The sequence below is a fragment of the Coregonus clupeaformis genome, chromosome 30, assembly GCF_020615455.1.
Source record: "Coregonus clupeaformis isolate EN_2021a chromosome 30, ASM2061545v1, whole genome shotgun sequence".
Classification (NCBI taxonomy): Eukaryota; Metazoa; Chordata; class Actinopteri; order Salmoniformes; family Salmonidae; genus Coregonus; species Coregonus clupeaformis.
In genome coordinates, this window is record NC_059221.1 from 34,262,939 (window position 1) to 34,407,117 (window position 144,179).

At 45.3% G+C, this 144,179-nt stretch overlaps 1 protein-coding gene across 1 annotated transcript; it reads right to left on the minus strand.

Moving 5' to 3' along the window:
* Positions 1–3,775: 3,775 nt before the first annotated feature.
* LOC121545363 (prickle-like protein 2) lies at positions 3,776–87,938 on the minus strand. Its single transcript, XM_041855815.2, has 9 exons — positions 87,470–87,938; positions 20,244–20,427; positions 9,400–9,513; positions 9,148–9,285; positions 8,494–8,697; positions 7,842–8,028; positions 5,873–6,027; positions 4,995–5,781; positions 3,776–4,869 (listed from the first exon to the last, which is right to left on the minus strand). The coding sequence occupies exons 2-9, from the start codon at positions 20,373–20,375 to the stop codon at positions 3,836–3,838; spliced, it is 2,751 nt and encodes a 916-aa protein (XP_041711749.2). The 5' UTR covers positions 20,376–20,427; positions 87,470–87,938; the 3' UTR covers positions 3,776–3,835.
* Between the last annotated feature and the right edge of the window lie 56,241 nt (positions 87,939–144,179).

A 144,179-nucleotide genomic window follows, 5' to 3' on the forward strand; every position in this document is an offset into this window, starting at 1 on the left:
ATTGTCATGCTGAAAGACCCAGCCACGTTTCATCTTCAATGCCCTTGCTGATGGAAGGAGGTTTCCACTCAAAATCTCAGGATACTTGGCCCCATTCATTCTTTACTTTAAACGGATCAGTCGTCCTGGTCCCTTTGCAGAAAAACAGCCCCAAAGCATGATGTTTCCACCCCCATGCTTCACAGTAGGTATGGTGTTCTTTGGATGCAACTCAGCATTCTTTGTCCTCCAAACACGACGAGTTGAGTTTTTACCAAAAAGTTCTATTTTGGTTTCATCTGACCATATGACATTCTCCCAATCCTCTTCTGGATCATCCAAATGCACTCTAGCAAACTTCAGACGGGCCTGGACATGTACTGGCTTAAGCAGGGGGACACGTCTTGCACTGCAGGATTTGAGTCCCTGGCGGCATAGTGTGTTACTGATGGTAGGCTTTGTTACTTTGGTCCCAGCTTTTGTTCACCGTTCTTGTGATCATTTTGACCCCATGGGGTGAGATCTTGCGTGGAGCCCCAGATCGAGGGAGATTATCAGTGGTCTTGTATGTCTTCCATTTCCTAATAATTGCTCCCACAGTTGATTTCTTCAAACCAAGCTGCTTACCTATTGCAGATTCAGTCTTCCCAGCCTGGTGCAGGTCTACAATGTTGTTTCTGGTGTCCTTTGACAGCTCTTTGGTCTTGGCCATAGTGGAGTTTGGAGTGTGACTGTTTGAGGTTGTGGACAGGTGTCTTTTATACTGATAACAAGTTCAAACAGGTGCCATTAATACAGGTAACGAGTGGAGGACAGAGGAGCCTCTTAAAGAAGAAGTTACAGGTCTGTGAGAGCCAGAAATCTTGCTTGTTTGTAGGTGACCAAATACTTATTTTCCACCATAATTTGCAAATATATTCATTAAAAATCCTACAATGTGATTTTCTGGATTTTTTTTTCTCAATTTGTCTGTCATAGTTGACGTGTACCTATGATGAAAATTACAGGCCTCTCTCATCTTTTAAAGTGGGAGAACTTGCACAATTGGTGGCTGACTAAATACTTTTTCCCCCACTGTATATATATATATGAGTGGTATGAGTCCATGGTTCCAAATATCAGGGAAGCAGCAACTCTCCAAAACCAGGTTGAATAGTTTTCCCCACTGTATGTGGTAGTATACAATCTGTGAATGTGTTGTAAACTGCCTTAATTTTGCTGGACCCCAGGAAGAGTAGCTGCTGCCTTGGCAGCAGCCAATGGGGATCCATAATAAATACAAATACAAATACTTATGTAAATGAGATGTTTCTGTGTTTAATTTTCAATACATTTCAATAAACATGTTTTCACTTGGGTGGCCAAATAAAATCACACGTGGGCCAAATTAAGCCAGCGGGCCACCAGTTTGGGAACCCTGATGTAGATGGATGTATGATCACTAAGCAGCCAGCCAGTTAGTCAGTCAAATACTATTTTATACTTGTCGATAACATGCGTCCTTTGTCCTGATCTAGCCCACATTCTGATTGTGCCCACATTTTCAGAAATATGTCAATGCATGGTATTAAAATGTGTCTCAAATCGGTCCACTGTGTCCGCATTGTGACCAGATTTCCTGGTCCCTCCCTGTATGGATATTATTTGACAGCTGTTCTTTCAAAATCATATTTTTTTAAAGACACATATTAATGCTATAAGTCAATGGTGCCACCTGTCAATGATTTTAAATTGCGGGATAATAAGGATCAGAATGCAGCTTTTAATCGTCTACACCTGTCTGAAAATGTGGCCACAATCAGAATGTGGACAAGATCAGGACAAAGGATGCAAGTTAGAACCAGGTATAAAATGGGCTTATTAGCAACAGACTGGTAATGAACAGATGGAGTTTCCACACCAGAGGTTGGAGTGACGTCAGGAGGGACAGGGACTGTCAATCAACCAAACCAACATGGGATTCCATAATATACGTAATAATATATGCCATTTAGCAGACGCTTTTATCCAAAGCGACCTAGTCATGCATGCACCATGTGCCATGCTCTACCAACTGAGCTACAGAGGACCACAGCTAGAACCAACCACATAAATCTGGAGCAAGCAGCTTTATTAAAATGTATTAGCAATTATAATGGCCTATTAAACAAGGCTATTATTATAGTGTTATCAAAAGAAGACGTGACATTTTCACTGTTAATTAAAATCCACTTTAATTCCAATATGACACAACATCAACAAATAAACATGCAAGCCTTTTCTATCTCTACATCATGTTATACAAATAATGATTCTGTAGTTACAAAATATATATAAATATGTAGGGCCATTATGTACAGAACATTTACATTACTACATCCATAACTTAAATAACATTTATTTTACTGTTATATACATTTAACAGATATTATTATTGTTATTATTATTATTAAATGTATTATTATGAATCTAGTAGTGGTATTATAACGTTGAAAAACAAAGCATGTTGCAGGAGAAAACGGGACCATATGGGACAGTACTGTGCCTGAATGGCCAAGGAGTAGAGGCTAGAGCTGTCCTTGGTAAGCATGGACGGTGGGCAGTAGGCTATGTAAAGCACACAGCACAGGGTTAGGTTCAACAGGCTATTTATACAGGGTGATAACACGGTCGGCTAGCCAACGATACTGTACATTCAGCAGCTCTTGGTTTCTCTGTACGGAATCTAGCACACATTTTCCACAATCATGCAGCCAGCTGGCTGGTTTTGGAGGGCTGTGGTGTGTGCCAGGCAGTTTTTGGTTCTCCTTAGTAAGTGATGGACTGATTATAAGTCATTGGTGGATCACTGGTATGAGAGGTCCACTCAGGTGGTTTTCCAAGGTCCAGTAGGTACATATAATATGTGAGCACTTCGGCCCGTAGAGCTCTTGTAGTTGTGTACCATTACTTCTTTGAAACTGAGTCATTTGGGAGCATTCCTTAAACTTTACAGACATGGTGAATTTATCCCCCGTCTGTTTCAAGACGGAAAACAATGCTAAATAGTTGCTAAATTCCAGCATGAATTGCAACTATTTGCTGTATTATTTTATGCCTTGTTGACATACTGAACATTATGCATGCATGAATCCAATTTCTATATATGTTTTAACTGGTTTGAAAAAACAGCTAGTAAATTTACTACGGCAGTACATTTTATGAATAAGTCCAGTATTTCTGTGATGTATCTGTAGATGTATCTCTCTCACACACGCACGCACACGCACACACACACACACACACACACGCACACACACACACACACACACACACACACACACACACACACACACACACACACACACACACACACACACACACACACACACACACACACACACACACACACACACACACACACACACACACACACACACACACACACACACACACACACACACACACACACACACACACACACACACACACTGTTTATAACCTTTCTTGTTGTATATAATAAACAGTTAACAATACAAATGTGATGCTCATGCCAATTGTTAGTGACCTGACTCCATGTCAGTCATTGTAAACATTGCAGTTGTGTAAGAAGCCAGTCCTTTGCAGGCTTCCTGTTCTGATTAGATCATACTGTGTAGGTGTACACAAACAACAACCCCCCCCCCACACACACACACACACACAGAGCCAGTTGTGTAACTCACACACATCAAATATATATATATATATATATATATATATATATATATATATATGCCTATCTCTCTCTCTCTCTCTCTCTCTGATACATACACTCTTTCACATACTCTCTCTCCCCCTATCTCTCTCACTTCATTTTTCTCTGTCTCCCTCCCACTCCCTTTCTCCCTTCCTCTCTCTATGAGATGATGCAGTTCTTGCTCTTCCTCCTCTGGCGCATGTGTAGCTGTCCATGCAGTTGCCCGTGGTTTCCTCCATGTAGGGGTCCATGTAGGGGTCCATGTAGGGGTCCATGTAGGGGTCCATGGTGGCCCCCCATCCCTCCCACCCCTGTAGGGCTGTATCTGTGGCGCAGCTCCTCATTGTTGAGGTAGCGTAGCTGGACAGGTCTGGGGATGGGCTCACCCAGGAAGTACCCCTCATCTTCCTCAGACTCAGAGGATGAGGAGCAGCTGGAGAACCAGGGGTCTGCCCCCTCCCCGTACCCCTCACCACCCCAGTATGGCCCCCCCAGGCCCAGCGGCTGCATCCTCCCGCCTCCCGCTGCATTGTGCAGGGTGAGGTCTGAGGTGGTGCGGGGGCAGGGTCTATAAGGCTGCTGTCTGTACCCGCCCATGCCCCCCACCCCAAACAGGTCCCGGGTGGTGCGGCCAGCGGGGAAACGGTCGTAGTCCTCCTGAACGCGACGGTGCGGTGGTTCCATCATGTGATTTGCCCGGTCGGCCGCCAGGTGGAGGGCGTTGTCAGAGCGTGAGCGTCGAGAGCGCCGGTGGTGGCGACCGCTGCTGCGGTGGTTGCCATTTCCATCATTACCGTTGCCGCGGTGTTTGCGTCGCCGTGGTTGCGTTGGTGGTTGTTGTTGACGTATGAGCTCTGGCTCATTGGGCCGCCGACGAGGTGTCCTTTCACTCATGGGAGGCATGCGGAGGTTGCCACTACTCCCCATCAGGCCCACATGACCTTTACCTTCAAAGGCCAAGGGCTGGGGGGCATCCCAGTACCCCAGGGGGTACCCCACCTGCACGGGTGCATTCAGGTTCCTGTATGGCCGAGAGGAGGTCAGGGACTCAGAGCTGTGGAACTGGACAGGGGAACCCAGTGTCCCCATGTTGCTCTTCTCAGACACATTCATCCCAGAGTCCTTACTAAGGTCTGGCATGGAGAACCTGGACAGGTGCTCCTGACGCTTACTGACTCCGTCCAGAGAGTTACCTGGGAAAGATACATAGACAGGTTATTTATGCTCCCAATCAGGTAATAAATGATCATTACCCATATTATCATATTACAACATATCTACTGTCTATCTTCTAAACTCAGGTGACAGGGTACAGTACCTGTAGCGTTGGACAGGGCCAGAGACTCCATGGATCCTCGGGGGGTTTGTTCCAGAGGGGTGAGGGGCTCTGTGAAGCTAATGCCATTGCTCATGGCGTTCCTGGTTAGGGGGGGCCTGCTGTCCCTCTGGAAGCCATGCATGCTGATGCTCCTTTTGTCTGAGAAGCCCTGGCCTTGGCTGGACACCTCGTTAAAGCTCATCTGGGTCTTTAGCTTGGGTGGCCGGAACTCGTCCTGGCTGTGGTGGATCCAGTTGTCCTGGAAGGATTGGCCCCTCAATGCCGCCATGGGCGTCCGCTTGGTGTTGCCCTGCTCTTTAACCCAGGACTCCGGCCTCTTCCCTGGGTTGCCAGAGCTCTGGGTTGGAGGGTGGGGTTTGGGGCTGGGGCTGTAGCCCTGCCTGGGGTTACACGGGCCCAGGAGCAGGGGCATGGGGGTTGGAGAGGGGTCCCGCGGGGAGCCCTCATAGGCTGCCTCATATGCTGGGGGGTAAGTTTCGTCCCGGCTCATCCACACCTGGTTGAGACTAGGGGTGCGGCTGGGGGTGCGACTGGGGGTTCGGCTGGATGTTCGACTGGGTGTCTGGCTGGAGCCAAGGCTCAGACGGTCCATATGGATAGACAGGGGGTCCACCTCGACAGACAGACGGTCAGGCATGGGCGCTGGCTGGCGACGCTCCTGCTCGGCATTTCGGTGATCCTGTTTTATGATCTTGGTGCTGTGGCGGGACTCACGGGAGCGGGCACTCTGGAAGGCCGAGTCCGAGGAGTCGGATTCATCTGGGTCCTGATTGATGGAATTGATTACATAATTTAAATACATAGAAAACACACATACAAGTGTCACCAGAACAGTCAGTTAAATGCTGATTGTTCACCTGTCCGGCGCTGCAGGAGCGTGAGCAGTAGATCTGTCCCTGTTTGGGCAGAAAGGGGCGCCCCAGGAGGGAGCGTTTACAGCGGGCACAGCAGAAACACTCCTCTGTGGCATGCCAATGCTGCCCGTCATACGTCATTTGGCCCTGGTCAATGCCTGGGGAGAGGATTAGATCCTGGCATTAGAATTAGAAATAATACTTACTACTAATAAGGTGTCAGTGTCGGGATATCACAAACTGAGTCTTAATGATCACAGACAATTGGAGGCTTGAACTTTGGACGAAAGAATACTGGCATATGGTATATCAGTAGCATTACCGTCAGTCTAACTGACTGGCTGAAACCCATTATCTACAGTGAGAGACTGTAACATTCCTCAGTAATGAGCTGAGCCAAGCACACAGTCTCTGAAGAGCCTGCTCAGAGTCCCAGCTAATCTGTAAAACATGAGCCTACAAAATATTTTAATGATATTTACTGGAAGAAGAAATTAAATATAGCACAAACACTGTGTTTTATTTCCCAGAAGGTTGATATTGTGATTTTACCCAAAACTGCGATTATGCTGTCTGTATAATAACTCAATAAATAACTCACTAAAAATACATTTATTGGAGGCCCTCCTCCTAAACAAAGGGAACTAATCATCTTTCACAGGCTCCATCTGGACACAACATGGCGTCCTCTGGGTCTGAATGGTTCACAGTTTCCCTCTGTCTAACTGAATCCTGGGCAGCAGATAATAACCACCTTCATTTCCCTAGCCAGCCATGTCTTAGCACAGCTGTGTGCTGCACAGTGGTCGTAGTTTTCTGTTCTGTTCTGCTATCGACTGACAACTGCTTTACAAATGACTTTTACAGTAATTTGGTATGTAATGTATTTTTTTCCGGTTATATGCTTTAGTCATGAATAATTGAAGCTATTGATTTCTATCTCAGATTTTATGACTGTTCGCACTTAACGACCACAGGTTTTTTGAATGGCTCCATTAGGTTATCGTCACTGGTAAAACATGTTAATGAAATCAGTTGAAACATGGAGAGATGGAGGTAGAGACACAGAGAGAGACAAAGGGAGACTGATGGTATGTGGGAACAACACAGTCATAGAGACTAGAAAACAGGGGGCAAGATACATGTAAAAGGAGAGACTAAGCGCGTTTCCATCCATCCTTTTTATGCAAGTAAAGTCATGCAGTTTATCAGGCTACAGATGAAATAAGTTATGATGAACTTCACAGAGTGTTGAAAGTGCACAGTGATCTTGATGCTCCTTTCAATAAATATCAAGGGTCTTATTCTGGTGACATGATGATTGATGCTTGACTGCTATTTGACAAATATTCTCCATAATAAAACTATTGGTAGAGTTGAAAATGTGATGGATACATATTGAACTTTAGATTTTTATTCGGTACATAAAAACGTAAGTGAAAAAGTGCATTTTGTGTGCACTATGTCATCACGCACTGTTTTCTATTCACAAGTCTGTTGGGTGGAAACACCACTGGTGGGAAAATGCGCTTATTTTCTATATGCGGATTTTAAAATATTCACATTAAAATCTGTCACCAATTGGATGGAAACCTAGCTACAGAGAGTGAGAAAGGGAGAAAAATAGGTCAAGGGAATAAGAAATGGTAAAAAGGAAACCAGGGATGGATATAAAGTCAACAAGAGAGACTTAGAGAGATGGAGGAAGAGAGTAGCAGTTACATAGAGGTAAAGATAGATGAGCAGGCGAGTTTTGAAGAACATAGCATCGTTACATGATTTTTTTATTAAACATACAATCTGATAATTACAAAGGAGAGTAGTAAATAAACTGATTGAAGTGACATCAATAAGGGATCATAGCTTTCACCTGGAGTCACCTGGGCAGTCTATGTCATGGAATGAGTTCCTAATGTTTTGTACACTCAGTGTATGTATACATCATGTTCAGGAAACATCTAGAACCATTTACCTATGTGTTCACCGCAGGCGTCGCAGTACTCTGCGTAGAGGGACTCAAAGCAGTTGCAGCAGTGTGGACGTCCATCCTTCATAATGTAGCGCTGGCCGCCCAGCGGAGCCTCACACTCATAGCAGCAGAAGTGCTTCATGTGCCAATGCCTGCCCTCCGCCTCCGTGCACTCATCAGCAAAGATAATCTAAAGCAGAGAACGAGAAAGAGAGAGAGAGAGAGAGAGAGAGAGAGATAGAGAGAGAGAGAGAGTGAGAGAGAGAGAGTGAGAGAGACAGACCATATATCACAATCATCAGCAAAGAGAATCTAAAGCAAATAGAGAGAGACCAAAATCATCAGCAAAGATAATTAAAGATAATATGCAGGAGAGACAGAGAACAGACTGTCAAACCATAGACCACTAGAGAGGGTGAGAGATACACACCAAGCAGAGACAGATTCTTACCAAGTGAAGATCACACACATGTTAGAATTAGCAGAAATATGACTTAGTCAAACCCAGCAAGACTTCCTCAGAGCTGGATAACTGAGATGTGGAAGGTGAGACTCCTCAACACTCCATACCCCCTAAACCCCATCTCACCCTGAGCTCTAGCTAACCCAGCCGACCACCCCACCACCCCATTCCTCTAAGCCCAGGCGGGCTTACTTCATCGCAGGCACAGCAGCGGGGTTTGAGCCTCTCGGCATGGTGCCGGCCGCAGTAGATCTTCCCTTCTTGGTGGAAGTAGATGAGGTCCACCAGGAGCTCCTCGCACATGCAGCACACGAAGCAGTGAGGGTGCCACACCAGGCCGTGGCCTGCCCGCGATGCAAACACCACAATGTCTCGTCCATTTATCTGGCCCCCACACTGAGAGAGAGAGAGAGAGAGAGAGAGAGAGAGAGAGAGAGAGAGAGAGAGAGAGAGGGAAGGGAGGCAGGGAAGAGAGGAAGAGGGGGCAAGATATAAATAGATAGAAAGAGTTAGAAAGTAAGAGTCAGAGAAAATACATGTACAGAGGGGGAAGGAAGAAGGAGGGGGAGAGAAAAGGAGGGGGAGAGAGAAGGAGGGGGAGAGAGAGGGAGGGGGAGAGAGAGACGGAGGGGGAGAGAGAAGCCAGTTTCGATATGAATAATCCAATGTTTCTAAATGTGAAGAACAGATCTGGGTAGCAAGCTGACTTTATTTTCAAATATAAATTAGATTTGCTGTAGCATGGATTTTATCCCATTTGCACCATCCCCTAGTGGTGCCCTCTATGTATCTGCTCTTTGTGCTGTAGGATTTCTGTGATGTTTGTTTTGTGTCAGCAGTGAGTACCTGTTCGCAGATGGCTCCACTGATGGACAGCGGGAAGGGGCGGACGTTGCCTCTTCCCAGGTTGTCCCTCTTTCTCTGGTTGCTGAAGAGCTTGAGCTCCCTCTTCTCCTCGTCGTCCAGCGTGTTGCAGTATCGGACCTGACGACCAAACCAACACACAATTTTTTCACCCATATCAAAAATATCAGACATCGCTGCGTGAATGTGTCATAGGTCACTAGACACAGAGTATCAGGTAAACTAGTGTGTCACCTCGTTGTCGTGTGGGGGCAGCTGGTGAATCAGCTGTTTGATGCGATGCTTTTCTCCTGGGCTGTTCACATACGGCACCCTGTCCTCAGGTAGAGAACCATAGTACTGATGCACCTGACAGGGACATAAACCACAACACTCTGGCTTTAGTCTCACAATACGCTAAGGGTCTAAGTTCAGCATAGTTGTCACGGATTCTGCCGAGACTGCCCTTCCTTCTGGCTCGAGCAGGCTTCGGCGTTCGTCGTCACCAGAGTACTAGCTGCTGCCGCTCTATGTTTTATGTTTCTATGTTCATCTAATTGTTGTCTGTTGTTGCACACCTGTTCCCTATTATGTTATTTGGTCTTCCCTATTTAACCTGTTCACGTCCACTGTGTGGTGTGCGTGTTTGTTGCTTGTACGAGTGTCATTTGTGAGCGGGTTTGCTCCTCCCTTGTGTGGAGGTTTTGTTTGTATTTTCTTTACTATTCAGTAAAGTGGATCTTCATTTTCATTCTGTGTCCTGCGCTTGACTCTGGCCTACCGCATTCCACAGACATTCATGACAATAGTGAATGATAGCATCTTCTACAGCCTTGGTACATGTTTGTTTTTGCACTCAACGATTGTTGATTTTTTGTAATGACTGGATTGATAGATTGGCTTGTCTGATCCTTCCTGGAGTAGGCCATGTGCCTAGCCATCATTATAAACTTTACTATCTCTGTAAATTGAATGGTAAAATGTCTGTCAATTAAAAACAAACGTTAAAGAGCCCTCCCAGATTAACCTGAAAGTAGCAGTTTCTAAATAATTCATAATGGGCTTCATATTCTGCTGTGTTGGTTATTGTCCTCAACCAGCCTTGGGAACAACATCTTGAACTAGGAACAGCGCTTGTGGCTCTGCAGCAGATGCAGCCTTGGAGAGCAATGGTCTCTTTCATTGCCAACAGTGTTTTGTAGAGTCCCAACTGTAGGCCCTTATTCTGCTTAGCTTTATTAGTCCATACAGGATGGAAATGTGTCCTCTGCTTTTTATCCAACACATAAGTTCCTTGCTCAAGGGAACGTCAGCAGTAGGTGTCACCTGTGACATCGATGCCAGCAACCCTCCAGTTGCTAGCTTACTCCCACCAGATTTTTGCCCTTGTCAGCAGTGGGATTTGAACCGCCAACCTTCCAGTTGCTGGCCCGCTTCTCTACCCTCAAGGCTACCGCAGCCCCCATAGTGATGGGAAAATAGAAAAGTATCTATGATTTCTGAATGCCTGTAGGCTACAATCAAAATAATTACAGGCATTCAGTAAAACTTGCTGAGCTGAAGTCACTTCAGATAATTATTCTCCAAGAACACAACGATTTTATGGTACAATTAAAGTTTTGTCACACCTCAATGATTTGCAACATAATCCTTGACACATACAGAGCAGATTTAAAGTAAAATCATTGTGTGGCTCACACCTAACATTGCACAAAATAAATGAGGGCCTTCCAATCCTCTAGAAAACAGCCATCTAGTCAACAGCAGGCGCTAAACTTAGTTATAGGTCACAATCATCCAGCAGGCTGGATTGCCTTCATCTCCCGTTGGTTCAGAGAAAGGCCACAGCCTCCCTCAGCATCCTGTCAAGATGGCTGACTGGAGAAAATAACTATCATCAGCCCTGCCTGTCATCTATTAACAGAGCTCCTGGAGGGAGGGTGGGAGGGAAGGAAGCATGGAAGGAAGGAAGGAAGGGTGGGTGGGAGGGAGGGGAAGGGAAGGAAGGCTGGAAGGATGGGAGAGAGGGAGGGAGCGAGGGAGCGAGGGAGGGAGGGGTGGTAGGAGGAAGGGAGCGTGGCAGCATCGCATCACAGGTCCCACTGTGCAGCACTTTACCATGGAGACAAGCAGGAATTATTACTTCAGCCTGATCGACCTGAGAACAAACAAAAGGCTAACTTCTCCCTCCTCTGGACAGCTCCCGTCAACGGAAAGTACTAATCATTTTTATGTCTGTGCTGTTTTCTCTCCGTGGTGGAAGTTTATGTTTCGGTTTGTTCCAATTTGGGGGGTAAGGTGTGACAAACCTGATAGAATAAAAACATAACAATCCAACAAACAACATTAAATTCTATAATTTATAATACACAACTTCATTACACCACTGAAACCAAAAGAGGCGCCATCATTTCATTACTTTCATAATTTTATGTCGTTCAGACGATATATTTCACAGATTATCCTTCAGGTCATCTTCATGGTTTGGTCATGGTTAAGCCACGGTTGTCATTACGTTGGGCTCTGACGTCTCTGCTCACATGGTGTCGTCTCAACAGTGACAGTTGAGTAATTTCTTCACATTTGCTGAAATGTTTGACAGCTAATTTGCTATGCTTGGTAGGTTCTCTCTCTCTCTCTCTCTCTCTCTCTCTCTCTCTCTCTCAACCAACTTTCTGTGGCTTGTTTTAGAAATAGTGATATTTGGGAGATGATTTCCTTTTCAAATAACTGAAAGTGAGTGGTTGTAATCTGAATAAAGGGAAGAAGGCCATTCTTGAACTTTGGGTGAGACAATTCTACTAATTTGCTAGAGAACCAGTTCGGATTTAAGTATAACTTTTGTATGACTGAAGCTTTTAGTGATAGGTCTAATGCTTTAATACTTAATCATTTTTGTCCGCCGAATTCATTCATTATATAAATAGGCCCGTTTAATTTTGTCTGGCTTGCCGTTCCAAATAAAATGGAATATTTTTTCTCATATAATTTAAAAAACTGTTCGCTAGGCGTAGGCAAGACCATAAGCAAATAACTGGGATAATACTAAAGAGTTAATCAGGGTGATTTTTCCACAAATTGACAGGTATTTACCTTTCCATTTTAGCAAGATCTAATCTATGTTTGCTAACTTTCTATAAAAATTGATTGAAGTGAGATCATTTATTTCCTTTGGGGTATGTATTCCGAGTATATCCACATCACCATCAGACCATTTTATTGGTAAACTACATGGTAATGTAAATTTTTTATTTTTTAGTGATCCATTACGTAATATAGTACATTTGTCATAATTTGCTTGTAATCCAGAGAGGTTAGAAAATGTATCTAGATCCTCTATGAGGCTGTGGAGGGATTCAAGTTGTGGATTTAAAAGAAAACATGAATCTTCAGCGTACAATGACACCTTTGTTTTTAAGCCCTGGATTTCTAATCCCCTGATATTATTGTTGGATCTGATTTTAATAGCTAACATCTCGATGGCCACAATAAATAGATATGCCGATAGTGGACAACCTTGTTTCACTCCTCTTGATAGTTTAAAACTTTCTGAGAAATAGCCATAATTTACTATTTTACACCTAGGGATACTATACATGATTTTGACCCATTTTATAAGAGATTCTCCAAAATTGAAATGCTCCAGGCATTTATATATAAACCCCAGCCGTACTTTATCAAATGCCTTTTCGAAGTCTGCTATGAATAGCAGGCCTGGTTTCCCAGATTTTCCATAGTGTTCTATTGTTTCCAATACTTGCCTTATATTATCTCCAATGTATCTTCCATGTAAAAAACCTGTCTGATTAGAATGAACAATATCCGACAATACCTTTTTAACTCTATGCGCTATACATTTTGCTAGAATTTTTGCATCACAACACTGAAGTGTAAGGGGCCTCCAATTTTTTTAATGGACTGGATCTTTATATTTTCCACTTGTATCCTGTTTCAGTAATAATGAGATCAGACCTTCTTCTTGAGTGTCAGATAATCTACCATTTACATAGGAGTGGTTAAAACATGCTAATAACGGTCCTCCGAGTATATCAAAATAGGTTTGGTATACCTCGACTGGTATGCCATCCAACCCTGGAGTTTTCCCGGACTTAAAGTCTTTAATTGCATCCAGAAGTTCCTCCTCTGTAATTTCACCTTTACATGAGTCTTTCTGTATGGCTGTTAATTTTACATTATCAATAGAAAAACAATGCCTACAATTAGCTTCAGTTAGAGGAGATGGAGGCGACTGAAACGAAAACATATGCTTAAAATACTTTGCTTCCTCCTTCAAAATATAATTTGGTGAATCAAGGATGACTCCGTCATTTGTAACCAGTTTCAGTAAATTATTTTTGGTAGCATTTCTATGTTGAATATTTAAAAAGAATTTGGTGCATTTTCCCCCATATTCCATCCAGTTTGCTTAATTTTTTATAATATATTACACTTGATCTTTCTTGAATAAGTTTCTCCATTTCTTTTAGTTTTTCCTCTAATTTATTCTGAGCCTCTATGTTACAGTTTTTATTGCCATCTATCTGTTCTGTTAGAATTTCTATTTTCTTTGTTAGTATAAACTCTTTTGACCTAAATGGCTTATTCTTTTCGAGATGAGAATCAAATTGCATGGCCTCTAAAAGCACATTTAAAGGTGTCCCATACAATAAGGGGATTTGCTGTACCTATGTTATGTCGGAAAAAGTCAGTTATAAATTCCTTTGTCCTAGTTAAAAATAAATTATCATCCAATAGGCTTTGATTAAATTTCCAATATCCTCGCCCACGTGGAAATTCAGTAAGAGTAATGTATATGCCAATTATATCATGGTCCGACCGCATTCTGTCCCCTATCAACACTTTTTAAACTTTTGGTGCCAACGAGAATGAGATAAGAAAGAAGTCAAGACGACTAGGTTGATTGAGTCTCCACCATGTATTTCTCACTAGATCAGGATATTTAAGCCTCCATATATCTACTAGTTCTAATGTATCCATGACATTCACGATTTCCTTAAGAGCATATGGGTGATTGTTTGTGGTGTTATTTCCTTTACGGTCCATTGAGTTATTTAAAACACTATTATAATCCCCCACCATAATAATATTGTCTTGAATTGCTTGCAGGGTTGATAATTTATTATATATATTGTCAAAGAAGTGTGGATCATCATTATTTGGTCCGTAAAGGTTAATGAGCCATATCTGTTTATGGTCCAATAACATATTAAAAATAATTCATCTACCTTGCGTATATTTTGACAATTTGCACATTCGGATCAAAATTACTATTAATTAATATCATCACCCCTTTTGAATTTCTTTGCCCATGGGAGAAGTATATTTCGACCCCCCCCCATTCCTTTTTCCATGCAACTTCATCTAGAATTGTTGAATGAGTTTCCTGTAAACAATAGATATTATATTCCTTCTCTTTGAGCCATGTAAATATTGTTCTTCTTTTGTTATTATCAGCTAAGCCATTACAATTATAACTGGCTATACTTATTTCACCATACACCATAATGAGATACAAGTTTCAAGTCTATTTATCATTATATATGTTTGTAAATTTACCAATAAAAAATACCGTAATGATTGAGTGTCCATATAGCTGTACCGTGATATTTGCATTGCTACTAAGTAACCCTTCAATTGTTCTCCAATAATTCCCCCGCTAAAGCCCCTCCCCATCCCAAGTTGAGCCGTTATCCCAGTGATCGGTATCCCACCCACGTCCCTCCGGATCCCTAGGGCCCCGAGAGGCCAGGACCCATCCATCGAAAACAGCACACAGTGCCACCCACAAAACAGAAGCAGATTAACCGCCAAAAGCATTTCCAATGCTGTCACCTCTCTCTATATATAATTATTTAAAAATATATATCTATTCAAATATCTTGCATATCTTATTTTCCATCATTATCAATAAATATGCGTAATAATGTCGACAGTTCATGCGTAGGATTTCAACATATAACCCGCATTGCCATTGTATTACATTTAATTTATTGACAAGTAATTATTATCCTAGGAAACAATTACCGCGGTCCATCCCATACTCCCCCCAACATCCCCACCCCCCCACAACAGATGCGGGACAAACACACACGCACATACTCACATACTCCAACACACTCAACCCCCCTCCTCCACAATCAACCATAAAATCAGATGCTCAACGGTTGTTACATCCCAGAGCCCAACTCAAGAAAGGACCTGATTTACGAGTGCACATACAGTTACAGCTGATTGAGAAAGCATGCAAGATTGAGCAGATATTTACAACAATGTGAGATTTGATTAATCTATTTAATCTATGTCAAGTCCTAGGTGATGGAGATCAGATCCACCCTCTTCACCTGAGACACAAACACTCTGGTCCCCCGTTGTAACCATTTTTCCCAAGCATCTCTGTGCAGTCAGACCTTTGATTATTTTGTGCCACCTGGGCCACAATGATAAACCCCCTCTCTGATTGTCCGAGTGTGACCCCCTCCCCATGGGTTATTGCAGCCAGTGTTGCCAGCACTGCCATTACCTGGGTGGGGGTACCCCACCGGAATCCCCACCGGCTAGGTACAAGGTCGTCAAGGTTCTCATTAGCAGCTTTGAGAATGTCCTTGTATATAATGCCCTCCCATCAGGGGGCTCTGGCTTTGTAGGACCAACCCTGCCAGGCAGGCTCAGAATTTTGAGGGGGCGGTGCTGCTCAAGTATGTCTCTGACCGCATTTATTTCTCTGTTTAGGCTGCATACTCACAGCAGGTCCATAAAACAGCTGGGAACTTCTCTTTGGTGTATGGGTCGCTCAGGTTAGTGTCCAGGTTATAGGGTTGGGGATCTTTCCATCATGATAGGACAAAAATTTTTTTGATTAGATGTATACTATATTTAAAAATGTATATCCCTCATCTACACAAAATTGAAAGCTCTCTCTCACTACCCCTGCTCATAGACACCCATCGGCTCTGGGATATGCAACCATTTCCCCTCTCACTCACTTAACGCCGCACCTTTCCAAACACAAAAATGCACACCACTTGGTTGACTGCGGAGGAAATGGGCAGAGCGCGCAAATTCACCCGCATCCCACACCTGCCGCAAGGGGGAAAGGACGCCAGGGAGAACACAGGACCAACCACAACAACCGTCCACCAAAACAACAATTGCCTGCCAAAAAAGCAATGTTCTAATTAGTTTTATTTGAAGATGTATTATTCTGCTTGTTATCTTTTCTTGTTATATCGTTTTATCCTTTTTTTAAATACTATATTAATGCACTGTTCGTTTTAGTGGTAGCCACTGTTTTTTTTTTCAAAGTTTAGTTTCCTGGGGTTTTGAACGGTGTGTTGTGAGCGATGGCTTCGCAGCCTAGCGCGGAGGAGACGCTGTCGTTACGGCATGGATTCAGGTGTGTTCCCGAGAATGGAATTAAGGTGGAGGAGGTTCTGCTCACGGTCGGCGGACAGGTAGGAGCTGAATTTATACATTCTGCTTCCAGAATGAACAAAACTGTGGTTGTGTTCATGAAAAGAGCAAATTTGGTGGGTAGGCTCATTTCTAGTGGAATATTTGTAAGGGGTGTGTTGGTGCCAATTTCTCCTCTTTCTACCCCTTCGACAAGGGTGGTAGTTGCCTATTTGCCTCCGTTTATTACGGATTTTCACATCAGGAAGGAGTTGAGTCATTAAGTTCGCTAGCGGTTTTCGCGTACTGTCGGCAGGTTTTCAGGCAGATGCCTTCAAGCATGTTGTTTCGTTCCCGGAGGCAAGTGTTCATGTTTCTGAATAACAATGAGCAACAGTTAAATGTGCATTTTAAAGTGAGGCATGGGGAGGGGCTCTACGCAGGTTTTGCCTGCATGGTGCTTTGAGTGTGGGGATTTGGGGCATAAGAGCTTTGCATGCCCACATAAAGGCTGTAGACAAGGTGAGAGTACAAGCACCAGTGGGGGAAATCGAGGTCAACGTGCAGGGGGCCATGAGATGCAGGCAGCAGAGGCTGGGCCTAGTCATACGACAGATGGTAGTGTAGCTAAGGCTGGGCCTAGTCATGCTACAGATGGTGGGGTGGATGAGGCTGGGTCTAGTCATGCTATAGATGGTGGTGTAGATGAGGCTGGGTCTAGTCATGTTATGGATGGTGGTGTAGATGAGGATGGGTCTAGTCATGTCATGGATGGTGGTGTAGATGAGGCTGGGTCTAGTCATGTCATGGATGATGGTGTAGATGAGGCTGGGCTTAGTCAGGTTATGCTAGTGGATGAGGAGAGTATAGTGGGGAAGGGTAAGCGACTGGGGGGGTGGAGGAGGGTGTCAAGCGGAAGAGGAAAAAGGGGGAGAAGAAAGGAGGTGGGAGGGCAGAGGCTGGTGTGGTGAAAGGCACCAAGGAACCTTTGCCTGGTGCTGGGGGGGGGGGGGGGGTGAGGCCCCGACTAGAGAGCTGTTGGGCGCTACCATTCTCCCGGTGGGTTTTTTGGATACTCACATAACCATGGCTCGGCTGTCTATTTCACCAGGGCAGGCATCCTATTGGAAGTTTAATGTAAAGCTCTTACAAGATGCCACTTTTTGCTCAGGTTTCCAGACTTTTTGGGAAAGGTGGGGGCAGCAAAGAGAGGAGTATGAGTCTCTGAGTCAATGGTGGGATGTGGGAAAAGTCCAAATTCGGTTTTTCTGTCAACAGTATACAGCTCTCTCATCCTCAGAGGCTAGGAGAGTATTGGGAGAACTCGAGCGTAGTATTAGTGAGATGGAGGTAGAGCTGGTGGGGCAAGGCAATGTAGGCCTCCAGGCTAATTTAGCTGAACTACGTAGGGACCTGGGCAGTTTTTTCCAGATTAAAGCAAAGGGAGCATTTGTAAGAGCTAGGTTCTCCATGCTCAAGGAGATGGATGCTCCCAGCTCCTGCTTCTTTGGTATGGAAAGACAGAGCGGTGAAGCCAAGGGTATGCATTGTCTACAGCTTTCGGATGGGCGGGTGACCTCTGTGGTGGGGGAGATGCGGGAGCGTACTGTGGAGTTTTATACTGAGTTGTATAGGGCAGAACTGTGTGATCCTATGTGTGCTCAGGTTTTGTTTGCAGAACTCCCTAAGCTCTCTCTGGCACAGAGGGATGAAAAGGACATTCCCCTGTTGTCCCATGAACTGGCAGAGGCCGTAACCCAGATGTCCCTGGGGAATAATTGGACTGGACTTCTTTTGCGTGTTGCATGAGTGCGTCAGGGTAGAACAGTTGCCGATGACCTGCCGTCGGGCGGCTCTGACTCTCCTGCCCAAAAAAGGGGACTTGTGTGAACTTAAGAACTGGAGGCCTGTGGCATTGCTCTGTGCGGACTACAAAATATTTGCCAAGGTCCTCGCTAACAGACTGAAGTCCCATCTGGACTCTATAGTACACAAGGACTAGACATATTACGTACCAGGACGCTCAATCACGGACAACTTGTTCTTAATCAGCAACATGTTGGACTTGTTGAGAAGTTCTTATGTGAACTTTGGACTGGTCTCTTTAGATCAAGAGAAGGCTTTTTGATAGAGTGGAACATGAGTATATGTTTAATGTGATGTCTGTGTTTGGGTTTGGGGAAAGGTTTTTGGCCTATGTGAAGATGTTGTATGCTGGGGCATCATGTATGGTCAAGGTGGGAGGGGGGCTCAGTAGGCAAGTCTGGGTGAGGCGGGGCATTAGACAAGGATGCCCTCTATCAGGGCAGTTATATACACTAGCCATTGAGCCTTTTTTGGGCCTGCTACGCAGGAGACTGCAGGGAGTGTGCTGGACAGGCTTCTGTGATGGTCAGGGATGGTCAGAATATGCAGGCACTAGAGACTAGTCTGAAGGTGTACGAGGGAGCTTCGTCAGCTAAGGTAAACTGGGGCAAGAGCAAAGCTCTGTTATGTAGGGCATGGGGGGATAGGGCCCCTCCTCTGCTTCCAGGGGGTTTGCAGTGGGGTTGTGAAGGGCTTAACATTTTGGGGGTGTACCTGGGCTCAGAGAGGTGGGTCAGGAAGAACTGTGAGGGGCTGTCACAGGCAGTTGTGTCAAGACTGGCCAGGTGGCTCGCAGACCTGCAACGCAAGCTGGTGGATTTTTTCTGGTCGGGCCATCAATGGCAGTGTCCGTAAATGAAGGAGGACAGGGCCTGGTGGATCTGGAGAGCAGGGTGGCTACATTCTGACTGGAGGGGCTGGAGGGGCTGAGTACAGCAGGTCTCTCTGATTTTTACTTTGCGGTGCTGAGGGCCTAGCAGCTACTAAGGCCCACACGAGAAGGGGGTGTGGAGCCTGGGCTGTGGGTGTGGGAGGAGCCTATCCTTTTGAGATCGGTTCAGTCTGCCACCCTGAAGAAGCGACTGATGGCAGCGGGATTACTAAGGCTGGGTGACCTGCGACTGCTGGGAGAGGAGGGGTGGAAAACCCCAGAATACAACCTCTATATTAGGTAAGGAACATTAGGAGCCTAACAGGAGTGAAGGCACATCAGTGGCAGGGAGTATGTGGGGCGGAGAGTATTGTGGGTTTTAGATGGAGGGTGCTCTACAAACTCCCAGTCCCAAAGAGGTCAGGGGACCTCCAGTGGAGGGTTCTACATGGAGCCCTGGCCACTAACAGCTGGTTGGCACAGGTTGAACCAGGAGTCGGACAGGGGTGTCCTTTCTGTGTCATGAGTGAAACTGTGTTTCATGTGTTTTCTGTGAGCGCCAGGTTAATGCCTTTAACGCCTCTCTCTCTCTCTCTCTCTCTCTCTCTCTCTCTCTCTCTCTCTCTCTCTCTCTCTCTCTCTCTCTCTCTCTCTCTCTCTCTCTCTCTCTCTCTCTCTCTCTCTCTCTCTCTCTCTCTCTCTCTCTCTCTCTCTCTCTCTCTCTCTCTCTCTCTCTCTCTCTCTCTCTCTCTCTCTCTCTCTCTCTCTCTCTCTCTAAATCTCTCTCTCTCTCTCTCTCATAGAGGGAATTGTAAAGCAATGAACCATAAGTTCTGCTGCTTGTTTATCAATGAATCCACACCGGAGTAACAGAGAGGGCAGAGTTGTGCCGTAGGGGGGAGTCAGTAGGGTAAGAGAAGGGGAAACGAGGGGTAGAAAGTGGGTGGTGTACCTGCTCAGGGCTGAGTCCAGGGGGCGCCCAGGCGTATTCCTCCAGCGCGCAGCCTGAGTCGTCGTCAGAGGTAGAGTTTCCCTGGAAGTCATACATCAACTTAGTGACACTCTTCTCCATCTCCAGAGACATGGCCCTCACCACATGCTCCTCACTGGGACACTTAGAGTGGACACAGGTCTTACTTTAGCCGAGTAGAGAGAGATGGAGAAAGGGGGAGAGAAAGAGAGAGCGCGAGGGAGGGAGGGAGGGAGATATACAGAGGGGAGAGAGAGAGAGAAAGATAGAGAAAGTAATTAGTATTCTAGACTACAGGCTGCGGGTTCAGATTTCCCAGTGCCATACATCAGGGCTATGGCAGATATATGAAAGCATTTTCAGCTATTTGTTATAACCAATTATGCATAAATATTGTACAGAGACACACATACAAACACACACACTGGCTCAGACTTTAATAAAACTTTCAAATGCACAATATTTTATAGTTTTCAAAACTAATATACAGTCCAAACACAGAAATCTAACACAACAAACCTAAGTTACGTGACCATTTATCAGATATGGCTGAGCTCCTAAGACAGTGTTGATCATACTTGTGTCACGAGTTACAAAGCCAGAACCCAGAAGCAGACCAGGACAAGGTAAGTTGAAACGAAGGTGAGTGTTTATTTACAAATTCAAGAGTGATGCTGAATAATCCAGGGAACAGAGCGGGCGGCGTTGATTAGTTGTTGGGGGTGCAGTGGTTGATCCAATCATGGCTCGGCAGCCGCCGACCACCAGGCAGAGGTTGGATGAAGGTCCCGGACGAGTGATGTTCATGGCTAACGATCCGGCAGGGAATGGATGTTAGGCCAGAGCCTAAGAAGGGTGATGATCAGGACCAGGTGTGCAGATTGCTGATGGGATGCAGGTGCGGAAATCAAGAGAGCTCCCCGGAGCGTTCCAGAACCCTCGGGAAACTGGAGATCACGAGCAGAAAAACTAGTCCACAGATAGGACCCGACTCAGACTGCCGGGATCGTTACAGTACCCCCCTCCGACGAACGCCACCGGGCGGACTCCCGGAGCGCCAGGATGGAGGCGGTAGAAGTCACGGATGAGGTCAGCATCTAGGATCTGTCGCCGCGGAATCCAACTCCTCTCTTCAGGACCATACCCCTCCCAGTCCACGAGATACTGGAAACCCCGGCCCCGCCGTCTGGAATCCATGATGCGTCGCACCGTGTAGGCAGGACCACCTCCGATCATCCGAGGAGGAGGAGGAGGAGGCGGAGGAGGCAACAGAGGACTGAGGAAAACAGGCTTGAGGCAGGAGACATGAAAGGTGGGATGGACTCTGAGCGTCCTCGGGAGTTTGAGTCGAACTGCCACCGGATTGATCACCTTCTCCACCACAAACGGACCAATGAACTTCGGTAACAACTTCCTAGACTCAGTCCGTAAAGGAAGATCCCGTGTGGCCAACCAGACCCTATCTCCGATGGTATAGGTGGGAGCGGGGATCCGGCGACGATTCGCCTGGAGCTGATACCGGTCCGAAACTCTAAGGAGTGCCTTTCTGGCCCGATGCCAGGTCCGGTGGCAACGACGAATATGGGCCTGAACAGAAGGCACTGAGAGCTCCCTCTCCTGAGAAGGGAACAAGGGAGGTTGGTAGCCATACAGGCACTGGAAGGGAGACATCCCAGTGGCAGATGTAGGGAGAGTATTGTGGGCATACTCAACCCAAGGCAACTGAGAGACCCAGGAGGTAGGGTTGGAAGAGGCCAGGCAGCGTAGCGTGGATTCCATCTTCTGGTTGGCTCTCTCCGCCTGACCATTAGATTGGGGGTGAAAACCAGATGTGAGACTGACTGTAGCTCCAATGGCCAAACAGAAGGACTTCCAGACAGCAAGAGGTAAACTGAGGGCCACGGTCGGAAACGATATCACTGGGCAAACCGTGGACCCTGAAAACCTCCCTAACCAGGATCTCGGACGTCTCCGAGGCAGAGGGAAGCTTGGCAATTGGCACAAAGTGGGCGAACTTGCTGAATCTGTCCACGATAGTCAGAACGACCGTGTTCCCCTCAGAAGCGGGCAACCCAGTGACAAAGTCCAGGGCCAGATGCGACCATGGTCGCCGGGGAATAGGAAGGGGGTGAAGTAGTCCAGAGCTGGGCCGATTGGTACTCTTATTCTGCGCACACACTGGACAGGCAGCAACATAACCCCGAGTATCCTCGGCCATGGCAGGCCACCAAAAACGTCTGCGAAGAAACGCCATCGTCCGAGCCACGCCAGGGTGACAAGCCATCTTGCTGGCGTGGGACCATTTGAGGACCGCAGGACGAACCGACTCAGGCACAAACAACCGACCGGGTGGACCGTTACCGGGACCGGGCTGCGTCCGAAGGGCCGCCATCACCTCCTCCTCAATCTTCCACCTAACAGCTCCCACGACGCAGTTCCGGGGGAGAATAGTCTCGGTCTTGGACCCACTCTCCTCCGTCTTGGAGAACATCCGAGACAAGGCGTCCGCCTTGCCGTTCTTAGATCCAGGTCGGAACGTCAGGGAAAAATTGAATCGTCCGAAAAACAACGACCACCTGGCCTGACGGGAGTTGAGACGTCTAGCCGATTGCACGTAAGCAAGATTCTTGTGGTCAGTCCAGACAATAAACGGCTGCTCCGCCCCCTCCAACCAGTGGCGCCACTCCTCCAAGGCAAGTTTCACCGCGAGAAGCTCCCGGTTACCCACATCGTAATTCCTCTCCGCAGGCGAAAGGCGACGAGAGTAGTAGGCGCAGGGATGGAGTTTACTGTCCGTGGAGCATCGCTGCGACAGGATGGCGCCAACTCCCACATCAGACGCGTCCACTTCAACGACGAACTGACGGGCCGTGTCCGGTTGAGAGAGAATCGGTGCGTTGGTGAATCGCCTCTTCAAATCCAGAAACGCTCGATCCGCCTCCGGATTCCACTTGAAGCTCCTGATACTGGAAGTCAAGGCCGTTAATGGAGCGGCCACACGGCTGTAATCCCGGATGAATCTGCGGTAGAAATTCGCAAACCCCAAAAATCTCTGGAGCTGCAATCTCGTACCGGGCTGGGCCCATTCCAGAACCGCTCTAACCTTCTCCTGGTCCATCCTAATCTCTCCCCTGGAGATGATGTACCCGAGAAAGGATGTCGTGTGGGCGTGAAACTCGCACTTCTCGGCCTTCACGAACAGGCGATTCTCCAACAATCGCTGCAGAACCTGCCGGACATGCTGGACGTGGTCGGAAGGTTCCTTCGAGAAGATCAGAATGTCATCCAGGTAAACAAACACAAAGAGACCGATCATATCTCTCAGGACGTCGTTCACCATACTCTGGAATACCGCTGGAGCATTGGTCAGTCCAAACGGCATCACCTGATACTCGAGTGACCCATCGGTGTATTGAACCCCGTCAACCACTCGTCTCCCTCTCTGATCCGGACCATGTGATACGCATTGCGTAGGTCTAGCTTGGTGAACACCGTAGCACCCTGTAAGGAGTCGAAGGCAGAACTCATCAAGGGCAGGGGATACTTGTTCTTGACCGTGATGTCATTCAACCCCCGATAATCAATACACGGTCGAAGAGAGCCATCCTTCTTACCCACAAAGAAGAATCCTGCCCCCAGGGGTGATGACGAGGGACGAACGAGACCAGCAGCTAGGGACTCCTTGATGTAGGTCTCCAAAGCCTCACGTTCAGGGCGGGAGATACTGTATAACCTTCCCTTGGGGTAGACAGCTCCAGGGAACAGGTTGATGGCACAATCATATGGTCGGTGGGGAGGGAGTGACAGAGCCTTCTGCTTACTGAACACTTCCCCCAAATCGTGATATGTCTCGGGAACCAGGGACAAATCTGGGGGTTTAGCCTCAATCACCTGACTGGGAACCGAATGGGGACAGGCAGTCTTGAGACAGTTAGCATGACAATCAAGGCTCCAACTCGTTACCTTGCCCGTCACCCAATCGAACGTGGGATTGTGTTCCTTCAGCCAGGGGTATCCAAGGACCAGAGGAACATGGGAAGACGGCAGAATGAAGAATGAAATCATCTCCGAATGATTCCCCGACAACAGCATCTTAACCGGTTCAGTCCTCATCGTGATACGTGCCAGACTACTGCCGTTCAGAGTGGTCGCTTCAATGGCTTCCGGCAATTGCTCCTTGGAAAGCCCCAGCTGTTCCACCAACTCGGCATCAAGAAAGCTTCCATCGGCACCTGAATCGATAAAAGCGTTAATCGCTAAGCTCTGATTCCTGTTCACAAGGGTAGCCGGGAAACGGGGTCTGACAGAGGTACTGAGAGGTTGAAACTGGCTCGCTAAAAGTCCTCCCAACTTTAGCGAGCCGGGCAGTTTGACGACCGCCGGGAACAAGTGGAGATGTAATGTCCCGAGCTACCACAGTAGAGGCAGCAGTTGGTCTTACGTCTATGTTGACGCTCCTCCTTGGTTAACCCGTGCCGCCCCACTTGCATGGGTTCAGAATCGGGAGAGAGGACCTCTCCACTAATCCTTTGTGGTGGAGAATGATCGACGTGTTCTGGTCCACCACCCGACCCGACTGGGAACTGGGAAGCTGATCGATTGGACGGACCCCATTGCTTCTCCCTCCTTCGCTCTCGGACTCGATTATCCACCCGAATAGACAAGGCTACCAAGCTGTCCAGGTCACTAGGCTCCGGATAGGAGATCAACTCATCCTTGAGCTGCTCCGACAGACCCTGGTAAAAGGCCGCTTGCAGAGACTCCTCATTCCACCCACTCTCCACAGCCAACGTCTTGAACTCGATCACGAAGTCGGCCACGCTGCGAGTTCCTTGGTGAAGCGAAAACAGGCGCCTAGCTGCGTCCCTCCCTCGGACGGAATGGTCGAAGAGCTTCCTCATCTCGGCCGTGAACCCCTGGTATGAAGCCATGCAGGGGTCTTGTCGTTCCCAAACGGCTGAAGCCCACTCCAGCGCTCGACCACGCAGCAACTCAATCACAAAGGCTATCCTAGCCTTGTCTGTGGCATAAGAGTAGGGCTGTAGATCGAACACTAACCCACACTGCATAAGGAAAGAACGGCATCTTCCCAGCTCCCCCTCATATTTATCCGGCGTCGGAACCTTGGGCTCACGGAAGGACACAGCTCCAGACGCGGCAGGCGAGATGGGTGAAACCGGTAGTGGATCCTCCACCGGAAACTTGCGCTGGTTCTGGACCTCCGTCAGACCGGTAGAAAGGTTCCGAACTGACAACGCTATCTCCTGTAGTGCCGTGCTATGTTGTCCCAACATCTTCTCCTGATGGGAAATGGCATGGCGAACAGAGTCCAGGTCCGCTGGGTTCATTACTGGCCGGATCATTCTGTCACGAGTTACAAAGCCAGAACCCAGAAGCAGACCAGGACAAGGTAAGTTGAAACGAAGGTGAGTGTTTATTTACAAATTCAAGAGTGATGCTGAATAATCCAGGGAACAGAGCGGGCGGCGTTGATTAGTTGTTGGGGGTGCAGTGGTTGATCCAATCATGGCTCGGCAGCCGCCGACCACCAGGCAGAGGTTGGATGAAGGTCCCGGACGAGTGATGTTCATGGCTAACGATCCGGCAGGGAATGGATGTTAGGCCAGAGCCTAAGAAGGGTGATGATCAGGACCAGGTGTGCAGATTGCTGATGGGATGCAGGTGCGGAAATCAAGAGAGCTCCCCGGAGCGTTCCAGAACCCTCGGGAAACTGGAGATCACGAGCAGAAAAACTAGTCCACAGATAGGACCCGACTCAGACTGCCGGGATCGTTACAACTTGAGAATATGGATTAGGATGAGCATAGATCACTGCAGAGGCGAGAGAGAGAGAGAGAGAGAGAGAGAGAGAGAGAGAGAGAGAGAGAGAGAGAGAGAGAGAGAGAGAGAGAGCGAGAGAGCGAGAGAGCGAGAGCGAGAGAGCGAGAGCGAGAGAGCGAGAGAGAGAGAGAGAGAGAGAGATGATGGAGGGTCTCTGGCTGGATAGTCGAACAGCTGGACACATTACTAATACATGACTGATTAAGAGGAGAAGGTATCTGCTGCATATCGCTGCCTGCCGACACCAGAAACATGGCATTGAAAAGCAATTAATTTAGGGAGAAAATGGGAGATTTTGTAGCATGATAGAGACTACATGTGTTGTGCCTGCTAAAATCACCTGCCTCTTAAATGATGTGCCCTCTGTTCATGTATTTCGGCTGAAAAACAACCTAAAGAAATCATCACATTCTTGTTTTATTTCTTGATTACAAAATCATTGAAATGTCACAACATCAATTTGGTATACAGGGTTAGCCATTCAAAAGTGTAAGTAGAGAATGGATGGTGGGTGAAGGCCAGGGGCAGGAGGCCCCTACAGTAAGTTGGTCTATATGGAAAACAAGATGATGGGTTTACTGTAGCTAATTCACTTCCAATAAAATCAGTCCCACCACATTACATGTCACGGATCAGGCTCAAACAGGATCTGTCAAACCATGAATCCAAAACAACATTCCCTCACCACAACACATACACACTGTGGAACATCCATTACTTGGAATCTAACAGATAGCTAAAACAACTTCTCAGATCTTCTTACACAACACACAAAGCCACAGGAGATAACTAAAACCATGAAAGCACAAGGACGTAACTAATCTCCCTCGCTGTGCTTTGAAGAGTGAGCCAGTGAGTCAGACTGCATGAGGTAGTGTGGTGTTGTGTTTTGTTTAGGTCTCTCTAAGATGGACGCTGCTGATTCTTCTAGGGGTCCAGGTAAAGCTGGTGCTTATGTAGCTGCTAGCTCTTGGCCTGGCCCGAGCAGGCAGGCAGTGCATCAGTTATATCACCACTGTATGGAGTAGAGAGAGTGAGGGAGAGAAGGCCTCATGGGAGACCTGGAGATTGTGTGTGTTCGACGTAACACACTCTCACTATGCCGAGTGGTTTGTCATCACGTACTCCTCTGATTTGCCCTGGCAACACATTAGGGCTGTGGGGGAATTCGGAGGGAGGGAAGGAAGGAGTGAGGCAGGCAGGCAGGTACATTTGATCTTTAAATGTTTTGTGTTCAGTTCTGCTTTCTAGAGAAAAAAAAACAGAGGCTTGTCTATCAGTCACAGCCAATCAAAGATAACATCCATTATGTGTCATTAGTTCACTGATAATGAATATGACCACATAGCCAATATGAGTGACACATCATCTGCATCGCATGAATGACAGCTCTGGCCAGGAGCATCATTATTACCACTCTTGTTACATACTGTAAAGTTCAACGAGGTTCAGTCAATAATCACCATGACATTTCGTTTTTCTGTGGCTTAAGAAAATATCTAGAGGGGATGAATCCTGCCTCATCTCATTGTCTGTAGAAGAAGGTAATCACTCCATTTTAATGAAAGGGTGGTAGTATTCTTTCAACTGCGTCCAAAACTACAAACGACTTCATCTTCAGAGAGAGAGAGTGAGACTTAGAGATAGAGATGCTGTAAATGGAGAGAGAGAGATTGATAGAGAGCGAGAGATCGAGAGATAGAGAGCAAGAGAGAGATTGATAGAGAGAGAGAGAGAGATTTATAGAAAGAGCGAGAAAGAGTGATAGTGAGCTGTCAATGCATTGGCAAAATATATATGTATATTTTTTCACTTGTCATGCTTCACCTCACTCCGTCCTCGTCCTTCCATCATGTGGATCTGACATTCTCTGTGTGGGTGCGCATGAGAGCAAGAAAGAGAGCGAGAGGTAGGGAGGGAGGGAGGGAGGGAGGGAGGGAGGGAGAGAGAAAGAGCCTCTTCTTTCTGTAAAAACTAACATTAGAAGAAGTGCTCGTCTGAAACACTGAACACATAACCAAGGTTGCATTAGTTCTTCACTGACAGTTCTCCACCAATCATATGCTGCTGTCGTGAGCTCCCCATGTCACACTGCCGTTATATAAAAACACATGACATGTTTCTCTTACACCTTCTGCATGGCAGATACATAAACACATGTCAATGTATTTACAGTGCATTAAGAAAGTATTCAGACCCCTTCACTTTTTCCACATTTTGTTACGTTACAGCCTTATTCTAAAATTGATTAAATCGTTTTTTTTCCCCTCATCAATCTACACACAATACCCCATAATGACAAAGGAAAAACTGGTTAAAATATTTAAGTATTCAGACCCTTCACTCAGTACTTTGTTGAAGCACCTTTGGCAGCAATTACAGCCTCGAGTATTACACACCTGTATTTGGGGAGTTTCTCCCATTCTTCTCTGCAGATCCTCTCAAGCTCTGTCAGGTTGGATGGGGAGCATTGCTGCACAGCTATTTTCAGGTCTCTCCAGAGATGTTCGATCAGGTTCAAGTCCGGGCTCTGGCCGGGCCACTCAAGGACATTCAGAGACTTGTTCCGAAGCCACTCCTGCGTTGTCTTGGCTGTGTGCTTAGGGTCATTGTCCTGTTGGAAGGTGAACCATCACCCCAGTCTGAGGTCCTGAGCATCCTGGAGCAGGTTTTCATCAAGGATCTCTCTGTACTTTGCTCTGTTTATCTTTCCCTCAATATTTATTAGTCTCCCAGTCCTTGCCGCTGAAATACATCCCCACAGTGTCTTCACTGACATTTTCAACCTCTCCCTGACAGAGTCTGTAATACCTACATTTCAAGCAGACCGCCATAGTCCCTGTGCCCAAGAAAGCGAAGGTAACCTGCCTAAATGACTACCGCCCCGTAGCACTCACGTCGGTAACCAAGAAGTGCTTTGAAAGGCTGGTCATGGCTCATCTCAACACCATCATCCCGGAAACCCTAGACCAACTCCAACAGATCCACAGATGACGCGATCTCAATCGCACTCCACACTGCCCTTTCCCACCTGGACAAAAGGAACACCTATGTGAGAATGCTGTTCATTGACTACAGCTCAGAGTTCAACACCATAGTGCCCACAAAGCTCATCACTAAGCTAAGGACCCCGGGACTAAACACCTCCCTTTGCAACTGGATCCTGGACTTCCTGACGGGCCGCCCCCAGGTGGTAAGGGTAGGCAACAACACATCTGCCACGCTGATCCTCAACATGGGGTCCCCTCAGGGGTGCGTGCTCAGTCCCCTCCTGTACTCCCTGTTCACCCACGACTACGTGGCCAAGCATGCCTCCAACACCATCATTAAGTTTGCTGACGACACAACAGTGGTAGGCCTGATCACCGACAACGATGAGACAGCCTATAGGGAGGAGGTCAGAGACCTGGCAGTGTGGTCCCAGCAAAGCAACCTCTCCCTTAACGTGAGCAAGACAAATGAGCTGATCGTGGACTACAGGAAAAGGAGGGCCGAACACGCCCCCATTCACATCGATGGGTCTGTAGTGGAGTTGGTCTAGAGTTTCAAGTTCCTTGGTGTCCACATCACCAAAAAACTATCATGGTCCAAACACACCAAGACAGTCATGAAGAGAGCATGACAACACCTTTTCCCCCTCAGGAGACTGAAAAGATTTGGCATGGGTCCCCAGATCTTCAAAAAGTTATACAGCTGCACCATCAAGAGCATCCTGACAGCCTGGTATGGCGGTACCCCCTGTATATAGCCTCGTTATTGTGTTACTTTTTACTTTAGTTTATTTAGTAAATCTTTTCTTAACTCTATTTCTTGAACTGTATTGTTGGTTAAGCGCTTGTAAGTAAGCATTTCACGGTAAGATCTACACCTGTTGTATTCGGCGCATGTGACAAATTAAATTTGATTTGATTTGATTGACTCATTCTAGACCCTACATCATCAGTTGTGACACCTGAAATCTATTTATTTGTATGTAAATCTAATCTTCATGTTTATTAAGGTGACCTATAACTCACTCCTCCCCCACACTGTACATTAATCAGTAACCAATACGTGCACCACAGTAAGATGACTAAATGATAGCTACACATTAGAATTGTCCTTCATTGGTGCTCTAACTGAATAAAATGTGGATGTTGTTGCACCATAAAAACAGTTCTACAATGTATGTGATTTAGATTTACTATCCAATACTACTTCCTTGGTTGTCTGAGTATGGCCATACAGTATTTTTCTTAAAGCTATATACTGTATTTCATATCCCTGACACCTGCACAGTTAACATTTCATATATAGCAGACAGGCTTGTTGAGAGAGCAGGGACAGAGCTGTACGCGGGATATAGCAGCCTAAAGCCTGTGTCACACGAATGCTGACTATAACAGCCTAAGAATGCTGGACCTAGCAGCCTAACTGTTGAGGCCAGGATGGACTGGGCTCCTCTGGGAGCTGTGTGACCTGTACAGTACTGTCTGGCTAGATTAAACACACAGCCTGTAGGTATGTCTGGGTGACAGATATAAAGACACTTCTCTCTCCCCAGCTCTACTGACAGCACTTTATCACTCACAGCTGTAGAGGAACTTCAACGGTTCTGCTCTTCCAATGAAATATTGAAGAAAGAATATGTGTGAAGACACTAAGCCATAAACTTTACTAGATGAGAGGGTATGTGTGTGTGTGTGTGCATGCCTGCCTGCCTGCCTGCGTGTGTGTGTGTGTGTGTGTTTGAATTGGTTCCTCATGTACGAGTGATTTAAATCCCCCCTAGGCCTGGTGTGTCCTTCCTTTGCAATACTGTAAAACATCAAACACTTCTATAATATGCCCTTGGGCCATTGGGAAAGCTGTGGCAGACAACTGTATAAATTACCAAAGCGCTTAAAGGTCAATTATTGCAAAATTGAAAATCCGGATTAATTGAGTAAGTCTGGTACAGTGTATAATACAGGAATAATCAGAGTTGGGGGAAATACTTTAAATGTAGAATTTATGTTGAAAAGTGCTCTTCTCTGATGACATAAGTCAGCAGTGCATGGATTAAACCTTCATAAATATTAATTTGGCTGATAAGGCCCACTTTCAATAATAACTGAGAGGCCATTTTCTCTTGTGTGGAGAGTTGATTTGTTGGTTGTATCCCTTTTAGACACTTTCTTGGTCTAATCTACCCAACAAAAAGATATGAACAAAAAAATATGCCAATCTGCTGTGGGACAACAGACAGATGCTATCTAACACCATCCCACTCACTCACTTCCTGCATCACGCCTGGTATGGCAACTGCACCGCCCTCAACCGCAAGGCTCTACAGAGGGTGGTGTAGAGGGCCCAATACATCACTGGGGGCAAGCTCCTTGCCCTCCAGGACATTTACCAACCAGCTTTCACAGTCTCATGTCAGAGTTAGACGTTCATCCATGTTTCAAAACGTAAAGTTTCGAAGTTGTTCCAAATGTGAAATTTCGAAGGGTTTAAGGTTAAGTTTAGGCATTAACTCCAAATTCTTAAGATTAGGGTTATGTTTAGGCATTTACTCTGAATGGTTAAGGTAAGGGTTAAGGTTTGGGAAAGGTTCAAAACAAAAATCTCAAAAACAACTTTCTATCGCTGGATTCGAACATGCAACCTTTGGCAGCGAAATCTTAAGGTTAGGCATTGTTTTTTTTACAGATAGCCAGGGGCACACTCCAACGCTCAGACATCATTTATAAACGAAGCATTTGTGTTTAGTGAGTCCGCCAGATCAGAGGCAGTAGGGATGACCAGGGATGTTCTCTTGATAAGTGTGAATTGGACAATTTTACTGTCCTGCTAAGCATTCAAAATGTAACAATACCTTTTGAGTGTCAGGGAAAATGTATGGAGTAAAAAGTACATTATTTACTTTAGGAATGTAGTGAAGTAAAAGTAAAATATGTCAAAAATAGAAATAGTAAAGTAAAGGACAGATACCCCATAAAAGTAAAGTATTATTTTAAGGTATTTTAACTTAAGTACTTTACACCACTGCATGCAAGCATTTCACTGCACCTTTTATACCTGCTATAAATAAAATTAGATTTGAGGTAGAAGGCCTTCCAAACTACACAAGGATTGGTTGAAATCCCACTACAGAGAATTGAGACTATACTGTTATTTGGTCGTTGTTTAACAGCAAATACAGGGCAGCATTCTCGTGACACCTGTTATTCAATGTGAGTCACTATCCACATTCTGAATAATATGAAATGGCACTCAAAAATGTAAGCCTGACAAACAGGTGCAAATGTGACCTTAGAGCAGGCACAGTGCCTACATCTCTCACAAAGGCAGCACAGACATAATGCACAATGACTAATCTTTAGGTAACAAACTGTTGTATTCCTGTTGGGCCTTGCTAGAATGTGACCTCATCCCTGTGACACTGTGCTACAATAAGAAGTAGAAAGCATAGAACATTTTCACAGAGTCACGGTGACTGTGTGGATCAGAGTGTTAATCCACTGATCCACACATGGTGTTGCTGTAAGCCCCACTCTCTGTGCACTTACAGCAACAGCCCAAATGTCATCCGCTGGCCCCCTTTCTCTGAAGCTGAACTCACAGCCATCCCCGATTAATAATGAAGTGATGGAGGGAGGGGGGGCAAGAGCATGCCCAAATCCACCCTTCCTAACACCCCTATGGAACTGATTATTTCACTCAGAAAAAACCCAGTGTTCCAGAACACAGTAGTCTCCCCCTCTTACCTCCTTCCACCTTATTTTTTGTATTTTTATTTAACTAGGCAAGTCAGTTAAGAACAAATTCTTATTTACAATGACGGCCTACACCGGTCAAACCCGGACGACGCTGGGCCAATTGTGCGCCGCCCTATGGGACTCCCAATCACGGCCGGTTGTGAAACAGCCTGGAATCTAACCAGGGGGTCTGTAGTGACGTCTCAAGCACTGAGATGCAGTGCCTTAGACCACTGCGCCACTCAGGAGCCCGAGTTAACACTTAGCAAGAAACCAGTGTTCCAGAAGACAGTCAAACTCACCCCTCTTCCCTCCCCCTCTTCTGCTCCCTCTCTGTATGCCAATGGGGCTAGTTTCCATGGAGTAAGGTCAGGCGAATCATCACGGTAACCCCAGTCCAGCTCTCCCTGGCACACTGAGTGAGTGATGAAAGAGAAAACTCAATAACACGATGGCAAAGATGGAGGAACCACACAGGATGTCTGTCATTCTGTTTGTCTGAGTGTGGGGACGAGGAGATACAACCGGGGATAAAGTAATGAGAAGGATAAACTTTACATACTGATGTGATGAAATGCAAGAGCTTGTGCGGTGACAGAAGTTCACACTCTGATAGAGATTGAAACATTGAATATCATTAAGTGCAATCATTTGTGTCATGATCATGTCGAGTCCAATTTGAATGAGTTTCAATCAACCCAGCAACCACTCTCTCTGTTTTCCAGCCCACCACCCACCCCTCTCCCATTTTCCATGTGTTAAGATGCAGGATACATAGCAGCAGGTCCTTGGTGATAGGTGTGTGTGTGTGTGTGTGTGTGTCACGTTCGTCGGGAACAGAGGACCAATGCGCAGCGTTGAATGCAAACATATTTATTAAATCTGGAAGATAACACGAACAAAACAACAAAACGATAACGTGACGTCCTTAGCTCAAACACAACCTACTAGGAACACGGAACAAGATCCCACAAACACTGAGGGAAAACAGACTGTTTAAATATGGTTCCCAATCAGAGACAACCAGCAACAGCTGACACTCGTTGCCTCTGATTGGGAACCACTCTGGCCAACATAGAAATACAAGACCTAGAATGGAAAACAAAGAGCACAAAACATAGACTCTACACACCCTGGCTCAACATAAAAGAGTCCCTAGAGTCAGGGCGTGACAGTACCCCCCCCAAAGGCGCGGACTCCGACCGCGCCAACAGAACACCACAGGGGAGGGACCGGGTGGGCACTCCGCCTTGGCGGCGGATCCGGCTCTGGGCATGATCCCCACTCCCTCTCTAACCCCCCACAGTACCCCTGGTCCGGTCTGGCCCTGCTGGCCGGAGCTGGACTGAACACTGGTGGAGCGGATTGCTCTAGCTCCGACGTGGAGCAGCTGACCGGTACCGGACCAGGCACCGGTGGAACAGGCACGGGCCGTGTCGGACTGACGACGCACACCACTGGCTTGGTGTGGGGAGCAGGAACAGGCCGAGCCGGCCTGACGAAGCGCACCACTGACTTGGTGCGGAGAGCAGGAATGGACCGGGCCGGGCTGGCGACGCGCACCACTGACTTGGTGCGGGGAGCAGGAACAGACCGGGCCGGACTGGCGACGCGCACCATCGGCTTGGTGCGGGGAGCAGGAACAGGCCGGGCTGGACTGGCGACGCGCACCATCGGCTTGGTGCGGGGAGCAGGAACAGGCCGGACCGGGCTGGCGATGCGCACCATAGGCTCGGTGCGGGGAGCAGGAACAGGCCGGGCCGGGCTGGCGACGCGCACCATAGGCTTGGTGCGGGGAGCAGGAACAGGCCGGGCCGGGCTGGCGACGCGCACCATAGGCTTGGTGCGGGGAGCAGGAACAGGCCGGGCTGGCGACGCGCACCATAGGCTTGGTGCGGGGAGCAGGAACAGGCCAGGCCGGGCTGGCGACGCGCACCATAGGCTCGGTGCGGGGAGCAGGAACAGGCCGGGCCGGGCTGACGACACGCACCACAGGCTCGATGCGAGGAACATGAACAGGCCGGACCGTACTGGGGACACACACCACTGGCCCTATGCAGGGATCAGGAACGGGCCGGACCGGACTGGTAACACACCCCAGTACCTCTCGCCGTGCCTCTACACTCTCCCTCTCCTCTGTGACCAGTGGCCCCCTTAACCTGGCGGCCTCCTCTACAAACCCGCTGGACCGCTCCATCGCGGCCTCCTGCTGCCCCGTCGTCCACGGCGTGAGCCCCCCCTAAAAAAATTCTGGGTGTCTCTCCTCCCCGTGGACCAAGCCTCCCTATCTCTCGCCAGATTCTTCCTCCACTGCTCCAAAGACCAACCACTCTGCTCTTCATTTGGCTTGACCCAGTCGAGACTCTTCCTCCACTGCTCCCAAGTCCACCCTCTCTGCTCTTCACTAGGCTTGACCCAGTCGAAGTTGCCACGGAGATCCGCTAGCGATTCCCCTGGCGATGGCTCCTGGACACGCTGCTTGGTCCAGTTTTGGTGGGATCTTCTGTCACGATCGTCGGGAACAGAGGACCAATGCGCAGCGTTGAATGCAAACATATTTATTAAATCTGAAAGATAACACGAACAAAACAACAAAACGATAACGTGACGTCCTTAGCTCAAACACAACCTACTAGGAACACGGAACAAGATCCCACAAACACTGAGGGAAAACAGACTGTTTAAATATGGTTCCCAATCAGAGACAACCAGCAACAGCTGACACTCGTTGCCTCTGATTGGGAACCACTCTGGCCAACATAGAAATACAAGACCTAGAATGGAAAACAAAGAGCACAAAACATAGACTCTACACACCCTTGCTCAACATAAAAGAGTCCCTAGAGCCAGGGCGTGACAGTGTGTGTGTGTGTGTGTGTCTAGGAGATTACAGTCAAGGACACAGAGGATATCCGCACTGCACTGTCCTTGCTAACTACAGCAACAATCTATCTACACTGAGTACCCTATAAGTGCCTTTATATCACATTATGCCAAACAAAACTGTCCCCTATTTCTCAAATCTGCACCTTATGACTTGTCCAACATATTGATACCAAAGAATAACTACTGCACAATGCCTAGAATCAAAGATTCTATCAATAATTACTACAACAACAACATTCTTAAAATACCTCCAGAAACAAGGGATTTAAGTTGAACAACTACATAAGAAACATTCTGGGACTCTTAAAGGTAGACTAGACAGTTTCATTCCAAAACACTATATCCTCTAATTTTTCACATTTTGTTTTTTTCATTAGAAATTATTATGCAAATGATGCACTAACTGTAAGTCGCTCTGGATAAGAGCATCTGCTAAATGACTAAAATATCAAATGTAAATATTTTACATGCTGATCTCACATTACCGTATTTAATCATTTTTTCAAAACTCAGAGGTAGATGTAACATAGTAAAAGTAAATATGTCTCCCTCCATTTAGTATGATATGGTACGTATGGTATGTTTGATTTGTGGATGTCCATCATCCATTTCGAATGATATGTTATGAATAACAATCGTACAAGGTAAAACATTTGCTAAACGTATGATATGTTACAAATTCTAATTTTTTGTGGCTAACTTTAGCTAGGTGGCTAGGTGGATAACGCTAACGTCAGCTAGCTGGCTAACGTTAGATAATCTAGGGGTTAGGGTTAGGGGTTAAGGTAAGGGTTAAGGTTAGGAGTTAGTTTAAAGGGTTAAGGATAGGGTTAGGGGACGGGTTAGCTAACACGCTAATTTGTCACAAAGTAGCAAAAAAGTAGTAAGTAGTTGCAAAGTTGCTAAAGTTGTCTGTGATGAGATTCAAACAAGCAACCTTTTGGTTGTGTCACGGATGCCGCCGAGGCTGCTCCTCCTCCTTGCTCGGGCAGGCTTCGGCGTTCGTCGTCCCCGGAGTACTAGCTACTACCGCTTGATGTTTTCGATGTTTGTTTTGTCATGTCTAGTGGGTACACCTGTTGCGTATTCTGTATTGATTATGTCACGTATAAGTTCACCTGTTTTATGTTTTGTCTTTGTATGTTATTGTCCGCGTGTCTTGGATGCCTTGTGTCGGTGTTATACTCATTGTGTCATTTTACGCATGTGGTGTTTTTTCCCTCCAGTGTTGGAGACGTTTATTTTCGTGTGTATTTCGTGTTCTAGTAAAGTCGTCTTTACTTATCCTCTGTGTCCTGCGCCTGACTCCACCACCGCATACACATCAGCCTTTGACAGAATAACATACCAACCCATGGAGTCAGCAGGAGCAGCGGCGGTGCCCGAGTCACTGGAGGATCGGGTCAGCAGCCAGGAAGCCATGATCCATCGACTCGGCTCCGCCATGCAAGACGTGATGGACACCCTGCGCCGATGGGAAAAAGGAGGTTTGCCCACACCTCCTCCTACATTACCACCACCATCGGCCAGCCCCATCATACCATCTCCAGAGTCCAGTGGGATTTGGCTCTCGCTCCCGAGGGCATATGATGGCACCGCAGCCGGGTGTCAGGGGTTCCTACTTCAAGTGGAACTCTACCTGGCCAGCATACACCCGGCGCCCTCGGGATACGAGAGCGTTTCCGCCCTCATCTCCTGTCTATCCGGCAAGGCTTTGGAGTGGGCCAATGCCGAATGGAGGGGAATAGACGCCGCCACCATCAGCTACGCGGAGTTCTCCCGCCACTTCAGGGCTGTTTTCGATCATCCCCCAGAGGGTAAAGCGGCGGGGGAGCGTCTGTTCCACCTCCGACAGGGGAAGAGGAGCGCACAGGAGTTCGCCCTGGACTTCCGGACTCTAGCAGCGGATGCGGGGTGGAATGAGAGAGCCCTCATCGACCACTATCGGTGCAGCCTGCGAGAGGACGTTCGACTAGAGTTGGCCTGCAGGGACACCAATCTAAACTTCGATCAGTTGGTGGACATGTCAATCCGTCTGGATACCCTGCTGGCTACCCGCGGACGTCCGGAGTTGGGGCCGTCCATTCCATCCCCCAGCACCTCCGAGCCGAGCCCTATGGAGCTCGGGGGTGCTGGCGCTAGAGAGAGGAGGAGAGAGAGCCGGAGGCAGGCCGTCCTCTGCACCAACTGTGGCCGTGGAGGACACACTGCGGTTAGGTGCTGGGGAGGGCCTCCAGGGGATCGAGGCAACAGGTCACACACTGGGGAGTCATTCCAGGTGAGTAGGCGCCCATCTCACCCAGAGCTCTCTGTTGTTCACCTGTGTATACCAGTAGTGTTTCCCCAGGTTGCATCTCATTCCCAGCATAAGGCGCTAGTTGATTCAGGCGCAGCTGGGAATTTTATTGATCGTAATTTTTGTGTTAAGTTAGGGATTCCCCTCCTACCAGTAGATGTGCCCTTTCCTATCCATGCCCTAGATAGCCGTCCGTTGGGATCTGGGTTGATTAGGGAGGTCACAGCGCCACTGAAGATGAAGACGCAGGGGGGTCATGAGGAGATCATTCAGTTGTATCTGATCGACTCTCCTGCGTATCCCGTGGTGCTGGGGCTTCCTTGTTTAATCGCGCATGACACCACCATTTCGTGGCAACAGAGGGCTCTCAAGGAGTGGTCTGACCAGTGTGTCGGGCGGTGCCTAGGTGTTTCCGTAGGGGCGACCACGGTGGAAAGTCCGAACCAAGTGCCCGCACTGCACATTCCTCCTGAGTATGATGATTTGGCACTCGTGTTCAGCAAGACTAGGGCGACGCGATTGCCACCTCATAGACAGGGGGATTGTGCGATAGACCTCCAGGCAGGTGCTGCACTTCCGCGTAGTCATGTGTATCCTCTGTCTCAAGAGGAGATGGCGGCTATAGAGACATACATAGCCGAGTCTCTGAGACAGGGATACATACGGCCCTCCACTTCTCCTGCGTCCTCGAGTTTCTTTTTTGTGAAGAAGAAGGATGGAGGGTTGCGCCCGTGTATTGATTACCGTAGTCTCAATCAGATCACTGTTAAATACAGTTATCCTCTCCCTCTGATTGCGAGTATGACGGAAACATTACACGGAGCGCGGTTCTTCACAAAACTGGATCTCAGGAGCGCCTACAACTTGGTGCGCATTAGGGAAGGAGATGAATGGAAGACAGCATTTAGTACCACCTCGGGTCCCTATGAGTATCTCGTCATGCCATACGGGTTAATGAATGATCCTTCAGTCTTCCAATCCTTTGTGGACGAGATCTTCCGGGATTTGCATGGGCAGGGTGTAGTGGTGTATATTGACGACATTCTAGTTTACTCTTCTACACGAGCCGAGCATGTAGCCCTGGTGCGTCGAGTGTTGGGTAGGCTGTTGGAGCATGACTTGTATGTCAAGGCAGAGAAATGTCTGTTTTTCGAGGAGTCCATCTCCTTCCTGGGCCATCGACTGTCCGCGTCAGGGGTGGAGATGGAGATTGACCGCGTTTCAGCCGTGCGAAATTGGCAGACTCCAACCACGGTTAAGGAAGTGCAGCGGTTTTGGGGTTTTGCCAATTACTACCGGAGGTTTATCCTGGGTTTTAGACAGGTAGCAGCTCCCATCACCTCCCTGCTGAAGGGGGGCCCGGTGTGTTTTCAGTGGTCGGCTGAGGCGGACAGGGCGTTTGGTAAACTGAAGGACCTGTTCACCGCAGCTCCGGTGCTGGCGCATCCGGACCCCGCTTTAGCGTTCCAGGTGGAGGTGGACGCGTCAGAGGCCGGTATTGGGGCTGTACTGTCTCAACGCTCAGGCACGCCTCCTAAACTCCGGCCCTGCGCTTTTTACTCTAAGAAGCTCAGCCCGGCGGAACGTAATTATGACGTTGGGGACAGGGAGCTGCTAGCCGTGGTTCAAGCCCTAAAGGTGTGGCGGCATTGGCTGGAGGGGGCTCAACACCCTTTTCTCATTCTGACTGACCATCGTAACCTGGAGTACATCCGGGCAGCTAGGAGACTGAACCCTCGTCAGGCTAGGTGGACCATGTTTCTGGCCTGGTTTGTTTTTAAGCTCACTTACATCCCAGGGTCCCAGAATGGTAAGGCAGACGCCCTGTCCCTGGCGATATGACACAGAGGAGAGGTCCATTGAGCCCACTCCCATACTGCCGGAGTCTTGTCTGGTGGCACCGGTGGTGTGGGAGGTAGATGCGGAAATCGAGCGGGCGTTACGCACCGACCCTACTCCTCCAGAGTGTCCAGTGGGGCGGACGTACGTTCCGCTCGACATTCGTGATCGTCTCATATATTGGACTCATACGTCACCCTCCTCTGGACATCCTGGTATTGGCCGGACAGTGCACTGCCTTAGTGAAAAGTACTGGTGGCCAACATTGGCTAAGGACGTGAGGGTTTATGTCTCCTCCTGCTCGGTGTGCGCTCAGTGTAAGGCGCCTAGACACCTGCCCAGGGGGATGTTACAACCCCTACCCGTTCCACAACGGCCGTGGTCTCACCTCTCGGTAGACTTTGTCACGGACCTTCCCCCTTCCCAGGGGAATACCACTATTCTGGTCGTTGTGGATCGGTTCTCTAAGGCCTGTCATCTCATCCCAATGCCGGGTCTCCCTACTGCCCTACAGACTGCTGAGGCTTTGTTTACCCACATCTTCCGGCACTACGGGGTACCCGAGGATATAGTGTCTGATCGGGATCCCCAATTCACCTCTGGAGTCTGGAGGGCGTTCATGGAACGCTTGGGGGTCTCGGTTAGCCTTACCTCGGGTTTCCACCCTGAGAGTAATGGGCAGGTGGAGAGAGTGAACCAGGATGTGGGTAGGTTTCTGAGATCTTATTGCCAGGACCGGCAGGAGGAGTGGTCGGGGTATATCCCCTGGGCAGAGATTGCCCAGAACTCTCTATGCCATTCCTCTACGAATCTGACCCCTTTCCAGTATGTGTTGGGGTATCAGCCGGTTCTGGCACCATGGTATCAGAGCCAGATCCAGGCTCCTGCGGTGGATGAGTGGTTTCGGCGCTCGGAGGAGACATGGAACGCTGCGCATGTACATCTGCAGCGGGCTATCCGTAGGCAGAAGGCGAGCGCCGATCTCCACCGCAGTGAGGGTCCAGTGTACGCACCTGGAGATCGAGTCTGGCTCTCGACTCGAAACCTGCCCCTTCGCCTGCCATGCCGGTAGCTGGGTCGGCGGTTTGTGGGGCCATTTAAAGTCCTGAGGAGATTGAACGAGGTATGTTACAGGTTACAGCTGCCTAATGATTATCACATTAACCCCTCGTTCCATGTGTCTCTCCTCAGGCCGGTGGTAGCTGGTCCACTCCAGGACAGTGAGATACGGGAGACTCCTCCGCCCCCACTGGACATCGAGGGGGCTCCGGCGTCCCCAGTCCGGTCCATCGTGGACTCGAGACATCGGATGGGGGGTCTGCAGTATCTCGTGGAGTGGGAGGGGTACTGTCCAGAGGAACGGTGCTGGGTGCCTAGGAGGGACAATTTAGATCCCTCCCTCCTGACGGAGTTCCACCGGAGTCACCCCACGCGCCCTGCTCCGCGTCCTCCTGGCCGTCCCCGAGGCCGGGGTCGGCGCACGGCTGGATCCGCGCGTCAAGGGGGGGGGGTACTGTCACGGATGCCGCCGAGGCTGCTCCTCCTCCTTGCTCGGGCAGGCTTCGGCGTTCGTCGTCCCCGGAGTACTAGCTACTACCGCTTGATGTTTTCGATGTTTGTTTTGTCATGTCTAGTGGGTACACCTGTTGCGTATTCTGTATTGATTATGTCACATATAAGTTCACCTGTTTTATGTTTTGTCTTTGTATGTTATTGTCCGCGTGTCTTGGATGCCTTGTGTCGGTGTTATACTCATTGTGTCATTTTACGCATATGGTGTTTTTTCCCTCCAGTGATGGAGACGTTTATTTTCGTGCGTATTTCGTGTTCTAGTAAAGTCGTCTTTACTTATCCTCTGTGTCCTGCGCCTGACTCCACCACCGCATACATATCAGCCTTTGACAGGTTGGTAGACTTTCGCTAGACCTTCATGTTTTCTGTCTTAAGTAGCCTTCTGTCTTATGTTACCATACCAAATGTAACATATCACACTAATTTAAATATCCCGGATTTACCTTTACTATGTTACGTCTAGTCTATGAGACCAGGCTGTACCGCTCCTTATAAAAAATTTAGTTATTTATTACATTTGACTGTGTAAAACCTAGCAGTCCTACTTATTCCTCTGAGAGTGAGGAAGATACAGTGGGGGAAAAAAGTATTTAGTGAGCCACCAATTGTGCATGTTCTCCCACTTAAAAAGATGAGAGAGGCCTGTAATTTTCATCATAGGTACATGTCAACTATGACAGACAAAATGAGAAAAGAAAATCCAGAAAATCACATTGTAGGATTTTTTATGAATGTATTTGCAAATTATGGTGGAAAATAAGTATTTGGTCAATAACAAAAGTTTCTCAATACTTTGTTATATAACCTTTGTTGGCAATGACACAGGTCAAACGTTTTCTGTAAGTCTTCACAAGGTTTTCACACACTGTTACTGGTATTTTGGCCCATTCCTCCATGCAGATCTCCTCTAGAGCAGTGATGTTTTGGGGCTGTCGCTGGGCAACACGGACTTTCAACTCCCTCCAAAGATTTTCTATGGGGTTGAGATCTGGAGACTGGCTAGGCCACTCCAGGACCTTGAAATGCTTCTTACGAAGCCACTCCTTCATTGCCCGGGCGGTGTGTTTGGGATCATTGTCATGCTGAAAGTCCCAGCCACGTTTCATCTTCAATGCCCTTGCTGATGGAAGGAGGTTTTCACTCAAAATCTCACGATACATGGCCCCATTCATTCTTTCCTTTACACGGATCAGTCGTCCTGGTCCCTTTGCAGAAAAACAGCCCCAAAGAATGATGTTTCCACCCCCATGCTTCACAGTAGGTATGGTGTTCTTTGGATGCAACTCAGCATTCTTTGTCCTCCAAACACGACGAGTTGAGTTTTTACCAAAAATATCTATTTTGGTTTCATCTGACCATATGACATTCTCCCAATCCTCTTCTGGATCATCCAAATGCACTCTAGAAAACTTCAGGTGGGCCTGGACATGTACTGGCTTAAGCAGGGGGACACGTCTGGCACTGCAGGATTTGAGTCCCTGGCGGCGTAGTGTGTTACTGATGGTAGGCTTTGTTACTTTGGTCCCAGCTCTCTGCAGGTCATTCACTAGGTCCCCCCGTGTGGTTCTGGGATTTTTGCTCACCGTTCTTGTGATCATTTTGACCTCACGGGGTGAGATCTTGCGTGGAGCCCCAGATCGAGGGAGATTATCAGTGGTCTTGTATGTCTTCCATTTCCTAATAATTGCTCCCACAGTTGATTTCTTCAAACCAAGCTGCTTACCTATTGCAGATTCAGTCTTCCCAGCCTGGTGCAGGTCTACAATTTTGTTTCTGGTGTCCTTTGACAGCTCTTTGGTCTTGGCCATAGTGGAGTTTGGAGTGTGACTGTTTGAGGTTGTGGACAGGTGTCTTTTATACTGATAACAAGTTCAAACAGGTGCCATTAATACAGGTAACGAGTGGAGGACAGAGGAGCCTCTTAAAGAAGAAGTTAGAGGTCTGTGAGAGCCAGAAATCTTGCTTGTTTGTAGGTGACCAAATACTTATTTTCCACCATAATTTGCAAATAAATTCATTAAAAATCCCACAATGTGATTTTCTGGAGAAAAAAAATCTCAATTTGTCTGTCATAGTTGACGTGTACCTATGATAAAAATTACAGGCCTCTCTCATCTTTCTTAGTGGGAGAACTTGCACAATTGGTGGCTGACTAAATACTTTATTTCCCCACTCGGAAAGTATTCATTTCTGCTAATGTATTAAAAATGTAAAACTGAAATATCACATTTACATAAGTATTCAGACCCTTTACTCAGTACTTTTGTTGAAGCACCTTTGGTAGCGATTACAGCCGCGAGTCTTCTTGGGTATGACACCACAAGATTGACACACCTATATTTGGGGAGTTTCTCCCATTTTCCTCTGCAGATCCTCTCAAGATCTGTCAGTTTGGATGGGGAGCGTCCCTGCACAGCTATTTTGAGGTCTCTCCAGAGATGTTCGATCGGGTTCAAGTCCGGGCTCTGGCTGGGCCACTCAAGGACATTCAGAGACTTGTCCCAAAGCCACTCCTGCGTTGTCTTGCCTGTGTGCTTAGGGCCGTTGTCCTGTTGGAAGGTGAACCTTCGCCTAAGTCTGAGGTCCTGAGGTTTCGTCAAGGATCTCTCTGTACTTTGCTCCGTTCATCTTTCCCTCGATCTTGACTAGTCTCCCAATCCCTGCAGCTGAAAAACATTCCCACAGCATGATGCTGCCACCACCATGCTTCACCGTAGGGATGGTGCCAGGTTTCCTCCAGACGTGACGTTTGGCATTCAGGCCAAAGAATCTTGGTTTCCTCTGATCAGAATATTGTTTCTCATGGTCTGAGAGTCCTTTAGGTGCCTTTTGGCAAACTCCAAGTGGGCTGTCATGTGCCTTTTACTGAGGAGTGGCTTCCGTCTGGCCACTCTACCATAAAGGACTGATTGGTGGAGTGCAACAGAGATGATTGTCCTTCTGGAAGGGTCTCCCATCTCCACAGAGGAACTGTGGAGCTCTGTCAGAGTGACCATCGGGTTCTTGGTCACCTCCCTGACCAAGGCCCTTCTCTCCCGATTGCTCAGATTGTCTGGGCGGCTTGGTGGTTCCACATTTCTTACATTTAAGAATGATGGAGGCCACTGTGTTCTTGGGGACCTTCAATGCTGCAAACATTTTTTGGGACCCTTCCCTAGATCTGTGCCTCAACACAATCCTGTCTCGGAGCTCAATGGACAATTCCTTCGACCTCATGGCTTGGTTTTTGCTCTGACATGCACTGTCAATTGTAGGACCTTACAGTGAGGGAAAAAAGTATTTGATCCCCTGCTGATTTTGTACGTTTTCCCACTGACAAAGACATGATCAGTCTACAATTTTAATGGTAGGTTTATTTGAACAGTGAGAGACAGAATAACAACAAAAAAATCCAGAAAAACGCATGTCAAAAATGTTTTAAATTGATTTGCATTTTAATGAGGGAAATAAGTATTTGACCCCTCTGCAAAACATGACTTAGTACTTGGTGGCAAAACCCTTGTTGGTAATCACAGAGGTCAGACGTTTCTTGTAGTTGGCCACCAGGTTTGCACACATCTCAGGAGGGATTTTGTTCCACTTCTCTTTGGAGATCTTCTCCAAGTCATTAAGATTTCGAGGCTGACGTTTGGCAACTCGAACCTTCAGCTCCCTCCACAGACTTTCTATGGGATTAAGGTCTGGAGACTGGCTAGGCCACTCCAGGACCTTAATGTGCTTCTTCTTGAGCCACTCCTTTGTTGCCTTGGCCGTGTGTTTTGGGTCATTGTCATGCTGGAATACCCATCCACGACCCATTTTTTATGCCCTGGCTGAGAAAAGGAGGTTCTCACCCAAGATTTGATGGTACATGGCCCTGTCCATCGTCCCTTTGATGCGGTGAAGTTGTCATGTCCCCTTAGCAGAAAAACACCCCAAAGCATAATGTTTCCACCTCCATGTTTGAGGGTGGGGATGGTGTTCTAGGGGTCATAGGCAGCATTCCTCCTCCTCCAAACACGGCGAGTTGAGTTGATGCCAAAGAGCTCCATTTTGGTCTCATCTGACCACAACACTTTCACCTAGTTCACTTCTGAATCATTCAGATGTTCATTGGCAAACTTCAGACAGGCCTGTATATGTGCTTTCTTGAGCAGGGGGACATTGCGGGCGCTGCAGGATTTCAGTCCTTCACGGCGTAGTGTGTTATCAATTATTTTCTTGGTGACTATGGTCCCAGCTGCCTTGAGATCATTGACAAGATCCTCCCGTGGAGTTCTGGGCTGATTCCTCACCGTTCTCATGATCATTGCAACTCCACGAGGTGAGATCTTGCATGGAGCCCCAGGCCGAGGGAGATTGACAGTTATTTTGTGTTGCTTCCATTTGCGAATAATCCCACCAACTGTTGTCACCTTCTCACCAAGCTGCTTGGCGATGGTCTTGTAGCCCATTCCAGCCTTGTGTAGGTCTACAATCTTGTCCCTGACATCCTTGGAGAGCTCTTTGGTCTTGGCCATGGTGGAGAGTTTGGAATCTGATTGATTGATTGCTTCTGTGGACAGGTGTCTTTTATACAGGTAACAAGCTGAGATTAGGAGCACTCCTTTTAAGAGTGTGCTCCTAATCTGAGCTCGTTACCTGTATAAAAGACACCTGGGAGCCAGAAATCTTTCTGATTGAGCGGGGGTCAAATACTTATTTCCCTCATTAAAATGCAAATCAATTTATAACATTTTTGACATGCGTTTTTCTGGATTTTTTTGTTGTCATTCTGTCTCTCACTGTTCAAATAAACCTACCATTAAAATTATAGACTGATAATTTCTTTGTCAGTGGACAAACGTACAAAATCAGCAGGAGATCAAATACTTTTTTCCCTCCCTGTATATAGTTTCGTGACGAGACTTACTTTAATGTATGACTGTTATTTATCGAATCACCTAACTATAACAATTAACTCATTAGGAATTTGGGGCACCATGGAAGAAGTTGTTTAACGAGTTTCCATCTCCCGAATTAAACTCTTAGAAGATATATATATATGTTATATATATCGATAACAGTCACTTATTACGTAATTACCTCTTATCAGTCTCATTCTGAACGTCGCATAATCCTTGAACCTCCAAGAACCCTAACCTTATTGATGAATCAGCAATACACTAATTGGCTTAATTATTATGACAGCGCCGGAGGGGATGGCTGCTTTTTTATGGACTCTTAACCAACCGTGCTATTTTGTGTGTTTTTTCGCATTGTTTGTAACTTATTTTGTACATAATGTTGCTGCTACCGTCTCTTATGACCGAAAATAGCTTCTGGACATCAGAACAGCGATTACACACCTTGAACTGGACAAATAATTTTTCTTTTATGAGTCGGACGAGAGGGATTTGCTCCAGAAACCCGACAGGGCCCTCATCCCCATCATTCGCAGTAGAAAGAAAAGGAGATATCGCGGAAGGAGATCGGGGTGCTTGGTAAGGAGCCGGCGACGAGTGGCTAATCTGCCTTTGCCATCGATACGATTGGCCAACTTACAATCGCTTGATAATAAAATGGACGAACTACAGGCACGAATATCCTACCAACGGGACATTAAAAACTGTAATATATTATGTTTCACCGAGTCGTGGCTGAACGATGACATGAATAACATACAGCTGGCAGGTTATACACTGTATCGCCAGGATAGAACAGCAGCCTCTTGTAAGTCAAGGGGTGGCGGTCTATGTATATTTGTAAACAACAGCTGGTGCACGATATTTAAGGAAGTCTTGAGGTTTTGCTCGCCTGAGGTAGAGTATCTCATGATAAGATGTAGACAACACTATCTACCAAGAGAGTTTCCATCTATATTCTTCGTAGCTGTCTATTTACCACCACAAACTGATGCTGGCACTAAGACCGCACTCAATGAACTGTATACGGCCATAAGCAAACAGGAAAACGCACATCCAGAGGCGGCGCTCCTAGTGGCCGGGGACTTTAATGCAGGGAAACTTAAATCTGTTTTACCTCATTTCTACCAGCATGTTAAATGTGCAACCAGAGGGAAATAAACTCTAGACCACCTTTACTCCACACACAGAGACGCATACAAAGCGCTCCCTCGCCCTCCATTTGGAAAATCTGACCATAATTCTATCCTCCTGATTCCTGCTTACAAGCAAATAAAAGGACTAATAAGGACTAAGCATCAATAAAGGACTAAGATCGAATCATACTACACCAGCTCCGACGCTCGTCGGATGCGGCAGGGCTTGCAAACTATTACAGACTACAAAGGGAAGCACAGCCGCGAGCTGCCCAGTGACACGAGACTACCAGACGAACTAAATTACTTCTATGCTCGCTTCGAGGCAAGTATCACTGAAACATGCATGAGAGCATCAGCTGTTCCGGGTGACTGTGTGATCGCGCTCTCCGTAGCCGATGTGAGTAAGGCCTTTAAACAGGTCAACATTCACAAGGCCGCAGCGCCAGACGGATTACTAGGACGTGTACTCCGAGCATGCACTGACCAACTGGCAAGTGTCTTCACTGACATTTTCAACCTCTCCCTGTCTGAGTCTGTAATACCAACATGTTTCAAGCAGACCACCATAGTCCCTGTGCCCAAGAACACTAAGGTAACCTGCCTAAATGACTACCGACCTGGAGCACTCACTTCTGTAGCCAAGAAGTGCTTTGAAAGGCTGGTCATGACTCACATCAACACCCTTATCCCAGAAACCCTAAACCCACTCCAATTTGCATATCGCCCCAACAGATCCACAGGTGATGCAATCTCTACTATGCTCCACACTGCCCTTTCACACCTGGACAAAAGGAACACCTATGTGAGAATGCTATTCATTGACTACAGCTCACCGTTCAACACCATAGTTCCCACAAAGCTCATCACTAAGCTAAGGACCCAAATAACGTTTGATTAGATTTTTTTGATTTTGATTTGATTTATTTACTAACTAACTAAATAATAACACAATACAAACACACATAGGTTATTGATTTCTAACGTAATACATGAAAACAGGTCCCTAGTGGACTGGACTAACATTAGCATGAATGGTTGGGTAGTGGAGTGGTCAGAATGGAAGGGAGAGAGAGATTGAAACTATTGTGGTTACTTTGGAGACAACGCTCACAATAATCATCATACTTATGCACCATAATAACGCTCATTCGGAATAGAAATGCAACGTATTTACGTGTAGCTGTCCTCGATAGTTGAGTTGATGATGAAAGACTGGTTCCTAGAGATCCCAATGTCCTTGATAGAGTTTTTAGTCGTAGTGCTGGTTAGAATAGATACTTCAGATGTACCAGCTGTTGTCTGAGAGGGATTGTTCTCTAGCTCGTGTCTTGAGTGAAAGTTCTCCAGACGACTATACATGCCAGCTGCAGACTGAAATGATAAGGTCTAGTGCATTGTCTTTTTCTTCACCTCGTGTAGAGGTTGAGAGGTTGAGTTTCTCCATTTCAAATGTGTGCACTAACGCCTCACGTTTTCTGGTCTTTCTGGTCTTGTAGAAATTCAACAATTTTAAGCCGTGGGGCTTGCTGGTCTGGTAGAGTTTCAACCATTTGCAACGTTTAGCTCACACTTCTTGTCTGCTGGTCTAAAGGTTGATTTGTTTTTCAAGGCTTTTTATGCACTCGGGGTAAAAGGGGCGTTCCATCATGTTTACACAATCTCTAATGTCACTCGGGGTGTGGCTAGTCACTGTGCATAGTTTATATGAAAAACTATTATCTCATTAGAAGACTAAAATCACAATCCTATCTTCACCAAAATACTGTCATACTTAATCATATATTTTATACAACATTTAGATGTAAACTTGATAGATAGAATATGTACACTTTCCGAGTTACAGTTATTACTTACAGTTATATATTATCCTTAATGACATCACAAAATAATAAACAATATGACCTGATTATTCTTTAGATCCCCACTGACCATTTCCCACATTCTTTTAAGTAGGAATATTGTTTCATTATCCACTTTTGGATGTTGGAGTCTTGGTGGGAAGACTTCCTTTGTCTCACAGGGAATTTATTTCTTCCCATACTAGAGACCAAAATGAGTCCTTTTCTGCAAACTTTTTATGTCTGGCTGTTATGTCATAAAACTGGCCCCCAGGAAAGGGGGTGATCAAACCTTTGCCTATTAGGAATGTTTGATCCTCAACCCATGAGGGCAAGTCATGACAGTCCCCCTCTGGTGGTTCAATCTTGGTATTATTCTGCAAGTTGCAACCCACCATAAAAATGACCACAGGATGTCCTGGCTGTGGATCATCATTGCGGTCCCCCTCTGGTGGTTTACCTTGGGAGGATCTCTGCAAGCTGCAGGCCACCACAAGAATGGCCAGGGGATGTCCTGGTTGGGGATCACCGTTGTGGTTCCCCCTCTGATGGTTTACCTTGGGAGGATCTCTGCAAGCTGCAGGCCACCACAAGAATGGCCAGGGGATGTCCTGGTTGGGGATCGCCGTTCCGGACCCGTCGTCCGGTCGTCCAGACCAGTCGTCCGGTCATCCAGACTGGTAGATCTGGGCAGTAACTTAGGCAGATGTTAACAATGTACGCACACACACTCACGAAATACATAATTACATTTATTTCCCAAATGAGCGACGTTGTGGCACTAACTGATGGTTGTATGGGGAACTTGTTTATGGCTCTATCACTTCGCGTCAGAGAAAATGAAACAAAATGAATAAAAGCATTACCAATAGAGATACAAAATATAGTTACCACACCTTAATCATCTAATTGGACTGTATTCTATATATGTCCACGGTCTTGGCTAAATGACTCTATCATGGCATTGTCTCTAATGTCATGTCTAGGGTTTTCCCACTTAGTGGTGTGTTGCTTAAGTTGATAACTATATGATAAGTCTACAGTTTATAAGGCACCAGCTTCGGACAGCCTACAGGGATGACCTATAATCTTCTGGGGAGAAACTGGTGAGTACGGTAGCTGTAGAATCAAAGGCCTCAGGGTAAATGTAACTTTACCAAGGCTGGTGTTTTGCTCAGACCCTTAAGTGATCCTAGCATAAATCCTCATTGAATGTTCCGTTGTACATGTGCGCTTATGCTTACACAAGCGTGCATGCCAAGGGAAAGAAAATGAAGTATCCTGGTAGGCTGCAACCTGTTCAGAATGAGTCTGACGTAATCAGATAATTTTAATGTCAATGCCTAGAGGTCAGTAAGAATTGATGTCGGGGGAACCTGTAGTGGTTTTACTACAGGTCACGGTGTCTTAAAACATTGTAGTGGCGATAGGTATGAAGGAGACTATTTCATAGCTATGTTATCCCCGGAGGAGCTAACCTCACGACGGAAGTACTCTATAAGCACTGAACCAGTTGTACGCTGTGTGATCATGGTTCATGACTTATAATAACTTTCCTCCTGAATGGAGGGTTCCATTTATTAGTGGCATGTGTGTTAACCATCAGAAGAGTGTTTTGGGAGATTCCCTTCAACGTGTTGAAATCTGAGTGACTACCTACTCCTCTGTCGCTGTTGTCAAGGGCCATTTGACTTGTCAGGTCTCTAACCTTCTTACTGATTGTGGCTGGACTGACTGTTGCTGGCATTGGTACTATTACTCAAGGGGACCAGCTATCCTACCAATTTATTCTGAAATAGTATCCTACCGGAATACATGATTAGAGCATTTTACTAGTTGCATTGTAGTTGAAACTACACATGGCAAGGAATGATTATTGTTGCCATTTGTTTTGGAGGTGGAAAGTCCACTGGAGTTATTTTACAACCAGTGTGGTACACCTCAGTGATATCTCAGATGTGTTCTAAGATTATCCCCATCGAGGGGCTTGTCCGCTCTATGTTGTCATGGGGAAGTTTACAACTAGATTTGTTTCCTGCCCTGGCGGTCTCGTACAGTGTTGCACGTAGTCTCGAACCCCCACCGGCCTCGACGTGGCTCATCATGGGTCTGGGCTTGTATTCCCTCTCCTTTGTGTCTAGGGACCCCCCCCCCCCCCCAGCGGTGGGTGTTGGTGTCCAAGGCACAAACGAAAAGGTTGGAACCTTTGTGTGAGTTGTCAGCAGGCGGGTGGTTAGTAGATTTGCTGTAACCATTCAACCAAATCTCCTGGTGTTTGTGCTTGAAAACGCTCAGTGGCTGTCGTGGCCTGTCAGTCACCACAGCGTCCATGTGTGGTGACCGTTCCAATACCTGCGAACTGAGACAAGGATATCTTTCTGCGATATGGCAGAGTATTTCACCAGTGGGAATCATCGGGTCAGTTGCGGGACTGACGCCGTAAGTTGCATTGTAAGGGGTTTCAGTCCCCCTCAAAGCGGAAAATGTAACATCGGAAGCAGAGTACACTCTGCACGTCAATGCTTTTATTCCTGAGACGGCCGCAGTGCTTGCGGAAGTGTCCGTAGGACAAGAGAAGTTAATCTCAGCTACAGTATCACATGAATCCAAGGAGGAGTGAAGTGGCTCATTCACAGAGACTGCTGGCTTGAAATCATGAAAGGACTGGTCAATCAGGTTTGCTGATTGAATGTAACGAGATATCGTAATATCTCCTTGGGTCAGATGCTTCACGGAGAAGAATCGAGACATATTTTTCGAAAGGGGCTCTTTTGATAGATGCTCTTTGTGGATCACTGTGTCGCAGTCAGTGGTAGGAGACGACAGTATGGTCAGTGGAGACGGCACAGTCGCCTGTGACCACACTTGGTTGGTCTTCCAATCCATCAGTGGGATCAACCGATCCATCAAGTCTACTCCAAGTAGCAGGGGTTCACTTTCGAGGCTGGTAACATACACAGGGTGAACAAGCGATACGTCTTGGAAGTGTAGTTTCAGCATGAGTCGCATTGTGAGAGGCGAGGTAGTCTGGGTGAAACCTCGAAGTGAAGTATCTCATCGTTCCGTTTTCAACAAACGTTTAGCTGGGTTCAAAGCCCTTTTGAGATCATTGAACAATGTTTGAGAGATGAGCGATATTGTAGAGCCCGAATCAATTAGCGCATGACAGGTTAAGCAGTCCTCCAGGACTGTTTCCAGATATGGGCTGTTTGAGTCGCATTTTGTGGTCATATTCCCCACAAAGTGGAGTGGTCGTTCGCAACGACGTGATGTGTAATTTCTGTTCATGGTGAAAACAGATGGACTTATCGGGTTTCGAGTGGAATTGGCTCTTGCGATGTGTATGAACTTTTTCTTCACAACATTTGTATCAGAGACTATAGATAAAGCTTGTGGGCTTGTGTCTTGATCGAGCGGGCCCTGGATAGGGTCTCGAGTGAGAGCGGGAGTAATTTGATTTTTAACGTCCTTGCTAAGGGTCTTAATTCTGGCGGACCAGTTTTCCGGCAATTCCACGTCTAGTCATAGTGACTTGTCTTTTTCCTGTTTATCAAATTCTTTCCGGTTCTTTATTTCTCTTAGCAGAGGTTTTTGCGAGTATTGGCGTATGCTTCTGCCGTCATTGAACCCTTTTTCACCATTGTTACCCTTGTGCTCTGACACTTTGGTTGGATTGGGTGCAGGAACGTAGCGATCCGGTCGATTGTAGCTGTAGTCGTTTCGCTGGCGACGTACTTTACAGTTATTTTGACCATGGTGGGTATTGGTATCGTGGTTTCGTGGTAGAAACCGTTGTTGTACGTCATCTCTTGACGCTTCAATACCTGTTAATGCACCCTCTAACTGGAGTGAGTGCTCCTGTTCAAACTCCAAAATCGAGATGTCAGGGCTCTTAGCGCTGCGCACTTTTGATGCCTCAAAAGCTGTGCTCGCAAGCTCTCTGAGTTCTGAGATTGGCAAACCAACGTGGGCTGTAGGACCCAAGTAGGTAATGAAGGTGGGCTACATGTTCGACAGAAACATTTGTTTGAATGGTAATAGCTCTTCCATTCCGGTTTCAGTGAGTAGGCCAAAGTATGCTGAACGAAGCCTATGATAGTAAGCTTGTGGGTGTTCATTCTGAGCTTGCTTGACAGTGTTAGCCAGCGAGCTGTTGTGTTTGCAAGTCACAGAACCATTGAATTCTATTTTCAAAGCTGTGGTAAGTTTAGCCTAATCGTTTTGCACGTGTTGCTGTTGGAGACGAATGGACCTTGTCACGTGTCTATTCGAAATTCAATTCAACAAGTAAAGCCTGTCAGCACACGTAGCGTTCGGGTAGCCATTCAAGGTGTCCTCTATGTCTGTAAGGAATGTCTCAGTGTCGTTTGGCTTACCTGGAACAGGGTCAAAGGTGCAGATGTTTTTGACGAGTTTGTCAAGGCGTTCCGTGCCAAGTGCGCGGGGAAGGTTGGCTTCATCCTGTGGGGAATTGTGGGCCGAAGGGCCAAGAGGAGAAGCAAAGCTTTGGCTTTGTTGGCACCATATTACCCTGTGCCGAATGGCCAAGAGGGGAAGACTGAGGGACATTTGCGAGAGGCAAAGTCTGAAACCTTCTGTTGTCTTCACTCCTTTGTGTACTGAGCTCTGGTTGCGACTGGGTAGTCACGCTGTAGCGTGTGACTGTTCTGGAATTCTTCCAGATGGTACCTAAGGGTGGTATTCTGCTGCATGGCAGAGTCCACTTGGGCGCTTAGAGTACGTATTTCAGACACGTGAGTGTCGCACTTGCTCATTTCGGCCTCATACTTATCTGACATGGGTTGCAGGTAGAGGTCTTGAGTACGGAGCGAGAGTGTCAAGTGTCAATGTGCAGCGGTAGGACGGAGTCATGCTCAGTGTCACGGTTTCGGCCGAGGCTGCCTCTCTCCCTTGTTCGGGCAGGCTTCGGCGTTCGTCGTCTCCGGAATTCTAGCTGCCACCGCTAGATGTTTCATGTTCGTTTGCTTTTGTCTGTTTGTTTACACACCTGTTTCTGTTTTGACGTAATTAGTGTCCTATAAGTTTCTCGTTGTGTGTGTCTAGTGTTGTGTGTGATTGTTTCCGTCAGTGTTGTGTTTTGCTCGGTTGAGCGTATTGTCTCCACTGTGCTGGAGCTTATTTTGCACTTGTGTGTGCACCGTTACATTTTGTCGCACCTGTTAGTGCGCATTTACCTTTCGCCTTCGTGCGGGTTTTGCTGTCGGGCTTAGTTGTCCTGTTGCCTGTGTTGGGCCAGTAATACAGCCTTTGGAACATTCAGTCTGCGTCCTGCGTTTGATTCCTACACTACACCTACAACACGCCCTGACAGAATCACACACCAGCAATGGAATCAGCAGGAGCCGAAGCAGCCCAGACGAGACTGGAAGCCCAGGTTCGGGACCAGCAAGAGCAGCTCCTGCAGATGGGGACCGCCCTGCAGGAGGTGATTACTACACTCCGAGGCTGGGGTTCGCCTCCACCGCCGCCCGCCCTGCCAGCACCATCGGCCAGCCTGCCCATTCCAGCGCCGGAACCTCGAGGAGTCCGACTATCTCTCCCGAGGGCCTACGACGGGACCGCGGCTGGGTGTCAGGGATTCCTGCTCCAGGTAGAGCTATACCTGGCCACAGTGCACCCGGCACCTTCAGGGCATGAGAGCGTGTCCGCCCTGATCTCCTGCCTGGCCGGAAAAGCGTTGGAGTGGGCCAACGCGGAGTGGAGGAAGATCGACGCCACGACGATTACGTACACCGAGTTCTCCCGCCGCTTCAGGGCGGTGTTTGACCATCCCCCGGAGGGGAGAGCGGCGGGGGAGCGTCTGGTCTTCCTCCGGCAGGGGAGGAGAAGTGCCCAGGAATTCGCGCTCGAATTCCGTACTCTAGCGGCAGATGCAGGGTGGAATGATCGGGCCCTCATCGATCTATACCGATGCAGCCTACGAGAGGACGTCCGTCGGGAGCTGGCTTGTAGGGACACCAGCCTCACTTTCGACCAGCTGGTCGATATGTCCATCAGGCTGGATACCTTGCTGGCTACCCGCGGACGTCCTGCGGAGGGTCCGTCCATTCCACCCTCCAGCGTCTCCGAGCCTTGTCCTATGGAGCTCGGGGGCGCTGGCGCTAGAGAGAGGAGGAGTCGGCAGGCTAGGGGGTCCATCCACTGCACCAACTGTGGTCGGGGAGGACACACCGCGGCTAGGTGCTGGGGATGGCCTCCTAGGGGAGATGACGACAGGTCCCGCACTGGGGATTCCCTCCAGGTGAGTAGGCGCCCCACTCACCCAGAGCTCACTGTTGCCCATTTTTGTATGCCTGTACGTTTTCCACAGGTAGCACCTCATTCCCAGCATAAGGCGCTGGTAGATTCAGGCGCAGCTGGGAATTTTATTGATAAAAAGTTTTGTTTAGCGTTAGGGATTCCCCTCATTCCTGTTGATGTTCCTTTTCCCGTTCACGCCCTAGATAGTCGATCCGTTGGGTACGGGCTTAATCAGGGAGGTCACGGCGCCACTTAGGATGTGTGCGCAGGGGGATCATCAGGAGATGATTCAGCTGTTCCTGATTGACTCTCCTGCGTATCCGGTGGTGCTGGGCATGCCCTGGTTGAGTACCCATAACCCAGCGATTTCGTGGCAGGAGAGGGCTCTGATGGAGTGGTCTGCTCAGTGTGTGGGTAGATGTTTGGGCGTTTCCGTAGGGGCTACCTCGGTGGAGAGTCCAAACCAGGTGCCCGCATTGCACGTTCCACCTGAGTATGGGGATTTGGCTATTGCGTTTAGTAAGGCGAGGGCGACGCGGTTGCCACCCCATAGGCAGGGGGATTGTGCGATAAACCTCCAGGCAGGAGCTGCGCTCCCACGGAGCCATGTGTATCCTCTGTCTCAGGAGGAGAAGAAAGATATGGAGATTTACATAGACGAATCGCTGAGACAAGGATACATACGGCCGTCCACTTCACCCGCGTCATCGAGTTTCTTTTTCGTGAAGAAAAAGGATGGTGGTTTGCGTCCGTGCATCGATTACCGTGGTCTCAATCAGATTACGGTGAAGTATAGTTATCCACTCCCGCTGATTGCGACCATGACTGAGTCGTTGCATGGGGCGCGTTTCTTCACGAAATTAGATCTCAGGAGCGCGTACAACTTGGTGCGCATCAGGGAGGGTGATGAATGGAAAACAGCCTTTAGTACCACCTCGGGCCATTACGAGTATCTGGTCATGCCATACGGGTTGATGAACGCTCCATCAGTTTTCCAATCCTTTGTGGATGAGATCTTCAGGGACATGCAGGGGCAGGGGGTGGTGGTGTACATTGATGACATTCTCGTGTACTCACCTACCCGTGTCGAGCATGTGGCCCTGGTGCGCAGGGTGTTGCGGAGGCTGGTGGAGCACGACCTGTATGTGAAGGCAGAGAAGTGTCTGTTTTTCCAGGAGTCGGTCTCCTTTTTGGGTTATCAGTTGTCTGCGTCAGGGGTGAAGATGGAGGTAGACCGGGTGTCGGCCGTGCGTAATTGGCAAACACCAACCACTGTGAAGGAGGTGCAGCAGTTTTTGGGGTTTGCAAATTACTACAGGAGGTTTATCCGGGGTTTTGGACAGGTGGCAGCTCCCATCACGTCTCTGTTGAAGGGGGGTCCGGTGCGTCTGCAGTGGTCGGCCGAGGCGGACAGGGCGTTTGGGAGGCTGAAGGACCTGTTTACCTCGGCCCCGGTGCTGGCGCATCCGGATCCCTCTTTGCCGTTCCAAGTAGAGGTGGACGCGTCGGAGGCCGGTTTAGGAGCCGTGCTTTCACAACGGTCTGGCGCGCCACCTAAACTCCGCCCCTGTGCTTTTTATTCTAAGAAGCTCAGTCCGGCGGAGCGGAACTATGACGTAGGGGACAGGGAGCTGTTAGCCGTGGTACAGGCTCTAAAGGTGTGGAGGCACTGGCTTGAGGGGGCTCAACACCCTTTTCCTCATTTTGACGGACCACCGTAACCTGGAGTACATCCGGGCGGCGAGGAGGCTGAACCCTCGCCAGGCAAGATGGAGTATGTTCTTGACCAGGTTTACTTTTAAGATCACGTACATCCCTGGGTCACAGAATGGCAAGGCAGATGCGCTGTCTCGGCGGTATGACGCGGAGGAGAGGTCCGTGGAGCCCACTCCCATACTACCTGAGTCGTGTCTGGTGGCACCGGTAGTGTGGGAGGTCGATGCTGAACTCGAGCGGGCGTTACGCACCGACCCTAGTCCACCACAGTGCCCGGAGGGTCGGAAGTACGTTCCGCTCGAGGTTCGGGATCGATTGATCTATTGGGCTCACACGTCACCCTCCTCTGGACATCCGGGTATCGGCCGGACAGTGCACTGTCTTAGTGCCAAGTACTGGTGGCCCACGTTGGCAAGGGATGTGAGGGTTTATGTTTCCTCCTGCTCGGTGTGCGCCCAGTGTAAGGCGCCTAGACATCTACCTAGGGGTAAGTTGCTACCCCTGCCCGTTCCCATAACGGCCATGGTCCCACCTATCAGTGGACTTTATAACAGACCTTCCCCTCTCCCAAGGGAATACTACCATCCTGGTCGTTGTGGACCGGTTCTCTAAGGCCTGTCGTTTGCTCCCCATGCCGGGTCTTCCTACGGCCCTGCAAACTGCCGAGGCACTGTTTACCCATGTGTTCCGGCACTACGGGGTACCCGAGGACATTGTGGCTGATCGGGGTCCCCAATTCACCTCCAGAGTCTGGAGAGCGTTTATGGAGCGGTTGGGGGTCTCGGTGAGCCTCACCTCGGGTTACCACCCGGAGAGCAATGGGCAGGTGGGCAACGTAAACCAGGATGTGGGTAGGTTTCTCAGAACATACTGCCAGGACCGGCCGGAGGAGTGGTCAAGGTACGTTCCCTGGGCCGAGATGGCCCAGAATTCCCTACGCCATTCCTCCACTAACCTAACTCCATTTCAATGTGTGTTAGGTTACCAGCCGGTTCTGGCACCCTGGCAGCAGAGCCAGATCGAGGCTCCTGCGGTGGATGAGTGGGCGCGGCGCTCGGAGGAGACTTGGAACGCTGCACACGTCCACCTGCAGCGGGCCCTCCGACGTCAGAAGGCGAGCGCTGATCTCCACCGCAGTGAGGCACCGGTGTACGCACCTGGTGATCGAGTCTGGCTCTCTACCAGAAACCTGCCCCTCCGCCTGCCCTGTCGGAAACTGGGTCGGCGGTTTGTAGGGCCATTTAAAGTCCTGAGAAGGTTGAACGAGGTATGTTATAGATTACAGCTACCTGTGGAGTATAAGTGTATTAACCCCTCGTTCCATGTGTCCCTTCTCAGGCCGGTGGTAGCGGGCCCACTCCAAGAAGATGAGATCTTGGAGACTCCTCCGCCCCGTTGGACATCGAGGGGCACCGGCGTACTCCGTGAGATCCATCTTGGATTCGAGACGTCGGATGGGGGGTCTCCAGTATCTAGTGGAGTGGGAGGGTACGGTCCAGAGGAGCGGTGCTGGGTGCCGAGGAGAGACGTGTTGGACCCGTCGCTCCTGACGGAGTTCCATCGGAGGCATCCGACGCGCCCTGCGCCGCGTCCCCCTGGTCGTTCCCGAGGCCGGAGTCGGCGCACGTCTGGAGCCGCGCGTCAAGGGGGGGTACTGTCACGGTTTCGGCCGAGGCTGCCTCTCTCCCTTGTTCGGGCAGGCTTCGGCGTTTAGTCGTCTCCGGAATTCTAGCTGCCACCGCTAGATGTTTCATGTTCGTTTGCTTTTGTCTGTTTGTTTACACACCTGTTTCTGTTTTGACGTAATTAGTGTCCTATAAGTTTCTCGTTGTGTGTGTCTAGTGTTGTGTGTGATTGTTTCCGTCAGTGTTGTGTTTTGCTCGGTTGAGCGTATTGTCTCCACTGTGCTGGAGCTTATTTTGCACTTGTGTGTGCACCGTTACATTTTGTCGCACCTGTTAGTGCGCATTTACCTTTCGCCTTCGTGCGGGTTTTGCTGTCGGGCTTAGTTGTCCTGTTGCCTGTGTTGGGCCAGTAATACAGCCTTTGGAACATTCAGTCTGCGTCCTGCGTTTGATTCCTACACTACACCTACAACACGCCCTGACACTCAGGACACAGAACTGAGTAAACGACATACTTTACTCGAAAAATAAACAACACTAATTTCCATGCAGGGAAAACACACCAGCTCACATTAGTCTCAGACACAAAACAAAGAACAAACACGAACAATACCATGTGGGAACCAGAGGGTTAAATAGGGAAATAATATAATGTAATGGGAACCAGGTGTGTGCAATCAAGATAAAACAAATGGAAAAAGAAACGTAGATCGGTGGCAGCTAGAAAGCTGGTGACAACGACCGCCGAACGCCGCCCGAACAAGGAGAGGCACCAACTTCGGCGGAAGTCGTGACAGAGAGATTCAGTGATGAGATTTTCTCCGCTTGCTTAGAAATCAATATTTCCATCTTCATCACCTGAGTTCTCACATCATTCATTTGGTCAGCGACTTCAATGAGTTTCGCTGATTTGTCATCCAACTTGGTCATTGTGTTCATTAACTGATCGTCGTTGGTGTGCAGCATTTGGACTAGAACATTATTGCTTTGAATAACATTCATCAAAACTGCATGTATGTTATCAAGTTGCGCACTCCTGTTTGTATATAACTCGTCAGATTTATCTGGTTTGGCGTGGACTTCGTCGTATTTAGTTTTTGCTAAATCGAGTTGTTCCTGTAGAAGATTATTTTGTTCCTGTAGAAGACGATTTTGTTGAAGAGTTGCTGACCGTTCGTCGTCATAAGTTTTTGCAATTACTTTTAATTGTTCCGTTTTCAAATCGCAGTTCCTCGGTTAACAGAATGTTTTCCTCATCTGCTTTTGTCATTAGTTTCCCGGTTCTCTCCACCTGTCCCTTCATCTCAACCATTTCTTGCTCGTGCTTCAGCTGTGCACTGCAGTATTGGACCGATGCCAATCTCTGATGGCGATACATCAGGGCTAAACTGGAGAGAACCTTTACAAGGCTTGCGCCCGATGGATGATTTTGGAGAGCTTTTGTTGCAATTTCTGCTGTTTTCCCGATAATGGCATAGTTATGGATCGCTGCCGAGGTCAGCGATAAATCCTTTTATGGGTGAGGGTTCACTAATTAGCGGGGGAGTGGGGACCAACCCCTCCGATAGCTAGCACATTATTAAAAAATATATATGTTGTTGTTTTTTCAAAGTTTGGGTTTTGAGTTATTGGAAGCTGCAAAAACAATTGTAATCTATTTATTGACGTTAATTAACCATCACTACTGCATCAGTAATGTGGGAGTTGGACATGAATGAATTTGCAAAAGCAAATTGAGTTGATTAATCAATGATAATGATTAATCATACCTGTACATGCTATCTGGGAATTAAACTTGAATTTACCTGAAAGCGTTGCTTTATCTAGATTAATATGGAAAAGTTAAAAATGTTGTCTCCTTTGTTCAACCAACTCAATTTGGATCTTATCCAAATGATCAACCTGAAAAGGTATGTTCGGCAATTTAACTTATTAAATTGAATGAGACAATGATATCCAGTCAGTTGAGATTTGCTGGATATCATAAATGTAACCAGTAGTTCAAATGTGAGGGTACATTCACCACTTATCCCTAAGGCTGAAGCCACGTAGGATTCCCGTGAAAGCGGGACTTCAGTCAATACTGGTTCAGTACTGTGGGGTTGGCTCCAATGAGCTTGCAAAAGCAAATTGAATAGATTAATCAATGTTAATGATTAATCATACCTGTATAGGCTATCTGGGAATTAAACTTTAATTAACCTGAAAGCGTTGCTTTATCTAGGTTAATATGGAAAAGTTTAAATTGTCTCATTAGTTGGAAGAACCTGAAAAGGTATGTTCGGCAATTTATCTTATTAAATTGAATGAGACAACGATATCCAATCAGTTGAGATTGGCTGGATATCATAAGTGTAGCCCGTAGTTCAAATGTGAGGATCCATTTACCACCAGGGTCAGTTATCCCTAAGGCTGAAGCCACGTGGGATTCCCGTGAAGGCGGGACCTCCGTCAATACTGGTTCATTACTGTGGGGGTTTGCTCCAATGAGCTTGCAAAAACAAATTGAATTGATTAAGCAATGTTAATGATTAATCATACCTGTATAGGCTATCTGAAAAGTGTTGCTTTATCTAGGTTAATATGGAAAAGTTAAAAATGTCTCATTAGTTGGAAGAACCTGAAAAGGTATGTTCGGCAATTTAACTTTTTGAATTGAATGACACAACGATATCCAAAAGTTGAGATTGGCTGGATATCATAAGTGTAGCCCGTAGTTACACACTATAAGAACACGTTTTGCCCTCACATAGAATACTTTTTTTTCAAACAAAGATTACTTGCGATTCTTCACCACTAGGGGTCACTGATCACAGAAAGCTGAACTCGAGCGGGAGTACAGAGGGGCGGGACTTCCGTTGGCCAAGACGGGGATTTCAACGTGACACGGGAAAAACAAAATGGGTGCACTCCCTTTGTTAGCTTAGCTTATACTTGTTTTAAGCACACAACAGGATCCCATACACGGCCCAATATATCCTGGCTCGTAGCATTCAGTAATTCACTCTACACACTGACTTTTTGTCAGATATACAACACCGGAGCCAACCTCTAATATCTTGTTCAAATGGAAACACACACCTCAACAACAAATCTTGCCTACGGCTCTACTGGTGTATAACATAATGTGCTGTACAATTCATATAGACTAAATTCAACAGTAAGGCCTCATTCTATCTTAGATTCCTCACACGGGAGCTCCAATATGTCGTGACGTGACTTACTTTAATGTATGACTGTTATTTATCGAATCAACTAACTATGTTTAATTGTCACTCGATTAAATTAATCATGTAACAATTAACTCATTAGGAACTTGGGGCACAATGGAAGAAGTTGTTTAACGAGTTACCATCTCCCGAATTAAACTCTTAGATATATACTGTACAGTTGAAGTCAGAAGTTTACATACATTTAGGTTGGAGTCATTAAAACTCGTTTTTCAACCACTCCACACATTTCTTGTTAACGAACTATAGTTTTGGCAAGTCGGTTAGGACATCTACTTTGTGCATGACACAAGTCATTTTTCCAACAGTTGTTTACAGACAGATTATTTCACTTATAATTCACTATATCACAATTCCAGTGCGTCAGAAGTTTCCATACACTAAATTGACTGTGCCTTAAAATAGCTTGAAAAATTCCAAAAAATGATGTCATGGCTTTAGAAGCTTCTGATAGGCTAATTTACATAATTTGAGTCAATTGGAGGTGTACCTGTGGATGTATTTCAAGGCCTACCTTCAAACTCAGTGCCTCTTTGCTTGACATCATGGTAAAATGAAACGAAATCAGCCAAGACCTCAGAAAAAAATGTGTAGACCTCCACAAGTCTGATTCATCCTTGGGAGCAATTTTCAAATGCCTGAAGGTACCACGTTCATCTGTACAAACAATAGTACGCAAGTATAAACACCATGGGACCACGCAGCCGTCATACCGCTCAGGAAGGAGACGCGTTCTGTCTCCTAGAGATTAACGTACCTTGGTGCGAAAAGTGGAAATCAATCCCAGAACAACAGCAAAAGACCTTGTGAAGATGCAGGAGGAAACAGGTACAAAAGTATCTATATCCACAGTAAAACGAGTCCTATATCGACATAACCTGAAAGGCCGCTCAGCAAGGAAGAAGCCACTGCTCCAAAACTGCCATAAAAAAGCCAGACTACGGTTTGCAACTGCACATGGGGACAAAGATCGTACTTTTTGGAGAAATGTCCTCTGGTCTGATGAAACAAAAAGATAACTGTTTGGCCATAATGACCATCGTTATGTTTGGACGAAAAAGGGGGATGCTTGCAAGCTGAAGAACACCATCCCAACCGTGAAGCACGGGGGTGGCAGCATCATGCTGTGGGGGGTGCTTTGCTGCAGGAGGGACTGGTGCACTTCACAAAATAGATGGCATCATGAGGATTTAAAATGATGTGGATATATTGAAGCAACATCTCAAGACATCAGTCAGGAAGTTAAAGCTTGGTCGCAAATGGGTCTTCCAAATGGACAATGATCCCAAGCATACTTCCAAAGTTGTGGCAAAATGACTTAAGGACAACAAAGTCAAGGTATTGGAGTGGCCATCACAAAGCCCTGATCTCAATCCTATAGAAGATTTGTGGGCAGAACTGAAAAAGCATGTGCGAGCAAGGAGGCCTACAAACCTGATTCAGTTACACCAGCTCTGTCAGGAGGAATGGGCCAAAATTCAACCAACTTATTGTGGGAAGCTTGTGGAAGGCTACCCGTAACTTTTGACCCAAGTTAAACAATGTAAAGGCAATGCTACCAAATACTAATTGAGTGTATGTAAACTTCTGACCCACTGGGAATGTGATGAAAGAAATAAAAGCTGAAATAAATCATTCTCTCTACTATTATTCTGACATTTCCCATTCTTAAAATAAAGTGGTGATCCTAATTTACGTAAGATAGGGAATTTTTACTAGGATTAAATGTCAGGAATTGTGAAAAACTGAGTTTAAATTTATTTGGCTAAGGTGTATGTAAACTTCCGACTTCAACTGTATGTTATACAGTGGGGAAAAAAAGTATTTAGTCAGCCACCAATTGTGCAAGTTCTCCCACTTAAAAAGATGAGAGAGGCCTGTCATTTTCATCATAGGTACACGTCAACTATGACAGACAAAATGAGGAAAAAGAATCCAGAAAATCACATTGTAGGATTTATAATTAATTTATTTGCAAATTATGGTAGAAAATAAGTATTTGGTCAATAACAAAAGTTTCTCAATACTTTGTTATACACCCTTTGTTGGCAGTGACACAGGTCAAATGTTTTCTGTAAGTCTTCACAAGGTTTTCACACACTGTTGCTGGTATTTTGGCCCATTCCTCCATGCAGATCTCCTCTAGAGCAGTGATGTTTTGGGGCTGTCGCTGGGCAACACAGACTTTCAACTCCCTCCAAAGATTTTCTATGGGGTTGAGATCTGGAGACTGGCTAGGCCACTCCAGGACCTTGAAATGCTTCTTACGAAGTCACTCCTTCGTTGCCCGGGCGGTGTGTTTGGGATCATTGTCATGCTGAAAGACCCAGCCACGTTTCATCTTCAATGCCCTTGCTGATGGAAGGAGGTTTTCACTCAAAATCTCACGATACATGGCCCCATTCATTCTTTCCTTTACACGGATCAGTCGTCCTGGTCCCTTTGCAGAAAAACAGCCCCAAAGAATGATGTTTCCACCCCCATGCTTCACAGTAGGTATGGTGTTCTTTGGATGCAACTCAGCATTCTTTGTCCTCCAAACACGACGAGTTGAGTTTTTACCAAAAATATCTATTTTGGTTTCATCTGACCATATGACATTCTCCCAATCCTCTTTTGGATCATCCAAATGCACTCTAGCAAACTTCAGACGGGCCTGGACATGTACTGGCTTAAGCAGGGGGACACGTCTGGCACTGCAGGATTTGAGTCCCTGGCGGCGTAGTGTGTTACTGATGGTAGGCTTTGTTACTTTGGTCCCAGCTCTCTGCAGGTCATTCACTAGGTACCCCGTGTGGTTCTGGGATTTTTGCTCACCGTTCTTGTCATCATTTTGACCCCACGGGGTGAGATCTTGCGTGGAGCCCCAGATCGAGGGAGATTATCAGTGGTCTTGTATGTCTTCCATTTCCTAGTAATTGCTCCCACAGTTGATTTCTTCAAACCAAGCTGCTTACCTATTGCAGATTCAGTCTTCCCAGCCTGGTGCAGGTCTACAATTTTGTTTCTGGTGTCCTTTGACAGCTCTTTGGTCTTGGCCATAGTGGAGTTTGGAGTGTGACTGTTTGAGGTTGTGGAGAGGTGTCTTTTATACTGATAACAAGTTCAAACAGGTGCCATTAATATAGGTAACGAGTGGAGGACAGAGGAGCCTCTTAAAGAATAAGTTACAGGTCTGTGAGAGCCAGAAATCTTGCTTGTTTGTAGGTGACCAAATACTTATTTTCCACCATAATTTGCAAATAAATTCATTAAAAATCTTACAATGTGATTTTCTGGATTTTTTTTCCTCAATTTGTCTGTCATAGTTGATGTGTACCTATGATGAAAATTACAGGCCTCTCTCATCTTTTTAAGTGGGAGAACTTGCACAATTGGTGGCTGACTAAATACTTTTTTCCCCCACTGTACGTGTAGCTGTCCTCGATAGTTGAGTTGATGATGTAAGACTCTGGTTTGCCCACCAGAGATCCGAATGTCCTTGGTAGAGTTTCTGGTCGTGGTGCTGGTTAGATAAATACTTCAGATGTACCAGCGGTTGTCTGAGAGGGATTGTTCTCTATCTCGTGTCTTGAGTGAAAGTTCTCTAGACGGCTATACATGCCAGCTGCAGTCTGAGATGATAAGGTCTAGTGCATTGTCTTTTTCTTCACCTCGTCTCACGTTTTCTGGTCTTTCTGGTCTATTAGAAATTCAACCATTTTAAGCCGTGGGGCTTGCTGGTCTGGTAGAAATTCAACCATTTGCAACGTTTAGCTCACTCTTCACGTCTGCTGGTCTAAAGGTTTATTTGTTTTTCAAGGCTTTTTATGCACTCGGGGTAAAAGGGGCGTTCCATCATGTTTACACAATCTCTAATGTCACTCGGGGCGTGGCTAGTCACTGTGCATAGTTTATATGAACAATTATTATCTCATTAGAAGACTAAAATCACATTCCTATCTTCACCAAAATACTCTCATACTTAATCATATATTTTATACAACATTTAGACGTAAACTTGATAGAATATGTACACTTTCCGAGTTACAGTTATTACCTGATATCATCCTTATTGACATCACAAAATAATAAACAATATGACCTGATTATTCTTTAGATCCCACTGACCATTTCCCACATTTCTAAAAACCTGTTTTCACTTTGTTTTTATGGGGTATTGTGTGTAGATTGCTGAGATTTTTTAAATTTTTTAATCCATTTTAGAATAAGGCTGTAACGTAACAAAATGTGGAAAAAGGGAAGGGGTCTGAATTCTTGATTATTTGTGTCTCTGAAATGAAACCATCAAGTGATAGATATCAAACAAATACATGCCTGTCATTGAACAGCCAATGCCATGAACAGAAGGTTAAAAAAACACACAAATCTCTTTTATAAGTTCTTTAAACAATAAAAGCTAATTTACCAAAATGTTAACGTGTATGTAACTGTTCATCAGAACAATGCACAGCTTACTTACAGTACAGCTCCTATCAGATCATAATCCAAACTTGAGCATTAAATCCTTTATTCAGTTTATCTGGTTACAACCTAACAAGAAATGCATTGCAAGCACATGACCCTATAGGAGTAAACCAAACATCCGTGGTTAGACAGACTGATATCAGCATGGCAAAAAGGGATGGAGTGGGATGATCAAACAACAGAAAAATTAATGGATACAGTATGTTGCTTTTTCAAGAAATCTGTTGAACAAATATAGCGCTCACAGATGGCAGCAGCTATTCACTTTGATCCAAATCTTATATGGTCACATTGACGACAATGAAGAAAATGCTGAGAATCTCTCACAAATACATCCGCACACACACGCACACACCACACACACACACACACACACACACACACACACACACACACACACACACACACACACACACACACACACACACACACACACACACACACACACACACACACAGTACATCTCCTTGATGTGCTAATTACCAGAGGCCTGTTGGTTCCTGAAATCTAAAGTCTACAGAGGCAAATTATTTCTCAGGAAGTAGAAAGCTGTAATTAACGGTGACAAATTTGGGTTCTTCTCCCCAAGTGTGTGTGATGACCTGAAATAGAATCCCTGGGTTCCACCAACCAGATAGGCAAATCCCACTCACGTAGCTACCACACCACAGCACAGTCAGGAGTCAATGTTGGAATAATAGGACTTGGCAAGAAATGAAGAGAAATGGATACCCTACTCCCTCTGCTGCTGCACATATTTCCTTCCCCATCCTCCCTGTAGGCGTTGTGCCAAATTGACATGTATTACAGGGAGAGAGGCATGATAAGGTAATATGACAAGACGGGAGAGGCACAGTGGGATGGGGAGTGTGATGGGCAGTGGGATGGAACAACAGGAGAGTGACGGTGAGTGTAATGCCAGTACAAAGCAGACCGTCACTAGTTCCACTGTTAAGAACAGGAGAATGGATCCAACAGGGAGCGCAGAGAGGCAAATCTACTCCTCTGGATGTTGCTGGTGATTCACTACCCATGACGTTGAGCTCTGCTTCAAAATTATACTTACACCATTTCACTTGAGGGTGGAATCTTTCATCTGGGCACATTATTATTTGAGTGTGTGTGTGTGCGCGTGTGTGTATGTGTGTGTGAAAGAGGGAGAGGGAGAGAAGGAGAGAGTCTGTTGCTATGCATTTTTACACGTCCCTGCATACCACCAGCCTCTTCACCCCAACCATCAGTGAGCTGAGCTGAGTGCTCATGCTGTGATGCTTCACCACTAAGGACTCTGAGGGTTAGTAGCCTACAGTGCCTTCAGAAAGTATTCATACCCCTTGACTTATTCCACATTATGTTGGATTACAGCCTGAATTCAAAATGGATTAAAAAGTATTTTTTTATCACCCATCTACACACAATACCCCATAACAATGTTTTAGACATTTTTGCAAATGTATTGAAAATTATATACAGAAATATCTCATTTACATAAGTATTCACACCCCTGAGTTAATACATGTTAGAATCATCTTTGGCAGCGATTACAGCTGTGAGTTTTTCTGGGTAAGTCTATAAGAGCTTTGCACAACCTGTTTGTACAATATTTACACATTATTCTTAAAACAATACTTCCAGCACTGTCAAGTTGGTTATTGATAATTGCTAGACAGCCATTTTCAAGTCTTGCCATATATTTCCCAACCGATTTAAGTTAAAACTGTAACTAGGCCACTCAGGAACATTCAATGTCATCTTGGAAAAACTTGCTAGTCCTTGCTGATGACAAGCATACCCATAACAAGATGCAGCCACCACCATGCTTGAAAATATGAAGAGTGGTACTTAGTAATGTGTTGTGTTTGCCCCAAACACAACACTTTGTATTCATGACATAAAGTTAATTTCTTTGCCACATTTTTTGCAGTTTTACTTTAGTGCCTTATTGCAAACATGATGCATGTTTTGGAAGATTTTTCTTCTTTATAGGCTTCCTTCATTTCACTCTGTCATTTAGGTTAGTATTGTGGAGTAACTACAATGTTGTTGATCCATCCTCAGTTTTCTTCTATCACGGCCATTAAACGATGTAACTGTTTTAAAGTCACCATTGGCCTCATGATGAAATCCCTGAGCGGTTTCCTTCCTCTCCAGCAACTGAGTTAGGAAGGACGCCTGTATCTTTGTAGTGACTAGGTGTATTGATACACCATCCAAGGTGTAATTAATAACTAACCCATCTACCAATAGGTGTTATTCTTTGCGAGGCATTGGAAAACCTCCCTGGTCTTTGTGGTCGAATCTGTGTTTGAAATTCACTGCTCGACTGAGGGACCTTTCAGATAATTGTATGTGTGGGGTACAGAGATGAGGTAGTCATTCAATAATAATGTTAACCACTATTTTTGCACCTTGAGTGAGTCCATGCAACTTATTATGTGACTTGTTAAGCAAATTTTTATCCTGAACTTATTTAGGCTTGCCATAACAAAGGGGTTGAATACATATTGATTCAAGACATCACATATTATTATTATTACATATCGGCTTTGCATTTTTAATTAATTAGTAAAAATGTCTAAAAACATCATTCCACTTTGACATTATGGAGTATTGTGTAGGCCAGTGACACAAAATCTAAATGTAATCAATTTTAAATTTAGCCTGTACCACAACAAAATGTGGAAAAGGTCAAGGGCACGATCAGAGCACCTTACCGATCACAGCACCTGTACACAGCCCATCTGAAATTAGCCCACCCAACTACCTCATCCCTATATTGTTATTTATTTTGCTCATTTGCACCACAGTATCTCTATTTGCACATCATCACTTGCACATCTATCATTCCAGTGTTAATACTAATTGTAATTATTTTGCACTATAGCCTATTTATTGCCTTACCTCCATAACTTGCTACATTTGCACACACTGTATATATATTTTCTGTTGTATTTTTGACTTTATGTTTTGTTTTACCCCATATGTAACTCTGTGTTGTTGTTTTTATCGCACTGCTTTGCTTTATCTTGGCCAGGTCGCAGTTGTAAATGAGAACTTGTTCTCAACTGGCTTACCTGGTTAAATAAAGGTGAACAATTTCTGAAGGCACTGCATATACGGTGCATTCGGAAAGTATTCAGACCCCTTGACTTTTTTCACATTTTGTTACGTTACAGCCTTATTCTAAAATTGATTAAATAGTTTTTCCCCTCATCAATCTACACACAATACCCCATAATGACAAAGCAAAAACAGGTTTATATACAGTGGGGAGAACAAGTATTTGATACACTGCCGATTTTGCAGGTTTTCCTACTTACAAAGCATGTAGAGGTCTGTAATTTTTATCATAGGTACACTTCAACTGTGAGAGACGGAATCTAAAACAAAAATCCAGAAAATCACATTGTATGATTTTAAAGTAATTAATTAGCATTTTATTGCATGACATAAGTATTTGATCACCTACCAACCAGTAAGAATTCCGGCTCTCACAGACCTCTTAGTTTTTCTTTAAGAAGCCCTCCTGTTCTCCACTCATTACCTGTATTAACTGCACCTGTTTGAACTCGTTACCTGTATAAAATACACCTGTCCACACACTCAATCAAACAGACTCCAACCTCTCCACAATGGCCAAGACTAGAGAGCTGTGTAAGGACATCAGGGATACAATTGTAGACCTGCACAAGGCTGGGATGGGCTACAGGACAATAGGCAAGCAGCTTGGTGAGAAGGCAACAACTGTTGGCGCAATTATTAGAAAATGGAAGAAGTTCAAGATGATGGTCAATCATCCTCGGTCTGGGGCTCCATGCAAGATCTCACCTCGTGGGGCATCAATGATCATGAGGAAGGTGAGGGATCAGCCCAGAACTACACGGCAGGACCTGGTCAATGACCTGAAGAGAGCTGGGACCACAGTCTCAAAGAAAACCATTAGTAACACACTACGCCGTCATGGATTAAAATCCTGCAGCGCACGCAAGGTCCCCCTGCTCAAGCCAGCACATGTCCAGGCCCATCTGAAGTTTGCCAATGATCATCTGGATGATCCAGAGGAGGAATGGGAGAAGGTCATGTGGTCTGATGAGACAAAAATTGAGCTTTTTGGTCTAAACTCCATTTGCCGTGTTTGGAGGAAGAAGAAGGATGAGTACAACCCCAAGAACACCATCCCAACCGTGAAGCATGGAGGTGGAAACATCATTCTTTGGGGATGCTTTTCTGCAAAGGGGACAGGACGACTGCACCGTATTGAGGGGAGGATGGATGGGGCCATGTATCGTGAGATCTTGGCCAACAACCTCCTTCCCTCAGTAAGAGCATTGAAGATGGGTCGTGGCTGGGTCTTCCAGCATGACAACGACCCGAAACACAAAGCCAGGGCAACTAAGGAGTGGCTCCGTAAGAAGCATCTAAAGGTCCTGGAGTGGCCTAGCCAGTCTCCAGACCTGAACCCAATAGAAAATCTTTGGAGGGAGCTGAAAGTCTGTATTGCCCAGCGACAGCCCCGAAAACTGAATGATCTGGAGAAGGTCTGTATGGAGGAGTGGGCCAAAATCCCTGCTGCAGTGTGTGCAAACCTGGTCAAGACCTACAGGAAACGTATGATCTCTGTAATTGCAAACAAAGGTTTCTGTACCAAATATTAAGGAAAAAGGGAAAGGGGTCTGAATACTTTCCGAATGCACTGTATACAGCTCCAGTGGTCATGGGCATTCTCAAAGCACTATCTCTCTATACTGTGCAGAGAAAAGGGTTTGTACCCCCTTTAGAATGTTCAACCTGGACTCAGGGATAGACGTAACATAGTAAATGTAAATCTGTATCCTTCCAGTAGTATTTTTGTATGGTATGTATGTATGGTATGTATTAATTTGTGGATGTCCATCATCCATTTTGTATGATATGTTACCAATTACAATTTGTACAATATGTTACAAATTCGTATTAAGTATGATATGAATTCCACTTTGTTTTGGCTAACGTTAGCTAGGTGGCATAGGGTTAGGAGTTAAGGTTATATTTAGGGGTTAGGCTTAAGGTTAGGGTTAGGGTTAGTTGAAGGTTTAGCTAACATGCTAAGTAGTTGTAAAGTACCTGCAAAGTAGTAAGTAGTTGCCAAGTTGCTAATTAGCTCAAATTCAAAAGTTGTCCATGATGTGATTTGAACACACAACCTTTGGGTTGCTAGACATTCACGTTATACACCTACCCATCCTCACAGACCAATCTCCAGCCTTTCTTTTTTGGCTTAAGTAACGTTCTGTCTAATGTGACCATACCAAAGGTTAAATAAATGTATGTTTACTATGAGTGTCAAACGTTTACTTTCAATATGTTACGTCTTTGAGGCCAGGCTGGAATGTTAGTGGTTTTCAATAGTGTTGCAATTTTCCAAGCGCTCCAAATGTCAGTGTTCTAAATAATCTGGATAACCCTGGCAGTTATGCAAGACTATGAAGCTTTATTCTGCCAGTACATTGTTGAGAAAGTGCCTGGTCAGTCATTTTCAGCCCAAAGGAACCTCCTTACTAAATTGAAAAAATAACATCCCACCTTTACCTTTGACTTTCAACAATCAGATTTCTTTCTCATTTATAGATGTCTTTGATTGTTCACAGAAGCAGCGATAACTAATATATTTTTCTCCTTTGCTGTTTGAGTGATACCACTTTGGATTGAACAGGACAGATGTTGCGTCTCTAGCCAGTCGAAAGCACTCTCAGCATTCTCCTTCCGGAAATAAATAACGTAATCAATCCAAATATATTTCCTAATATCCCCCTTCATTCACAGTGAATTGTGTGTAAGCTGTTTTTTAAAAACCAGCGCAGAGGGGCTGGCCAATGTGTGAACACAGCCATATGGGAAGCATTTACTTCACTCCATGCATGTGCAAAGTGTTATTCATATGAGTCTTTTGGTTGTGTACAATCTGGAGATGAGTGTTGTGTGGAGCAGTCTGGTTTCTTTGTTAGTGTTAACGTGCAGACTAAGCATGTATGGAGGTGAGTGTGTATGTGTGTATGTGTGTGTACCGTTTGAATAATTTCTATACCATATACATACTGTAACTGCATTTACAGTGTCACAACCATCTTTATCAAGATGATGTATTTCCATTAGCTCATGTTTGACACAAGAATGAAAGTCTATGTAGAGTATAAATGCCTTTCACCTGAGAATAATTGTTTTGAGTAAGATACATTTCACATACGCATGACCATGTAAAAGGCAGGAGGTTAAAATATGGCATCTGTCTGGGAAAGTATTTTGTAGGGAAAGTCTTATGTATAGGGTATCCATTGGAGCAGTTTGAGCTTGGCTACCAATCCATCCCAACAATAGAAGGAACACTCATTCAAGGCATTATTCATTTAACACCCTGTCCTATTGTTGCAGCTTTTATTGAAAACTAGCTCCATTGTGTAGCCATGTCATCAACAATGGATGTGTAATGACTCACGCCAGTTTCTTTATTGTACTCACAGAGTCCTAATTTGACGGTGACAGTCCACCATTTAAAAAGAAGGCAGACAATGAAACAAGACAAATTGTTGAGATCTCCATAGATAAAGTCTAACTCACAAAGCCCCTTGAAGTAAAACAAAAAGCTGTTTACGTAACATACCGTAACATACCGTCCACCAAAAATGTATGAAAATACCATTCCAGGTGTTGCCATAGTTTTTTGTTCTCTGAACAACCTACTATGTGGTGTTGATTGTGAGAAGACATATTTAGACTAACAGGGATGCACGGTGTTTAGGGTGGCAGAGTCAGGACCATTGAATAGAAGCAGAGGGGGATTACAATATGGACATTGGGCGTTGTTAGCGTTAAATATAGCTTTTTTCACTGACCCCCTGTAGTACTCATAATACTGTGGGATTTTCATATCAAAGACCACAGCTCCGCTCTTTGAATAATGACAATAGCGTAACTATGGATGTCCAACATAACAATATAACAGAGTGTGAAAATGTGCCTAATTTTGGTGTTTTCAGAGGTTATCTGTTCAGACCCCTTGACTTTTTCCACATTTTGTTACGTTACAGTCTTATTCTAAAATTGATTAAATTATTTTTTCCCACAGCAATCTACACACAATACCACATAATGAGAAAGCGAAAACAGTTTTTTAGAAATGTTTGCACATTTATAAAAAACAACAACAGAGATCGTATTTACATAAGCATTCAGCCCCTTTGCTATGAGACTCGAAATTGAGCTCAGGTGCATCCTGTTTCCATTGATCATCCTTGAGATGTTTCTACAACTTGATTGGAGTCCACCTGAGGTAAATTCAATTGATTGGACATGATTTGGAAAGGCACACACCTGTCTATATAAGGTCCCACAGTTGAATGTCAGAGCAAAAACCAAGCCATGAGGTCGAAGGAATTGTCTGTAGTGCTCCGAGACAGGATTGTGTCAAGGCACAGATCTGGTTAGGGTACCAAAACATTTCGGCAGCATTGAAGGTCCCCAAGAACACAGTGGCCTCCATCATTCTTCAATGAAATATGTTTGGAACCACCAAGACTCTTCCTAGAGCTGGCCGCCCGGCCAAACTGAGCAATCGGGGGAGAAGGGCCTTGGTCAGGGAGGTGACCAAGAACCTGATGGTCACTCTGACAGAGCTCCAGAGTTCCTCTGTGGAGATGGAAGAACCTTCCAGAAGGACAACCATCTCTGCAGCACTCCACCAATCAGGCCTTTATGATAGAGTGGCCAGACGGAAGCCACTCCTCAGTAAAAGGCTTGGAGTTTGCCAAAAGGCACCTAAAGACTCTCAGACCATGAGAAACAAGATTCTCTGGTCTGATGAAACCAAGATTGAACTCCTTGGCCTGAATGGCAAGCGTCACATCTGGAGGAAACATGGCATCATCCCTACGGTGAAGCATTGTTGTGGCAGCATCATGCTGTGGGGATGTTTTTCAGTGGCAGGGACTGGGAGACTAGTCAGGATCGAGGCAAAGATGAACGGAGAAAAGTACAGAGAGATCCTTGATGAAAACCTACTCCCCTTCCAACAGGACAATCCTAAGGACACAGCCAAGGCAACGCAGGAGTGGCTTCGGGACAAGACTCTGAATGTCGATCGAACATCTCTGGAGAGACCTGAAAATAGCTGTGTAGCAATGCTCCCCATCCAACCTGACAGAGCTTGAGAGGATCTGCAGAGAAGAATGGGAGAAACTCCCCAAATACAGGTGTGCCAAGCTTGTAGCGTCATACCCAAGAAGACTCAATGCTGTAATCGCTGCCAAAGGTGCTTCAACAAAGTACTGAGTAAAGGGTCTGAATACTTATGTAAATGTGATATTTCAATTTTTCTGTCTTCTAAAAAACAGTTTTTGCTTTGTCATTATTGGTTATTGTGTGTAGATTGATAAGGGGAAAAAAACAATTTAATCCATTTCAGAATAAGGCTGTAAAGGAACACTATGTGGAAAAAGTCAAGGGGTCTGAATACTTTCCGAAGGCACTGTAAATGTAAGTGTGCTGTTAGTTACAGTGTGCAGATGAAGCCCTTTACACAACACACAATTAACTAATGAGGTGGATCTGGTAGCTATTAGCGATGTGTTTCTGTTTTTGTGGGGCCTGGGAGGCATACAGCCATGTGGGGAGTAAACTCAGCATGGATGACATCACCACTATGGTCGGGGGACCATCACGTTAACAACCAGCAGAGAGGAGGAGAAAAAGGAGAGAAGGAGGAGAAGGAGAACATTTTAGTATTAACTAGTATATTAGTATGCAATGACAGGTTAAGGTTCAAGACGAGGCTACACTGAGCTACAACTGAATTACTGTAAAGCCATTTCTTCCACAATGTGGGTGTTGCTCTTTTACTGCAAATGGGCCTTCGGACAAATTGGCTCTTGAAGGTATGTTGTCATTCTAAGGGCAAATTATTTGTTACTGTAAATACTGTTCCAATTAGCATTTCAACAAGCTAATGGAGGACATAACAAATCTTCATTTTGTTCTTTATTAATGGACCTCCTGTTTCTAACATAGTAGGGTCGTTCTTCGAAAATAGTGCCTTTTGCGTCCCTTTGATATTTTAAGTAGAAATTGTGCACCAATATTGAATTGTAAAAGCTTGTTATATTCAATGAAGTGCCCTTTGATATAGACCACATGGAGAATTCAATAAATCACATTTGTATATGAACAAAGACTTGCTAAAGTTCCAAAATGCAGCATTTTGACATGTCCCTCGATGCACCCTCTTTCAAAAAGAAACATTGGACATCTAATAGTCAGATCATAGTGTAAAAGCAGGTGAGCTGATTCTACTCTTTTTGGCCATTTGCTGGTGTTTTGTGGTGGACAACTGAGTGGGTCGAGCGTAACACGTCAACCCTATTACGCATAGATAGACAGGCTAGAAATGTAGAAGAAAAAAAAATAATGTGAAGCTTGCATTCATTTGCCATTCCCTGTTGCACACAACAAGCTTCCATTCCCCTGTCACAAGGGGATTAATGGCTGTTTTAAGATGAAATCGTCAACCCTGTTACGGTCAACTCTGTTACTTTATTTGGCACTTAATAGGCACTTATTATAGTCATTATTTTTAATTTAACCTCTTGAGATGAGATTTTTTATTTTTATGAAGTTGAACATAAACTCTTTATGACAGAATGAATAAAATAATAACATTTGAAATCCTTGTTTTTTATTTTTTTTATTCACCTCTCAGAAAACCGAATTGGTGGAATGACCCAGACTCCTTGTCTAGGGCCAAACGCTATGCCACGCCCACGGACGTTAGTTTCTTCTCCGCAATGAGTCTGGATCTGAGTACCTCCCCGACCCTTCACCAAATACGAACACATTAGGGGCTGTCTGATTGGTCCAGAAACCAATGGGTTGGGCCAGAGCCAGAACACACGTGAGTAAAGCGGCGGTTTGAAAATGTGTCATTGGCTTTGATACTCTAATTGGTTAGAGACGATCCAATCTCTGATGACTTTGTTTTATACAACACTCCTCGTGCCCCTTGTCACCACAAATGCAAACGACTTCAATGATGGCAGTCTCAGACTAAAGTATGTAACAAACGACAGAGCATCCAAAGAATTTAGTGTGAGTCGTCATGCTAAGGTCAAATGGGGCATTCTGTCAAATGTGTCTCTTGTAGGCATGTGGTCATTCTAAGGACAGCTCATTGGTTAGTGTAAATGAATGGAAATGCTGTTTCGGTAACAATTAACTGCAACAAACTCAGCAAGGTAATTTAGGAGTCAATAAGTCCTCAGTTGGTTCTATACTACTCCAAATAAACCTTATATTCCCTAACCAGATAACCTAGGTTAAATGTGGTATTAACGGAACCTGGTCATTCTAAGGACAGGCCATTGGTTATTGTACATGCTTAATGCTGTTTCCTTAGCAATTAAAGGTATGACAAAGTCAACAAGCTGTTTGAGGACATTGTTTAAAAGTGTCCAATAGTGCCTCAGTCACACTCTTTCAGGGTTAAGGTTCAATAACCTCTGATTGGCTTCTTAACAAGGAGGCTCTGGTCTTATAACAATTCATTTAGTTTTACAATAACTTAGGAGTAGCCTATATACCATATGAGCTCAGTATATGTCATATTAAGGAGTTTCATTATAGCAGAGCTTGTAAAAAGTCTACGAGGTGCTTAGTATTTCTACAGTGATTTCTTCAAAGTCTGGGTGCTTTAGTGGTTGTCTGAGAGAGAAGCTCTGGCTATGCATGATTTAACACACACACACACACACAATCATTAGCTACAGCCTCAAATTCAATTACCTGGCAGTCGCAGTGAGGACTACAGGGGTAAAATAACTCCCAGCACTCCCCACATTACACTTCCCTCACTGACAGGGTTGACCTCACCTCATCAACTAATCAAAACAGCAGCCCTGTGCCAGTGGATCAACACAATCAGGAAGACTCAGGAGAGGGAGGTTGGGATGCTAGCAGGGAGTGAGAGAAAAATAAAATAAATACAAATCAAGACCTAGTAGGGAAGGTAGAGCAATTTGATGCCTTTTTCAATAGTTCCCCCTGTTTGATTGACAGTTAGAGAGCCTCCCATGAGGTAGGCAGGACACACAGTCACACAGAAAGTGCTTTTTCTAATCAGACCCAGACACCCAGCCGGGTTCTGCTCACCACGTTCTGACCTCCACTTCCTCTGCACTCATAGAAGATAGATAGAGAGAGAGATGCAGTAGGGAGAAAGAAAATGCAATAAACATGGCAAAGTAGCAAGAGATAAATAAATGTATGTGTAAGCCAGGAGCGCTTTACTTTTCACTTGACTTCCCGAATGCTCTGAGGGGAAAACCCAATCCAGCCCATTCCTGCAGTGGGAACGCTCTAGGAACTCTGTATGAACGCTGTAGGAAGGCTGTGGGAACTCTGTAGGAACGCTGTAGGAGGGCTGAAGGCTGTAGGAAAGCTGTAGGAGCACTGCAGGAAGGCTGTAGGAACATTGTAGGAATGCTGTAGGAAGGATGTGGAACGCTGTAGGAGGACTGTAGGAAGGCTTTGGTAACGCTGTAGCAATGCTGTAGGAAGGCTGTGGTAACGCTGTAGGAGCACTGTAGGAAGGCTGTGGTAACACTGTAGGAATGCTGTAGGAATGCTTTGGTAATGCTGTAGGAATGCTGTAGGAAGGCTGTGGTAACGCTGTAGGAATGCTGTGGTAACGCTGCAGTAGCACTGTAGGAAGGCTTTGGTAATGCTGTAGGAGCACTGTAGGAAGGCTGTGGTAACGCTGTAGGAATGCTGTAGGAATGCTGTGGTAACGCTGTAGGAATGCTGTAGGAAGGCTGTGGTAACACTGTAGGAATGCTGTAGGAATGCTGTGGTAACTCTGTAGGAATGCTGTAGGAAGGCTGTGGTAACGCTGTAGGAACTCTGTAGGAAGGCTTTGGTAACGCTGTAGTAGCACTGTAGGAAGGCTTTGGTAACGCTGTAGGAACGCTGTAGGAAGGCTATGGGCCGAGACAATTGGATTAGCAGTGATGTTATTCTGCTTGATGAGGGGGTTGACGAGAGGCAGGTGGTACAGCACTGTAGCAGCTCTGTTGATTTGGATTGTGTGTGTGTGTGTGTATGTGCACACACATGCGTGTGCATGCTTTTGTTTGTGTGTGTGTGTGTGTGTGTGTGTGCATGCTTGCGGTTTTTACAGAGGAGGTGTAATAGCTAGCAGCTTCGCTGCATTGTGCTCCCTCATCTCGTCAAACCCATTTAGGGGATGCAAGAAATCATTAGCAGAAACCCACATCTCTCTAGTCAGCCGGATCCAGCCTCCAAAAAAATTCCAAACAGAGAACTCATGGAAAATAGGGATTTAATATGCAGATCTGCAATCTGGAGAAGAAGAGTTTAGATTTGGGATTTGGGGAGTGTGTAAGCATATTCTATGTAAATCAAGGGGATCGCATCCTCAGTGTAGTCAGTTTCACACAGCCATGGTGATTTACATGGATGTCACAGTCAATCATTGCAGAGCAGAAAAATCCCCTTCCATTCTGACAATCAGTACACCATCCACTTGACTCCATACAATATTCACAGACTATGACACCGAGGCCAGCCTTATTATCTCTCCTGGGTTATGGGTTTGGCTAGTGGGTATGTGTGTGTGTGTGGGTTGGTGGCATCTTAATTGGGGAGGACGGGCTCGTGGTAATGGCTGGAGTGGAATAGGTGGAATGGTATCAAATATATTTACATTTACATTTTAGTCATTTAGCAGACGCTCTTATCCAGAGTGACTTACAGTTAGTGAGTACATACATTTTTCATACTGACATGAGACATGAGTTGATATGAATATATCAAACACATGGTTTGATTCCATTCCATTCGCTCTGTTCCAGCGATTATTATGAGCCGTTCTCCCCTCAGCAGCCTCCACTGGCATGCATACATGCTTGTCTGTTTAAGTGTGCATGTGTGTGCCTCTGTCTGTTTGAATCTATGAGTGTTAAATAGGGTTATGGTATTTCAGAGAGCCAGTAATAATGCCATTAGTAGTCTCAGCTCTGTCCCTCAGTGGAGAAACCCCCAGGCCTAGGGCATGGCAGCCACACAGATAGTTCTCATACAGGCTGCTCTCCTCACACTCATCTGCATAGAGCAGACAGGTTGGGTATCTGTATAGGCACTTTGTGACAACTGCTGATGTAAAAAGGGCTTTATAAAATACATTTGATTGATTGATTGACAGGAGAGCCCAAGCTAACATCACAACCATCACCATCATCACCACCAGCAGCAGAATCACAACCTGCATCTCCTCTCAGTACCCCTAGTTAGGTAGGCCAACACACACATCATCGATCACCTTTATCACCATCCTCTCTGGCACACACCGGCATGGTATCCACTGCAGCCTCTTTTATCCCCTTCTTCTCTCTCCCTTTCCAAACTGGTTTTGACGGTAGGCAGCTTTTGATTTGACGAAACAGCCTAATGGAAAAGCCACATGAATTTCACGTGAAGTGTTCCAAAAACACATGTTTCCGTGTAATCACGTGATCTTATGTGAAGTTAATGTTATAACATGTGACAACATGTAAAGCAACATGTGATAACATGACACTACACATGTGAAAACGTGATCACATGTGAAGTTGTGGTTTGTATGCATGCACTCACTACTGTAAGTCGCAAAATGACTAAAATGTAAATGTAAATGGTAAGCATGAAGTCTGTATTGTTCTCTAAGTAATCTCCCTCCTAAAATGGTCAGCGCTTTATACTGTGACAGATTGGAAAGTCATATTGTGTGCAGTAGCATAAAGTGAAAGGGACTTCATCAATTGAAAAGCCAAAACTATATATACACTAGCGTTCAAAAGTTTGGGGTCACTTAGAAATGTCCTTGTTTTCCATGAAAACATACATGAAATGAGTTTGAATAGGAAATATAGCAAAATACATAGGAAATGTAGTCATTGACAAGGTTAGAAATAATGATTTTAATTGAAATAATAATTGTGTCCTTCAAACTGCTTTCATCAAAGAATCCTCGATTTGCAGCAATTACAGCCTTGCAGACCTTTGGCATTCTAAAGAGATTTTACCCCATGCTTCCTGAAGCACCTCCCACAAGTTGGATTGGCTTGATGGGCACTTCTTACGTACCATACGGTCAAGCTGCTCCCACAACAGCTCAATAGGTTTGAGATCCGGTGACTGTGCTGGCCACTCCAATATAGACAGAATACAAGCTGACTGCTTCTTCCCTAAATAGTTATTGCATAGTTTGGATCTGTACTTTGGGTCATTGTCCTGTTGTAGGAGGAAATTGGCTCCAATCAAGCGCCGTCCACAGGGTATGGTATGGCATTGCAAAATGGAGTGATAGCCTTCCTTCTTCAAGATCCCTTTCACCCTGTACAAATCTCCCACTTTACCACCACCAAAGCACCCCCAGACCATCACATTGTGTACCCTGTAAAGCTCTATGTTGCCCTTTCATTCATCCTTCATCACACCTCCCTCCAGCCATGAATGTTACACAGGGGCCATTTTGAAACCAGAACTCATGAGGTGATTGGCCAATTAGAGCGAAAAGAGGACCAGATGGCAGGAAGAGCAGGTCCAGATGGAACTAATTGGCCAGAGCTCTGAGGTTAGCACCCAGACACCCTGAAACTAAGCTCAATGGCACCTCAGAAGGACCAAAGTGACTCAGAACCTCTGTGTGAAGATTCTAAATCTGTTAGACAGATAGACGAGGATGATGGAGGAGCAGTCGTGGTAAAACGATGGTACGATCGCTCTTGAGCATTCAATCAGTACTAATGAGTGTGTTAATAATGGGCTTGTTGAAGCCAATTTAAGCGTTGTAATATCGAGTGTGTGTTGGGAGGGAATTAGTCATCAGCAGACAGCAGGGAGCTGAAGGCAGAGGCAGCCATCTCAGACTCTCCACCGAAACCTGCTGGATTTTCATGACAACTCGTTGGAGACACAACATTCAACATTTCGCCCCAGACGGATTTTACATCAAGTCATTCATCTTCCCCTCAAACATCACTCCACTTCAAAATTAAGACTGAGCTCACATGGCTGCCATTACAGACAGTAAATGGGTTTAAAATGAGCTCTGATTATGTCTGTGTCTGGATCAGGTCTCCACTAGTAATCCATATACACTATAATACAACTTTATTAATCCCCTCAAGGTACAATTTATAGGGCATCATCTAGAGCAGGGGTTTTCAAACTATGGTCTGGGTACTGCAGGTGGTCCACACATTTTTTTCAATGTATTATTTGAAATGGCTTATTTTTTTCGTTCAAAAATAATAACAGTTGGGAGTAGTAATGGTATGTTAAGCAATCTTACATTACTTTTCACAATACAATAATAGGCATTTAATTTGTTACATTCACTGCCCAAATTGTAAAAATTCAACCGGCAAGATATTTGATGTTAAAAAAATTCCTCTACTTGTGGTCCTCGAGCTTTTGACAGTGATTTGGTGGTCCCCAGAAAGGAAAAAGTTGGGAACCGCTGATCTAGAGTACAAGGGCCATATATATATATAGGACTACCCAGGTCCTAATCTTAACTGATTCACTAAAGGTAAAGTGACCCCAGTCCATAAGGTAAAGTTAAGATTCGCAGCAGTAGTTCCTTTCACTTAAACTCAGTGACAACTCAGCCATATTAACATTCTTCAGACCAGATCTTTTGAAAAACTGCCCAATTTATCATTAGAACAATTCAATTAAAATGAAAGGCCCAAACTTATTGAGCAAATCAATCTATATGCCAGCTGGGGATAGTTGAGAGAGTAAAGTCAATAACCGAAGCCCACTCCATAATCATTAATCTGATCAGCTAAGTGAGGAATGCATCCCTCTACATGAGTGGTGAGTGTCGCAGCTAATGTCCTCCCCCTCTTCGTTTCACTTCAATCAATTACCCACTCGGGATGGATCAGTCATCCATACTGCATTACTCTGTTTGAGGAACTCCTCTGCCAGGGCTGTTTTGACAGAGAGAGGGAGGAGAAAGTAAAGGGAGAGGGATGGAGGGATGGGGGGAGTGAGGAAGGAGAATAACCATCACACCTTTCATTTATCACCAGTGGGGTACCTTGGTAACACTGACTCCCTCCCAACCTTTCTCTCTTTATCAATATCTCTCTCTGTCTCTCTCTCTCTCTCTCTTTATCTCTCTCTCATTTCCTCTTCATAAACACCCTCTCTTCCTACTTGTTCTTATTCCCGCAAATCTAAAATTTTGCCTGCTACAGTTAGGGTTGGTCAGACTGGCTTCCCCCCACAGTTATAGTATCACCCACACCCTAACCCTAACACTAGCCAACTGGGCAGACAGATAGAGATGTGGTCCTGTCTTACCTGACCATCAGGACTGCTGGGATTGTTCAGGGAGGTGCTACTGTGACATCCTCCTCCTTTCTCCCATCTCTCTCTCTCCCTCTCCCCCTCCTTCTCTCTTGTGGGATGTTGTGTCTCCATGGGTACAGGATGTGCTAGTGCACAACAGGGAGCTGCCACTGGAGTCAGCTGACTACTCGGCAGGAAAGTGTACCAGAAGTCACATGACACACTGAATGAGCTGAAGGGCACATACACCACATACACACACATGCTTGCATGCACACACTTTCTATAACTGAACAAATTAGCTCCAAAGGGTTGTACTTTAAGGAAAGAGCAGCTGTGTTCCACCTGATGCCCACAATCCCACACATATCCCCTCAGGTACACTGAAGGGGCAAGTGTCCTCAAACCATGGCTGGGTGACTGATCAGGATATAGCTATGCACTCCAGGGCTCCCAATGGGGGGTAACAGCATAGTAGTAAGATATATCTGCTTTTATTATTCTAATGACATGAACAGAGAGATACTTTAGAAAGCGAGAAACGTAAGGAAATAGGAATGTGAGGAAAACAATATGCAGGAGCAATATCCTCTTATTCTATCCTTCTTCATCTTCATCATCTTCATCATCAGATATTCTTCCTATCGTAACACCTCTAAGGGATTATGAAGCAGTGGCACCTGTGTTTTCCTCGTCCACCTGTGTTCAGCTATTATCTCAGATGACTCTGCTCAGTGCTGTGACTGTAACTTTTGATGTGTCTGCAGTGTGCTGTGTGAGTCTGGAGTCTGGGGCGGGTTCTGCGTCACACAGCTGACTGTAATGACTGCACCACTGCAGCCCACATCCTCTCCATTCTTCGATTCCTATTGTTATCGGAATCACAGTAATAGAATTGAATATACATTGGGTAGGCATTATACCATAGCAACTGGACATGTCCATGCAAGAGTGTCAACCTATATGTAAGTACATAGAAATGCATTGTACTAACCACTAGTTTTCTTTAGCTATTAGACATGTTCTTACCCATGTAATGTAAAGTGGTACTCGAAGCTTTGAACCTTTCATATTGAAATCAATCTTATTTAATAGAAAGACTCCAGTCCAGGTAGAGATATAGTTCTAATAATATTTCTGGATGGATATAAAAGGGAATTAGACATTGGGGGATCAATAATACCTCACATAGCAGGCAGAGATCCAAAAGATAATTTACAACCTAGATTAACCTGGATCTCCCACAATACTTCCTGCCTGAGTATAATTCCCATCCTAATTTAATCAGGCACTCACTAAGGGCGGTCTCACTGTCAGCACTAGCAGCAGTGTGACATGGACCATAGGCCTGATTCATTGAGTGGATTTTAATGCCCTGTGATTCATCATCATCATCATGAATACCCAGTCTCACATAAATATTAATTTGGGAGTTCTGTATGCAGACAGTGTGCTGGCATCCTTGTTATTCCATGTACCCTGCACCTGAGAGTTTGATGGATGTTCATGTTTTAAATTGTGATTAATCAATATCACAATATACTAATAGAAAAAAAAAAGGGTTCTTCGGCTGTCCCCATAGGAGAACCAGGTAGAACTATTCTGGGGAAAGGGTTCTACATGGAACCCAATAGGGTTGTACCTGGAACCAAAAAGGGTCCTTCAAATGGTTCTCCTATGGGGACAACCTTTTTTCTAAGAGTGTACTCAAACCATCTGGAGGACCTATACAGCAAAAACACACAGTGAAGGTTGCATAGCATGAATAACATTTTTGTAGATTGTACTGTAGGAATGGAAAACCTTGACAGGAAGAAAACAAACACAGAACACTCAGAAAAGTGTGTGTGTGTGTTAGATGGGACAGGGGTGTTATGGAATTATTCTGCTTGATTGACATGCCTGTGCTGTATGTCCTACCAGAGACCTGACTCTTACAGTGTTGATTGGCATGTGTGTGATCCCTTACTATCTGAGGGGGCAAGCATGTTCCATTACACCATGTACACATTAGCATGACATAGCTTCACAACATCTGCTTTGTGGTCTCTCCCATAACTGGATCCACATCTCGCCATCATTCACTAAGCATCCTATTGACCGCGGGAGAGCAAGGTCGAGCCACATCCATTATTAACTGGCTTGGTCATGCTACATTACATTATTCATCAGCTCAGTTTTACCTCTGAGAACACACGCACGCACAAACAGTATCCTCTGTCTCTATCATGTGTGTTTAAGCATAAACAAGCCTGTAACCCTCCAGCATTACATTAGCCACAAAACATTATCATACCAGTCATAACATGGTCATTGAGCAGCCCCTTTCATTCAAAGCACAGAACAGTGAACACACAGATTCAGTAACCAACAGTGACCCGAGCAGGAAATGAACCCACAACCTTGGTGTTGCCAGCACCAATCACTAATCCACTGAACCATCTGAACCACGGCCAACTCAGTTTCACACAGGCAATACAGATGCAGATAACTACAGTGCAATGCTGCAGGAGGCAGAGCATTCAGGAGCTCTGTGTCTTTTTCCACCCACCACCCTTCCAGAATCAGCCGTTTCTGTGGCGACAGAGCTGGGGCGAGAAGGGGGGAGGGGGGTCGGTTCTGTGAAAGTGGAGACAACACTTCAATTACAGTAGGAGAGAGATGGAGGGGTGGAGGGGGGATAAAGGGATGTGAAAGGGTCAGTAGGGAGCTTACGCATCTCTCAGACAGACAGACAGACAGACAGACAGACAGACAGACAGACAGACAGACAGACAGACAGACAGACAGACAGACAGACAGACAGACAGACAGACAGACAGACAGGAGTGGCAGAGGCTGTGTCATTCCCAGCGTATTATCCAAACCTCTGTCATTTGACAAGGATGCTGCCTTTTCTCTGAAATCTGCAGTTGTCCTTGTTCTACATGAATAAAGCAAACAACATTCTCCACCATTTCTGCTCAACAGTCTATTCCTCTGTGCTTCTACAGTAACTGACGAATGAAACAGAAATGGCCTCGATGTATTCACACACTAACATGGAGGAATTTCAGACTGAATAGATGGTCTTTTAAAAACAAGCTCAAAAACAGTTAGAGCCTGCCAATAGCAGCAGACAGTACCTAACAGAAAAATCTGCAGCAGAAACCCCCCAGAAGCATCTACAAGTGGTTAGTACTAACAAGGTAGACATCGCCACTGAACCCTTTCCCCATGCTGGCTTAGAAAGCCATTTATATGGCTTAGATAACAGTCTGGGTCTGCCAATAGAAATAGAAATAGGAGGCAGTTATCAACTGTGTCACGGGCAAGATTACTGCAGTATAGCTCTCCCTGCTCCACCCCTGCCCACACAGCTCAGTCCATAGGGATGGATCAGTCTTCATACAGTACAGAGGAGACAATCTAGACCCACAGTCACCCTGAGAACCAGAGGGACAGCTATACAGATACTGAGTTCTACAGATGACAGGCTGACTGGTCAGCTGTAAGGTACAGTAGCCTAGCTATGTGGATATTTGCATTCTGTCAGCTGGTCGGTGGTTTAAATCAGAGCAGCTGAAAAGACATTGGTGTCTTCATGTTTCATTGCTCCTGAGCTAAGTCAGATAACAGCAATGCTGCTGTGTTCCTCCACCCACTCTCTCTCTCTCTCTCGCTCTTTTTTGCTCTTTCTCATTCCCTCTTTCTTTCTCTCTCACTAGAATGCACAAACACAGGCACGAGCACACACGCAGGCACGTGCGCACACGCAGGCACGTGCGCACACACACATAGGTTGTAAGAGGGATATAGCTCGCTACATTACAAACCGGTCCCAAATCCCAGCAGTCTTTTTCACTTGCCAGTCAAAAAGTAAACAGAATACACACACAGAGAGACACACACAAACATAAACATAGCACCCACACACACACACACACACATTGACTGTGGCAGTTCATAATGGATACACCATAAAAATGGTATCATCAGCATTATACCTGTTCAGTCTTATTAGAAACACAGCAGTGTTACATCTTTCTGAGTCATCTCACACACCAAGAAACCAAGACGTCACATTCTCTCACCCAAGACTAATGAAAACGAGACTGATTAATTGAGATCCAAAAATCAATACCAGAGATCAATTCATCAAGTTTATGAGCACATTAAGTTGTGAACCAAAACACACCATACAAGTATTTCCCTCTCTTTCTACCATTCTCTCCCTCAATTAAATGGATACATGTTTTATTGTCAAAACAGTTCATTACTGCAAATTCAAATCTCTCTCTCTCTCTCTCTCTCTCTCTCTCTCTCTCTCTCTCTCTCTCTCTCTCTCTCTCTCTCTCTCTCTCTCTCTCTCTCTCTCTCTCTCTCTCTCTCTCTCTCTCTCTCTCTCTCTCTCTCTCTCTCTCTCTCTCTCTCTCTCTCTCTCTCTCTCTCTCTCTCTCTCTCTCTCTCTCTCTCTCTCTCTCTCTCTCTCTCTCTCTCTCTCTGACTACAGAAAATCAGACAGACTCACCTCTGTAGTTATCTGTCTGTGGCTGCAGGTTTCCGCAGCTTTAGATAGGTGGTGGACAGGAGGAACTCTCTCTTTTCACTCACAGTGTAGTCATGGCAGTGGTGTAGCAGAGGTACTATACTGTTCACAGCTTACAGCTCACTGTTCTGTCTGTCAGTAGATCACTGAGAAAAACACCAGCTCAGCCCAGCCCCTGGCTCTGGCTCTGCCTGAAACGCAGCAGCAGCAACAGCAGCAGACAGATGAGAGGCACGACTGGAGGCTGCAAGCTCTGTCACCAGCTCAAGTCTCCCTCCCTCACTCTCTCTCTCTCACGCTGTTATTCTCTCTCTTTCTCTCTTTTTTTTCTCCTCCAGGCTTGTTGTCTCTCCTCAAGACTGCTCAGAGGCAAAGGGAGAAGAATACTACAACAGATCAGCACATTCAGGTTGGGTTGGCTTCCTTCACATGCATGGCATGTGTGTTATGAACTTTCTATGAGCGCTAATGAGAGTTAGGCAAGCAGGCTCTCACTGAGAGAGTGATAGAAAGCTACTCCCACCTCTATCCCCCCCCTCTTCTCATCTCCTCTCCAGCCTGTTAGAGAGTGAGTCATCACCTCTGAGCCAATCACAACGCGGTAGACTGCCTATGATTAAAATCAAAAGGGTACTAACCAGGGCCGAGGCTCCACCACTACTATCATGAAGAGAAGGGGATGAAAGGAGGAGGGATGGAGAGGAGGATGAAAGAAGGAGGGAGAAGGAAGGGGAATGTCTGAGAGAACTTTTACATACTTGTAGATTTTATGGGTGGGGAGGTAGTGGACTCTGGTCGTATGTTGAGGTAGTCAGTGAATGACATCTGCATTGCTCTTTGAAACTGTGTCACAGTAGCCTGTCAGGGAAAGGTTTTCTCCTCTGATGCATAATTACATCTGGCACAGAAAGTAAAGGGGAATGCAGGGTCCACTGGTGGATTTTACATTCTCTCAATAATAACCTATTTTGTCCTGTTGGGTTGCGCCTGATTGAATAGGGTGAATTTATAAACCTGCTGTACAGAATCAGGTAATTCTAGGGCTGATTCTCCTTTTTATTCTGAAGTGCTGCTGATTGCAAACCGTTTACAACTGACCACTGCTGTTGGATTATGATGACATTCATTCAACCAACCTGCCACCATCTACACCATGGGTCCCCAATTACATTCAGCCGTGGGCCGATTTTTCCTTGAGCGGATGGTCGGGGGGGGCGGAGCATAGTTATAAATAATTTGTACACTGCAAATTGACTGCTAGAATCTCAAACAGATATAGTATTTGACAAAAACAGAATAATTTCAAACCTTGATTACATTGGGATACGATCACATATGCCTCTCTATTTATGAGTGGGAATACTTGGGAACAGATTACCTAAATTAAAATCACTTTGAGCTGATTTCCTGGTGATTTTATAGTCTTTCATGTCCAACATCGAAAATTATTATATATATATACAGTTGAAGTCAGAAATGTACATACACCTTAGCCAAATACATTTAAACTCAGTTTTTCACAATCCTTGACAGTTAATCCTAGTAAAAATTCCCTGTCTTAGGTCAGTTAGGATCACCACTTTATTTTAAGAATGGGAAATGTCAGAATAATAGTAGAGAGAATGATTTATTTCAGCTTTTATTTCTTTCATCACATTCCCAGTGGGTCAGAAGTTTACTTACACTCAATTAGTATTTGGTAGCATTACCTTTAAATTGTTTAACTTGGGTCATACGTTTCGGGAAGCCTTCCACAAGCTTCCCACAATAAGTTGGGTGAATTTTGGCCCATTCCTCCTGACAGAGCTGGTGTACCTCAGTCAGGTTTGTAGGCCCCCTTGCTCGCACACGCTTTTTCAGTTCTGCCCACAAATTTTCTATAGGATTGAGGTCAGGCCTTTGTGATGGCCACTCCAATACCTTGACTTTGTTGTCCTTAAGCCATTTTGCCACAACTTTGGAAGTATGCTTGGTGTCATTCTCCATTTGGAAGACCCATTTGCAACTAAGCTTTAACTTCCTGACTGATGTCTTGAGATGTTGCTTCAATATATCCACATAATTTTCCTTCCTCATGATGCCATCTATTTTGTGAAGTGCACCAGTCCCTCCTGCAGCAAAGCACCCCCACAGCATGATGCTGCCACCCCCGTGCTTCACGGTTGGGATGGTGTTCTTCGGCTTGCAAGTAACTCCCTTTTTCCTCCAAACATAACGATGGTCATTATGGCCAAACAGTTCTATTTTTGTTTCATCAGACCAGAGGACATTTCTCCAAAAAGTACGATCTTTGTCCCCATGTGCAGTTGCAAACCGTAGTCTGGTTTTTTTATGGCAGTTTTGGAGCAGTGGCTTCTTCCTTGCTGAGTGGCCTTTCAGGTTATGTCGATATAGGGCTAGTTTTGCTGTGGATATAGATACTTTTGTGCCTGTTTCCTCCAGCATCTTCACAAGGTCCTTTGCTGTTGTTCTGGGATTGATTTGCACTTTTCGCACCAAAGTACGTTCATCTCTAGGAGACAGAACGCATCTCCTTCCTGAGCGGTATGACGGCTGCGTGGTCCCATGGTGTCATACTTGCGTACTATTGTTTGTACAGATGAAAGTGGTACCTTCAGGTGTTTGGAAATTGCTCCCAAGGATGAACCAGACTTGTGGAGGTCTACCATTTTTTTTCTGAGGTCTGAGGCAGATTTCTTTTGATTTTCCAGATGGATGTCAAGCAAAGAGGCACTGAGTTTGAAGGTAGGCCTTGAAATACATCCACAGGTACACCTCCAATTGACTCAAATAATGTCAATTAGCCTATCAGAAGCTTCTAAAGCCATGACATCATTTTCTGCAATTTTCCAAGCTGTTTAAAGGCACAGTGAACATAGTATATGTAAACTTCTGACACACTGGAATTGTGATACAGTGAATTATAAGTTAAATAATCTGTCTGTAAACAATTGTTGGAAAAATTACTTGTGTCATGCACAAAGTAGATGTCCTAACTGACTTGCCAAAACGATAGTTTGTTAACAAGAAATCTGTGGATTGGTTGAAAAACAAGTTTTAATGACTCCAACCTAAGTGTATGTAAACTTACGACTTCAACTGTATGTATTTTTATTTGCTCCGAAAACTTGGGGGGCCAAATAAAATCACCCACCTGCGGGCTGAATTTGGCCCACAGGCCGCCTGTTGGGGAATCCTGATCTACACTATATCTTCCTCCTCATGACCCTCTACCACAGCTCCTCCATCGGAGATGCTGATTGCCTCTATAAATCATGAATTGCCTGGGAGGAGAGGGGAACATTGATGCTCTTCCACCTAATGGTGCACTTCCATCTACGACTTAACCTACACCAGTGTGTAAGGTTAATGTGAGCTCTAGTGTAATTGTGTTTCCATAAGGAGTGTGGCACTAAAGACTTGGGGAAAGCAGCACCTTTACAACCCTTCGATGCGGTTGTATTCGGACAAGCAAGCAAAAGTCAACAGATGGAGGGAGATATCACGAAATTTGAACACGAAAAAAGAAACATGGAGAGAGATTCAGACCAGTATGTTCACAATCTGAAAAGAGTGATGGAGATGAGGAGGGGGTCTGCTGCTGATGTGTGTCCCACCGATTGTCAGACAACTGGATTGGCTTCATGTTCACGTGAAACATCGTCAGACGGACACCAATATGCCAGATACGGTATGTACTCGTCATGCAGCCGAGTCCTTCTGTACAGTCAGTGTGTGTTTTATGATCTTATGTTTAGCAGACCTAGTTAGAACATGTGGAATCAGCTCATTTCTGGATGGTAGAAATTGTGCATGGGAAATATTCAGTGCCTGTGTTATTATAACGATAGCAGGGCTAGTTCAAACAACAGAAAACAGTGTGTTGTGTGTGTGTGCTACTTAAATTCAGATGTTTATGAAATCAGTTAATTTTTTGGGTAAACATTTTAACTCAACGGAGCCCATGGAGATGTTTTAAGATTGCTTGCATTGTATTCTAATGTATCCGCCATCAGTTGTAGGTGTTGGAGGGGGGTGGTGTTTTGGACAGTCCAGAGATGGAGCTGACCCCTGAGGGTCCATCTACAGGTGGTTCATCGCCCCTTGATTCATAATCTCTCCGGCATGGTTCATCACTTCTCTGGCCCCTCTCTCCAAAGCCCAGGCCCTTCTCACTGACACCCAACCCACTGTCCAGGCACACCCGAGCTCTCTGTCCTGCAACTTCATTAACCTCCGCCCCATCTCCTCGACACAGCTCCAATGGCCGAAAGAGGAATACAGCTGAGGATCCTTTGGACACTGACATTATGCAGCGGATGGATGACTTAAAGAAACGGCAGCAGGAGTTACAGAAACAGCAGCAGTGTCCAGCAAAGGCCGTCTACGATGTCATGGTACCATGGATGGTGTCTATTCATGCTGATCAACGTCTCCCGTTTTTCTCTTATTCATATGTTAGGGTGGTGGGTCATTTGCTTTTTGCTTTTTTTTTGTGCACATTGTTTTCTACTTATTTACTCAGTCACATGTACGGTGCCACGCGTGATAGCAGCATCCTGGAAAGACACTTGACCTGCTGGTGTGAGGAAGTAGTCCTTGAGGTTGTTACGCACATCAATAGAAATGTTGGTTGTCTTGGCTGCCGACATGTTTCTTGGGTACAGGAAGCTGGTGTCCCCTCATACCACCTGTCTCCACTCTCCTGGAAGCAGGACCCCAGCTTCCTGTACCCATCTGTTGCAAGGGGGTAAAGATGTTATGGAGAATATAGGATGAACCACAATAATTGTTTGCTAAAATAATAATTGCTTGACAAAAATGTAATGTAATACAATTGCAATCCGGGTTATAGGTTAAAATCCTACGCATGAACTGCTGACATTATTACGCATATTAATTGATAATGATGGAAAATAAGATATGCAAGATATTTGAAGATATCAAGATATTTGAATAGATATATATATTTTTTTCTGTTTTGTGGGTGGCACTGTGTGCTGTTTTCGATGGATGGGTCCTGGCCTCTCGGAGCCCTAGGGATCCGGAGGTACGGGGGTGGTATGCCGATCACTGGGGTGACGGCTCAACTTGGGATGGGGAGGGGCTTTAGCGGAGGATTTAGTGGAGAACAATTGGAGGGTTACTTAGTAGCAATGCAAATATCATGGTACAGCTATATGGACACCCAATCACTATGGTATTTTTTATTGGTAAATTTACAAACATATATAATGATAAATAGATTTGAAACTTGTATCTCATTATGGTATATGGTGAAATAAGTATAGCCAGTTATAATTTTAATGGCTTAGCAGATAATAACAAAAGAAGAGCAATATTTACATGGCTGAAAGAGAAGGAATATAATATCTATTGTTTACAGGAAACTCATTCAACAATTCTAGATGAAGTTGCGTGGAAAAGGGAATGGGGGATATACTTCTCCCATGGGCAAAGAAACTCAAAAGGGGTGATGATATTAATTAACAGTAATTTCGATCCGAATGTGCAAATTGTCCAAACAGATACGCAAGGTAGATGGATTATTTTAAATATGTTATTGGACCATAAACAGATATGGCTCATTAACATTTACGGACCAAATAATGATGATCCACACTTCTTTGACAATATATATAATAAATTATCAACCCTGCAAGCAATGCAATACTTTATTATTATGGTGGGAGATTATAATACCATTTTAAATAGCTCAATGGACCGTAAAGGAAATCACACTACAAACAATCACCCTCATGCTCTTATGGAAATTGTGAATGTCATGGATACATTAGATCCAGTAGATATACGGAGGCTTAAATATCCTGATCTAGTGAGATATACATGGCGGAGACTCAATAAAGTTAGCCGTCTTGACTTCTTTCTTATGTCATTCTCGTTGGCACCAAAAGTTTAAAAAGTGTTGATAGGGGACAGAATGCGGTCGGACCATCATATAATTAGCATATACATTACTCTTACTGAATTTCCACGTGGGCGAGGATATTGGACATTTAATCAAAGCCTATTGGATGATAACTTGTTTTTAACTAGAGTCCATACTAACAAAGGAAATAGAAGGTCTAACAGAACAGGTAGATAGCAATAAAAACTGTAACATAGAGGCTCAGAATAAATTAGAGGAAAAACAAAAAGAAATGGAGAAACTTATTCAAGAAAGATCAAGTGTAATATATTATAAAAATAAGGCAAAGTGGATGGAATATGGGGAAAAATGCACCAAATTCATTTTTAATCTTCAACATAGGAATGATACCAAAAATAATATACTGAAACTGGTTACAAATGACGGAGTCACCCATGATTCACCAAATTATATTTTGAAGGAGGAAACAAAGTACTTTAAGTAGTCCTCTGTAGCTCAGCTGGTAGAGCACGGCGCTTGTAACGCCAAGGTAGTGGGTTCGATCCCTGGGACCACCCATACACAAAAATGTATGCACGCATGACTGTAAGTCGCTTTGGATAAAAGCGTCTGCTAAAAGGCATATTATATTATAAATATATGTTTTTGTTTCAGTCGCCTCCATCTCCTCTAACTGAAGCTAATTGTAGAGATTTTATTTCTATTGATAATGTAAAATTAACAGCCATACAGAAAGACTCATGTGAAGGTGAAATTACAGAGGAGGAACTTCTGGATGTAATTAAAGACTGTAAGTCCAGGAAAAAACCAGGGTTGGATGGCATACCAGTCGAGGTATACCAAACCTTTTTTGATATACTCAGAGGACCGTTATTAGCATGTTTTAACCACTCCTATGTAAATTGTAGATTATCAGACACTCAAGAAGGTCTGATTTCATTATTACTGAAACAGGACACAAGTGGAAAATATAAAGATCCAGTCCATTAAAGAAATTGGAGGCCACTTACACTTCAGTGTTTTGATGCAAAAATTCTAGCAAAATGTATAGCGCATAGAATTAAAATGGTATTGTCGGACATTATTCATTCTAATCAGACAGGTTTTTTACATGGAAGATACATTGGAGATAATATAAGGCAAGTACTGGAAACAATAGAACACTATGAAAAATCTGGGAAACCAGGCCTGCTATTCACAGCAGACTTCGAAAAGGCATTTGATAAAGTACGACTGGGGATTATATACAAATGCCTGGAGCATTTACATTTTTGGAGAATCTCATAAAATGGGTTAAATTCATGTATAGTAACCCTAGTTGTAAAATAGTAAATAATGGCTATTTCTCAGAAAGTTTAAACTGTCAAGAGGAGTGAAACAAGGTTGTCCACTATCGGCATATCTATTTATTATGGCCATCGAGATGTTAGCTATTAAAATCAGATCCAACAATAATACCAAGGGATTAGAAATCCAGTGCTTAAAAACAAAGGTGTCATTGTACGCTGATGATTCATGTTTTCTTTTAAATCCACAACTTGAATCCCTCCACAGCCTCATAGAGGATCTAAATACATTTTCTAATCTCTCTGGATTACAACCAAATTATGATAAATGTACTATATTACGTATTGGATCACTAAAAAATACAAATTGTACATTACCATGTAGTTTACCAATAAAATGGTCTGATGGTGATGTGGATATACTCGGAATACATATCCTAAATGAAATAAATGATCTCACTCCAATATATTCTAATAGAAAGATTGCAAAAATAGATAAGATTTTGCTACCATGGAAAGGTAAATACCTGTCAATTTGTGGAAAAATCACCCTGATTAACTCTTTAGTATTATCCCAGTTTACCTATTTGCTTATGGTCTTGCCTACGCCTAGCGAACAGTTTTTTAAATTATATGAGAAAAAAATATTCCATTTTATTTGGAACGGCAAGCCAGACAAAATTAAACAGGCCTATTTATATAATGAATATGAATTCGGAGGACAGAAATTATTAAATATTAAAGCATTAGACCTATCACTAAAAGCTTCAGTCATACAAAAGTGAAGTTTGCTAGAAGTTTGCTAGATTGCATTTGGATGATCCAGAAGAGGATTGGGAGAATGTCATATGGTCAGATGAAACCAAAATAGAACTTTTTGGTAAAAACTCAACTCGTCGTGTTTGGAGGACAAAGAATGCTGAGTTGCATCCAAAGAACACCATACCTACTGTGAAGCATGGGGGTGGAAACATCATGCTTTGGGGCTGTTTTTCTGCAAAGGGACCAGGACGACTGATCCGTGTAAAGGAAAGAATGAATGGGGCCATGTATCGTGAGATTTTGAGTGAAAACCTCCTTCCATCAGCAAATGGAATTGAAGATGAAACGTGGCTGGGTCTTTCAGCATGACAATGATCCCAAACACAACGCCCGGGCAACGAAGGAGTGGCTTCGTAAGAAGCATTTCAAGGTCCTGGAGTGGCCTAGCCAGTCTCCAGATCTCAACCCCATAGAAAATCTTTGGAGGGAGTTGAAAGTCTGTGTTGCCCAGCGACAGCCCCAAAACATCACTGCTCTAGAGGAGATCTGCATGGAGGAATGGGCCAAAATACCAGCAACAGTGTGTGAAAACCTTGACCTGTGTCATTGCCAACAAAGGGTATATAACAAAGTATTGAGAAACTTTTGTTATTGACCAAATACTTATTTTCCATCATAATTTGCTAATAAATTCATTAAAAATCCTACAATGTGATTTTCTGGATTTTTTTTCCTCATTTTGTCTGTCATAGTTGACGTGTACCTATGATGAAAATTACAGGCCTCTGTCATCTTTTTAAGTGGGAGAACTTGCACAATTGGTGGCTGACTAAATACTTTTTTCCCCCACTGTACTTAAATCTGAACTGGTTCTCTAGCAAATTAGTAAGATTGTCTCACCCAATGTTCAATAATGGCCTTTTTCCCTTTATTCAGACTACAACCTCTCACTTTCACTTATTTGAAAAGGAAATAATGTCCCAAATATCACTAGTTCTAAAACAAGCCATAGAAAGTTGGTTGCAATTTCAATTTAATCCTCCAGAAACGACAGAACAAATAATGCAACAAATATTGTTGTCACACCCTGGCTATGGGACTCTAGTTGTTGAGCCAGGGTGTGTTTGTTCTATGTGGTGTGTTTCTATGTTGGGGGTTCTAGTTCGTCTATTTCTATGTTTTGCCTGAGTGACTCCCAATCAGAGGCAACGAGTGTCAGCTGTTGGCTGGTTGTCTCTGATTGGGAGCCATATTTAAACTGTCTGTTTTCCTTTTGGTTTTGTGGGTTTTTGTTCCGTGTTGGTCATTGTTACCAAGGACGTCACGAGTCGTTTGTTGTTTTGTTTCGTGCTTTATTAAATAAAGTAACATGTTCGTTCATCACGCTGCGCATTGGTCTACTTCTCTCCCTGACGATCGTGACAGAAAAACCCACCAAGATGTGACCAAGCAGCGTGTCCAGGAGCCATCGCCAGGGAGATCCCTAACGGATCACCTTCGCCTCCTCGACTGGGTCAAGCCGAGTGAGGAAGAGAAGGGCTTGACCTTGTGGCAGAAGGGCGAAAGGCTGGCGAGGGACATGGAGACCTGGTCCACGGGTAGGGGAGACAGCCAGAATTTTTTTAGGGGGGGGCTAATGCCGTGGACGACGGGCCAGCAGGAGACCGCGGCAGAGCGGCCCAGCGGATTGGCAGAGGAGGACGCCAGGTTACGGGAGTCACTGGTCACCAGGGGGAAGGAGGTTGTAGAGGCACGGCGAGAGGTACTGGCGTGTGTTGCCAGTCCGGTCCGGCCTGTTCCTGATCCCCACGTAGGGCCAGTGGTGTGTGTTCCCAGTACGGTCCGGCCTGTTCCTGCCACTCGCACCAAGTCAGTGGTGCGCTTCGTCAGCCCGGTCCGGCCCATTCCTGCTCCCCGCACCAAGTCAGTGGTGCGCGTCGTCAGCCCGGTCCGGCCCATTCCTGCTCCCCGCACCAAGTCAGTGGTGCGTTTCGTCAGCCCGGCTCGGCCCGTTCCTGCTCCCCGCACCAAGTCAGGGGTGAGCTTCGACAGCCCGGCTCGGCCCGCTCCTGCTCCCCACACCAAGCCAGTGGTGTGCGTCGTCAGTCCGGCACGGCCCGTGCCTGTTCCCCGCACCAAGTCAGGGGTGCGCTTCGACAGCCCGGCTCAGCCCGCTCCTGCTCCCCACACCAAGCCAGTGGTGTGCGTCGTCAGTCCGGCACGGCCCGTGCCTGTTCCACCGGTGGCTGGTCCGGCACCGGTCAGATGCTTCACGTCGGAGCTAGAGCAATCCGCTCCACCAGTGTTCAGTCCAGCTCCGGCCAGCAGGGCCAGACCGGACCAGGGGTACTTTGGGGGGTTAGAAAAGGAGTGGGGGTCAAGCCCGGAGCCAGAACCGCCGCCGAGGAGGTATGCCCACCCAGCCCTCCCCTGTTTTGCTCTTTTTGAGGCGCGGTCGCAGTCCGCGCCTTTAGGGGGGGGTACTGTCACACCCTGGCTATGGGACTCTAGTTGTTGAGCCAGGGTGTGTTTGTTCTATGTGGTGTGTTTCTATGTTGGGGGTTCTAGTTCGTCTATTTCTATGTTTTGCCTGAGTGACTCCCAATCAGAGGCAACGAGTGTCAGCTGTTGGCTGGTTGTCTCTGATTGGGAGCCATATTTAAACTGTCTGTTTTCCTTTTGGTTTTGTGGGTTTTTGTTCCGTGTTGGTCATTGTTACCAAGGACGTCACGAGTCGTTTGTTGTTTTGTTTCGTGCTTTATTAAATAAAGTAACATGTTCGTTCATCACGCTGCGCATTGGTCTACTTCTCTCCCTGACGATCGTGACAATTGTGGTTAAACTCAAATATACTAATTGATTTAAACAACTTTTTTTTTGACAAAAATGTTTAAAAAAGGTAAAATCTTCATAAATGATATCATCGGTAGGACTGGTGGAGTTATGTCGCACATGCAGCTAACAAAAACATATGGAAATGTCTGCTCTACCCAAAATTACAACCAAATAATTGCAGCATTACCGCAAAAATGGAAGAAGAAAGTGGAAGGGGGAAAATGTAAGGAACTTGTCTGTCGGCTTTGCATTAAAGAACATAATTGGTTAAAGAAAACTGTGATAAATAAAAAAGTATACCAGTTTCATTTAAGGATTGACAGCCGTCCCATATACAGTCGTGGTCAAGTTTTGAGAATGACAGAAGTATTGGTCTTCACAAAGTTCGCTGCTTCAGTGTTATGAGATATTTTTGTCAGATGTTACTATGGTATACTGAAGTATAATTACAAGCATTCCATAAGTGTCAAAGGCTTTTATTGACAATTACATTACGTTTATGCAATGAGTCAATATTTGCAGTGTTGACCCTTCTTTTTCAAGACCTCTGCAATCCGCCCTGGCATGCTGTCAATTAACTTCTGGACCACATCCTGACTGATGGCAGCCCATTCTTGCATAATCAATGCTTGGAGTTTGTCAGAATTTGTGGGTTTTTGTTTGTCCACCCGCCTCTTGAGGATCGACCACAAGTTCTCAATGGGATTAAGGTCTGGGGTGTTTCCTGGCCATGGACCCAAAATGTTTATGTTTTGTTCACCGAGCCACTTATTTATCACTTTTGACTTATGGCAAGGTGCTCCATCATGCTGGAAAAGGCATTGTTCGTCACCAAACTGTTCTTGGATGATTGGGAGAAGTTGCTCTCGGAGGATGTGTTGGTACCATTCTTTATTCATGGCTGTGTTCTTAGGCAAAATTGTGAGTGAGCCCACTCCCTTGGCTGAGAAGCAACCCCACACATGAATGGTCTCAGGATGCTTTATTGTTGGCATGACACAGGACTGATGGTAGCGCTCACCTTGTCTTCTCCGGACAAGGTGTTTTCCGGATGGCCCAAACACAAACAATCGGAAAGGGGATTCATCAGAGAAAATGACTTTACCCCAGTCCTCAGCAGTCCAATCCCTGTACCTTTTGCAGAATATCAGTCTGTCCCTGATGATTTTCCTGGAGAGAAATTGCTTCTTTGCTGCCCTTCTTGACATTAGGCCATCCTCCAAAAGTCTTCACCTCACTGTGCGTGCAGATGCACTCACACCTGCCTGCTGCCATTCCTGAGCAAGCTCTGCACTGGTGGTGCACCGATCCCACAGCTGAATCAACTTTAGGAGACGGTCCTGGCGCTTGCTGGACTTTCTTGGGTGCCCTGACACCTTCTTCACAACAATTGAACCTCTCTCCTTGAAGTTATTAATGATCCGATAAATGGTTGATTTAGGTGCAATCTTACTAGCAGCAATATCCTTGCCTGTGAAGCCCGTTTTGTGCAAAGCAATGATGATGGCACGTGTTTCCTTGCAGGTAACCATGGTTAACAGAGGAAGAACAATGATTTCAAGCACCACCCTCCTTTTAAAGCTTCCAGACTGTTATTCTAACTCAATCAGCATGACAGAGTGATCTCCAGCCTTGTCCTCGTCAACACTCTCACCTGTGTTAACGAGAGAATCACTGACATGATGGCAGCTGGTCCTTTTGTGGCAGGGCTGAAATGCTGTGGATTTTTTTGGGGGGGGATTAAGTTCATTTTCATGGCAAAGAGGGACCTTGCAATTAATTGCAATTCATCTGATCACTCTTCATGACATTCTGGAGTAAATGCAAATTGAAATCATCAAAACTGAGGCAGCAGACTTTGTGAAAATTTGTATTTGTGTCATTCTCAAAACTTTTGACCACGACTGTACACGTTAACCATGTAGACCCCTTAGATGGAAACAGAAAAATCTGAGCATTTTGTGTAAAACACTAGGGTAAATCTGAGCAGGTTGGCATTTACAGTCATGAATCTTACCCTGGACGCAGCTCTGCAGAGTGGTCACCACAAAGTCATAAAATCTGATTTTTTTTATTTTTTTTACTCTAACCCTAACCACACTGCTAACCCTAATGCCTAACCCAACCTTAAATTAAGACCATGAAGCACATTTTTGTTTTCATTAATTTTGACTTTGCAGCTGGCCCATCTAGCGTAAATCGATCAGTTCTGCCTCCAGGACAAGATTTATGACAATAAACGTCAACCTGCTAATTCCGATGGAAACATGCAGAGAGAAAAGAAGAGGCCCAGTCTTCATACACTCAGTCCTTCCATCATTCCCTCTCTTTCTGCTCGCATAAATACTAAACCTTTATTTCCCACTCAATCATTCTCCTTCAAAATGTACTTGCAATGTTAAACCCACACTCCATATCTTAGTTCAATGTGACATTGTCAACGGTTGGTGTAGGTGGGTGATGTGGTGGAATCATACGCAGGACACCGGAGTATAGTCCAAATGACTTTAGTAGAATAATCCAATACGGGAATACAGGTACACTAGCCAAGGCGAAAAACGCACCAAGGCAAAATGAACTAAGCGCACTAGACAAGTGCGGAAACACTCCAACACAGTGGAGGAAAGCTCAATCGAGCGAACACGAACAAAACCAACATACGACTGACAAAATCAAATACCACACAACAATAGACAAACACAACGAGACACTTATAGGACACTCATCACGCTAAACTCAGAACAGGTGTGAACACAATTAGACAAAAGCAAACGAACATGAAACATCCAACGGTGGCAGCTAGAATTCCGGAGACGACGAACGCCGAAACCTGCCCAAACAAGGGAGAGAGGCAGCCTCGGCCGAAACCGTGACAGTACCCCCCCCTTGACGCGCGGCTCCAGACGTGCGCCGACTCCGGCCTCGGGGACGACCCGGAGGACGTGGAGCAGGGCGCGTCGGGTGCTCCCGATGGAAGTCCGTCAGGAGCGACGGGTCCAAGATGTCTCTCCTCGGCACCCAGCACCGCTCCTCCGGACCGTACCCCTCCCACTCCACTAGATACTGGAGACCCCCCATCCGACGTCTCGAATCCAAGATGGACCTCACGGAGTACGCCGGTGCCCCCTCGATGTCCAGTGGGGGCGGAGGAGTCTCCCTTATCTCACTTTCTTGGAGTGGGCCTGCTACCACCGGCCTGAGAAGGGACACATGGAACGAGGGGTTAATACACTTATACTCCACAGGAAGCTGTAATTTATAACATACCTCGTTCAACCTCCTCAGGACTTTAAATGGCCCTACAAACCGCCGACCCAGTTTCCGGCAGGGCAGGCGGAGGGGCAGGTTTCTGGTAGAGAGCCAGACTCGATCACCAGGTGCGTACACCGGTCCCTCACTGCGGTGGAGATCAGCGCTAGCCTTATGACGCCGGAGGGCCCGCTGCAGGTGGACGTGTGCAGCGTTCCAGGTCTCCTCCGAGCGTCGCGCCCACTCATCCACCGCAGGAGCCTCGATCTGGCTCTGCTGCCAGGGTGCCAGAACCGGCTGGTAACCTAACACACATTGAAATGGAGTTAGGTTAGTGGAGGAATGGCGTAGGGAATTCTGGGCCATCTCGGCCCAGGGAACGTACCTTGACCACTCCTCCGGCCGGTCCCGGCAGTATGTTCTGAGAAACCTACCCACATCCTGGTTCACGCGTTCCACCTGCCCATTACTCTCCGGGTGGTAACCCGAGGTGAGGCTCACCGAGACCCCCAACCGCTCCATAAAAGCTCTCCAGACTCTGGAGGTGAATTGGGGACCTCGGTCAGACACAATGTCCTCGGGTACCCCGTAGTGCCGGAACACATGGGTGAATAGGGCCTCGGCAGTTTGTAGGGCAGTAGGAAGACCCGGCATGGGGAGCAAACGACAGGCCTTAGAGAACCGGTCCACAACGACCAGGATGGTAGTATTCCCCTGAGAGAGGGGAAGGTCAGTTATAAAATCCACCGAGAGGTGGGACCATGGTCGCTGTGGAACGGGCAGGGGTAATAACTTACCCCTAGGCAGATGTCTAGGCGCCTTACACTGGGCGCACACCGAGCAGGAGGAAACATAAACCCTCACATCCCTGGCCAACGTGGGCCACCAATATTTGGCACTAAGACAGTGCACTGTCCGGCCGATACCCGGGTGTCCAGAGGAGGGTGACGTGTGAGCCCAATAGATCAATCGATCCCGACACTCGAGCGGAACATACTTCCGACCCTCCGGGCATTGGGGTGGACTAGGGTCGGTGCGTAATGCCCGCTCGAGCTCAGAATCGAGCTCCCACACCACCGGTGCCACTAGACACGACTCCGGCAGTATGGGAGTGGGCTCCACGGACCTCTCCTCCCTGTCATACCGCCGAGACAGCGCATCTGCCTTACCGTTTTGTGACCCAGGGATGTAGGTGATCTTAAATGAGAAACGGGTCAAAAACATACTCCATCTAGCCTGCCGAGGGTTCAGCCTCCTCGCTGCCCGGATGTACTCCAGGTTACGGTGGTCCGTCAAAATGAGGAAAGGGTGTTGAGCCCCCTCAAGCCAGTGCCTCCACACCTTAAGGGCCTGTACCACAGCTAACAGCTACCTGTCCCCTACGTCATAATTTCGCTCCGCCGGACTGAGCTTCTTGGAATAGAAGGCACAGGGGCGGAGTTTAGGTGGCGCGCCTGACCGTTGTGAAAGCACGGCGCCAATACCGGCCTCAGACGCGTCCACCTCTACCTGAAATGGTAAAGAGGGATCCGGATGCGCCAGCACCGGAGCCGAGGTAAACAGGTCCTTCAGCCTCCCAAACGCCCTGTCCGCCTCGACCGACCACTGCAGACGCACCGGACCCCCCTTCAAGAGAGACGTGATGGGAGCTGCCACTTGCCCAAAACCCCGGATAAACCTCCGGTAGTAATTCGCAAACCCCAAAAACTGCTGCACCTCTTTCACAGTGGTTGGTGTTTGCCAATTACGCACGGCTGACGCTCGGTCTACCTCCATCTTCACCCCTGAAGCTGACAACTGATACCCCAAAAAGGAGACCGACTCCTGGAAAAACAGACACTTCTATGCCTTAACATACAGGTCGTGCTCCACCAGCCTCCGCAACACTCGGCGCACCAGGGCCACATGCTCGACACGGGTAGGGGAGTACACGAGAATGTCATCTATGTACACCACGACTCCCTGTCCCTGCATGTCCCTGAAGATCTCATCCACGAATGATTGGAAAACCGACGGAGCATTCATCAACCCGTATGGCATGACTAGATACTCGTAATGGCCCGAGGTGGTACTAAAGGCTGTTTTCCATTCATCGCCCTCCCTGATGCGAACCAAATTGTACGCGCTCCTGAGCCCCATGCAAGGACTCAGTCATGGTCGCAATCAGCGGGAGTGGATAACTGTACTTCACCGTGATCTGATTGAGACCACGATAATCGATGCACGGGCGTAAACCTCCATCCTTCTTCTTCACAAAAAAGAAACTTGAGGACGCAGGGGAAGTGGATGGCCGTATGTATCCCTGTCTCAGAGATTCGTCTATGTAAGTTTCCATAGCTTTCCTCTCCTCCTGAGACAGAGGATACACATGGCTCCGTGGGAGTGCAGCTCCTGCCTGGAGGTCTATCGCACAATCTCCCTGTCTATGGGGTGGCAACTGCGTCGCCCTCGACTTACTAAACGCAACGGCCAAATCCCCATACTCAGGGGGAATGCGCAATGCGGGCACCTGGTTTGGACTCTCCACCGAGGTAGCCCCTACGGAAACGCCTACACATCGACCCACACACTGGGCAGACCACTCCATCAGAGCCCTCTCCTGCCACGAAATAACTGGGTTATGGGTACTCAACCAGGGCATGCCCAGCACCACCGGATACGCAGGAGAGTCAATCAGAAATAGCTGAATCATCTCCTGATGACCCCCCTGCGCACACATCCTAAGTGGCGCCGTGACCTCCCTGATCAAGCCCGTACCCAACGGACGGCTATCTAAGGCATGAACGGGAAAAGGGACTTCAACAGGAATAAGGGGAATCCCTAATGCTAAACAAAATTTCTTATCTACAAAATTCCCAGCCGCGCCTGAATCTACCAGCGCCTTATGCTGGGAATGAGGTGCTACCTGTGGAAAACTCACAGGAATACAAAAATGTGCAACAGTGAGCTCTGGGTGAGTGGGGCGCCTACTCACCTGGAAGGACTCCCCAGTGCGGGACCTGTCGTCATCTCCCCTAGGAGACCATCCCCAGCACCTAGCCGCGGTGTGTCCTCCCCGACCACAGTTGGTGCAGGGGATGGACCCCCTAGTAAGCCGACTCCTCTTCTCTCTAGCGCCAGCGCCCCCGAGCTCCATGGGACACGGCTCGGAGGCGCTGGAGGGTGAAATGGACGGACCCTCCTCAGGACGTCCGCGGGTAGCCAGTAGGTTATCCAACCTGATGGACATGTCGACCAGCTGGTCGAACGAGAGGCTGGTGTCCCTACAAGCCAGCTCCCGACGGACGTCCTCTCGTAGGCTACATCTGTAGTGATCGACGAGAGCCCGCTCATTCCACCCTGCATCTGCCGCCAGAGTACGGAATTCGAGAGCGAATTCCTGGGCACTCCTCCTCCCCTGCCGGAGGAAGACCAGACGCTCCCCCGCCGCTTTCCCCTCCGGGGGATGGTCAAACACCGCCCTGAAGCGGCGGGAGAACTCGGTGTAAGTAATAGTCTCTGCGTCGATCCTCCTCCACTCCGCGTTGGCCCATTCCAACGCCTTCCCGGACAGGCATGAGATCAGGGCTGACACGCTCTCATGTCCCGAGGGTGCCGGGTGCACGGTGGCCAGGTACAGTTCCACCTGGAGAAGAAATCCCTGACACCCGGCCGCGGTTCCATCATAGGCCCTCGGGAGAGATAGTCGGACTCCTCGGGATTCTGGCGCTGGAACGGGCGGACTGGCCGATGGCACTGGCAGGGAGGATGGTGGTGGTGGCGTTCCCCAGCCTCGGAGGGTGGTGATCACCTCCTGCAGGGCGGTCCCCATCTGTAGGATCTGGTCTCGCTGTTCCCGAACCTGGGCTTCCAGCGTCGTCTGGGCTGCGTCGGCTCCTGCTGATTCCATTTTTAAGGTGTGGTATTCTGTCAACGGTTGGTGTAGGTGGGTGATGTGGTGGAATCATACGCAGGACACCGGAGTATAGTCCAAATGACTTTAGTAGAATAATCCAATACGGGAATACAGGTACACTAGCCAAGGCGAAAAACGCACCAAGGCAAAATGAACTAAGCGCACTAGACAAGTGCGGAAACACTCCAACACAGTGGAGGAAAGCTCAATCGAGCGAACACGAACAAAACCAACATACGACTGACAAAATCAAATACCACACAACAATAGACAAACACAACGAGACACTTATAGGACACTCATCACGCTAAACTCAGAACAGGTGTGAACACAATTAGACAAAAGCAAACGAACATGAAACATCCAACGGTGGCAGCTAGAATTCCGGAGACGACGAACGCCGAAACCTGCCCGAACAAGGGAGAGAGGCAGCCTCGGCCGAAACCGTGACAGACATGGCCCCAGCACCACAAAACATTACATTTTTCATATATTCGCAAGTTAAAGGACCAGACATGAAATGGGTTTATTTATTGAGGAAATGGAATAGATGTGAGAATGAGGATTCAGTGGGGAAATGGGAATGGACTAGAGGAAGCCAAGGTCTTCAGATGAAGGATCCAGAGGGGTTGACTCTGTAGGGTTTGGCTTGGAGTCTCAGATAGACATCACTGTCAGGCTGTGATAGTTAGGCTGCTGTGGTGAAGGCAATCCCTGGAAGATCCTTGGAAAAAAACCTACGTCAACAGAGAAGGAAGGTGGCAGTTGGGAGGAGGAGGGATGCAACACAAAACAGAGAGGAGAAATTACTGTTTGGTCAGGTTTAAGTAGGGTGGTAGTGGTGATTAAGGAGAGTGAGAACAGGTGTTGAAGCTGATTAGCAGTTAGTAGCAGCTTGTGCTTGTTTGAGGAGTTACGTTCAAACCAACTAGTTAAGCGGTGCAAACAGTAGTTGAGGCTGATTGGCAATGGTTAGCAGCAGGTGCTTGTTGAGTTGCTAGGGAGCTGCTTTCAAGGCAACTGGTTAAGTGTTACATTCAGATCTGGTCCTTTCTCCTGAATGTTTGTTAATCCTGAACACCATAATCTGAGTCCACACACGCATATAAAACAAATGTGTTATTTCAAAGGGTTATTAGAAATCAAGCATGTACAGTATCTGTGACTGAACCAGAGTTTAATTTGATTCCAGATTTATGGAAAATATGACAAGATGTGGGACATCAGTAGAACGTGCAATACACAATGCAGTAACAGTAACTCAACAACAGATGCCACTGTTAAAGATGGGAGCTGTGATGTAGCCATGGAGCCAATACTGAAGTGGTCTGTTGCCAAGCGCTCCGCTCCAAATCAATTTTAAGTGAAAATAAATATGAAGAGAGCTAGAGACAAAGGAAAGAGAGATAGAGACAAAGAAAAGGCTATGAAAGAAAGCAAGAGAAAGGAAAAAGGGGTAAGCAAGAAAGAAAGGAGAGATGGATGGAGGGAGGGAGACAGAGAGCAATCCACATGACTGAAAATGAATGCTGCAGTGTAGCTGTTAAAGCCATTTCCCCTCCACAAATTTCTGTTTCAGCCTGAAAATAGGCATTGACATCTGATGCACATAATAGAATATCCTCATGATTATAAAGCAGGCAGCCCCCTTTCTTAACAATCTCCCTTTTTGTTCTCAAATTTCCATTAACTCAATAGCAATTACTCTGATGGAAGGCAAACTGGATCCATCTTGCCCGTTTATTTAGAAAGAAGGGTGTATAGCAGAGGCGGTCGGTGCCATTTAAAATGAGGGAGGATGATACTTTTTTTTAATGAGCATGGCCTCATTTCTATTACAGCATATTGGATGACTGTCATTCATATTACATTCACCTAGCTTTTGTAACGTCGACAGGTTTAGGCTATTACATGATACAAATGTTTTCCCTATAACTATTATGAGGTTGCTACAACCTATCCTAAGAATGAAAGTTTACAAAGTAGGTGCACAGGTTGAGACAATTTAGTAATCAAGGTGACAGACTGTGACACATTCAATACCGCCTTGCACACTCTTGCTTGTATCTAGCTGATCTAGGATGTAATCATTAGTCCAACAGTTGCAAACAAGAGTTTATATTGGACAAATTCAGGTATGTTTATCTCCTTTTTGTTCCGTTTGCTTCCGTTTAAGAAACGTTTTTCAACAGAATTGGCTGAATGAACACACCCCTGATCACAAGCAAACACAGGTCATTTGCATAGCAGCCACATACAAACAGCATGATCCCTTTTCTCGTTGTAATTCCTTCTCACGTCTACGCGCTCTCCTCCTCTCTCACCCTTTCCCTTCGCTTGTGGACTTCAGTGCACACCACATCAGCTGTCTGTGACCAACCTTTCCAAGCCAAACCTTCATATCATAACCGCTATCCGCCTACATTGTTGTCACCATATTATCTAACGTCATAGTCAGCATAGCTAATTGAACTAACGCATTAGCTAGTAAACCTGCTACAATGATGCAGTACAGTGTGTGTACAGTCAGCAAGCACTTTAGCAGTTACACCGGCGGGCCCCAGTTGCAATAAATTAATAAAACCAAAGCTTCCCTTGACTTGGAAGAGTTCCATTGTTGAATAGCCATAGCCAGCTAAGGAACATAGCATCCCTCTCTGTTTGAGCCAGTTGTTTGAGTAGGCTAAACTAGCTAGCTAGCTAGTAAAAAATACTACGAGATATAGCTAGCTCTCTCTCGCTCTTTCTCTCTCTTGCTTCTCCTTCATTTTTGAAGAAGTTTATTTGATCAAAACTGTTCAACTATTGTCTTTCTCTCTCTTTGAGTCAACTACTCACTACATTTATGCACTGTAGTTCTAGCTAGCTGTAGCTTATGCTTTCAGTACTAGATTCATTCTCTGATCCTTGAGACAGCCTATAGGGAGGAGGTCAGAGACATGGCCGTGTGGTGCCAGGATAACAACCTCTCCCTCAACGTGACCAAGACAAAGGAGATGATTGTGGACTACAGGAAAAAAAAGAGGACTGAGCACGCCCCCATTCTCATCGACGGGGCTGTAGTGGAACAGGTTGAGAGCTTCAAGTTCCTTGGTGTCCACATCACCAACAAACTATCATGGTCCAAACACACCAAGACAGTTGTGAAGAGGGCACGACAAAGCCTATTCCCCCTCTGGAGACTGAAAAGATTTGGCATGGGTCCTCAGATCCTCAAAAGATTCTACAGCTGCACCATCGAGAGCATCCTGACTGGTTGCATCACCGCCTGGTATGGCAACTGCTTGGCCTCCGACCGCAAGGCACTACAGAGGGTAGTGCGTACAGCCCAGTACATCACTGGGGCCAAGCTTCCTGCCATCCAGGACCTCTATACCAGGCGGTGTCAGAGGAAGGCCCTCAAAATTGTCAAAGACTCCAGCCACCCTAGTCATAGACTGTTCTCTCTGCTACCGCACGGCAAGCGGTACCGGAGTGCCAAGTCTAGGTCCAAAAGACTTCTCAACAGCTTCTACCCCCAAGCCATAAGACTCCTGAATAGCTAATCATGGCTACCCGGACTATTTGCACTGCCCCCCCACCCCATCTTTTTACGCTGCTGCTACTCTGTTAATTATTTATGCATAGTCACTTTAACTCTACCCACATGTACATATTACTTCAACTACCTCAACTAGCCGGTACCCCCGCACATTGACTCTGCACCGGTACCCCCCTGTATATGTAGCCTCCCTACTGTTATTTTATTTTACTTCTGCTCTTTTTTTCTCAACACTTTTTTGTTGTTTTATTCTACTTTTCTATAAAAAAATAAATGCACTGTTGGTTAAGGGCTGTAAGTAAGCATTTCACTGTAATGTCTGCACCTGTTGTATTCGGCGCATGTGGCCAATAAAATTTGATTTGATTTGATTTGATTAGGTGGAAAACATTTCAGTTCATGCTGCAAGAGCTCTGATAGGTTGGATAGGCGTCCTCCAGAAATTTTCATAATTACTGTGTAAGTCTATGGAAGGTAGTGAAATCAATGTACCCAGAGGAGGACGGAAACTAGCTGTCCTCTCGCTACAACATGGTGCTACCCTACAGAGTGCTGTCGAAGCTACTGTAGACCTTCATTGCAAAACAGTGTGTTTAATCAATTATTTGGTGACATGAATATATTTTGTATAAATGTATCTAAAAATGATAGCTTTTCTAATGTTTCACTGTTTTTATTTTTATGAAATTCACTGAGGATGGTCCTCCCTCATCCTCATCTGAGGAGCCTCCATTGGTGGACAGGGAGGAGGAGGGGGACTGAAAGCGACAAGAAGAGAAAACATCTATCATCTTGTCCGTTGCTAGGATGATATTCATAGAATGAAATGCCTGACAGAATGGACTTTGTCTAGACGGCCAACAGAGATATTGAGTTTACATCCTCAGAGCTCGTCACAGGACCAGATTAGCACTTCCCTGAGCGAGAGATGAGGGTAGGAAAAAACTGATTCTGGGTCTGTGTGTGTCAGGGCAGAATAGCCTTGACCTCTAGTGTAACTGACTGGGTGTCTGTTTGTCAGATTGGTGTAGCCTCCATAACCCAATGTGAAAACCCCGACAATAAACTCTAGCAAAATGTCTGTTATTTTCATTTATAGGTGATCAGGACAAGATAGTTATTTTGTACAAACTTCTGTAAGGGCTACGTTTTAAAAGCCTACTGTTCTACCCAATATGCACTTAAACATACTGTATGTCTGCTTTGCCTCCCTAAACCTATAGACTCATAAATGGGGTCTTACCCGTGGAACTATTTCAAGGTGGCACAATGTTAGAGCACTCCAAAAAGCAGACCATAAACACTCCAGCCTCGTTCCAGATGGAAACACACATAGATAGACATAGATCCAGCATTGATTCGTATGCATCCTCAGTGTGTGGTGGTCTGACTGTCACATCTCCTGTGAGGTTATTAGCCCTGGTTAGCATCTCCAGGGCTGGGAGGCCCAACTTGCTGAGAACACAGACCATGTAAAGCTTTTGAATGAGGGTTTGTGGAGATATCTGGCCAACCAAGTAATGAACTCGGGTTGTCTTGAGCGCCTCAAAACTATGTTAGCCAAGTGTGTCCAATGTATCCCATTTTTCCTATAGCCAGTCTTCTGACTCTGTTGTAGATTTTGTGTATTTGACAGCTGGTTCAGATCTGCTTTTCTCTTCATTTCAGAAATGGAACTGAGACATATGGTGGAAAATGTTACACTTCACGCTCTGACGAGAAGCAGAGAGGAGAATGCTGCTCATCCTCCAATAGCTAGAAACAACTGACCTTGATGTATGGCACGACAACCACACAAGGCTGTTTTTAAAGGACTTACCAGTATTTGGGAACAAGAGTAGTGTATGTATTTAGAGTGCCTTGCTCAATAGATGACTGATTATTAATGGCAGTGACTCGTGAGCAATTCATACAATACATTGCAACGATAATGTCTGTGTAAATGCTAATCTGAACAAAAGAGTTTCAGAAGGTGTCATTGGTGTTGTGGTTCTGCACAAAATACTGACACCTAGATGTTGATCATCTGAGTTCCTCTACACACTTTCCAAATGTAGGCCTTCTACCCACGAGCAGGGCTCTAAAGTGAGACCAATTTAATTTTGGGAGCACTGTGTGCCCAGGAAAAAAAACTCCCAGATGATAATTGTTGTCATGAAAAGGTTTCGCTCTACCGTTGTTGCCGAGTGCCCTAGAGAAAAGCGAGTGCAGATTCGTTAGAGTCATGCTTGCACCATTACTAGAGCGAAAACGGCTAAAATGTTTAATTGGTAGCATTTTTTTTTATAGATTGAAATACAGCCTATGTTGGGCTTATATGAATTCTAGCTACTTTTGAAGCACATGTTGTGCCCTAGAAGCTAATATCTAACACTGTAAAGACCTTCGTTTATTATAAAATCTGTAAAAGTCATTTGTGTAATATTAGGTTTCTACATTATGTAAAATATTTATTTTCCTATTGAGATGCATTACATAGAAAATGGTATACTGTCTCTTTAAAAACATTAGGTTTATGATGACAACATGCAAGAGATCTGTCAGCCAGTGAGCAAGGAGTTTGCGGGAGGAGACACGGGGAGACGGATCGGGCTTGGTGCTGGCTGCAAGCTACTAGCAATGATGGATAGTATATGTAGCTAGATAGCTAGGTTAGATACGTTACATAACTAGCTGGCTATGGTGAGACGTAAGTCAACAAATTCTAAGAGATGAGTAGATGGACATAACCTACTAAAATCATTCTGGTCTAACAAATAATATAGAAACTGCTGGTTGTCATATCATTTATATCATGGCACAATCAGGATATCCCCACAAGAGATAGGAATCCCACCTACCTGCTCTGCCACTTCAGTATGGTGACACCTTATTTTCCTGCGCAGTAAAGCTGTTCCTTGACTCAATACTGTTAAAGCTGCAAGCCAAAGTAAGCAAGAGGGTAGCTTTACATGAGCCTTGGGTAGCTTTACAATGACCTGTGTCATCGCCAACAAAGGGTATATAACAAATTATTGAGAAACTTTTGTTATTGACCAAATACTTATTTTCCACCATAATTTGCAAATAAATTCATTAAAAATCCTACAATGTGATTTTCTGGAAAAAATTCTCAATTTGTCTGTCATAGTTGACGTGTACCTATGATGAAAATTACAGGCCTCTCTCATCTTTTTAAGTGGGAGAACTTGCACAATTGGTGGCTGACTAAATACTTTTTTTCCCCACTGGTATGTATCTGTTGGTCACAGATACCTTTAAAAAAATGGGCCTCACAATGGGCCTCAGGATCTCGTAACGGTATTTTTGTGCATTCAAATTGCCATCAATAAAATGCAATTCTGTTTGTTGTCCCTTATGCCTGCCCATTCCATAACCCCACCACCATGGGGCACTCTGTTCACAACGTTGACATCAGCAAACTGCTCACCCATACAACGCCATGCACGTGGTCTGCGGTTGTGAGGCTGGTTGGACGTACAGTCAAATTCTCTAAAACGACGTTGTAGGCAGCTTATGGTAAAGCTGGCAACAGCTCTGGTGGACATTCCTGCAGTCAGCATGCCAATTGCACACTCCCTCAAAACATGAGACATCTGTGGCATTGTGTTGTGTGACAAAACTGCACATTTTAGAGTGATCTTTTATTGTCCCCAGCACAAGGTGCACCTGTGTAATGATCATGCTGTTTAATCAGCTTCTTGATATGCCAGACCTGTCAGGTGGATGAATTATATTGGCAAAAGAGAAATACTCACTAACAGGGATGTAAACAAATTTGTGCACAAAATTTGAGAGAAATAAGCTTTTTTCGCATATGGAACATTTCTGGGATCTTTTATTTCAGCTTATGGGGCCAACACTTTACATGTTGCATTTATATTTTTATATTGCATATTAAGTTGTTCCATGTCGACTGGAAAATGAGAGGCATGCACAATTAACCATCACAAATTATTTTATTAAGGATATACCTTACTGTACCCTTGTTGACCTGTGATAGAGACATTGTCTTACAGGTAACAGTTATTCTTGCTCTTAGAATCACTGGTGTTCAACAAGCAGGCTACTATCTACACACAATCTTCAACTACTGTAGGTTTCCATGATAATGGTTCCCAACATATGATTGGCAGTACCTCATTGAAGAGCAAGAACATTTCTGTATTGTTATTATTTTTGCAGAACATGTTATTGAACATCAAATCAAATCAAATTTTATTGGCCACATGCGCCGAATACAACAGGTGCAGACATTACAGTGAAATGTTTACTTACAACCCTTAACCAACAGTGCATTTATTTTTAATAAAAATGTAAAATAAAACAACAACAAAAAAGTGTTGAGAAAAAAAGAGCAGAAGTAAAATAAAATAACAGTAGGGAGGCTATATATACAGGGGGGTACCGGTGCAGAGTCAATGTGTGGGGGCACCGGCTAGTTGAGGTAGTTGAAGTAATATGTACATGTGGGTAGAGTTAAAGTGACTATGCATAAATAATTAACAGAGTAGCAGCAGCGTAAAAAGATGGGGTGGGGGGGGCAGTGCAAATAGTCCGGGTAGCCATGATTAGCTGTTCAGGAGTCTTATGGCTTGGGGGTAGAAGCTGTTGAGAAGTCTTTTGGACCTAGACTTGGCACTCCGGTACCGCTTGCCGTGCGGTAGCAGAGAGAACAGTCTATGACTAGGGTGGCTGGAGTCTTTGACAATTTTGAGGGCCTTTGTTGACTAGTGGTAACAAAGTAGCACTGTACATTTGACTGAACACTTCAAGCATTTCAGCAATAATGGATAATTCTGCCCTACTCTTCCTCATCAGTACAGCTAGAAGTATTAGTAGTATTATTGGGGATGATATTTATTCTCGGTTTCTATCAGCTAATTGAATATATCATAGTTAATGTGGGATACAATGACATTATTAAGGGCAGCTCAGAACAGCTGAAGATGGATTTTAAAGAACTGATTGGGTCACTACTTGACACCAACAAAAGCCCCATAATATCTGGCCCTCTGCCCTCCCTAAATCGTGGCATTGAACGGTTCAGCAGACTTTTAGCCCTCCATAACTGGCTATGAGACTATTGCAGATGTGCGTGTAACATTTATTGACAATTCTGATACCTTCTGGAAACAAAGCTCGTATTATAAGGAGGATGGGATCCACACAAATCATTTGGGTTCCCGGATCCTTTCACAGCATTACTAGACTGCGTTGAGACAATCACTTATCAATGACCCAAGCCCAGCTAATTTAATCCATGCCATTATGTCGCTGAGTTGTCATAATGCTTCAGCAAATGTAAATTATCTCAGGGCCGCTGGAAGACACAATGTAAGTAACCTAATTTATGTCCTTCTTACTGCCTTGATTGCCTCTGCTGATCCAACAACTATCGTATGCAGTAATCATGTGCCTATGAACCAGAGTTATTACTTGCTAGATATTGCTGCACTGTCGTAACTAGAAGCACAAGCATTTCGCTACACTCACAATAACATCTGCTAACCATGTGTATGTGACCAATACATTTTATTTTATTTGATTATACTGTTATCACTGAGGCGGTGTGCCCTAGCAGGAAGTCCACTGTGTGCAGCTCACCCTGCACTAACATAAATAACCTGAACATGCCTACCTCTGCTAAGCTTCCCAGTAAAGCAATAAAAACAATCAAGCATCCCAGAGAAGTGCTAAAAATAGCCCACGTTAACATATGTAGCTTAAGAAACAAGGTTCATTAAATCAATAATTTGCTAGGACTAGATGACATTCATATTCTGACAATCTCTGAAACTCACTTAGATAATACCTTTGATGATACAGTGGTAGCAAAACATGGTTATAAAGTGGCTTGCGAAAGTATTCACCCCCCTTGGCATTTTTCCTATTTTGTTGCCTTACAACCTGGAATAATCATAGATTTTTTGGGGGGTTTGTATCATTTGATTTACACAACATGCCTACCACTTTGAAGATGCAAAATGTTTTTTATTGTGAAACAAACAAGAAAGAAGAAAAAAAAAGAAGAAAAAAAACTTGAGCGTGCATAACTATTCACATCCCCAAAGTCAATACTTTGTAGAACCACCTTTTGCAGCAATTACAGCTGCAAGTCTCTTGGTATGTCTCTATAAGCTTGGCACATCTAGCCACTGGGATTGTTGCCCATTCGTCAAGGCAAAACTGATCCAGCTCCTTCAAGTTGGATGGGTTCCGCTGGTGTATAGCAATCTTTAAGTCATACCACAGATTCTCAATTGGATTGAGGTCTGGGCTTTGATTTGGCCATTTCAAGACATTTAAATGTTTCCCCTTAAACCACTCGAGTGTTGATTTAGCAGTATGCTTAGGGTCATTGTCCTGCTGGAAGGTGAATCTCCGTCCCAGTCTCAAATCTCTGGAAGACTGAAACAGGTTTCCCTCAAGAATTTCCCTGTATTTAGCGCCATCCATCATTCCTTCAATTCTGACCAGTTTCCCAGTCCCTGCCGATCACTGTGGGGATGGTGTTCTCGGGGTGATGAGAGGTGTTGGGATTGCGCCAGAGATAGTGTTATCCTTGATGGCCAAAAAGCTCAGTTTTAGTTTCATCTGACCAGAGTACCTTCTTCCATATGTTTGGGGAGTCTCCCACATGCCTTTTGGCGAACACCAAACGTGTTTGCTCATTTTTTTCTTCAACCAACGGCTTTTTTCTGGCCACTCTTCCGTAAAGCCCAGCTCTGTGGAGTGTACGGCTTAAAGTGGTCCTATGGACAGATACTCCAATCTCCGCTGTGGAGCTTTGCAGCTCCTTCTGATTTATGCCCTCCTTGCCTGGTCAATGAGCTTTGGTGGGCGGCCCTCTCTTGGCAGGTTTGTTGTGGTGCCATATTCTTTCCATTTTTTTATAATGGATTTAATGGTGCTCCGTGGGATGTTCAAAGTTTCAGATATTTTTTTATAACCCAACCCTGATCTGTACTTCTCCACAACTTTGTCCCTGACCTGTTTGGAGAGCTCCTTGGTCTTCATGGTGCCGCTTGCTTGGTGGTGCCCCTTGCTTAGTGGTGTTGCAGACTCCGATTTTGCAGGTTTTCCTACTTACAAAGCATGTAGAGGTCTGTAATTTGTATCATAGGTACACTTCTACTGTGAGAGACGAAATCTAAAACAAAAATCCAGAAAATCACATTGTATGATTTTTAAGTAATTAATTTGCATTTTATTGCGTGACATAACTATTTGATCACCTACCAACCAGTAAGAATTCCGGCTCTCACAGACCTGCTAGTTTTTCTTTAAGAAGCCCTCCTGTTCTCCACTCATTACCTGTATTAACTGCACCTGTTTGAACTCGTTACCTGTATAAAAGACACCTGTCCACACACTCAATCAAACAGACTCCAAACTCTCCACAATGGCCAAGACCAGAGAGCTGTGTAAGGACATCAGGAATAAAATTGGAGACCTGCACAAGGCTGGGATGGGCTACAGGACAATAGGCAAGAAGCTTGGTGAGAAGGCAACAACTGTTGGCACAATTATTAGAAAATGGAAGAAGTTCAAGATGACGGTCAATGATCCTCGGTCTGGGGCTCCATGCAAGATCTCACCTTGTGGGGCATCAATGATCATGTGGAAGGTGAGGGATCAGCCCAGAACTACACGTCAGGACCTGGTCAATGACCTGAAGAGAGCTGGGACCACAGTCTCAAAGAAAACCATTAGTAACACACTACGCCGTCATGGATTAAAATCCTGCAGCGCAAGCAAGGTCCCCCTGCTCAAGCCAGCGCATGTCCAGGCCCGTCTGAAGTTTGCCAATGACCATCTGGATGATCCAGAGGAGGAATGGGAGAAGGTCATGTGGTCTGATGAGACAAAAATAGAGCTTTTTGGTCTAAACTCCACTCGCCGTGTTTGGAGGAAGAAGAAGGATGAGTACAACCCCAAGAACACCATCCCAACCGTGAAGCATGGAGGTGGAAACATCATTCTTTGGGGATGCTTTTCTGCAAAGGGGACAGGACGACTGCACCGTATTGAGGGGAGGATGGATGGGGCCATGTATCGCGAGATCTTGGCCAACAACCTCCTTCCGTCAGTAAGAGCATTGAAGATGGGTCATGGCTGGGTCTTCCAGCATGACAACGACCCGAAACACACAGCCAGGGAAACTAAGGAGTGGCTCCGTAAGAAGCATCTCAAAGTCCTGGAGTGGCCTAGCCAGTCTCCAGACCTGAACCCAATAGAAAATCTTTGGAGGGAGCTGAAAGTCCGTATTGCCCAGCGACAGCCCGGAAACCTGAAGGATCTGGAGAAGGTCTGTATGGAGGAGTGGGCCAAAATCCCTGCTGCAGTGTGTGCAAACCTGGTCAAGACCTACAGGAAACGTATGATCTCTGTAATTGCAAACAAAGGTTTCTGTACCAAATATTAAGTTCTGCTTTTCTGATGTATCAAATACTTATGTCATGCAATAAAATGCAAATTAATTACTTAAAAATCATACAATGTGATTTTCTGGATTTTTTTTGTTTTTAGATTCCGTCTCTCACAGTTGAAGTGTACCTATGATAAAAATTACAGACCTCTACATGCTTTGTAAGTAGGAAAACCTGCAAAATCGGCAGTGTATCAAATACTTGTTCTCCCCACTGTATACTGAGATCATGTGGCACTTAGATTGCACACAGATGGACTTTATTTAACTAATTATGTGACTTCTGAATGTAATTGGTTGCACCAGATCTTATTTAGGGGCTTCATAGCAAAGGGGGTGAATACATATGCACACACCACTTTTCCGTTATTTATTTTTTAGAATGTTTTGAAACAAGTAATTTTTTTCATTTCACTTCACCAATTTGGACTATTTTGTGTATGTCCATTACATGAAATCCAAATAAAAATCTATTTAAATTACAGGTTGTAATGCAACAAAATAGGAAAAACGCCAAGGGGGATGAATACTTTTGCAAGGCACTGTAAGCTCTACAGAAAAGACAGAAATGCCAAAGGTGGGGGTGTGGCCGTTTATATTCAGAACCACATTCCTGTAAAACTTAGAGAGGATCTCATGTTATTTACTGTTGAAGTAATATGGGCTACAGGTTCATCTACCTCACCTAAAGCCCATTCTGGTGGGAAGCTGCTATAGACCACCAAGTGCTAACAGTCAGTATCTGGATAAAGTGTGAAATGCTTGATAATATATGTGATATCAACAGAGAGGTATATTTTCTGGGTGATTTAAATATTCACATATTTCATCAGGCTGCCCACTCAAGAGAAAGCTTCAAACTGTAACTTGTACCTGCAACCTGGTTCAGGTTATCAGTCAACCTACCAGGGTAGTTACAAACAGCACAAGAATGAAATCATCAACATGTATTGAGCACATCTTTACTAATGCTGCAGAAATTTGCTTGAAAGAAGTATCCAAATCCATCGGATGTAGTGAGCACAATATAGTAGCCATGTCTAGGAAAACCAAAGTTTCAAAGACTGGGCCTAATATAGTGTATAAGAGGTCATACAATAAGTTTTGTAGTGATTCATATGTTGTTGATGTAAATAATATTTGTTGGTCCGTGGTGTGTAATGTGAAGTAACCAGATGCTGCACTTGACACATTTATGAAATTGCTTATCCCAGTTACTAATAAGCATGCACCCATTAAGAAAATGACTGTAAATACCGTTAAATCCCTGTGGATTGATGAGGAATTTAAAAAAAATATGATTGAGAGGGATGAGGCAAAAGAAATGGCAAATAAGTCTGGCTGCACAACCGATTGTCAAACATGTTGCAAATTGAGAAATAATGTGACTAAACTGAATAAAAAGAAGAAGAAACTACACTATAAAACAAAGATAAATGACATAAAGAATGATAGTAAAAAGCTTTGGAGCACCTTAAATGACATTTCGGGCAAAAAGGCAAACCCCCCGCTCCATCATTCATTGAATCAGATGGCTCATTCATCAAAATATCTACTTATATTGCCAACTACATTAATTATTTTTTCATTGACAAGATTAGCAAACTTAAGCATGACATGCCAGCAATAAACGCTGACACTACACATCGAAGTATATCTGACCAAATTATGAAAGAAAAGCATTGTAATTTTGAATTCCGTAAAGTGAGTGTGGAAGAGGTGAAAAAATGATTGTTGTCTGTCAACAATGACCAGCCACCAGGGTCTGACAACTTGGATGGAAAATTACTGAGGATAATAGCGGACGATATTGCCACTCCTATTTGCTATATCTTCAATTCAAGCCTACTAGAAAGTGTGTGCCCTCAGGCCTGGAGGGAACCAAAAGTCATTCCCCTACCTATGAATGGTAAAGCCCCCTTCACTGGCTCAAATAGCTGACCAAACAGCCTGTTACCAACCCTTAGTAAACTTTAGGAAAAAATGGTGTTTGACCAGATACAATGCTATTTTACAGTAAACTAATTTAGAAAAAAGAAGAAACCTGCACACTGCTCTTGATAGTATCACTGCTCTTTAATAAGCTTAATAAGTAACCCTGGATTAAATAAGATTAGAAAAAAAGAAGAAACCCGCACACTGCTCTTGACAGTATCAATGCTCTTCTTTTTTCTCATCTTATTTAACTGTTACCATGCACCTGCAAAAAAGATAGCTCAGATGTGCGAGCGCCTTTTGAATTTTGAATTACAGTAAACAAATTAACAACAGACTTTCAGCACGCTTATAGGGAAGCACAGCATTTACACAAATGACTGATGATTGGCTGAGAGAAATTGATAATAAAAATATTGTGGAGGCTGTTTTGTTAGACTTCAGTGCGGCTTTTGACATTATCGATCATAGTCTGCTGCTGGAAAAATCATATGTGTTATGGCTTTACACCCCCTGCTATATTGTGGATAAAGAGTTACCTGTCTAACAGAACACAGAGGGTGTTCTTTAATGGAAGCCTATCCAACATAATCCAGGTAGAATCAGGAATTCCCCAGGGCAGCTGTCTAGGCCCCTTACTTTTTTCAATCTTTACTAACAACATGCCACTGGCTTTGAGTAAAGCCACTGTGTTTATGAATGCAAATGACTCAACACTATACAGACGGGGCGGCAGGTAGCTTAGTGGTTAAGAGGGTTGTGTTAGTAACCGAAAGGTCGCTGGTTCTAATCCCCGAGCCGACTAGGTGAAAAATCTGTCGATGTGCCCTTGAGCAAGGCACTTAACCCTAATTGCTCCTGTAAGTCGCTCTGGATAAGAGCGTCTGCTAAATGACGTAAATGTATACATGTCAGCTACTACAGCGACTGAAATGACTGCAACGCTTAACAAAGAGCTGCAGTTAGTTTCAGAATGGGTGGCAAGGAATAAGTTAGTCCTAAATATTTCAAAAACTAAAAGCATTGTATTTGGGACAAATCATTCACTAAACCCTAAACCTCAACAAATGAATCATGTTGAAATTGAGCAAGTTGAGGTGACTAAACTGCTTGGAGTAACCCTGGATTGTAAACTGTCATTGTCAAAACATATTGATACAACAGTAGCTAAGATGGGGAGAAGTCTGTCCATAATAAAGCGCTGCTCTGCTTTCTTAATAGCACTATCAACAAGGCAGGTCCTACAGGCCCTAGTTTTGTCGCACCTGGACTACTGTTCAGTCGTGTGGTCAGGTGCCACAAAGAGGGACTTAGAAAAATTGCAATTGTCTCAGAACAGGCCAGCACGGCTGGCCCTTAGATGTACACAGAGAGGTAACATTAATAATATGCATGTCAATCTCTCCTGGCTCAAAGTGGAGGAGAGATTGACTTCATCACTACTTGTATTTGTGAGAGGTATTGACATGTTGAATGCACCGAGCTGTCTGTTTGAACGACTGGCACACAGCTCGGACACCCATGCATACCCCACAAGACATGCCACCAGAGGTCTCTTCACAGTCCCCAAGTCCAGAACAGACTATGGGAGGCTCACAGTACTACATAGAGCCATGACTACATGGAACTCTATTCCACATCAAGTAACTCATGCAAGCAGTAAAATGTGATTTCAAAAACAGATACAAATACACTTTGTGGAACAGAGGGGACCGTGACGCAACACAAACATAGGCACAGACACATGCATACAAACACACGATAACATACGCACTATACACACATGTACACATGGATTTTGTGTTGTAGATATGTGGTAGTAGAGTAGGGGCCTGAGGTCACACACTTAATATGTTGTGAAATCTGTTGTGAATGTATTGTAATGTTTTTAAAATTGTGTAACTGCCTTAATTTCCCTGGACCCAAGGAAGAGTAGCTGCTGCCTTGGCAGGAACTAATGGGGATCCATAATAAATACAAATACAAATACAAATAGAGACAGGTCATCAGCCAGAACCGCCTGTGAAGGTGTACAAATTATGCAAAAGGTTCGCACGAACGGAAACCTAAAACACAGATTATCAATGTCAAACTCATGATCAGTGCACTAGTCACAATTCAATTCACATATCCTACAGTTTTTTATTGTTCACAATAACTGTATATTCCAGTTTAGTGCATGTTGTCATAACCAATCATTCATTCACTTAATTTACCCAAGTGTGGTCTTATTGAGTAGTTCAATAAGGTGTTATAGCACAGGTAGGGATGACAATGTTCACACTGTTGCCTATTAGGCAAGAAAGAGGAACACTGAACTAGACTAATCAATTGTACAAATCCATTGCTCTTTATTCCATGAAGGGGAGTAGCCGAGTGCAGACCATTGGGGGGGGGGCATCAAGGCATCTTTCAGCCATCTTGTTCCCCTCCAGTCCTTGCTTCCTATGGGAGAGCATCCTTACCTGTCTGATGGTGGGCAGCTTGGTCAGCAGCATCTGGAAGACAGGAGGGGTCAGCGTCTGCTGGAGGAGCTGCTGGGGTTGCCGTACACAGCAATGATGTAATAGTTTCCTGATGGTTGGAACACAAAATAGATTAGATGAAAGTCTGGGGCAAATATAGAAAAGTATTTTCTTCAAAAACAAACTTTTGTAGCCTTCAAATCAGACAACAGGAACTCATTAGAATCAGACTGATTCCAGTCCATTTCATAGATCATCTGCACCCTTACAGAGTTTCTGGTACTGTCCCCTGCGGATATAATAATTAAATACTATATTTACTGGCATGCAAATGAAAGTTTGACTTGCAATAAACAAAATATCACATACAAGAACTGAGTGGGGAAGGATCATGGGACTACAATATTAATAGACTTAGATTTGTTATTCTACTGTAGTCACTACCATGCCATAGAGTAGCCCTTATATTGATGGAGTTTCATTAAACTGGACCGGGGTGCATCGGGATGTGGACGTGAATGACCGAAAGGGGTGAGGGAGGAACGCCCTGCTCAGATCGAACAGTAATCTGCACCGCCATGTCATATTGTCAACAAGACAGCATGGTTCATCGTTCAGAAACATACAATATGTATTTTCCATAAAGTATATGTTAGAATTTTACTAGTTTTACTTGGTAAGGCAGATAAAGTACATCTTTATTTTTTTTACCAAGAGCAAACAACACTTTGCATGTGAAAACTCAATCACTTTCCACCCAGTGCAATCGCTGCCCACCCGGGCCAGCTTAATCGAATCCCCTGATTGTAATATAGCTGTAGCCCTCAGTTACAGCCCTCAGTGTGAGAGCTGGGCCAAGAAAAGAAACAAAAGCTAAACAAAATGTTATATTGTGTATGTGACGTTACACTATCTAGTCTGATGACATGCTTTCAGATAATTCCCTTGATTTTGAGTAGCCACATACCATTAGTAATCCCCTCTAGAGTAACTTTAGTGCATCATAGCTAACTCTCTGTGGTAGAAAATAAATAACCATGCTAGTTATCCAGCTAATTGTTACAATGCACCTTCCAAATGTGAAATTACAAGAAACATAATCTACTTACCGTATCTAAAGGTGTTCCACAATGTCTTGTTGAGAAAGTAGCTAGATAACTAGGCTATCTAGTGGGCTAGGTAGCTAAAGTTAGCCAGTAGCGTTAGACAGTAGTTCCTCCTCATAGCCAACTAGCTACTAGCTAGCTATCTAACCTACCGGTAGCTAGCTACATATAATAGCCAATTAGCCATATTAGCTAACTACTAGTAGCTCCCCATGTCCCTTCCACTGAGCTATTTAGTCCCCTTCCAACAAACTTCTCACACACACTGGCTGTTCTTCTCAATTAAGAAATAAATCATATTTACAATGACAGCCTGTCAAGAGGCAAAAGGCCTCCTGTGGGGATGGGGGCTGGGATAAAAACAACAAACACACAATGTAAGACAAAAATTGACAACACAGACAGAAGACACTGGAAACAGCACAAATACAACAGCAAACAAACAGTGGATGTGTGTGTGTGCATAAAAGGCATGTGTGTAGTAAAACAATGTTCTTCCTTACAGAAGGCAACGCAAACTAGTGGCATCGGGTGACAACTAGAAACAACTACATGTCTCAACAACCTGTTAATCTATGTGTCCTTTGAACTCCCCCAGGGATATCAGATCTTGCAGTTTTAGGTTGGCTTTGAGGGAATTCCAAGACCAGGGGGCTGAGTAATGAAATGACCTTTTTCCATGCTCGGTTAACATTTTTGGGACTTTTAGCATTGAACAAGATTGATTGAGATTTTATGTGTTTTCATTTCGAGCTAGAAGAGAGGATAGATAAAATGGCAGTTTTCCTAAAATGGCCTTAGAAATAAGAATGTACCTGTGTTTGAGCCTGCGTGTTGCTAGTGATGTTCACCCGACAGCTCTGTAGAGATCACAATGGTGAGTTAGACGTTTCTGATTTGTGATAAATCCTTGAGGCACACCCGAGCACAACTCTACTATGGGGTTTCACATTGGCTCTTGTTGCCGGAAGAGCCAAAAAACACGCCACATCTTATTTTCCTTCTTTAAATTTGTATGGCGGATCGCAACCGAGAGGTGCATATACTACCACCTACTGTACTGGAGTGTGAGGCCGGTGACGGCCTCCCTATTCATCAATTCATCTTATCTAGCACTGTGTTTCCGCCTACTGTTCTGGAGAGTGAATTCATAACACTTTGTGACACAAAAAGGGAAGGGAAAAAGTAAGGGGGAAAGGGAAGAAAAATGATCCTACCAACGCTCATTAAAAACTCACCACTATTCCACTACTTGGCGCTATCTGATCCTACACCAGGCCGGCAGCCTGGGAGGATGGGACACTATCGTTCAACACACCTTCTACCTCTTCTGCAGTAAAATCTCATACACCCAATTACTTCTCTGCAGCTACCACCACATATATTTTCTGTGATTTACGTTCCACACAACTTTTACCATGAATACTACACATTCCTTTGTCTCATGCCCTCCTGCACACTTCTGACATCTAGGAATCTCCCTCCTATACACTGCAGCAACATGACCATAAGCTTGGCACCTAAAACACCATAGTGGGTTCGGGACAAATGCTCTTACATCCTAACTTGACGTTGTCATGTAAAGACTCTACATCAAAATTCAACAGGACAGACAGTGTCATCTCTGTTCCACCACGCTCGTTGCCGGGTATGTGTCGCACCAAATGGCAGGCGTCACAGACACTGGGAATCTTCCATTTCAGTTGATCCTATTTAACAGTTAACACCACCCCAGTTATCACTCCTTTCAACGGTGCCCTGCTCTGAGAGCAAAGCAAGTCACAGTTCTTGTCCTTAGACGTGTGGTGCGGAGTGCCCGCTCCCTCAGAACCAAAGAAACACAACAAATCATCACGAGTCCACTTCCAGTTACTTTCACCGATTCAACCTGACACCACATATGGATCAGCCAGAAGGCAAGGATCCATCTCTCCTACAATCTCACTCCCACAGGGCCAGAATCATCTTTGTCATCCTTTTCTTTCTTCCCACTCTTCACAGACACGTCAACCTCCACACTTTGCAGCTCCGAATCCGCTCCTCCATTTTTTTAAACGTCTTCCTCTCTCTCTTCAACTCCATGCCACTCTCATCAGTTTCACGTTCTGAGCTATTAAAGTACTGTTTTCTATTTTTGTACTTGACACCCAACATCTTCTCTTTCCCAGGCTTTTTATTGTTCCCTCGACCCTGCCACCATCTTCCTCTTGTCATTTTCACTTTCTGAACTGCTGTAGCACGATTTCCAATTTCTATATTTCTCTCTCAACATCCTCTCTTTTTTTCTGTTTGTTTCTTCAACTTTTCCGCTTTCTTCCTCATGTTCTCTACAGAGCTACTGAAATACTTTTTTCCATTTTTGTACTTGATGCCTATCAACCTCCCGTCTTCGTCGTCCATATATTCGAAACCCCCGGAACTCGAACTTCTGTCTACCCATGCCACATCAATGCAGTTATGACCGAAAGTGACTGTTGCCAGCAAGCACAGGCAACCTCTTCCGTCTCGCGTTACCGAAACCCCACCTACAGTATTTTAATGACAATCAACACATGTCGAAAACGATAATACAAATACAAACGAAATAGCAAAATGAAGCATTGCGATTGATTTATCGAATTTGATTGATCATTAGAATTTTGACGGTCTTAAACTACACAGAGTATGGAAAATAATTGTCAATTGCGAATGTATCATTATCTATATTTTTGTCACAATTTATGCTATCACAACAAGGAAATTAAATGGCAAACATTATAAATTATTTGTCATTTAAGCATTTACATTTGATTTTTAAATGTGTCAGTGTTGTACTGGATAGTACCATGGAAATAAAATATCAAACACACTTTGCAAAAAAAAAATCATATGGCTGACATTATGCATACTCAATCATGAAAATGCTAATGCAATATCTAGCTATAGTAGCTAAAATCCATATAGGCCCAATATAGGCTGTATCTCAATCAATAAAACAATTCTGGTGCTCCTACCTTTCATGTGGTTGCTCCTAACTTTTTCAAGTTGGGAGCACCAGTTCTACCAAATATTTTTATTTATTTATAGCCCTGCCCACGAGGGACTTCTGTTCCTAACTGAAGCATATGTTATTCCTATCACTCTCTATTGGCCACGGCCTACTCACAGGGAGCCTCTTAGGATCCCTCGCCCTGGACCCATCTTCCTCTACTAATCTCTTCACTGCCTCAGCATATGACACCTTGTGTACTACTCTGATCCTGGCAACCTCAACCTGCCTTTCTCTGACAGGACACTTCTGAACTCCATCACCATAGGTACCCCTACAGTTAACACACACAACTTTTTCCACCGATGTGGTGCTCCTGACTTTTTTAAGTAACATAGTGTGTGTGCGTATGTGTGTGTGTGTGTGTGTGCGTGCGTGCGTGTGTAACGGTTATAAAGACCATAACCCTCTGAGACTACACACATAGCCATGGGAAAAATACTCTTTAGGTCCACAACAGCATGTGAAATTACATAAGCTATCTCCCTAACTATGAGCCAGCCACTCAGGCAGGAAATAAACACTGTTAAACACTGATGAGCCAATGGAAGCCAAGAGAGCATTTAGTTATTGAGCCAATCTGGCAGCTGGAGGGGGGTGATATAGTGTCTGCTGGTGATGTGTTGAGTTTATTAGAGTCAGTGACAGCTTGTCTGACCATTGATTTAATCACACAACAGTACAGAGAGATAACCAGCCCTCCCATCCCTCACTGTCACGGAAACACGTCTGTGTGGCAGGTAGAATATCTCATGTCACTTCCCTATCGCAAATCATGACACCAGACAACACAACAGTACTCCTTCAGTTCAACGCTACTCTAATACTAAGTAATTGATTAACAACAATAGAAACTGTAAATCTCACATGATCTAGATCTTGTCACAGACAGAGGCAAATTTCCACTTTGTGTGGACAATAACATTGTATTTTTCTTTTTCTATTCTACTCTTTCCAGTCCTGCACAGAAAACCAGGGTTGCTAGTAGCAATATTTTGGTTACTTGTTTTGTACAATATTAAGTCCAAATGTGTAAAAATGGGCATAAACAAAGATACAGACTAAATCCTTAAGCCATTAAAGTAAGAGGACCCTGAAACAGCTTCTGTTCCTTAGAGACAAGAAACAATTCACACTTTTGTGCTCAAATCTAAAAATACAATCATTACAGAACAACAGAACAAAAAAACAACAACGTGAAACATGAAAAACATGTTTTGGTTGCAGTGGTGTAGACTGAGTCGCACGCTGAAAAAGTGGTCCTTTACAGCAGACGAGCCCCTCTTTTAATAACTGACCCCTATGCTCCATGGAAAACAGCATCATCGCATGAAACACTGTTTTACGCCTCCTAACATTGACTGTTTACAACATGCCACCACCATTACTGGGTTATTGAATACAGTACTATGTTTCTTACTGCTCTAAAATGCTACACTGAACAAAAAATTATAAATGCAACATACAACAATGTCAAAGATTTTACTGAGTAACAGTTCATATAAGGAAATCTGTCAATTTAAATAACTTCACTAGGCCCTAATCTATGGATTTCAATGACTGGGAATACAAATACAGATATGCCTCACACCTTAAAGAAAACCAGTCAGTATCTGGTGTGACCAACATTTGCCTCATGCAGCGCGACACATCTCCTTCGCATAGAGTTGATCAGGTTGTTGAGTGTGGCCTGTGGAATGTTGTCCTACTCCTCTTCAATGGCTGTGTGAAGTTGCTGGATATTAACGGGAGCTGGAACACGCTGTCGTACACGTTGATCCAGAGCATCCCAAACATGCTCAATGGGTGACATGTCTGGTGAGTATGCAGGCCATGGAAGAACTCAGACATTTTCCGCATCCAGTAATTGTGTACAGATCCTTGCGACATGGGGCTGTGCATTATCATGCTGAAACATGAGGTGATGGAGGCGGATGAATGGCACGACAATGGGCCTCAGGATCTCGTCACGGTATCTATGTTCATTCAAATTGCCATCGATAAAATGCAATTGTGTTTGTTGTCCGTAGCTTATGCCTGCCCATACCATAACCCCACTGCCACCATGGGGCGCTCTGTTCACAACGTTGACATCAGCAAACCGCTCGCCCACACGACGCCATACACACTGTCTGCCATCTGCCCGGTACAGTTGAAACCAGGATTAATCCGTGAAGAGCACACTTCTCCAGTGTGCTAGTGGCCATCGAAGGTAAGCATTTGCCCACTGAAGTCAGTTACGACGTCAAACTGTAGAACCCTGGTGAGGACAACGAGCACGCAGATTAGCTTCCCTGAGACGGATTCTGACAGTTTGTGGAGAAATTCTTCGGTTGTGCAAACCCACAGTTTCATCAGCTGTCTGGTTGGCTGGACTCTGACGATCACGCAGCTGAAGAATCCAGATGTGGAGGTCCTGGGATGGCGTGGTTACACATGGTCTGCGGTTGTGAGGCCGGTTGGACGTACTGCCAAATTCTCTAAAATGACGTTGGAGGCGGCTTATGGTAGATAAATGAACATTCAATTCTCTGGCGACAGCTCTGGTGGACATTCCTGCAGTCAGCATGCCAACTGCACACTCCCTCTTGAGACATCTGTGGCATTGTGTTGTGTGACAAAATTGCACTGTTAGAGTGGCCTTTTATTGTCCCCAGCACAATGTGCACCTGTGTAATGATCATGCTGTTTAATCAGCTTCTTGATATGACAGACCTGTCAGGTGAATGGATTATCTTGGCAAAGGAGAAATGCTCACTAACGGGGATGTAAACAAATTTGTGGACAACATTTGAGAGAAATATGTTTTTTGTGCGTATGGAAAATTTCTGGGATCTTTTATTTCAGCTCATGAAACATGGGACCAACACTTTACATGTTGCATTAATATTTTTGTTCAGTATATATTGTACATGTAATTGGCTTATGGTTGTTTCTGCTATCAGTGTTCATTGCATTTGTATAGAATGCTTTGTCCGTATGCATGCCATGTAATCGTCAATGTAGGCTATTCCAAACTCGTTTGGATTAAATAGCCCACCGTTACATCTATTTGAAATGTTATGGTTGATTTACAATCTCCACTATTCTGGACATGTAGTCTTATGCAGTATGCATTTCTGCCAGTCATGTGGGTTTGTTGGGTTTGTTGGAGTGGAAGGTGCTGTATAGTATTATGGACCTAGAAGAGAGATGGATTTGATGGTTATTTGGTTAACCCGGGTCATAGCGGCTCACGCTTTCAGGAGATAAAGTATTTTATTAGGATCCCCGTTAGCTGTTGCCAAGGCAGCATCTACTCTTCCTGGGGTCCAAACAGAGATAAAACATTACATTAAACAAAACATTGTGCATTATACAAATTTAGATTGCTCCATTGTTACCTTATAATATTACATTACTAAAAATAGTGTGTGGGTGTGTGTAGAGTGTGTGTGTTCGAGTATGTGTCTGTGTGTGTGTGTGTTTCTTCAGAGATGAGGCCATTGATTCCCTAGTGGCTGAGCGAGCATACAAGCAAGCAGCGAGAATCTAGCTAAGAGAGGGAGAGAAATCACTCAGAAAAGAAAATCCACTATCATGGCCCAGAAAAAGCATTTGGATCAAACAAATAAAGATTGAGGTTTGGGTAAAATGTGATTTCTTTCCCACGTTGAAACCCATGACTTTAAGACATGCAGTACACAGGAAGAGAAGGGAAACGCTAAGAACAGATTGAAAGAAGAAGAAGATTGAAAACACACTGTACAAGAAAAAATCAGCCAGGCTGTCATATTGGGAGCTGTTTTTCTTTTTCTAGTCCTTAACCTCCCTTCTTCCATCCTGATCTCTCTGCCCCTTTAAACCTCATAAAGGTTCCCTTCCTTCCCTCTTCTCTCTCTCTCTCTCTCTCTCTCTCTCTCTCTCTCTCTCTCTCTCTCTCTCTCTCTCTCTCTCTCTCTCTCTCTCTCTCTCTCTCTCTCTCTCTCTCTCCCTCTCTTCCATCCTGTCCATTTCAGCTCCTCACAGCACCTGTCTACTAAATACACCTGGTCTGGGGACTCCATGCTCCTCTGTAGAGGAGGACAGAACGTCAACAGGCAGACATCTGTATATCTCATCACTCTTTATCACAACTCCCGGGGAAACCAGCTGTCAGAGGCTAAAGAATCCTCAAGGCCTTACAAAAATAGGCCAAAGCCAAAACACACATTATGCACACACACACACGCACATACCTGCACAGGCACAGGCACAGGCACACACACACACAAACACATACACAATGTCTTCTGTCACCGTCTTCTTATCTCACGCTGGAGATGCTGGGCATTTTCATATTGTCAGTGTCTGGCTTTTTTCTGCACTGAAATACAGTTCTCTCTTTCAGCAAGATTAAATGCAAATAAGCAGCAGAAGAATGATAGGCATTGTCTGGAGTGTGAGGTTGTTTTTCATCTGAACATGCTCTCTCTCTCTCTTTCGCTCTCTCTCTCTCTCTCTCTCTCTCTCTCTCTCTCTCTCTCTCTCTCTCTCTCTCTCTCTCTCTCTCTCTCTTTCTCTCTCTCTCTCTTTCTTTTTCGCTACACTTTCAGAGATGGATGCTGATACATGAGTTCAAAAGCCCTTCCAAAATCTCAAGAGAGGCACTTTGATGTTTTTCATATCTTAAAAAGTTTCTGTCTCCATTGGTATAAAGAAATGTGCACAAAAACATCTTCTACAGAGAGAAATTCAGTGCAAAACACATTTTTACTCATAATTCATAAGTTTGACATAAACTTGCCTCTCTAACTGATTTTAACACACATTTGTTGTATCACATGAATAACGGAATCTAATCAACTATCATGATGAATCCAAATTGGTTTTCAAGTAGACCGAGTCTATCACTATCAAATGTAACTGCCTTGTAAGTGTTATTATTCTATATGAAGTTCAGCAGTTATCTCAAATGTCAGGCTACAGCTTCCTGAACAGAATATTCTTCCCCATAATATGCCAATGGACGCCTCAGTGCAGAATGACATTTCAAAAGGATCTTTGAAGCAGTTAGTGGAGGATTTATGATATCCCTCCCTGTTGTAGTGGAGGTTTGACCCCATGTATAGCTCACTGCAGGGCCGTTCCCCTGGACATCACACATCCACTATGGAGATGGTTAATTAGACAAGATGGTTAATGACAGAGCATTAAGCGGAGTCGACATGAGCCACATCGGCTAAAACACACATGCACGCACGTACGCTGCACGCACGCACACACACACATTCACACAAACACAGACATGTCACATGTGTAGGGCTATGTGTGCAGTCTACCCTAATCCAGTCAGTCTGTTGCCCTTTCACCAAATCACACCATCAAAGAAAACACACATGGGGAGAAATTTAACAGCTGCCGTCAACCTCCTTCTCACATTGCTCTCTCTGGCCCAGACCGAACCAATAGATTCAATCAAAGCAAGAATTCTACAAAACCACAAACTGTAAGACTGTACGAATTAGTCACACAAACTGTGAAACATGCTAGCATAACAGTAAACCTTCAAACTGCCACCCACAGCCATATATTGGGTAAATCCTTCAGAGAGAGCTGTAAAAGAGAAAGTCACGAAAGAGCATCAGATTTCACTGGGTTTTACACAGCCACTTTGTCCTGGTCCTGGGAGCCACATGGGACTATAAATCAGCCATTACTTATAGTAACAGCTCTGAATTGGATTATGTTCAAAGACTGTAACAGTATATGATTCACTCATGAATGATAATGAACTAGAGTATAACCATCAATCAAATTCAATCAAATGTATTTATAAAGCCCTTTTTACATCAGCAGATGTCACAAAGTGCTATACAGTGCTATAACCTCTCTAAGTCACTCTGGGACCATACACCTCATGCTGCCATAGTGGAATGAAAACCCTCATCGTTAACCCTTACTATTATCATTAAGCTAATTACTAAAATGGCCATGTAGAAGCTTTAACTTATTGTCAACTTCAGTTTATAGATCGCTTCAGGCTGTCTCTTTCAACATAGCATCTTTAGTACATTCATCCAGTAATTATCATCCTTTGTTTCACTAATGAAGCAAGATGTACCGATGAGAAACTATGTCTGTGTGTTTCAAACACTAAATAGGGAGCAGAGAAACAGAATCATCTTTATATAAATAAGGTGTTATGAAACCCTTTCCCATTTGCATTTCTGTTTCTATTTCTGTTTCCGTCAAGCAGTTCTCAGGTGGGTCGTGAGTTAAAGGCAACAAGAAGACGTTACCTCATCAACCTCGTGAGAAGGTCACAATAATAACAGAACATTCCAGGAAGGCACCAGAGGAGGATATATTAAATTCCATTCCTTTTCACAAAATGATTTGAAGACCTCTATTTCAGTATTTGATTACATTTTCATATTTTAGAATGGGTAAAGGGAGGGAGTGGGTAAGCTGTCATTGATACACATGCAGCCCTGGATCTGAAATCATCAACAGACCCTGCTCTCTCTCTCTCTCTCTCTCTCTCTCTCTCTCTCTCTCTCTCTCTCTCTCTCTCTCTCTCTCTCTCTCTCTCTCTCTCTCTCTCTCTCTCTCTCTCTCTCTCTCTCTCTCTCTCTCTCTCTCTCGCTCTCTCTCTCTCGCTCTCTCTCATTCTCTCCCCCACTTCTCCTTCTCTCTCATACATATGTATAATCTCAGCATCTACTTCAAGGAATGCAAAAAAAATTATATTATGTAGCCCATGACAAAGACCACCTAACCACATGATCCAGCCATAATCACCCTCTCTGTCCTCAGTTCATTACAGCTAGGCTCCCGAGTGGCGCAGCGGTCTAAGGCGCTGCATCTCAGTGCTTGAGGCGTCACTACAGACCCCCTGGTTCGATTCCAGGCTGTATCACAACCGGCCGTGATTGGGAGTCCCATAGGGCGGCGCACAATTGGCCCAGCATTGTCTGTGTTTGGCCGTCATTGTAAATAAGAATTTGTTCTTCACTGACTTGCCTAGTTAAATAAAGGTGAAATATAAATAAAAAACACCACAACACACTACCACAAGCTCACTGGGATGTACACACTTTAATATTTATTAAATTGAGATTGTTTGTCTCTGGCCTACACACAATACCCCATAATGTCAAAGTAGAATTATGTTTTTCTAAATTTTAACAAACTAGTTAAAAATGAAAAGCTGAAATGTCTTGAGATATAAATAGTATTTAACCCCTTTGTTATGGCAAGCCTAAATAAGCTCAGGAGTAAACATTTGCTTAACAAGTCACGTAATAAGTTGGATGGACTCACTCTGTATAGTGTTTAACATGATTTTTGATTGACTACCTCATCGCTGTATCCCACACATACCATTATACAATGGGGGAAAAAAGTATTTAGTCAGCCACCAATTGTGCAAGTTCTCCCACTTAAAAAGATGAGAGAGGCCTGTAATTTTCATCATAGGTAGACGTCAACTATGACAGACAAATAAATTCCAGAAAATCACATTGTAGGATTTTTAATGAATTTATTTGCAAATTATGGTGGAAAATAAGTATTTGGTCACCTACAAACAAGCAAGATTTCTGGCTCTCACAGACCTGTAAGTTCTTCTTTAAGAGGCTCCTCTGTCCTCCACTCGTTACCTGTATTAATGGCACCTGTTTGAACTTGTTATCAGTATAAAAGACAACTGTCCACAACCTCAAACAGTCACACTCCAAACTCCACTATGGCCAAGACCAAAGAGCTGTCAAAGGACACCAGAAACAAAATTGTAGACCTGCACCAGGCTGGGAAAACTGAATATGCAATAGGTAAGCAGCTTGGTTTGAAGAAATCAACTGTGGGAGCAATTATTAGGAAATGGAAGACATACAAGACCACTGATAATCTCCCTCGATCTGGGGCTCCACGCAAGTTCTCACCCCGTGGGGTCAAAATGATCACAAGAACGGTGAGCAAAAATCCCAGAACCACACGGGGGGATCTAGTGAATGACCTGCAGAGAGCTGGGACCAAAGTAACAAAGCCTACCATCAGTAACACACTACGCCGCCAGGGACTCAAATCCTGCAGTGCAAGACGTGTCCCCCTGCTTAAGCCAGTACATGTCCAGGCCCGTCTGAAGTTTGCTAGAGTGCATTTGGATGATCCAGAAGAGGATTGGGAGAATGTCATATGGTCAGATGAAACCAAAATATAACTTTTTTGGTAAAAACTCAACTCGTCGTGTTTGGAGGACAAAGAATGCTGAGTTGCATTCAAAGAACACCATACCTACTGTGAAGCATGGGGGTGGAAACATCATGCTTTGGGGCTGTTTTTTCTGCAAAGGGACCAGGACGACTGATCCGTGTAAAGGAAAGAATGAATGGGGCCATGTATCATGAGATTTTGAGTGAAAACCTCCTTCCATCAGCAAGGGCATTGAAGATGAAACGTGGCTGGGTCTTTCAGCATGACAATGATCCCAAACACACTGCCCGGGCAACGAAGGAGTGGCTTCGTAAGACGCATTTCAAGGTCCTGGAGTGGCCTAGCCAGTCTCCAGATCTCAACCCCATAGAAAATCTTTGGAGGGAGTTGAAAGTCCGTGTTGCCCAGCGACAGCCCCAAAACATCACTGCTCTAGAGGAGATCTACATGGAGGAATGGGCCAAAATACCAGCAACAGTGTGTGAAAACCTTGTGAAGACTTACAGAAAACGTTTGACCTGTGTCATTGCCAACAAAGGGTATATAACAAAGTATTGAGAAACTTTTGTTATTGACCAAATACTTATTTTCCACCATAATTTGCAAATAAATTCATTAGAAATCCTACAATGTGATTTTCTGGAAAAAAATTCTCATTTTGTCTGTCATAGTTGACGTGTACCTATGATGAAAATTACAGGCCTCTCTCATCTTTTTAAGTGGGAGAACTTGCACAATTGGTGGCTGACTAAATACTTTTTTTCCCCACTGTAGTTTCTGTCCTCCTCTGGGAACATTGATTTCAATACAAAACCAAGGAGGCTCATGGTTCTCCCCCCCTTCCATAGACGTGCACAGTAATTATGAAAACTTCCATAGAATGTCCTCCAACCTATCAGAGCTCTTGCAGCATGAACTGACATGTTATCCACCCAATCAAATAATTAATCTAGTACTCAAAGCATAAGATACAGCTAGCTAGCACTGCAGTGCATAACATGTAGTAAGTAGTTGACTCAAAGAGAGAGAAAGACAATAGTTGAACAGTTTTGAACAAATTAGAAGAGAAGCAAGAGAAAGAGAGAGATAGAGACAGAGAGAGAGAGAGAGAGAGAGAGAGAGAGAGAGAGAGAGAGAGAGAGAGAGAGAGAGAGAGAGAGAGAGAGAGAGAGAGAGAGATAGCTATACTTACTTAGCTTGCGGATGGAATTAGCTATTTTTATTTATTTTTATCTTTTTTTTTTTGGGGGGTAGATCAGCTGTAATATTGCAGATGATTGTAACTTCCATCAATGTAATTGTATGCATCACTTCCAAACCCCCATATGTTTTTTTTATCTCGCAAAATATATATATATATATATATATATATATATATATATATATATATATATATATATATATATATACAGTTGAAGTCGAAAGTTTACATACACACATTTCTTGTTAACAAACTATAGTTTTGGCAAGTCAGTTAGAACATCTACTTTGTGCATGACACAAGTAATTTTTCCAACAATTGTTTACAGACAGATTATTTCACTTATAATTCACTGTATCACAATTCCAGTGGGTCAGAAGTTTACATACACTAAGATGACTGTGCCTTTAAACAGCTTGGAAAATCCCATAAAATGATATCATGGCTTTAGAAACTTCTGATAGGCTAATTGACATCATTTGAGGCAATTGGAGGTGTACCTGTGGATGTATTTCAAGGCCTACCTTCAAACTCAGTGCCTCACTGCTTGACTTCATGGGAAAATCAAAAGAAATCAGCCAAGACCTCAGATTATTTATTTTTTTACCTCCACAAGCCTGGTTAATACTTGGGAGCAATTTCCAAACGCATGAAGGTACCACATTCATCTGTACAAACAATAGTATGCAAGTATAAACACCATGGGACCATGCAGCCATCATGCCGCTCAGGAAGGAGACACGTTCTGTCTCCTAGAGATGAACGTACTTTGGTGCAAAGTGCAAATCAATCCCAGAACAACAGCAAAGGACCTTGTGAAGATGCTGGAGGAAACAGGTACAAAAGTATCTATATCCACAGTAAAACGAGTCCTATATCGACATAACCTGAAAGGCCGCTCAGCAAGGAAGAAGCCACTGCTCCAAAACCGCCATAAAGAAGCCAGACTACGGTTTGCAACTGCACATGGGGACAAAGATCGTACATTTTGGAGAAATGTCCTCTGGTCTGATGAAACAAAAATAGAACTGTTTGGCCATAATGACCATCGTTATGTTTGGAGGAAAAAGGGGGTTACTTGCAAGACGAAGAACACCATCCCAACCGTGAAGCATGGGGGTGGCAGCATCATGCTGTGGGGGTGCTTTGCTGCAGGAGGGACTGGTGCACTTCACAAATTAGATGGCATCATAAAGAAGGAAAATTATGTGGATATATTGAAGCAACATCTCAAGACATCAGTCAGGAAGTTAAAGCTTGTGTAACGATCCCGGCAGTCTGAGTCGGGTCCTGTCTGTGGACTAGTTTTTCTGCTCGTGAGCTCCAGTTTCCCGTGGGTTCTGGAACGCTCCGGGGAGCTCTCTTGATTTCCGCACCTGCATCCCATCAGCAATCTGCACACCTGGTCCTGATCATCACCCTTCTTAGGCTCTGGCCTAACATCCATTCCCTGCCGGATCGTTAGCCATGAACAGTAGGTTTACCAGAGTATCAGTCGTAGAGCTTCTAGCGTTAGTTTTGTTGTTTTGCACCTTGTTGGTTTGTTGTTTACTTACCTCCGTTTTGTTCCATCTGCAGTCACTCGTCCGGAACCTTCATCCAACCTCTGCCTGGTGGTCGGCGGCTGCCGAGCCATGATTGGATCAACCACTGCACCCCCAACAACTAATCAACGCCGCCCGCTCTGTTCCCTGGATTATTCAGCATCACTCTTGACTTTGTAAATAAACACTCACCTTCGTTTCAACTTACCTTGTCCTGGTCTGCTTCTGGGTTCTGGCTTTGTAACTCGTGACAGAACGATCCGGCCAGTAATGAACCCAGCGGACCTGGACTCTGTTCGCCATGCCATTACCCATCAGGAGAAGATGTTGGGCCATCATAGCACGGAGCTACAGGAGATCGCGTTGGCAGTTCGGAACCTTTCTACCGGTCTGACGGAGGTCCAGAACCAGCGCAAGTTTCCGGTGGAGGATCCACTACCGGTTTCACCCATCTCGCCTGCCGCGTCGGGGAGCGGTGTCCTTCCGTGAGCCCAAGGTTCCGACGCCGGATAAATATGAGGGGGGAGCTGGGAAGATGCCGTTCTTTCCTTATGCAGTGTGGGTTAGTGTTCGATCTACAGCCCTACTCTTATGCCACAGACAAGGCTAGGATAGCCTTTGTGATTGAGTTGCTGCGTGGTCGAGCGCTGGAGTGGGCTTCAGCCGTTTGGGAACGACAAGACCCCTGCATGGCTTCATACCAGGGGTTCACGGCCGAGCTGAGGAAGCTTTTCGACCATTCCGTCCGAGGGAGGGACGCAGCTAGGCGCCTGTTTTCGCTTCACCAAGGAACTGCAGCGTGGCCGACTTCGTGATCGAGTTCAAGACGTTGGCTGTGGAGAGTGGGTGGAATGAGGAGTCTCTGCAAGCGGCCTTTTACCAGGGTCTGTCGGAGCAGCTCAAGGATGAGTTGATCTCCTATCCGGAGCCTAGTGACCTGGACAGCTTGGTAGCCTTGTCTATTCGGGTGGATAATCGAGTCCGAGAGCGAAGGAGGGAGAAGCAATGGGGTCCGTCCAATCGATCAGCTTCTCAGGTTCCAGTCGGGTCGGGGATTGGACCAGAATACGTCGATCATCGTCCACCACACAGGATTAGTGGAGAGGTCCTGTCTCCCGATTCGGAACCAATGCAAGTAGGGCGGCACGGGTTAACCAAGGAGGAACGCCAACTCAGACGTAGGACTAACTGTTGCCTCTACTGTGGTGGTTCGGGACATTACCTCGCCACCTGTTCCCGGCGGTCGTCAAACTGCGCGGCTCGCTAAAGTTGGGAGGACTTTTAGCGAGCCAGTTTCGACCTCTCAATACCTCTGTCAGACCCCGTTTCCCGGCTACCCTTGTGAACAGGAATCAGAGCTTAGCGATTAACGCTTTTATCGATTCAGGTGCCGATGGAAGCTTTCTTGATGCCGAGTTGGTGGAACAGCTGGGGCTTTCCAAGGAGCAATTGCCGGAAGCCATTGAAGCGACCACTCTGAACGGCAGTAGTCTGGCACGTATCACGATGAGGACTGAACCGGTTAAGATGCTGTTGTCGGGGAATCATTCGGAGATGATTTCATTCTTCATTCTGCCGTCTTCCCATGTTCCTCTGGTCCTTGGATACCCCTGGCTGAAGGAACACAATCCCACGTTCGATTGGGTGACGGGCAAGGTAACGAGTTGGAGCCTTGATTGTCATGCTAACTGTCTCAAGACTGCCTGTCCCCATTCGGTTCCCAGTCAGGTGATTGAGGCTAAACCCCCAGATTTGTCCCTGGTTCCCGAGACATATCACGATTTGGGGGAAGTGTTCAGTAAGCAGAAGGCTCTGTCACTCCCTCCCCACCGACCATATGATTGTGCCATCAACCTGTTCCCTGGAGCTGTCTACCCCAAGGGAAGGTTATACAGTATCTCCCGCCCTGAACGTGAGGCTTTGGAGACCTACATCAAGGAGTCCCTAGCTGCTGGTCTCGTTCGTCCCTCGTCATCACCCCTGGGGGCAGGATTCTTCTTTGTGGGTAAGAAGGATGGCTCTCTTCGACCGTGTATTGATTATCGGGGGGTTGAATGACATCACGGTCAAGAACAAGTATCCCCTGCCCTTGATGAGTTCTGCCTTCGACTCCTTACAGGGTGCTACGGTGTTCACCAAGCTAGACCTACGCAATGTCGTATCACATGGTCCGGATCAGAGAGGGAGACGAGTGGTTGACGGGTTTCAATACACCGATGGGTCACTTGAGTATCAGGTGATGCCGTTTGGACTGACCAATGCTCCAGCGGTATTCCAGAGTATGGTGAACGACATCCTGAGAGATATGATCGGTCTCTTTGTGTTTGTTTATCTGGATGACATTCTGATCTTCTCGAAGGAACCTTCCGACCACGTCCAGCATGTCCGGCAGGTTCTGCAGCGATTGTTGGAGAATCGCCTGTTCGTGAAGGCCGAGAAGTGCGAGTTTCACGCCCACACGACATCCTTTCTCGGGTACATCATCTCCAGGGGAGAGATTAGGATGGACCAGGAGAAGGTTAGAGCGGTTCTGGAATGGGCCCAGCCCGGTACGAGATTGCAGCTCCAGAGATTTTTGGGGTTTGCGAATTTCTACCGCAGATTCATCCGGGATTACAGCCGTGTGGCCGCTCCGTTAACTGCCTTGACTTCCAGTATCAGGAGCTTCAAGTGGAATCCGGAGGCGGATCGAGCGTTTCTGGATTTGAAGAGGCGATTCACCAACGCACCGATTCTCTCTCAACCGGACACGGCCCGTCAGTTCGTCGTTGAAGTGGACGCGTCTGATGTGGGAGTTGGCGCCATCCTGTCGCAGCGATGCTCCACGGACAGTAAACTCCATCCCTGCGCCTACTACTCTCGTCGCCTTTCGCCTGCGGAGAGGAATTACGATGTGGGTAACCGGGAGCTTCTCGCGGTGAAACTTGCCTTGGAGGAGTGGCGCCACTGGTTGGAGGGGGCGGAGCAACCGTTTATTGTCTGGACTGACCACAAGAATCTTGCTTACGTGCAATCGGCTAGACGTCTCAACTCCCGTCCAGGCCAGGTGGTCGTTGTTTTTCGGACGATTCAATTTTTCCCTGACGTTCCGACCTGGATCTAAGAACGGCAAGGCGGACGCCTTGTCTCGGATGTTCTCCAAGACGGAGGAGAGTGGGTCCAAGACCGAGACAATTCTCCCCCGGAACTGCGTCGTGGGAGCTGTTAGGTGGAAGATTGAGGAGGAGGTGATGGCGGCCCTTCGGACGCAGCCCGGTCCCGGTAACGGTCCACCCGGTCGGTTGTTTGTGCCTGAGTCGGTTCGTCCTGCGGTCCTCAAATGGTCCCACGCCAGCAAGATGGCTTGTCACCCTGGCGTGGCTCGGACGATGGCGTTTCTTCGCAGACGTTTTGGTGGCCTGCCATGGCCGAGATACTCGGGGTTATGTTGCTGCCTGTCCAGTGTGTGCGCAGAATAAGAGTACCAATCGGCCCAGCTCTGGACTACTTCACCCCCTTCCTATTCCCCGGCGACCATGGTCGCATCTGGCCCTGGACTTTGTCACTGGGTTGCCCGCTTCTGAGGGGAACACGGTCGTTCTGACTATCGTGGACAGATTCAGCAAGTTCGCCCACTTTGTGCCAATTGCCAAGCTTCCCTCTGCCTCGGAGACGTCCGAGATCCTGGTTAGGGGAGGTTTTCAGGGTCCACGGTTTGCCCAGTGATATCGTTTCCGACCGTGGCCCTCAGTTTACCTCTGCTGTCTGGAAGTCCTTCTGTTTGGCCATTGGAGCTACAGTCAGTCTCACATCTGGTTTTCACCCCCAATCTAATGGTCAGGCGGAGAGAGCCAACCAGAAGATGGAATCCACGCTACGCTGCCTGGCCTCTTCCAACCCCACCTCCTGGGTCTCTCAGTTGCCTTGGGTTGAGTATGCCCACAATACTCTCCCTACATCTGCCACTGGGATGTCTCCCTTCCAGTGCCTGTATGGCTACCAACCTCCCTTGTTCCCTTCTCAGGAGAAGGAGCTCTCAGTGCCTTCTGTTCAGGCCCATATTCGTCGTTGCCACCGGACCTGGCATCGGGCCAGAAAGGCACTCCTTAGAGTTTCGGACCGGTATCAGCTCCAGGCGAATCGTCGCCGGATCCCCGCTCCCACCTATACCATCGGAGATAGGGTCTGGTTGGCCACACGGGATCTTCCTTTACGGACTGAGTCTAGGAAGTTGTTACCCAAGTTCATTGGTCCGTTTGTGGTGGAGAAGGTGATCAATCCGGTGGCAGTTCGACTCAAACTCCCGAGGACGCTCAGAGTCCATCCCACCTTTCATGTCTCCTGCCTCAAGCCTGTTTTCCTCAGTCCTCTGTTGCCTCCTCCGCCTCCTCCTCCTCCTCCTCGGATGATCGGAGGTGGTCCTGCCTACACGGTGCGACGCATCATGGATTCCAGACGGCGGGGCCGGGGTTTCCAGTATCTCGTGGACTGGGAGGGGTATGGTCCTGAAGAGAGGAGTTGGATTCCGCGGCGACAGATCCTAGATGCTGACCTCATCCGTGACTTCTACCGCCTCCATCCTGGCGCTCCGGGGAGTCCGCCCGGTGGCGTTCGTCGGAGGGGGGGTACTGTAACGATCCCGGCAGTCTGAGTCGGGTCCTGTCTGTGGACTAGTTTTTCTGCTCGTGAGCTCCAGTTTCCCGTGGGTTCTGGAACGCTCCGGGGAGCTCTCTTGATTTCCGCACCTGCATCCCATCAGCAATCTGCACACCTGGTCCTGATCATCACCCTTCTTAGGCTCTGGCCTAACATCCATTCCCTGCCGGATCGTTAGCCATGAACAGTAGGTTTACCAGAGTATCAGTCGTAGAGCTTCTAGCGTTAGTTTTGTTGTTTTGCACCTTGTTGGTTTGTTGTTTACTTACCTCCGTTTTGTTCCATCTGCAGTCACTCGTCCGGAACCTTCATCCAACCTCTGCCTGGTGGTCGGCGGCTGCCGAGCCATGATTGGATCAACCACTGCACCCCCAACAACTAATCAACGCCGCCCGCTCTGTTCCCTGGATTATTCAGCATCACTCTTGACTTTGTAAATAAACACTCACCTTCGTTTCAACTTACCTTGTCCTGGTCTGCTTCTGGGTTCTGGCTTTGTAACTCGTGACAGCTTGGTCGCAAATGGGACTTCCAAATGGACAATGACCCCAAGCATACTTCCAAAGTTGTGGCAAAATGGCTTAAGGACAACAAAGTCAAGGTATTGGAGTGGCCATCACAAAGCCCTGACCTCAATCCTATAGAAAACTTGTGGGCAAAACTGAAAAAGCGTGTGCGAGCAAGGAGGCCTACAAACCTGATTCAGTTACACCAGCTCTGTCAGGAGGAATGGGCCAAAATTCACCCAACTTATTGTGGGAAGCTTGTGGAAGGCTAACCGAAACGTTTGAACCAAGTTAAACAATTTAAAGGCAATGCTACCCAATACTAATTGAGTGTATGTAAACTTCTGACCCACTGGGAATGTGATGATAGAAATAAAAGCTGAAATTAATCATTCTCTCTGCTATTATTCAGACATTTCACATTCTTAAAATAAAGTGGAGATCCTAACTGACCTAAGACAGGGAATTTTTTCTAGGATTAAATGTCAGGAATTGTGAAAAACTGAGTTTAAATGTATTTGGCTAAGGTGTTTGTAAACATCCGACTTCAACTGTATATACACACATACATACATACATACACACATTGTGGGAAAAACATATTTTTTAGCCACCAATTGTCCAAGTTCTCCCACTTAAAAAGATGAGAGAGGCCTGCAATTTTCATCATAGGTACACGTCAACTATGACAGACAAAATGTGGGAAAAAAATCTAGAAAATCACATTGTATGATTTTTAATGAATTTATTTGCAAATTATGGTGGAAAATAAGTATTTGGTCAATAACAAAAGTTTCTCAATACTTTGTTATATACCCTTTGTTGGCAATGACACAGGTCAAACGTTTTCTGTAAGTCTGCACAAGGTTTTCACACACTGTTGCTGGTATTTTGGCCCATTCCTCCATGCAGATCTCCTCTAGAGCAGTGATGTTTTGGGGCTGTCGCTGGGCAACACAGACTTTCAACTCCCTCCAAAGATTTTCTATGGGGTTGAGATCTGGAGACTGGCTAGGCCACTCCAGGACCTTGAAATGCTTCTTACGAAGCCACTCCTTCGTTGCCCGGGAAATGTGTTTGGGATCATTGTCATGCTGAAAGACCCAGCCACGTTTCATCTTCAATGCCCTTGCTGATGGAAGGAGGTTTTCACTCAAAATCTCACAATACATGGCCCCATTTATTCTTTCCTTTACACGGATCAGTCGTCCTGGTCCCTTTGCAGAAAAACAGCCCCAAAGCATGATGTTTCCACCCCCACGCTTCACAGTAGGTATGGTGTTCTTTGGATGCAACTCAGCATTCTTTGTCCTCCAAACACGACGAGTTGAGCTTTTACCAAAAAGTTCTATTTTGGTTTCATCTGACCATATGACATTCTCCCAATCCTCTTCTGGATCATCCAAATGCACTCTAGCAAACTTCAGACGGGCCTGGACATGTACTGGCTTAAGCAGGGGGACACGTCTCGCACTGCAGGATTTGAGTCCCTGGCGGCATAGTGTGTTACTGATGGTAGGCTTTGTTACTTTGGTCCCAGCTCTCTGTAGGTCATTCACTAGGTCCCCCTGTGTGGTTCTGGGATTTTTGCTCACTGTTCTTGTGATCATTTTGACCCCACGGGGTGAGATCTTGCGTGGAGCCCCAGATCGAGGGAGATTATCAGTGGTCTTGTATGTCTTCCATTTCCTAATAATTGCTCCCACAGTTGATTTCTTCAAACCAAGCTGCTTACCTATTGCATATTCAGTTTTCCCAGCCTGGTGCAGGTCTACAATTTTGTTTCTGGTGTCCTTTGACAGCTCTTTGGTCTTGGCCATAGTGGAGTTTGGAGTGTGACTGTTTGAGGTTGTGGACAGGTGTCTTTTATACTGATAACAAGTTCAAACAGGTGCCATTAATACAGGTAACGAGTGGAGGACAGAGGAGCCTCTTAAAGAAGAAGTTACAGGTCTGTGAGAGCCAGAAATCTTGCTTGTTTGTAGGTGACCAAATACTTATTTTCCACCATAATTTGCAAATAAATTCATTAAAAATCCTACAATGTGATTTTCTGGATTTTTTTTCCTCAATTTGTCTGTCATAGTTGACGTGTAACTATGATGAAAATTACAGGCCTCTCTCATCTTTTTAAGTGGGATAACTTGCACAATTGGTGGATGACTAAATACTTTTTTCCCCACTGTATATTATCTCCAATGTATCTTC

Coding starts and splice junctions, on each gene's coding strand:
- LOC121545363 (XM_041855815.2), bottom strand. CDS start 20,375: ATGTCTCTGGAGATGGAGAAGAGTGTCACTAAGTTGATGTATGACTTC. Junction 8,698..9,147: donor GTGGAGCCATCTGCGAACAG/GTACTCACTGCT, acceptor TCTCTCTCTCAG/TGTGGGGGCCAGATAAATGG. Junction 4,870..4,994: donor GGCCCTGTCCAACGCTACAG/GTACTGTACCCT, acceptor TATCTTTCCCAG/GTAACTCTCTGGACGGAGTC.